General features: G+C 43.9%; 5 protein-coding genes across 10 annotated transcripts; 3 read left to right on the forward strand and 2 right to left on the reverse strand.

The window, feature by feature from the left end:
* The first annotated feature begins 5,351 nt into the window (after positions 1–5,351).
* cdkn1b.S (cyclin-dependent kinase inhibitor 1B (p27, Kip1) S homeolog) lies at positions 5,352–5,780 on the forward strand. The gene is given in 1 exon segment (NM_001094465.1): positions 5,352–5,780. A coding segment is annotated over 1 exon segment (429 nt).
* A 17,439-nt stretch (positions 5,781–23,219) lies between these two features.
* On the reverse strand, positions 23,220–60,114 carry LOC108712595 (potassium voltage-gated channel subfamily KQT member 1). 3 transcript variants are annotated; one of them, XM_041587982.1, is made up of 19 exons: positions 60,024–60,114; positions 58,100–58,572; positions 41,920–42,010; positions 41,089–41,215; positions 40,928–41,006; positions 40,346–40,442; positions 38,827–38,967; positions 37,463–37,573; positions 35,582–35,677; positions 33,827–33,955; positions 32,720–32,921; positions 32,127–32,186; positions 30,690–30,804; positions 29,975–29,986; positions 28,076–28,151; positions 27,477–27,571; positions 27,329–27,369; positions 26,400–26,461; positions 23,220–24,205 (listed from the first exon to the last, which is right to left on the reverse strand). In XM_041587982.1, exons 2-19 carry the CDS (start codon positions 58,420–58,422, stop codon positions 24,047–24,049), a joined length of 2,016 nt encoding a protein of 671 aa, XP_041443916.1. In that variant the 5' UTR covers positions 58,423–58,572; positions 60,024–60,114; the 3' UTR covers positions 23,220–24,046. The 3 variants fall into 3 exon arrangements, with proteins under 3 accessions (XP_041443916.1, XP_018110362.1, XP_041443917.1); XM_018254873.2 differs by lacking the exon at positions 32,127–32,186; XM_041587983.1 differs by lacking the exon at positions 29,975–29,986.
* A 7,004-nt stretch (positions 60,115–67,118) lies between these two features.
* LOC108712266 (28S ribosomal protein S35, mitochondrial) lies at positions 67,119–97,710 on the forward strand. 3 transcript variants are annotated; one of them, XM_041587985.1, is made up of 7 exons: positions 67,119–67,381; positions 67,503–67,563; positions 69,082–69,209; positions 70,636–70,745; positions 88,574–88,685; positions 93,469–93,648; positions 97,149–97,710. In XM_041587985.1, exons 1-7 carry the CDS (start codon positions 67,238–67,240, stop codon positions 97,356–97,358), a joined length of 945 nt encoding a protein of 314 aa, XP_041443919.1. In that variant the 5' UTR covers positions 67,119–67,237; the 3' UTR covers positions 97,359–97,710. The 3 variants fall into 3 exon arrangements, with proteins under 3 accessions (XP_041443919.1, XP_041443920.1, XP_041443918.1); XM_041587984.1 differs by having other exon boundaries at positions 67,147–67,381; positions 69,082–69,221; XM_041587986.1 differs by lacking the exon at positions 93,469–93,648 and having other exon boundaries at positions 69,082–69,221.
* A 4,472-nt stretch (positions 97,711–102,182) lies between these two features.
* LOC108712596 (MANSC domain-containing protein 4) lies at positions 102,183–106,307 on the reverse strand. Of its 2 annotated transcripts, none has more exons than XM_018254876.2 (4): positions 106,052–106,307; positions 104,669–104,938; positions 104,283–104,417; positions 102,183–103,360 (listed from the first exon to the last, which is right to left on the reverse strand). In XM_018254876.2, the coding sequence occupies exons 2-4, from the start codon at positions 104,910–104,912 to the stop codon at positions 102,621–102,623; spliced, it is 1,119 nt and encodes a 372-aa protein (XP_018110365.1). In that variant the 5' UTR covers positions 104,913–104,938; positions 106,052–106,307; the 3' UTR covers positions 102,183–102,620. The 2 variants fall into 2 exon arrangements, with proteins under 2 accessions (XP_018110365.1, XP_018110364.1); XM_018254875.2 differs by having other exon boundaries at positions 104,283–104,420.
* Positions 106,308–112,724: 6,417 nt separating this feature from the next.
* Positions 112,725–118,748, forward strand: klhl42.S (kelch like family member 42 S homeolog). The gene is made up of 3 exons (XM_018254878.2): positions 112,725–114,251; positions 116,749–116,942; positions 117,913–118,748. The coding sequence occupies exons 1-3, from the start codon at positions 113,422–113,424 to the stop codon at positions 118,344–118,346; spliced, it is 1,458 nt and encodes a 485-aa protein (XP_018110367.1). The 5' UTR covers positions 112,725–113,421; the 3' UTR covers positions 118,347–118,748.
* The last annotated feature ends 7,810 nt before the right edge of the window (positions 118,749–126,558 follow it).

The following is a 126,558-nucleotide window of genomic DNA, read 5'->3' on the forward strand; positions in this document are numbered from 1 at the left end:
CAGCTGGTTTTGCTATTACATATCGCCCTCTTGTGTCCATAATGCAAAAATACTTTCAGAGGTTCGATAAATTATATCCTTATAAACGGCATTGTGTTTTTATATGATCATGAAACTCCTCAGTAACTTATAATATCCTTATATTTTACAAGAGGGGGTACTTTATTCACTGTATTATAACAGTTGTACAATATAGAGAATAGATTATGCTCTCCTAGGGGCAGATTTATCAAAGGTCGAACTGAATTTTCGAAAGTACAAAACTTTGAATTTCTAAGTAATTCTTGGGTACTTTGACCATCGAATAGTCCAACTTCGATTCGAATTTGAAAAAAACTTCGAAATCTGTCATGTACTGTCATAAAACTTTGACCATTCGCCACCTCAAAGCTGCCAAAGTGCTGTTTTAGCCTATGGGGGACCTCCTAGAACCTATATGGAGGCAATTGGTGGAGTTTGAGAGGTCGAAGTTTTTTGGGGGAAAACGTCGAATCGAAGTAGATTCAAGGCGCTATTCCTTGAATCGTACAATTCAAATAACACCACTTCAACCTCCAAAAACCTTGGACCTCTATTCTGTTGGTCTTTTTGGAAATCGAAGTTTTTTTAACTTCGAACTTTGACCCTTGATAAACCTGCCCCCTAGTTTCATGATTAGAAACCATAGGTCCCAATAATATTTAATTAGCTGGGCCTTTGCCAGCCAGAACCCCATCTACCTACAAACCCAGTCCCCATATAGCCCAGAAATAAGTCAAATCAACAGTTTTTTTCCTTAAAGACGGCTCACCATTCATCCAACTGGCTTTCTTAATTCTGCTTCTCACTATAACTAAACAATCTGCCCAGACTGAGGGGTTACAATGATATGTATAAGATCTTCAGCGCCGTTTCTGGGGAAGGAGCCGCCTGAGGCGGCTCCTGCAATGCCGCCCCCCGCACCGACTTACCTGTCGGCGAGGGGAGGCAGGAACACGATTGCGGAGAGTGCAATTGCGCTCTCTCGCAATAGCGCAGCCGAATTTCCGGTTTAAAAACCGGAAATTCGGCTCTTAAAGGTGCAGGAGCGGCTTTTTGCCGCCCCTGGAATCCTGTCTGGCGCTGCCGCCTGAGGCGAGCGGCTCAGCTCGCCTCATTGGCGGAGCGCCCCTGAAGATCTGGGAAATAGAAGCCATAGAAGCAACATGAGGGCGAGGGGCAAACCTGAACCCATAGGCCACTCTCAGCTTAAAGAACTCTTGCTTCAAATATATATCTGTAATATTTCCAACGAGGCAGACTCTCACGTTAAATCTGACAGCGACCAGAGGGTCAATAGACCTAAATCTGCCCCCTCCCCTGAGGATCCTACAGATGTTTTGTGTATGTTTTGCCCTTAAAGAAGAAATCTTAGGGTAGGACTCCACGAACTATTTTGTCGCGATCCGGCGCGCTGCGACAAAAATAAGAGAAGAGATTGTCGCATGGTGTTGCATCGTTGATCCGACGTGAAACAACTGTCGGATGCAGCCGCTGCGTCTGCAATCGATATTCGCTGTGACACCATGCGACAATTCTTTCTCTTACCTTATTTTTGCATTTGTCGCAGAGCGTCGGATCACGACAAAATCGCTCGTGGAGTCCTACCCTCACATAAAGCTAAAGATGTTACAGCATGGAGTATGAGGAGAGCAAAACGATGCTATCCTAGGTTATAGTCTGGGCGTATTTATAGCAAAATGTGTGAATTCAATACTTCCCGTGTCATTTTGACTTTCAGGTCACTAGGGGGCGCCATTATGTAAGGAGCTCCTTCATTATCCCTAATCACTTACCTCCTAACTGGCTCTCCTGTCACAGGCGATTGCAAATGGGTTCCATTCATGGGAATTGCAATTAAACCTTGTTGTATATCACTGCACCGCTGGTTGTGACTCATAAATAATGCAGCAGAAGCAGAGCTAGAGGGAAACTGAAAGGCAGCATTCCCATTGGATAATTATGTGCCACTCTAGACATGGGAGGGTGGTTAGAGAGTGTTAAAGGAACAGTATCACCAATAAATGAAAGTGATTTAAAGTAATGAAAATATACTGTTGCCCTGCTAGGGTTGCCACCTGTCCGGTTTTGACCCAGACAGCCCGGTATTTTGAAGGGCTGCCCGGGTCAAAACTTCCTACACGGTTTTCCAAATAAGGAAAACCGCCGATTGCTGACCACCAATCGCCGCGTCATAGCCCCGCCCCTGACATAACCACTCCCATCTACGTCACAGCCCCTAGGGCCAGATTTCCTTGTCGGCGCCCCCTATTTCATGCAGTCCTTTCGCCCCTGGGTCTCGTGGTCCTAGTGCCTGCACTACCCTCTATTTCCCCACACCTTGTTACAGCTCCTTACCCTGACATTATCATACTTTAATAAACACACACTATCTCCAGTTACAGCACCTTACCCCGACACCATTGTGCCTTACTATACACACTGTCCCCAGTTACAGCTCCTTACCCTGACATTATCATACCTTACTATACACACTATCCCATTAACAGCTCCTTACCCTGACACCATTCTGCGTTACAATACACACTATCCCCAGTTACAGCTCCTTACCCTGACACCATCGTGCCTTACTATACACACTATCCCATTAACAGCTCCTGACACAATTGTGCCTTACTATACACAATCCCATTAACAGCTCCTTACCATGACACCATTGTGCCTTACTATACACACTATCCCCAGTAACGGCTCAGTACCTTAAAACCGTTGTACCTTGCTATACACACTATCCCCAGTTACAGCTCCTTACCCTGATCCCTGACACCATCGTGCCTTACTATACACACTATCCCATTAACAGCTCCTGACACAATTGTGCCTTACTATACACACTATCCCATTAACAGCTCCTTACCATGACACCATTGTGCCTTACTATACACACTATCCCCAGTAACGGCTCAGTACCTTAAAACCATTGTACCTTGCTATACACACTATCCCCAGTTACAGCTCCTTACCCTGATCCCTGACACCATCGTGCCTTACTATCCACACTATGCCCAGTTACAGCTCCTTACGCTGACACCATCGTGCCTTACTATACACACTATGCCCAGTTACAACTCCTTACCCCGACACCATCGTGCCTTACTATACAAGTCTGCACTTGGTCAATGGGTTAGTGAGTAATAGTGCTGGCAGCTGTGAGTATTTCACTCCCTCTCTCCTGGCTTGGGCTGCACAGAAAGTGACGAGTCAGTGCAATGTCACGTGATCCTGTGGGTCAGTGGCTGCGGCTCTGCAGGATTAGAGGCTCTGCAGGATTAGAGGCTCTGCATGTGCCCCCTGTCACTACATAATGTCTGTCTGTGTGCACTGGCCTCAGTGGGTGGCTACTGGTTTCCTGAGGCACGTGCCTCCCTTTCCTGGTGCTTAATCTGTTTCCGCACTCAGCCATTCAACTGCCGGCAGCAGTCTAGACTTGCCCAAACACTCTCCTGCCTCTGCTACACCCTAATAAGCCACAGATACGGTTGCGTTCAGAATAATATCAGTGCGTTTAAAAAAGCGAATAAAGCTCAAACTCCTTATAATAACAATCTTGCTTTTTTCTATTGAGTCAGTGTTTTCTTGTAACCCATTGAGCACGTTTCTTTATTTCAACTCTGGGACTTTGCAGGGGCTTCTTGCCGATAGTTTTGATTCACATAGTTGTCTTCTAAGTATCACAGGTAACTTTAATCCTTCTTTCATCTCCCTGGAGCCAATGATTGGCTGAAATTTTGCCATTTTGGCTATTCTATCCATTCAAATGATCGTTTTCTGTTTACTTTCATGTTTTTAAGGTTTTGAAACAGATTTATACAGGGAACTCTGAGTATCACTCATTTATTATAAGGGATAATGTAACCCCTACTGTAAATGATAAGGATATTAGAAGTCACTGAGGGGTTGTTCTGTGACCATATAAAGGCACAAGGCTGCAGGCTGAGTTATACAGGGAACTCTGAGTATCACTCATGTATTATAAGATAATGTACCCCCTACTGTAAATGATAAGGATATTAGAAGTCACTGAGGGGTTCTGTGACCATATAAAGACACAAGGCTGCAGGCTGAGTTATACAGGGAACTCTGAGTATCACTCATGTATTATAAGGGAGAATATACCCCCTACTGTAAATGATAAGGATATTAGAAGTCACTGAGGGGTTGTTCTGTGACCATATAAAGACACAAGGCTGCAGGCTGAGTTATACAGGGAACTCTGAGTATCACTCATGTATTATAAGGGATAATGTACCCCCTACTGTAAATGATAAGGATATTAGAAGTCACCGAGGGGTTGTTCTGTGACCATATAAAGGCACAAGGCTACAGGCTGAGTTATACAGGGAACTCTGAATATCACTCATGTATTATAAGGGATAATGTACCCCCTACTGTAAATGATAAGGATATTCATCACAAAGTTATGCTTATAACTGTTAGTTTGGTGCCAGGGTGCAGTTGAATACCAATGGAAACTTCAGCTGCAAAACACTAGGGGGCATATTTATCAAGGTCGAATTTCGAGTTTGAAAAACTTCGAAATTCGAATTCAAAAACACCAACCGAAATGAAGTCAAAGTTTTTTTTTGGCCAAATCGGTCAGTGCTCTATTAGGTCCGCATTCGGCCTAATTTGAATCGTACGAATCGAAGTAATAGTGAATTTGCATCAAAGTTTTTCCCAAAAAAAAAAAAAACTTCGATTTTTCAAAGTCCACCCATTGACTCCAAATCAGTTCTAGGAGGTCCCCGTAGGCTAAAACGGCAATTCGGCAGGTTTTAGATGGCGAATGGTTGAAGTTGAATTTTTAAAGGGACAGTACACGATCAATGTCGATATTCGAATTTTCAGGGTTTTTTTCAAATTCGAATCAAAGTATACAAAAAAATAGCTCGAAATTCGAATTTTTGGAATTCAGAAATTCTGCCCCCTAGGGATCAGCTTTTTGACTCATTTTTCTGACCTGTCTTTTTGTTTTTTTTCTACCTCACCTACTTTGTTACTTGGTACAATCCCATCCTAGAGATAGAGAATGATCAGGTACAAAGCTTTGGAGCTTCCCCGGGTCAGTACAACTGTATAAAGGAAATAGGGGGGAGCGCGGATTAATAGAGAGATGTAAATATTGTGAGTGTGAGTGTTACGCGGGTTTAGGGGTCTCGTCTCCCCCGTTCTACCTTAATCAGGCGGGTCCCAGTTCCGCCAGTGACCAGCAGAGGGCGTTCGGATTTCCCCGCAGCGGGCGCTGGTCGCATAACCCGCCATATTGGGCGGCGCAGGAGCCCGGTGACCTCCGTTACTTCACAGCCGAATCCATGTCGGGGGTGCCGCTATTCCCGGAGGCCCCGGGAGTGGAACGGGTGTCCCGGGCCCCCAGTTCCCCGCGTTCCCCCGCCCGGCGCAGCCTGTTTGGTCCGGTAGATCACGAGCTGTTGGCCCGGGACTTTGAGCGGAGCCTTCGGGCGATGGAGGAAGAGAAACGCGAGAAGTGGAACTTCGACTTCCGCAACTACCGGCCGCTACCGGGGCCCCTTCAGTGGAAGGAAACGGACCAGGCGCCTGAATTCTACCACCGGGGACACGAGCACAAATCACAGCGGAACGAGTCGAGTCCGGCCGAATCCCGAGCGAAGAAGCGCAGCGGAGAGGCAGCGGGTGAGTCCAAGTGCGCCCGGGGGAGGGCGGAGCCACAAGTTCCCCTGATACTTAACTTCACCCCGCTACTGCTGCTGCTGTCGTCTTAACCCCTATCCTGTAGTTTTTTGTCCCAGGATCCCCCCAGTATTTCTTATTAGATAGAGCGGAGTATAGTTATAGTCTCCCCGCTCCCCCCATAACCCATAATAGTCCAGGCGACTACAACTGTTGCCCCGCGCATCGGGCTCTCCATTAACCCATTGTAGGGGCTCCAGGCCGGATTCCCCTGTCTCTAACACACAGGCCTCCCCTACTCCAAAAAAAAAGTGTTTCTGTCCAACCTCCTCCCTCAGTCTGAGCTGGACTGTGAATTCCTTCACTCAAACCCTGAGTCACCCAGAGAAACAACAACCTGCGACTGACTGTGTCCTCCCTGGTAACAACAACAACTTAGAACAAATCTGCTTCCTCTACGTGTAACCACTTGTCTCCCTTTTGTTTGTGTCTGGGCAACAATGTATCACAATCAGTGTGGGACTCTTGTCTCCTTTGCATGCTTAAAGGGGTGCTTCACCTTTAAGGCAACTTTCAGTGTGTTATAGAATGGCCAATTCTAAGCAACTTTTCAATTGGTCTTCATGATTTATTTTTTTAGAGTTTTAGAGTTATTTGCCTTTTTCTTCTAGCTCTTTGCAGCTTTCAATTGGGCGTCGCTGATAGGGTTGCCACCTTTTAATAAAATGCTCACCGGCTGGTGGTGGGGGCGGGAGCAAATGGGCGGGCCATAATGTAAAAGTGGGTGGGTCGCGGTGTAAAGAGGCGGGGCCTGAACACTCGATTGGCCAGAAGATGGCAAAAAAGCTCAATTTTGAGCGGGTTGGGGGCAGGCCGAGGGTTTTTGTTAGGAGTATTACAAATTTACCGGCAGCTAAATTGCCGGTAAATTTGTAGGGATGCACCGAATCCAGGATTCGGTTTGGGATTCATCCAGAATTCGGCCGAATCCTTCTGCCCGGCCGAACCTAATCCGAATCCAAATTTGCATAGGCAAATTAGGGGTGGGTAGGGAAATTGCATGACTTTTTGTCACAAAAGAAGGAAGTAAAGTGTTCCCCTTCCCAGGATTTGGTATCGGTATTTAAATTTACCTATACTAGATATGCCATGACCTGGATGAATGAAAATCTTCATAGTCATTCGGTTGAATCTTTCGCGAAGGATTCGGGGGTTCGGCCGAATCCAAAATAATGGATTCGGTGCATCCCTATAAATTTGTAATACCGGCCTTGGCAGAGCGGATCTCTCCCTGAAATGCCCACCAAGGGTTGCTACATTTTCTGAAAAACTTGGCGAGGGGGGCGGGAACAAAAGGGGGCGGTCTGTGACGTAGAAGGGGGTGGAGTCACGTACCATGATGCAAAAGGGGGCGGAGCAACATGCAAGATGGCCAGAAGGGTGGGGGGGAAAGGTACGTTCTGAGTGAATTGGGCAAGCCAAGGTCTTTTTTTTAAGGGTATTACAAATTACAGGCAACTACATTGCCGGTGAATTTGTAATACAAGCCCCAGCCTTGACAGGTCTTTTACCGGCTAGGCCGATAAAATACCGGCCAGGTGGCAACCCTATGCCCACCTTGAGGTGGAGATATCGGGCTGATCCAATCGTGGCCCTATTAGGGGCGTAACTAGAGTTTGGGAGCCCCCCTGCAGACAAACATGGGGGGCCCCGCTTCCCCCTCAAGAGAACTAATGAAGCACATGCTTGACCACACCCATTTTTGTGACCACACCCCCTAATTACCATGTTCATTTTACTAAATTGCGTGGTCTTTGGGGGTCTTAGTTACGTCACTTGGCCCCATGGCCCAACGATCGGTTCATAACGATCGTTTTTTCCTCTGCCCAATCGACATCTGGCCAACTCTAGGCCAGATATCGATCAGGGAAGCCCATCGGAGGGCCCCATACACGGGCCAATAAGCTGCCGGCTCGGTCAAATTGCTACTTTTTATTATTCATCTTTTTATTCAGGCCTCTCCTCTTTATAGTCCAGCCTCTTATTCATATGAATGCATGGTTGCTAGGGTCATTTGGTGCCTAGCAACCACATTGCTGAAATTGCTAGAGAGCTGCTGAATAAAAAGCTAAATAACTAAAATAAAAAAATAGTAATAAATATAAACCAATTTTTAAATTGCCTCAGACTATCACTCTCTAAATCACACTAAAATTTAACTGAAAGGTGAACTGCCCTTATACTGCCCCATCTGCTGCTGACCGTGTCTTCCCTACCTGGGCTGATAAGGTTGCCACCTGGCCGGTAAAAATGATGGTTGATCCCAATGTTATTAATAGGAAAAAAGATAAATATACAGGAAGGCCGGTATTTTTTTCCATAAAAGGTGACAACCCTAGTAGTATGCATTTTCCCTATAAATAACATTGGGATAAAGCTTCAGTTTTACCGGTGAGGCCAGTAAAATACCGGGCAGGTGGCAACCCTAATGCCAATGGGCCAGAGCCACCCTGTTAAATTGAATCATTTCTTGCTGAGCATGTTCTATGGTCCTGTCTCAATTTAAAGGACAAGTAAAAGAAGTAGCTAGAAATGTTGTACATGACGTTTTGTGCTTCTGTACCAGCCCAAGGCAACCACAGCCCTTCAGCAGTAAAGATCTGTGTCTCCAAAGATGCCCCAGTAGCTCCCCATCTTCTTTTCTGCTGATTCACTGCACATGCTCTGTGCTGCTGTCACTTACTGAGCTTATGGACCCACTCACAATATACAGTACACATAGAATAGAAATGTCACAATATAAGGCTGATTAGTAATTAATACAGATAATTACTACATGGCAGCACAGAAACCAGTGCAATTAGCATCAGAATTTAATAATCAGCAAATATTTCAGCTTATATTACAGGGGAAGCTAATTTTCTGATGGATAATTAGTGACGAGCCCTAAGCTTAGCTTCTCAACAGCCAATCAGAGCCCACTGAGCATGTGAGTGTCACAGACACTTTCCAAGATGGTGACCCCCTGTGACAAGTTTGAAGTCCTGGATCATTGCTGCTATTAAGAAGCTGCAATAAGTTCAGTATATATAACATGGCATTTTCATTTTTAGGGTTTAGTTCTCCTTTAAAGGGGTTGCTGAGAAAGGAGTGGTTCAACTTCAGACACTTTTTTTCAGCAGAAATAAAGACTTTTTCCAATTACTCTCCATTTTTTATTTGTGACTGTTTTTCTAATATTGAAGTGTAAAGTTTCATTTTTCACCTTCTAAAACAGCTCTGGCTGGGGGGGGGTCGCCGACTCTTTAACTGTTCTAAATTGATACATTAAGTTGATACATTTGAGCAGAATCCCTGAGTTTCATTAAAAGCAGCTGTTAGAATTGATACAATACTTGCTGATATTTCCCAGATGCTGCTGCAAAATGTATCAACTAATTGTAGCAACTAAATGTAGCAAATTGTTACAGTTCAGATGCTCCTGGATCACTGAGCTGCTGCAGAGAAACATGAGACACAAACATTAAAACCTTAAATTTGGGGAAAATAGTAAAAAATAAAAGATGAAAAGCAATTGAAAAAAGTATTTGCTTAAGGTGAACAATTTGAAAAAACTGTAAAAAGTGTTTCGAAGGTGAACAACCCCTTTAAAGGGAAATTATACCCTGTCATTATGTCGATTTTTTTTTTTTCATTTGAATTGAACCAAGTCCAGCCTGGTACTGACTAATGTAAGTTGGAGCTTCCATGCTGGTAGCAGTATTAAAGGAAAAGTAACATCAAAAAATGAACGTGTTTTAAAGTAATACAAATATAATACAGTGTTGCCCTGCACTGGTAAAACTGTTGTGTTTGCTTCAGAAACACTTTTATTGTTTATATAAATAAGCTGCGGTGTAGCCATGGGGGCAGCCATTCAAGCACAGGATACACAGTAGATAACAGATAAGTACTACTATAGTTCATATAAACAAGCTGCTGTGTAGCCATGGGGGCAGCCATTCAAGCATAGGATACACAGTAGATAACAGATAAGTACTACTATAGTTTATATAAACAAGCTGCTGTTTAGCCATGGGGGCAGCCATTTAAGCACAGGATACACAGTAGATAACAGATAAGTACTACTATAGTTCATATAAACAAGCTGCTGTGTAGCCATGGGGGCAGCCATTCAAGCACAGGATACACAGATAACAGATAAGTACTACTATAGTTTATATAAACAAGCTGCTGTGTAGCCATGGGGGCAGCCATTCAAGCATAGGATACACAGTAGATAACAGATAAGTACTACTATAGTTTATATAAACAAGCTGCTGTGTAGCCATGGGGGCACTCATTCAAGCACAGGATACACAGTAGATAACAGATAAGTACTACTATAGTTTATATAAACAAGCTGCTGTGTAGCCATGGGGGCAGCCATTCAAGCCCAGGATACACAGTAGATAACAGATAAGTACTACTATAGATTATATAAACAAGCTGCTGTGTAGCCATGGGGGCAGCCATTCAAGCCCAGGATACACAGTAGATAACAGATAAGTACTACTATAGTTTATATAAACAAGCTGCTATGTAGCCATGGGGGCAGCCATTCAAGCCCAGGATACACAGTAGATAACAGATAAGTACTACTATAGTTTATATAAACAAGCTGCTGTGTAGCCATGGGGGCAGCCATTCAAGCCCAGGATACACAGTAGATAACAGATAAGTACTACTATAGTTTATATAAACAAGCTGCTGTGTAGCCATGGGGGCAGCCATTCAAGTGAGAAAAGACTCAGGTTACACAGCAGATAGCAGATAAGCTCTGTAGAACATAATGGTATTATCGGTTATCCATTATTTATCCTGTGCCATATAGCCTTTTTTCAATTTCCACCATTGCTTCACAACAGCTTGTTTATATGAACTATAATAGTGTTTCTGACGCAAACACAGCAGTTTTACCCGTGCAGGGCAACACTACATGATATTTTAAGAAGCTAAAGTCAAACACTGCCCCCCTCTGGGCATCCTGATCAATGGCAGAACTTGGGAGTGATTCCTTTGTAACTAAGGAGCTCAGTCATTACTGGTGGAACGCTCCTTCTTCTTTAACACCTCTCCTTTTCTTTAGATTCCTCCGCCCCCTCCATGAAGAAGAAATCCCACAGAAAAGAAGTTGAAGACACAGCAGGCGGCAGCTTAACTCCTCCCCCCGAGGAAACGCCCAAGAAGAGCAAACCCAGCACGTAAAGAAATGGGGTTAGTATTAACCTGTGCTGGGGGGGAAGAGAGGTTACTTAGGCTTCAGACTCCATCTACCAATGTTCTTTTTATCACTATAGTAATAACAACAGGCACTCATGGATTTCCCACATTTACTACTGTAACCTGACATTCCTTACTTTAGGGGATTTTTTTTACCCTTTATTAATTATTTGAGGGGCAGGTACTGGGTTTAATCACTGCCTCCCTATTATAGCGACCCAGGGCCACCAAAATACAAAGTTGGCAAGGCCTTCCCACCAGGGGGCCCAGTTATTAGTTCACCCCCTACCTTGGCAATGGACTCTTCCAACTTAGTACTATAGGGTAGAGTCCTGCACGGAACCAATTTGTTAAACCCGACTCGGGAGCCAGACCCTCAACCCGCTAACCGACCAGACCGGCAAATACCTTATCCGCGACCCGCTGACCATCGAGAATCAGGAAGTGCTGTCGTTGTAAACCGGAAGTGACATCATCAGAAGTGGGCGTGATCAGGGGAAAAAAGTAAATTCGATATTGAGAGGACCCGCAGAACCACCTACCTGCATCTATACCTGCACCCGAAACTTCTACCTGTAACGCGCAGGTTACCCGCTTTTTTGCGGGTACCTGACCTGCTGCAGGACTCTACTATAGGGTCCTTGTTAAAAATACAGGCCAACTACACTTAATGCCTGGCCGTACCCCAGCCACACACTTACGCCCAGAACATGCCCATTATTTAAAGCAACAGCAGGGAATCCAGTAACTCTAGACCTGTCTGAACCTGCAGCTTGATTTGGTGTTGCAGGACTACAACTGCTAGCATGGTGTTACCTTGATATAATGTTGGAAGCATTCTGGGAGTTGTAGTCCTTGGGATCCATGCTTTGATTGTCCCGGCTGTCTCTTTATAAACTATGGGAATTCCTATTTGAGCATGCAGTGTAGCTTTCCCTGGTATCATTACAGTGCAGTTGTTAACCCTTTCATCTCTCTTTTCTTTTCTCTCCCTACAGACTCCAGACCACCCTCCCCCAGTGCTGGCTGGTTCCTGCCCACTCAGCCTGTTGTTCTCTGTCACTGGTGGGAGACCCTCGCAAGCACTGATACAGAGGAACACTACAGAGCCCGGGGCATATGATGTAGCATTTGTGCAATTAGGCACCTTCTCTCTTTTTCTCTCGCTCTTCTCTCACTACCTGTGTAATGTCCATCTCTCCCCATGTAGCACATAAATCAATTTAGAAGGGGCGGGGAGTGAAACGGGTTTCACCCTGATCTGAGTGAAGAGAAGTATTTGGGGGCTTTTTTTTTTTTACAGTTTTGAGACTCACAGAACCTCGTCAGCGCATGAGTGGCCCTTGCACATTATTCCGCAGCACATCACACTCGCACCCATTGGAATACAACTTCCAAAATCCTCATTTAGCCAATGCCCTTGGCAGGGAATCAGGGGGCCGTACAGTAGTAATCCCGACCCGCAAGCGACCCTAACCCGCCCTACCTTGGCCCGCATCCGACTTCCGGGTTGCTTTTATAGACCCGCGTGTCCCGCAAAAGGGGCAGGCGTGCAGACGCAGCGTCTATAAAAGACGAACCCAGAAGTCGGAAGCTGGCATTTGACGGTGGTCGGCCCGAATCCACCCAACCCGCGGGTTCAGCAGGAATCGGGCCAATCCGTATCTCTACCTGCTGAAAACTCGCTAAACCGGTGTATTAATGGCACATAACCAGGTTCATCCTGATGTATTTTCCCTTTAAATAGAATTTAACTTGTGACGGGCGAATTTGACCCGTTTCGTTTCGCCAAAGATTCGCCGTCGGCGAAATGATGCAGAAGCCCATTAAACTCTATGGGTGTCAAAATTTCTTTTCTTTTTTTTGACGTGCGTCATTTTTTTTTTTTTACGCACAAGTCTATGGGCGTCATTTTCATGGCGAAACAAGGCAAAAAATTTGCAGAGCCATAAATGTTACATATGACAATGTTTTATTGCATACAGAACATTCCTTCTCCACATTTGTACCTATGGATGGGAGCTGCCCTATCCCTTAAACAGTACAGTATGAAGGTATAGCTAAGGGTCGAATTGAAAATTATAATTTAATACTTTTGAGGTTGTTTTTTTGTGAAATTCGACTAGGGAATAGGTAAAATTCGATTCATGTTTTTTACAAAATTTGAACTCGATTTTCAAAATTTATCATGTACTGGCCCTAAGAATTCGAATTTGACTGTTCGCCACTTTAAACCTTTCCGAATTGCTGTTTTAGCCTACGGGGGATCAATATGGAGTTGTTTGATGGCATCCTGACATTCGAGTTTTGTTTATTTTTTTTTGGAGAAAGAAAACTCAAATCGAGTTTTAAAAACTCGAATCAAATTCGATTCAAATTTTTGGGTTGACCCCATTCACCCTGAATTTGAAAAATTCTATTTTTTTTTTATAAATTTCGCTTGGAATTTCGAGTTTATGGGAGTTTTTTTTTTTTTACAAACTCCTATGAACTCCAAATTCGACCCTTGATAGATCTGAGCCATAATGTATGCACAGAACATATTGCATATGGGAATATTTGCATGTATTTAATTTTGCATGTTGATGGGAGCTGCCATGTTGCATGCCGCCAGCTGAGGCATTGTCTGTAGAATTTCTATCCATTCGTTTATAGATCTTTCCTTCTAGAGACACACTGCATGATCTGGGGTGGATTAACTCCTCTATTGACCTCTGGGATTTGCCCCTCCCACAAGGCATTATGGGCAACTACAATTGTTCATAGGTCAACTGTCATTCAAGCAGCTCATATATATATATATATAATACAAAATGCAGTATACACTTGAGAATAATATTTTCACCCCATTACTAATATTCCCCCCCTTCAGGTCCTTTTTTTTTTTTTTTTTTTAAATGACATCTCATTAATTCAATACTTCAACAACGCTGCCATGTTTTTCGTTTTTTTAAAGGAACACTAACATATACATTTCTCTATAAAAAGCATGAACTGATGAATGTCAGTGTTTGCAAATTTGCCTCCCCCTACAGGCAGCTAATTTTTTTTTTATACAACCCTTACTTCCTGTTAGAAGGCCGCTGTTAAATAACAGGAAGTGACATATGCAAGGATAATGTCTTCCCCCCAGCCTACTGAATGAAAGCACTTATATCCTAATCAAGGACATATTTATTCAACAAGTGTGTAGCTTGATTTACCTGTCCCTTTAATATCATGCATTCCAAATACCCTCTTTATTTTTAATGCATCTGCATAACAATCCTTAAACTGACCCCCCCCTCCCGAAAATAATGTGTTTTGCATCTCTCATGTGCTGCAAGGTTACGAGCTCCACAGTGTTTTTTCTTTTTTTAATGATTTTATTATTTTTTTTTATGTGTGTACATATAAATTTATATCTATTTTTTAATTTGTAATATGTTTTTTTTTGTTTTTGCAAATTCTGGTCTTATAAACACTGGCAACAGCTGTTTGACAGAAGATGGGTTGTTAGCTTTATCCTTTTATCATTTTTTTCTTCTATTTTTGTGGCGTGGGTGTGCACTCATAATTCAACCAACAGGTTCCGTTATTAAAAAAAAAACAAAAAAAACCCAAGGGTCTCATTCCTTTTCTTTAGTACAACAGGATCCCTTCCTCAGCAGCGAAGGGGTTAAACTCAATACTGGGAATTTACTCATTATTGCTGCGTTAAATAGAAAAAAAAATGGACCTATTCCTACATTTTATATTCATGTTTGTGGTTATTAAATACCTGATTTTTTTATTTTTTAATCTTTAAAGCATAAGCAAACCTTAAAAATAAGTGAATGTAAAACTGATGAGAGTTCTATTCTGAGCACTTTTGCAATGTACATTTATTATTTATTTATTTTAAATTCCAAGATATTAAGGGATACATGTACTGTTAATATGAATGAATTTTGTTCCAACAGCGCCACCTGCTGGTCAGTTTCTGACCAGTCTGACCAGCAAGTAGTTAAGGAAGTTGTCAGGAGAAAGAAAGAGGCTGCTCTGATGTTCTTCTGCTTAGGAAAGATTTGAGAAAGGTTTCTAATTTTCTAACCAGAAGAATATCAGAGCAACCTCTTTCTTTCTCCTGACAACTTCCTTGACTACTTGGTGGTCAGACTGGTCAGAAACTGACCAGCAGGTGGCGCTGTTGGAACAAAATTCATTCATATTAACAGCACATGTATGCCTTAATATCTTGGAATAAAAAGAAAATAAATAATGAATGTAAATGAAAAAAGGGCTTAGAATAGCACTCTCATCAATTTTACATTCACTTATTTTTAAGGTTTATTTATCCTTTAATTAAGCATGCATGAATAGGTCAATCACAACCCTGTATGGCTACCCAATAGGAAACTGTATCAACAGTGCCTTTTTTGTTGTTGAAAATTATGCAGTTTGCAATTGGTCTTCTTTTTTCCCCAAACCATCACAGCAGTTTGAGATTTCAGCTGGTTGCTAGGGTCCAATTTATCCTAGCAACCAGGCAGAGGTTTGAACGAAAGACTGTAGGAGAGGGCCTGAATTCTCTTGTTTACAGGGCTGTAGGGTTCTGTTTTCTCAATTTATCATCTGCAGGCAAAGTTGCCTTTGACAGGGTTACAGACAAGATATCTACCAGGGGCCCACTTTAAAGAAGGGGCCCAGATTTTTCTTGGGCAGAGTTTGGCTAGGTGAGGACATATAGGGTCCCTCTATTCCTTATAGCAACCCACGAGGGGTATGTTATAATGTCCTAAATTTGGGATGTGCTTAAAAAAATTCTGCAGTAGTGTATGGATTGCCCCGCCCCTGAGGAGCCAATAGTGCATAATAAAAAGGCAATGTAGCATCTTTTATATTTTAACATAAGCAAAAACAAGTAAATTTCCCATCTGTTTAATAGATCTTTGATTCCATATCATTCAGATATGATCTAGGTCAATTTCCAGTTGGAGCTGACCCCGCCCCCTCCTATCTCTCCACCCAGGAGGAAGCGAGGGGGAGGGGTAACGCTCTGCATAGCCAGTGTATGTAGCAAACTAAATGATGGCAGGATTTCAGGTGCGTGTGAGTATTGCTGTGTAAAAAAAAAACAAAAAAAAACACTGAGACATTGTACTAACTTATTTATGTTTAAACAAGAAAAAAATGAAAAGACAAAAAAAGAAATTGTTTAATCTAGAAAACTGATGCATTTTTTTTTTTTCATGAAGCCAAAGCGGCAGAATTTGTGCGTCTGTAAATGCCTTGTTTTGGGGGTTTTTTTTCTCCATTTGTAGCTTTTTTTTAAAGTAATTTTTTTGCCTATTAATGGATTGCAGACTGAGCCAGATGCTTTTGTAAATCTTTTTACAGTTGAAAAAAATCAAAAAAACAAGATAATAATGGTTTGAAATGTCTAATTTCTGTTCCTACGTCATGCAATCATTTACATGAAATAAATCTACGCAGAAAGCAGTGTCTGTGTGTTTTTTATGGGGTTTATTTGGGCATTTAAAGGACTTGCATTTTGTATATAGGAATACCTTGTACATAGGACTACCTGGCATAGTTTTTTTGTATCTCTCTGTACAGACTATGAGCAAATATAGTGGGCTGTTCATGCTGAATTGTGCTTAGTACAGAGAATACCTATGCTGCCATAGTTTTATGGGATCTCTCTGTACAGACTATGAGCAAACTTAGGGGCTGTTCCTGCTGAATTGTGCTTAGTACAGGGAATACCTATGCTGCCATAGTTTTATGGGATCTCTCTGTACAGACTATGAGCAAACTTAGGGGCTGTTCCTGCTGAATTGTGCTTAGTACAGGGAATACCTATGCTGCCATAGTTTTATGGGATCTCTCTGTACAGACTATGAGGAAACTTAGGGGATTGTTCCTGCTGAATTGTGCTTAGTACAGAGTAATACCTATGCTGCCATCGTTTTATGGGATCTCTCTGTACAGGTTATGAACAAACTATGGTGGCCGTTCCTGCTGAATTGTGCTTAGTACAGGGGAATACCTATGCTGCCATAGTTTTATGGGATCACTTTGTACAGACTATGAGCAAACTTAGGGGCTGTTCCTGCTGAATTGTGCTTAGTACAGGGAATACCTATGCTGCCATCGTTTTATGGGATCTCTCTGTACAGGTTATGAACAAACTATGGGGGCCGTTCCTGCTGAATTGTGCTTAGTACAGAGTAATACCTATGCTGCCATAGTTTTATGGGATCTTTATACAGGCTATCAGCAGACCTAGAGGGCTGTTCCAACCAAATAGTCTTGGACCACAACTGCCTATATACTCCAGCATATTATCAAGGGTTAGAGCATGATGGGAGTTGTAGTCCAACATCTACAGGGATGTCACCCAATAAAATGTGCCAAAAGGACCAACAGCCAATGAGAGCTGTGCTTGCTCTGCTCACTCTGGTTTTGGTACAGCAACTTTATTTCTAGCTTTGGGCGCCCATGCGGCATTATGACTCCACATTTGAGGTTTAATTACAAGGTAACATAGTAAAGCTGGATTCTGATAGGAGAAACCTCATGTATCTGCCATTATGCTTTCTGATTTGGGGCCCTAGAAGGTGGAAGAGTTTTAGGTCCCCTTTAAGATAGTTCTAGGTTGTAAGGGCGCAATCTTTACTTTTTTCCAGGAGCAGGATTCTGTAGGGTGCCATTTATCAGTGGTAGCTAGGGATGGGCGAATTTGACCCGTTTCGCCCAAAATTCGCCACCGGCGAAATGTTGCCGATGACCATTAAATTCTATGGGTGTCAACAAAAATTTTGTCGCATGGCAAATTTTTTTGGACGCGCGTCTTATTATTTGACGCACAATGCCATACAAGTCTATGGGCGTCATTTTTTCGGTGAAACAAGGCGAAAAAATTTGCCCATCCCTAGTGGCACAGTGTAAACCATCCAACATTTCCTCCCTTTGTCGGGTGGAATTAAAGGACTGGTTCACTTTGAATTAACTTTTAGTATGTTATAGAATGGTTAAGCCTAAAATACTCTTCATTTGGCCTACATTTTTTTTAATTTTATAATTTCTGAGTTATTTGCCACCTTCTGATTCCTTTCAGCTTTCAAAAAAAAAAAAAATACTCAGTAAGGCTCCAATGTATGTTTATTTATTGTTTATTGCTACGTTTTATTATTTTATATATTTTATTTTATATGTAGGCCCTCTCCAATTATATTCCAGTCTCTTATTCAAATTAGTGCATGGTTGCTAGGGCAATTGCGACCCTGGCAACCAGATTGCTGAAGTTGCAAATCGGAGAGCTGATGAATAAAAAGCCAAATAAAAAGAATAAATAAATAAAATGAAAACCAATACTAAAAAGTTTATATAGGGCCTTACAAATCCCTTTAGGACTACCAGGCACCCCAACTATTTCATGCCCTGGAAACAATGCAAATATAATAAATATAAATTATATAAATATAATTCTGAGCAACTTCCCAATATCTGTGAAAGACTGGCTAAGTTGGGGTTGTTCACTATGGAGAAGAGGCACTTAAGGGGTGATATAATAACTATGTATAAATATATGAGGGGATCATATAATAATCTCTCTAATACTTTATTTACCAGTAGGTCTTTCCAGCTGACACAAGGTCACCCATTCCGATTAGAAGAAAAGAGGTTCCAGCTAAATATTCGGAAGGGGTTTGTTACAGTGAGAGCTGTGAAGATGTGGAATTCTCTCCCTGAATCAGTGGTACAGGCTGATACATTAGATAGCTTTAAGGGTAAGGTCACACCTGGAGATTCGGGGAGATTTAGTTGCCCGGCGACTAATCGCGTCTTCTTTGGGGCGACTAATCTCCCCACGCAGCTTCCGCCTGCTATAATGAAAAAACGCCTGCGGCATGGCACTCACGGAGCTTCGTTTTCCAAAGTTTCCTCGTCAGACGGAAGCAGTTCGGGGCGATTAGTTGCTCCAAAGAAGAGGCGATTAGTCGCCGGGCAACTAAATCAACCCGAATCTCCAGGTGTGACCTTACCCTAAGAAGGGGTTGGATGGTGTTTAGCAAGTGAGGGAATACAGGGATATGGGAGATAGCTCATAGTACAAGTTGATCCAGGGACTGGTCCCATTGCCATTTTGGAGTCAGAAAGGATTTTTTCCCCCTCTGAGGCAAATTGAGGCTTCAAATTGTTTTTTGTTTTGCCTTCCTCTGGATCAACTGGCAGTTAGGCAGGTTAAAATAGTTAAAAGGTTGAACTTGATGGACGGGTGTCTTTTTTCAACCTGACTTACTATGTTACTATTTTACATTCCTCAATCTCGCTGCTTCTATCGTTATTTGTAAAAGTAATTTATGATCTCTGCACTGCTGGTTTGGACTCCGGAAACAATGTAGCAGAAGCCAGCTGATTAGAACTGACCTCTTGTCAACAGTCAGAACCAGAGAACAGAAAGTGACACACAGATTCATAAATTTGCTTTGGGGACAAATTATATTCCCATAAAAACCCTGTACGTGTGTGTCTGTATTGTTGCCGATGGGGTTAGACGAGATGGAGCGGTAGATTTGTTTCTAGGTGCTGACACCTTATTTCCGCACACACCACTCACTATGAAGATAAAGAGATAAGCTTCTGGCACACAGTCCCTTTGCTCTGCATCTACACGTCTTAATCTTTTTTTTTTTCACGTTCTTGTTGTTTTTCACAATGTTCTGTTTTGCATTCTGTGTGACTGGCATGCCGACGAGCCAATCAGAAGGCTGAGTGCTGGAGGGGGTTTGGAGTCATTGGTGATGAGGGGGAGAGGTGGAGCCAACTTTTAAGGTGGAGCGGAGAGATGTTGCCTGCTTGTGATCTCGCTGGAAAGGGAACATGCCTGCACATGAAACTCTTTAAACATAATAATAATTCTAATGTTTATTCTCCCAGAAATAGTAGCATAAGTTGGTTTTAGGAGAAAGAAATATGCATTTTCTTCCTTTTAAATTGATACCGACACTAAAAATTTTCTTTTCAATATAATAATCTACATTAAGGGGCAGATTTATCTATAAGGTCGAGCCGAGGTAAATTTTCAAATTCCAAAAATTCGAACTTCGTGTACTTTGACTAGGGAATAGTCCAAATTCAATTTGAATTTGAAAAAAAATCGAATTTTCAAAATTTATCATGTACAGTCTCTTTAAGGGTAAGTCAGTTTGGGGAGATTGGTCGCCGCAAAGACGAGGCAATTAGTCGCCAGACAACCAAATCTCCCCAAAACGCCCAGTGTAGACTTACCCTAAAAATTTTACTTCGACCATATTCTCCATCTAAAACCTGCTGAATTGCTGTTTTAGCCTATGGGGGACCTCCTAGAACCTACTTGGAGTTAATTAATTGGTGGACTTTGAAAAATCAAAGTTTTTTTTGGGAAAAAGTTTTATTCGAATTTGATCGAACACGCTGTTACTTTCATTCGTACTAGTTGAATTCGGCCGAAACGAAAACGGACCTATTCGGGCAAACAAAAAATGTCAACTTAATTTCAGCTGGTCTTTTTTAATTCAAATTTCTAAATTTTTCAAATTTGAAATTTGATAAATATGCCCCTAAAAGTTACCTATAGGTCATGTTGATCGTTTTTCGCTGATAAATCTGCTATTATAAGTAATTGCCACTTGAAGTTCCTAAACCTGACAGTTTTGCCAACCTGACTGTCCCTTCTCAACCTGTCAGTTAGAGTTTCTAATGCTAACGGACTCCTGCTGCACAAATATGGCAGCCCCCTCATACAGGAACATAGGGCATCAGACAGGTAATGTAAAAGCATCAGGCAAATATTTTTATGGCAAAATTATAAATAGCATTCAAAGACAATGTTATGATAGATAATAAAAAATCTTATTTTCTGGGGTCAGTATCTCTTTAAATAACTAAATTTGCCACCAGCTGCCTCCCCATTACTGTGGATTCTTAAAGGAGTAGTTGACCTTTAACTTTGACCTTTAAGTTAACTTTTAGTATGTTATAAAATGGCCAATTCATATCACCTTTTCATTGGTCTTTAATGTTTCTTTTTATATAGTTTATGAATTATTTGCTTTCTTCTCCTGACTCTTTCCAACTTCCAAATGGGGGTCGCTGTCCCCAGCAGCCAAAAAACAACTGCTCTGTGAGGCTACCATTTTAAAGCTATTGTTACTTTTAATTAGGGATGCACCGAATCCAGGATTCGGCTCTGTATTCGCCCAGGATTCTGCCTTTTTCAGCAGGATTCTGCTCGGCCGAACAGAATTTGCATATGCAAAGTAGGGTCGGAGAGGGAAATCATGTGACTTTTTGTCACAAAACAAGGGATTAAAAAATGTTTTCCCTTCCTACCCCTAATTTGCATATGCAAATTAGGATTCGGTTTGGTATTCGGCCGAATCTCTCGCGAATTCAGCCGAATCCAACATAGTGGATTCAGTGGATACTTTTTATAACCTTTCTATTCGGGCCCTCTCCTAATAATATTTTAGTCTATCATTAAAACCACTACCTGGTTGCTAGGGTAATATGGACCCTAGCAGCCAAATATCTGCTAAAACTCCAAACTGAACAAAAATCGAAATAATTAAAATAACCACGAATAATAAAAATGAAGACCAATTGCAAATTGATTCAGACTATCGCTCTCTTCCTCTCGTCCCACTAAAAGCTAATTTTAAGGTTTAGTTGGCTTTTAGTATGATGTAGAGAGTGATATTCTGAGTCAATTTTCAATTGGTTTCCATTTCTTATTATTTGTGGTTTTTGAGTTTATTCTTTTGATTCAGCAGCAATTTCAGCAATCTTGTTACTAGGGTCCAAATTCCCCAAGCAACCTCGCATTTAAACATGAGACTGGAATATGAATAGGAGAGGCCTGAATAGAAAGGCGAGTAATAAAAAGTATCAATAACAATAAATGTGTAGCCTTACAGAGCGTTTGTTTTTAGACGGGGGTCAGTATTTTCCTTTTTGAAAATTGGAGAGAGTCGGAAGAAAAAGACAAACAATTAAAAAACTATAACAATTAAATAGATCAATTAAAAAGATGCTTAAAATTGGCCATGCTGTAATATACTCTAAGTTAATTCAGAGATGAAACACCCCTTTTAAAGGGGATCTGACTGTTTTTCTGCCTAATAACAGAATATCCATTCATTCTCACTGGCCAATGTAATTGCGCCTGGAAGCATTATTCATACTTGTTTTCTTTCATTATGCAAAATACTGTTTCTGGGTGGAGTTTCCCTTTAAAAAAAACTTTTGGACTGTTTGATACATCATTTTGCCAGCTTTCCAGAGTCATGTAGTTTATGAATTATTTGCCTTCTTCTCCTGACTCTTTCCAACTTTCAAATGGGGGTCGCTGACCCTAGCAGCCAAAAAACAACTACTCTGTGAGGCTACCATTTTAAGTCTATTGGTACTTTTTATTAGGGATGCGCTGAATCCAGATCGAAAATCTTTGGCCAAACATAGGAGTTCTCCCTCTCCACCCTCCTGCCCAATGGACAGAAAACTCATGCAAGGCCACACCCACTATGGGCACCTTCCAATCTTTCATGAAAACCCAACATACATATGTAGAGAGAGTGAGAGTCTTCTTTTCCCCGTGGGGCTCATGGCTTTGGTTCAAGGGTGCTGGGGTACCCCCAGAATCACCTATGTGATTCCACAAGTGGTTGAGTCTAAACCAAGTAGTAGGCAACTCTTAAAGGGATACTGTCGTGGGAATTTTTTTTCCCAAAAACACATCAGTTAATAGTGCTGCTCCAGCAGAATTCTGCACTGCAATCTGTTTCTCAAAAGAGCAAGCAGACTTTTTTATATTTAATTTTGAAATCTGACATGGGGCTAGACATATTGTTAGCTTCCCAGCTGTCCCCAGTCATGTGACTTGTGCTCTGATAAACTCCAGTCACTCTTTACTGCTGTACTGCAAGTTGGAGTGATATCACCCCTCCCTTTCCCCCCCAGTAGCCTAACAACAGAACAATGGGAAGGTAACCAGATAACAGCTCCCTAACACAAGATAACAGCTGCCTGGAAGATCTAAGAACAACACTCAATAGTAAAATCCAGGTCCCACTGAGACACATTCAGTTACATTGAGTAGGAGAAGCAATAGCCTGTCAGAAAGCAGTTCCATCCTAAAGTGCTGGCTCTTTCTGAAAGCACATGACCAGGCAAATGACCTAAGATGGCGCCTACATACCAATATTGCAACTAAAAAAAAAATATACACTTATGGGTTCAGGAATAAAATTTTATATTGTAGAGTAAATTATTTGCAGTGCAAACATTGTAATTTAGAAATAAAAACTACACCATAAATGATGCGGGTTGCGGGTACGGGTCGAGTTACGGGTTCCAAAAACCCGCTCAGGTCTCTACCCCAGCTGACCAATGTCCACCTTTTGGCCAAATATCAGCAATAACATAAAAACAACACAACAGTTTTAGGAAGGTTATTACATTTCAGATTTGCATATACTTCCAGACTCGGCAGTCATTAAAGTTTATTTCTTTTTGGGGTTACAATCATACGCACACTACACACGCGGCACCTGGAACGCATCATGTCACACACACACACATCTGGGTTCTAACACACTCGTTCCTTGAGTACTGATTGGAGCACAGATGAAGTGGGAGTGGATTGTGCTCATCTGAGGTCAACATAAGGCAAGTGGGTTCACAATCCTTTATACAAGTGATCATGTCAAGTGCAGGACGAGTATTGGGAGCCCCTAACATATGAGCTGCTCTCGGAATGTTTATGGGGCTTGAGTTGTAACGATTGAGTAGATAAAGCCTTCTGCTCCATGCTGAATGAGTATGGTTTATGGGCTTTCCATTCTGTTTGGGCAATGTGCTTTCTTGGGCAGTTCAGCTGGGTTCTACATAGTCCAGAGGAAGAAGTCAGACTATGTAAACAATGGAGATGGTGTCTCCCCATTATACAGGGAGAGGTCCCCCATTGACTACAGAGTAACCTTTACTATCTTAGTGTGAGTGAACTCTCTCAGTAAAGGTGGTGTCTCCGAGGAGCTGCTGTCTCATATGGTTAGAACTTCTTCTTTTTACTTGCAAGTGATTGGGATGCTCCTCAGAACTTGCGGCTGTGGGTGGGGGAGCTGGGGGAAGGGCGCAGTTGATGGGAGGCAGGTGAGGACGGTTGGGAGGACTGCGCCTGATCCTCTTCTGGCACCAGTTGAGTTCGGAAGATGTGTAGGATTTCGTCCAGTTTATGATCCATCCGATTCACCTGCGGGAAATGTTGGGAGAGTTGAAGGTTCTTATGGAAGCAGGGAGGTATGTATGGTACTCGGGCCCACTTTAAAGGTCTGTTTGTATTTCTAAACCCATTGGGCTTGCGTATCTTATTTTACAAACAGAGAAAAGGAATGGAGCCTTAAAGGAACAGTAACACCAAAAATGAAAGTCTTGTAAAGAAATTAATTAATAAAATGTACTGTTGTGCTGCACTGATACAACTGGTGTGTTTGCTTCAGAAACTCTACTATAGTTTATAGAAACAAGCTGCTGTGTAGTCATGGGGGCAGCCATTCAAGCACAGGATACACAGTAGATAACAGATAAGTACTACTATAGTTTATAGAAACAAGCTGCGGTGTAGCCATGGGGGCAGCCATTCAAGCACAGGATACACAGTAGATAACAGATAAGTACTACTATAGTTTATATAAACAAGCTGCTGTGTAGCCATGGGGGCAGCCATTCAAGCACAGGATACACAGTAGATAACAGATAAGTACTACCAAAGTTTATAAAAACAAGCTTCTGTGTAGCCATGGGGACAGCCATTCAAAGCTGAAAAGGGAGAAAAGGAACAGGATACACAGCAGATAACAGAACTTATCTGTTATCTACTGTGTATCCTGTGCTTGAATAGCTGCCCCCATGGCTACACAGCAGCTTGTTTATATAAACTATAGAAGTATTTCTGAAGCACCAGATTTGTCAGTGCAGGGCAACTGTACATTATATTGTCATTCCTTTAAACCCCTTTCATTTTCTGGTGTCACTGTTCCTTTAATCCTTAATTAATTCCCCCTATTCTAACTGAAAATATAAGCAGAGGTGAGATGGGGACAGACTCCTGGGAAAACAAATAGAAAGCTTATGTAGAAGGGGACCCTGTTCTCCTGGCTACCATAAGTCTGGGTGTCTGGGGACGTTCTCCCCCCCTGTGTCTCACCCAGACAATACGAGTGTTTATGGCATTAGTCTGTGCCAGGTTTGTAGCTCTTGCCAAATAATTGGAGCATGTTCCAGCTCAGTAGGCCCGGCACACAATTAGGGCAGATTTAAACTCTGTCTTAGGTCAGAACTTGGTAGGGGATGAAAGCTGAAGGGAGGCACTGACCCCATGTGCAAGTTCAGGGGACCACAGTGTTCCTCGTCTGTATTATTCAGCCTGGGAAATCATCACAGAGAGTGGGGGGAAGGCCAGAGAGTAGGGGCAGCTGGCTAGACAGGAGAGTTATAAGGTATTGCAGCCATTCAATGGGGATATGAACTGTACAGCCTGCCCTCCTGACTTGCAATGAGTGTATTGGTCCAGCCAGTGTGAGACTAGGCCTCCTAGGGCCCACCAGAGATCCTGATATCTAAAGCCCTTACAGCGAATCGAGACCTTACCAACGTTTTAGGTTTATGGTGGAAACAAGATAGGGCTGATGGCACTTTTCCCAGACCTTGTCCTCAGCATCAAAAGCCACTTTAAATAACTGCAGCAATCTGAAGCAGCCGGCACAATACCCCAAGTGCCATTGCCCCTGTTGTACTTAACCTCTTAATATCCTTTATTAAAGGTAAACTATACCCCTGAACAATATACTGAATAAAACAGCTCATGTGTAAAACCCTGCTTCATGTAAATGAACCATTTTCATAATAATATACTTTTTTAGTAGCATGTGCTATTTAGTAATCAAAAATAGAAAATTGCCATTTTAAAAAATAAGGGCCGCCCCCTGGGATCGTAGGATTCACGGTGCACACAAACAAACCATACATGTTAGGTCACATGAGCCAATTAACAGACAGAGTTCTGCCATTTGCTTCCACACTTCTTCCTGTTACAGTAAGAGCTGCAGTATTTCTGGTCAGGTGATCTCTTCCTGTTACAGTTAGAGCTGCAGTATTTCTGGTCAGGTGATCTCTGAGGCAGCACACAGACCTTCACGAAATTGTGGTTCAAGGCAAGAGATGTAAAAGGGCAATATGTATTAACTTGGGGGGTATAGTTTACCTTTAAGTCCAGCACTCTCTGGTCTTATTATTAATAATAATAATAATAAAAAGGATTTATTGTTCAACATTTCGGCTCACAATAGAGCCTTCTTCAGGAACACCTATACCATGTAACATAGACTGACTGTCTCTCTCTGCTCAGATCTCTTGCTAAACCCTCTCCCCAGCACCCCCATCTGTACCTTTTCCTCCAGGCGCATGATCCGAGAACCAACCGTGTAGTATCCCTTATCCACTCCTTTCTCTGTAGGGGGAAAAAAAACAATATTAATGGAAATATGCCACCGCTGTGATGCTCGTTGAGCTGAGGCAAATTGGAGAGGCTTCAAATGTTTTTTTTGCCTTCCTGGATCAACTGGCAGTTAGGCAGGTTATATATATATTTAGACTTGAAAGGTTGAACTTGAACTTTTTCAGCCTAACTTACTATGTTACTATAAACCAGAGATGACCCCCTGCTACTGGATCTGTTCATAGCACCCCCTGCTGGTCAGTATTCCAGGCCCCCTATAACACTTTTTATTCTGCCCCCTGCCCCGCTCCCACTACCTCTTTGATCGCTTCAATTTCCTCCAACCATTGTACCTTAGGTAAGTGCCTCCCTTGCCTACCCCTAGGCCCTGGCACCCATATATGAGACACACCTAGGGTTGCCACCTTTGCTGATGGCTATACCCAAACACTGGGGGTGGGGCACTGATGTAATAACAGGCATGATGACATCAGAGGTGGGCACAATGATGTTGGTGGAGTTATGACACCAGGGTGAAGCTATTGCATCACTTTAATGCAACTGGTTTGATTTCTATCCAGTTTTCTCGCAACGTTTTAAAGTGTTGATGCCAAGTTCAAAACCACACAGGCGGCAACCCTATCTCTAGCTATGTTCTGCTTGATGAGTAAGCCCAACAGATATAAGATCTATTATACAGAACTCTTATTATCCAGAAATATGTTGAGGTGAGTATCTTAGTATTTAAATGTTTTTCATGTATTGGCCAGATTATTGTTCGGGTTTCATAAGGCTGAAAGCCGAACAGACCATACAAAACTGGTCAAAACCGAACAGGTGGCAGCCCTAGACACACCACTGCTATTCTGCAACTATTACCTGGCAGAAAGAGTCCTGGTTTGCCCAATGAATGATCCAACCTGGAAGGAAAGTGCCGAAAGTAATTAGTAAATGTCAAAATGGTCAATGTCAAGGGAGTGGACATAAGTGGGACCAGACAGGGGATTGGGAATTGTACAGCCATTACCTTCTCTGCAGCTCTTTGATCCGTACCATCATATTCAAGTGTCCCTGGGAATACTGCTCAATCACGTCCCTCACGTCGTACGGTTTCCGAGCTTGCTGGGAGTTTGGGGAAAACCAGTGAAAAACATATACAGTATAATAATATCTTTTCCCCCCATTCCTGCCATAGAGATTTTAGGCTCCATATATATATATGTTTTCTGCACCCCTGTTATAAATAACTGTATCTAAATACTTGCCTTTGTGCTTGGAGGGGGTTTTATAGAGCCCTATAACTTTCATTTTCATGTTTCATTTGGGTTTGGCCAGGTGAGTGCATGCATTTTGTTCCTGTGAGTGTTAATTACTTCACTTACACTTTCAATCTTGCCTAAACTGCCATTGTTTACTGCCATTGCTCTCTTGTCACCTACAATACTTGTTAACAGCCCTGTTACAAGAAGGCACTGGGGGTTTTCCTGGTGAGTAAGGGGTGTAGTTTGGTGTCATGTGTGCCATAAAGTGGTGCTGCTTATTATTATTATTATTATTCTACGAGGCTTTATAAGTGGGTGGAAGATAAGTATCAATACAAGTACTTATTCTAATTCATTCACATACCTGAAATTTTCGGCGGGCTACAAAATACTGCATCCTGCGTGTGACCTTCACCACCATCATGTGAGCTTCTGTCAGCCTACGGGGGAAAGAGTGTTAGCTTGTGTGCCTGGGACCTATGAGGAGAGGTCAGGGGACCACTCTCATTTGCAAACACACCCCCATTTTCCCCAGGCCCGGATTTGTGGCGAGGCCACATAGGCCCGGGCCTAGGGTGGCAAAAAATAGGGGCGGCATGCCGCCCAGCCGCATTATGGGGACGTGTGCGTCACCATTTAATTACACCAGCTGCGCCAGTGCTTTTTCGCCGGCGCGCTGGGAAGGGAAAGTGTAGGTGGCACGATAAGACCGCGCGGCCGCCTGGTCGGACCGCGTGGCCGGCAAACAAATCTGGCGCTGATTTTCCCGTAACTTATGTGTAATAGGCTAAACCATCATAAAAACTGGAGGAGGGGGGAGCACCAAGACCATTCAATGTTTTCTGCTTCTGAGGGAGAAGAGGCCTCTCCTGGGGTCCTAATTTATGTGAATGCACCTAAATTAGGACCCCAGGAGAGGCCTCCTTCCCCCTCTTCTGAACCACACCACTGTGTCCACCTGGGGAGGCCCCTGCAGGGATACTAATTTAGTTAAATAGTTTCGTTTTCCATTATAAGGGCAGAGACACATGCTCAGATTCAGCGAGATTAGTCGTCCGACGACAAATCTCCTCTTCTTCAGGGCGACTAATCTCCCCGAACTGCCTCCTGACGGCTAGAATGTATATCACCGACAAGATGGCAATCGGTGCACTTCGTTTTCTGAAGTCGTCCGAAGTTGCCTCACAAGGAAACTTCGGGCGAGTTCGGAAAACAAAGCTCTCCGAGTGCCATCCTGCCGCCGATTTAGATTCTAGCCGGCGGGAGGCAGTTCGCAGAGATTAGTCACCTTGAAGAAGAGGCGATTTATCGCCGGGCGACTAAATCTCCCCGAATCTGAGCGTGTGTCTCTGCCCTAAACTGTATATTCCCTTGCTGGAAGCAGCATAGGAATGCCTTGAGAGTATCTGAGCTGTAGCTAGGTCTCGCTTGTCTGTAATTTCTTGCCAGGTCAGATTCTGACCTTAAAGGGATTTTTATTATGTTTTTATTTCTAAATTACACTGTTTACACTGCAAATAATTCACTCTATCATGTAAAATTCAATTCCCGAACCAGCAAGTGTATTTTTTTTAGTTGTAATATTGGTGTGTAGGTGCATCTCAGGTCATTTTGCCTGGTCATGTGCTTTCAGAAAGAGCCAGCACTTTAGGATGGAACTGCTTTCTGGCAGGCTGTTGTTTCTCCTACTCAATGTAACTGAATGTGTCTCAGTGGGACCTGGATTTTACTATTGAGTGCTGTTCTTAGATCTACCAGGCAGCTGTTATCTTGTGTCAGGGAGCTGTTATCTGGTTACCTTCCCATTGTTCTGCTGAAGGGCCACTGGGGGAGGAAAGGGGTTTATATCAATCCAATGTGCAGTACAGCAGTAAAGAGTGACTGAAGTTTATCAGAGCACAAGTCACATGGCTGGGGGCACCTGGGAAACTGACAATATGTATAGCCCCATGTCAGATTTCAAAATGAAATATAAAACAAATCTGTTTGCTCTTTTGAGAAACGGATTTCAGTGCAGAATTCTGCTGGAGCAGCACTATTAACTGATGTGTTTTGAAAACAAATTTCCCACGGCAGTATCCCTTTAAGAAATCTATGAAGGCAATTTATATCACTAATGAATTGGACATCTACTCAAAGGTGGTGTATTTTAACCCAGAAGGGAGTGAACCGACAGGACCAGTTTTAAAGTAGTCCAGAACCATTGGCATATACTCACAGCAAGCACACTCACACACCAGCCAAATGCTGAGAAAGGACTCACCTGCTCATGGTGCTGTTAAGGGGAGACAAATGGATGTTGTTATGAACATCATGATGGAGACACGGACAAAGGGACAGGCAGATAGAATGCAGATGACTAGACGTGGAATAACTACATGTTCTTTATGAGAGAGATATAGAGACTGTCAAACATAGGAGTAAGAGTGAGTGTAGCCAATCACAATCGTTCTAGGGATGCAACAAACTCAGTCTTTTATGGAGGGTCCAGTGTTTCAGATGAATCCTAAACTCATGGATTTGGCACATCCCTAATGGTTATATTAAGAATCAAATTTGCAGTAATTTCCTTGCTGTCTATAGCTTCTATAAAATTGTATTTGACACAGCGTTGTCCACTGTTTCCAGTCTGCCTCTTAGTCCTCCTGTAGTCTTACAATACTCTTATATGAAGCCAACAAAGGCTGCAGCTTATTTGTATGATCATTTCTTTTTCCTTGTGGGATGACAGGCCCAGACTGGCAATCTGTGGGTTCTGGCAAATGCCGAGGGGCTGCTATAAGTTGCCATAGAAAGTAAGTATTTAGTGGGCTGGTGGAGGCTGATTGGGCCTCTGTTTACCTGAAATGGCAGGGCCTATTGTGAATCTCATTCCGGACCTGTGGGATGAGTCTTGGCCAGTTAAATGTGGTTTAATATAGGAAACTCAGTACAGCCCTTACAGGGAGAGAGAGAGAGGTTGGTTGAAAGGAGCTTACTGTGAAAGATCTGTAACAGCTGGCAGAGCACTTTCCTCGCTCATTCCGTCCATATCATCTGTATAGCTGTTTGTCCGTGAGATGTCCGGGAGGGACTGCCCCGGTCGTCCTCTTCCTGCAGGGAAACAGAGAGAGTCAACCAACAAAAAACATTGAGAAGTCTACCCAGCTGACATATTTTGCTTCCATTGCAGCCAATCGTAAATTCTCAACTTACTCCCATTACAGACAACTTTCCTGAATTCTGATCCCACTTCCATCACAGCCAATCCTAATTCCCATGTTTCCCCCATCAAAGCCAATCCTGAATTACCATCCCACTCTCATCACAGACAATCCTTAAAGGGCATGTAAAGGCAAAAAAATAAAATCCCATTTTTACTTTCTTTAATGAAAAAGAAGCCTATCTCCAATATACTTTAATTAAAAAATGTGTACTGCTTTTATAAAAAACCTGACTGTATGCAGTGAAGTTCTCCCTTCATTTACTGTTGTGGTTAGAAATTGTCAGACAGGCGCTAACTGCTCTGCAGGGAAACAATCATACTTATGAACAGCAGGGGGAGCCCCCGCCTTACTTCCCAGCCATGCAGAACTCAAGCAGCTTTGTTTGTTTCCCTGTAGAGCAGTCTGCAAATGTGTAGAGATTTGTATTGGATTTTATTTTTGCCTTTACATCCCTTTTATTGTTTCCAACTCCAGCTGCAGGCACAAAGATCATGGAGCCAGATTTAAACAGATAAACTGGGATTCTATTTGGAGGATTATTTTGCTGCAGCCACTGGTTCTGCAGAGTTGAAGAAAGTTTGTATTAAACAATACAAAAACTATAAAATCCACATTAGATTACATGACAACACAGGACCCAGTGCAGTCTGTATATTCTGATTATTAATCAGTCTTGCTGTATCGGCTTCTGGCAGATATTATTTGACTTGTGCTGTTTTGATAATTTATGACGATCCCTAAGCAGCCCAGACCACACTGAGCATGTGCACAGTCTTGGTCTTGCAAAGATGTTTAACAAAGTTACAAGTTGGGGGCACCCTGTGGCCAACTTTGAAAGCATAAATCATTTGTTTGATTAGGCTTGTGGTGCAGTAAGTTCATGTTTATGTTTAGTATACAAAATACAGCCTTTCCAGTCTTATTCTATTTTAGACTTTACTTCCCCTTTATTTCCAATCCCAATCACAGGCAGTCACCCGTCTTTCTCCAAACAGCCAGTCCTGAACTTCCATTCTTCTCCCATCACACCCAATTCTTGCATATAACAGCAGGTAATATGTACAGGAAGATGAATGTACAAACGCTGAGTGCTCCTTCTAGTTCTTACTTTTGTACATTATATAGACAGTTATTTATACAATTATAAAGGGGAGATACACCTGTCTGAAGTATGTATTAAATCTTCTATAGACAATACAACATGGATACCTTGGGATGTTAGGCTGAATGACGTGCAGATAGAGAGAGAAGACCAAGATCGAGGCCGACCTATCAGAGAGAGACCCCAAAACAAGGACAGGAATAAGGATGGGGTGGGGGTGAGTATTATAATGGGACAGTAGTAATAGGGGAGGGGGTAAATAGTATCAGGGGAGAGTCATGAAAAGAACAGAAGAAAAGGAAATGTTAGACCAACAGCCTGTAACACCGTAACCCCATGTCATTTTAGGCAACTGGCTATTGTGCCGGCCTATAAGGTGCTTTGTAACATAACTTCTCTCCACCCTGATGCCCTATTATAACTATGTATGAAATAATAGTATGGCTAGTCAGTAATGTACGCTTGGAATTACTGAAGAAGTCAGTGGCCCAATCGCACCCCCTGCTCCCCTGGTAGTTACACCACTGTGGCTAGTCCTTTTTCTACAAGCCGATTTCTCCAACTTTTCTTTTTCATCCTATTACGGCCTTCATAATATTGGTGTAAATAATGGTAACTCCAAATCTTTTCAATGATCACTAATTAAGTCAGGGTTTCATTTCCGTGCAATAAACAATAATGTAAGACCTATTGTTCTTACCTGCTGGATCCTGCAAGCCGTCCTCTGGTTTGTCCCCCTCGGTATGATGGTAGGTGATGTGGGGGACAGAGAGAGCATTCTCCTGGGGAGGGCTGCGTGGGGTCCGGAGGGTAGGGGAGAGGCACAGTGGGGCCAGGACGGGGCTCATAGGATTGACACATGCCTCACGTATAGATTTGCTCTTCTTCTTACATCTTCTGTTCTGAGGGAAGAGCAAGAAACTGCTAATGTCACTGGAAATTGCATTATGTGCCATGGACCGGACAGGACAGAGTTTCCTTAGCAGCTCCCCCTATGGGTAAGGTCAGGGACTGACCAAATGGAGCTTGAACACTATCTTAGATAGTCCTTGTTGCACTGATGTGGGCAAATCAAGGAGGAGGAAAATTAGATAGGGTACCAGGGGGAAATGTTGTGCGTATAAATAGGTTAAAGGAAAACTATACCCTTAAAATGAATACTTGAGCAACAGATAGTTTATATTAAATTAAGTGGCATATTAAAGAATCTAAATATTGCCCTTTTACATCTTTTGCCTTGAACCACAATTTTCTGATGGTCTGTCTGCTGCCTAAGAGATCACCTGACCAGAAATACTGCAGCTCTAACTATAACAGGAAGAAGTATGGAAGCAAACGGCAGAACTCTGTCTGTTAATTGGCTCATGTGACCTAACATGTATGGTTTGTTTGTGTGCACCGTGAATCATACAATCCCATGGGGCTGTCCTTATTTTTTAAAATGGCAATTTTCCATTTATGATTACCCAATGGCACACACTACTAAAAAAGTATATTATTATGTGAATGGTTTATTTACACGAAGCAGGGTTTTACACATGAGCTGTTTTGCAATATCTGTTATGCAATATCTTTTTATAGAGACTTATATTGTTTGAAGGGTATAGTTTTCCTTTAAGTGCTGGTGCCCAGAGTCTGGAATGGGAAACTGTAGTGCAGGCTGTGCCGGGCAGGTGAAGTTTAGAGAGCAGCAGGCAGATCAAGTGCAGACAATGGCAGGCAGATATGGAGCAGACTATGCCAAGTGGATCAGGTGCAGACGAGAAGCATAGATGGCAGCAGATAAAGCTGGCAAGAATCACCGGACCTGTTTCCGTGAGCTTGGGCTGGCTGGGGCTGTGGGCGTCTTATTGCTCTGCTCCGGAGGGGTCAGGTAGATTTTCCAGGTGGCTGTGGAGCTACAGGATTTTTCAGCAGCGTAACATCTCCAGAGAGTCTGTATGGGAGAGAGTCGGATGTTATTCAGCAGGCCAATCACAGATCATTGCTTTGTTACTCACTTCATACCCCAGCAATGCTGCCACATAGGATGGCAATTATTTGGCACATAGAAGGGAATGCACTGTTACCCAGGGATCACTAATAAGCAATAAGAATCCACACTCTGCTCTATAGGACAAATGCCCAGTAGACCACACAGTTAACTACCAAAATAAAGGAAACACACGAGTAATTACATTATAATGTGTGACTTAAGCAATTAAAGGAGAACTAAACACTTAAAATGAATATGAAAATGGCATATTTTATATACTGAACTTATTGCACGAGGCTAAAGTGTCAGCTTGTCAATAGCAGCAATGATCCAGGACTTCAAACTTGTCACAGGGGGTCACCATCTTGGAAAGTGTCTGTGACACTCACATGCTCAGTGGGCTCTGATTGGCTGTTGAGAAGCTAAGCTTAGGGCTCGTCACTAATTATCCAGCAGAAAATGAGCTTCCCTGGCTGTAATATAAGCTGATGCTACAGGTTTGCTGATTATTAAATTCTGATGCTAATTGCACTGGTTTCTGTGCTGCCATGTAGTAATTATGTGTATTAATTACTAATCAGCCTTATATTGTGACATTTCTATTCTATGTGTACTGTATATTGTGAGTGGGTCCCTAAGCTCAGTAAGTGACAGCAGCACAGAGCATGTGCAGTGAATCAGCAGAAAAGAAGATGGGGAGCTACTGGGGCATCTTTGGAGACACAGATCTTTACTGCTAAAGGGCTGTACAGAACCCCATAACATAATGTAGAACATTTCTAGCTACTTCTTTGGTTAAGCTTTAGTTCTCCTTTAAAGGCACTCTGAGACTGTATACAAAGACTGTGTCATGCCCAGGATCTGATTTTAAGTTTTTGGGCAATAAAGCCACATGAACTTTGTTACCTTTCACTCTCACTAAGGCTGTTGAGTTGCTTAAATATAGGGATGTAGCGAACTGTTCGCCGGCGAACTAGTTCGCGCGAACTTCGACTGTTCGCGTCCGCCGAATGTTCGCGAACGTCGCGCGACGTTCGCCAATAGGCGTTCGCGTCAAAAATCGTTCGACCATTCGACCATTCGATTCCTTCGATCGCTAAAATCGAAGGATTTTCGTTCGAATCGAACAATCGAAGCCATTGGATTGAATGAAATCATTCGATCGAATGGCTTCGATCGTTCGATTCGAACGAAAATCGTTCGATCGAACGATTAAAATCCTTCAATCGTTCGAATCGAACGATTTTCGGATGTTCGAAGTTCGCGAACAGTTCGCGAACTGTTCGCATTTTTTGCCGGTGTTCGCGAACGGCGTTCGCGAACACATAAACGGCAGTTCGCTACATCCCTACTTAAATACCAAAAAGTGGTTAACAACCTGAGTTCCATGGCACCAAGTAGATCTGCATGGATGTTTTGGTGTCTGCGGGGTCTATAAGGTAAATCATGGATAAAAGCTCTGAACAGACCCAGCTGCCTGGTATCTAAGACCCAAACTGCCCAGGCTCAATAAATAGTGCTTGTCTATGGCATCTTACTACTTCCCCTCTGGCATTTGCCAGAATCTACAGATTGGCAGTATGTTACCTGTATGAGTGAAGCTGCTGCAGGGATCTGCCTGTTAAAGTGCTTCTGCCGCTGCTTCTGCTGCACTTTGAGAGCAAAACCAGATCCCAGAATCCCCTAGGAAACGAAGTTAAATTGGGCATTAGAACAAGCATAATACTGATGCCCATTACCATGTTGGGCATAGTTACATATGTAGTTACAGGACTAGGAAGTCCAATGCAGAATCTTGCTTTGGTTTGGGTCCCCCTTCCTTGTTGCCCACAAACACCAATAGAAGCTTGCCACCATACAACATATAAGCCACCATGTCCCACATCCTATATTTCAACCAGTGTCGGACTGGGACACCAGGGGCCTACCAAAAAACTTTAGATCAGGGGCCCACTCTTAGTACTATTATTCTTCCTCTTCTTACTCAACCTCTATTCTCCTAGTCTCTTTTCTATACATACTTTTGTAGGGCCCTATATGGATACAGGCCCTATAGAGTTAATCTTTTCACCATTTCCTTGGGTTATTGGGTAGAATCCCTGTTACAGAATAACCTTTACAGTGATAGGCTGAGAGATTTGATGACACTGCTCTGACTCACTCCTATATAGTGTGTGCAGGGAGTGGCCTCTTCCTCTTTTGCCTCTGGATGGGATTCCAGCTGGATGTGCTCAGGGGGACTGAGTGCAATAGGCCCAGAAGAAGTCATGTGTCCAAGTCGGGGACCAGGTAACCCCGTGAATGAGGAACAGATATACTAGGGCAGACTTGTCATAGTCTCTCTAGGAGAGAAAGGCAGAGAGGTGAGAGAGAAAGAGCAGCTGAAGCTCCAACAAGGATTTGCAGTAAGGGAGTAGCTTCCCAGAGGCTCTGTGTGTTGCCTCCAGTCAGGGACCTCAGTGAGGAGGAACTGTAGGGTAGAAGCTGGTAGTGATGTAGTTGCACTACACCATAGAGGGAACACTTCCACTTAGCGAAGGCCCTGCCCTGGGTGTAAGTCGCGTGTAACCCATGCTCTAGTGTTCTAGCTGGTGAATTAACCCCGAGTGGCCCAAATAGGTGTTACACTTTAATTTATTACTCCACCTATTTAGCCTTTTTGTTCTCATAGAAATAGGGAATGGCCATGAAATAGGCCAAATATTTTAACAGCATGAGGGTCCACTGACACCTGGGCCCACCGGGAGTTTTCCTGGTATCCTGGGGGCAAGACCGACAATGATTTCAACCAAAACACCCCTGCCCTCTAAGAATAAAAAGGGCTAGGGCCTTGGCTTTTATCAGAAACCATGGAGCTCTATGTTTAATTTACTTAGTTTAAAGGCAAACAATTACTAAAATGAAATATAATAATATAAGCTTCCTCATACTGAAATAAGAAACTGTCTAAATACTATCAATTAAAAATTCTGCATTGTTTCTGAAATAATCAAGTTTATATTCACTATTCCCCTCTCAGCATCTGTTTCTCTTCATTCTGTCTTCATGCAGCAGTTGGGTGTCAGATATTCATTGACAGTTAGATCCAATATATCTTATAGGAGGGGCTTCCTTTCCTAGCAGATGAATTAGAGCTCACTCAAATAACTGATTACAGTACAAACAACATCTAACAAAATAACATGTAGAGAGACATGATGTCTGGTGAGTTTAATAGAGTGAGCTCTAATACATCTTCTAGGCAAAAGGAGCCCCCCTATAAGATATATTGGATCTAACTGTCAATGACTATCTGACTCCCAACTCCTGAATGAAGACCAGAATCCCGAACCAAATCCTGGATTTGGTGCACCCTAGTTTACATTAACCTCAATAGAACCCTAAGATACTAAGCTTAGAAAGTCGTGGTTCATTTTCCCACATCCCAACCCCAACACTTTTTACTCATCTTGGTTTAGTATTACTCACAGCTGGTAGAGCAAAGAAAGAGATGGCAAAAACAGAGAAACAGGACGCAATGGTCTTTCCAATCCAAGTCTGCGGAACTTTATCCCCGTATCCAATAGTTGTCACTGTGACCTGTGGAGCAAAATGGTAAGCCAAGTCATACGGCTGGGTCTGTACTTATACATCATATACATCACTCATGTATTATAAGGGATAATGTACCCCCTATTGTAAATGATAAGGATATTAGAAGTCACTGAGGGGTTGTTCTGTGACCATATAAAGGCACAAGACTGCAGGCTGAGTTATACAGGGAACTCTGAGTATCACTCATGTATTATAAGGGATAATGTACCCCCTACTGTAAATGATAAGGATATTAGAAGTCACTGAGGGGTTGTTCTGTGACCATATAAAGGCACAAGGCTGCAGGCTGAGTTATACAGGGAACTCTGAGTATCACTCATGTATTATAAGGGAAAATGTACCCCCTACTGTAAATGATAAGGATATTAGAAGTCACTGAGGGCTTGTTCTGTGACCATATAAAGGCACAAGGCTGCAGGCTGAGTTATACAGGGAACTCTGAGTATCACTCATGTATTATAAGGGATAATGTACCCCCTACTGTAAATGATAAGGATATTAGAAGTCACTGAGGGGTTGTTCTGTGACCATATAAAGGCACAAGGCTGCAGGCTGAGTTATACAAGGAACTCTGAGTATCACTCATGTATTATAAGGGATAATGTACCCCCTACTGTAAATTATAAAAATATTATAAGTCACTGAGGGGTTGTTCTGTGACCATATAAGGGTAAGGATTCGGGGGGATTTGTCGCCCCGGTGACAAATTGCCTCTTCTTAGGGGCGACAACCTCCCCAAACTGCCTTCCACTACTGTCCCGCCAGCTATAATGAAAAATCGCCAGGGGTTTAGCACTCGTGTACTACTGTAAATGATAAGGATATTAGAAGTCACTGATGGGTTCTGTAATCATATAAAGGCACAAGGCTGCAGGAGTTATACAGGGGACTCTGAGTATCACTCATGTATTATAAGGGATAATGCACCCCCTACTGTAAATTATAAGGATATTAGAAGTCACTGAGGGGATCTGTGACCATATAAAGGCACAAGGCTGCAGGCTATTATATCATGTATTATAAGGGATACTATACCCTCCACACTCCTTAGTCTGTGTGTATACATATATATAAAATATAAATATACATATATATATATATATATATATATATATATATATATATATATATATATATATATGTATATATATATATATATGCACAAAATGATAACTCTAAATTTCAGCATTGAATTTACATACCAGTGTCACAGAGAGGGATATTTCTGACATACTCACCACTCCCCACCAGAGGGCATCAGCGTAACTGGAAAAGCCTGTTCTTCCCATCTCGTCTACAGCGTCCTTCTCCGCCAGGTACACAAAGTAAGATGAGAAGATGAGTCCCAGGAAGCCGATATACAGAGTCGTAATGAGTTCCTAAAGGGAAAGTGAGTTACCAAGTGACACTGTAGGACAGTGATCCACAACCAGTGACTAGTGAGCAACAATTTGCTCACCAACTGCTTGAATGTTGCAGTGGCCTCAAAGCAAGGAGCTTATTTTTGAATTACTGCCTTGGAGGCACGTTTTTTGTACATAAAAAACAGATACCCATTTGTCACCCAAAAGAAAATGTTCATGCATCTATTGCTCCCCAACTCTTTTTATATTTGAATATGGGTAAAAAAAAGTTGGGGACCTCCCCCTGAAGGACACCTAACAGGGCTGTAGGACTATGGGGTATATTTATCAAAGAGTGACGTTAATAGTGAAGTTCCGCCACTAGAGTGAAATTCCGCCACTCTCCATTCATTTCTATGGGATTTTTATAGGCGTATTTATCAAAGGGTGAACTTTCACTTCACCCATTGATAAATACGCCTTTCAAAATCCCATAGAAATTAATTGAGAGCTGCGGAACTGCACTCTTTGATATGATACGTGTGCGTCCCCATTCAATTACACCAGCTGCGCCAGCGTTTTTTCGCCGGTGCGCTGGGAAGGGGAAGTGTAGGCGGGCGCTAGGACCGCGCGGCCTAGGGGCGGCCGGCAAAGAAATCCGGTGCTGGTAATGGCTAGTGCAGTCACAATGGAACGAAGGGTCAAAAACAAAGGCTAAAATCAAAAAGGACCCCTGCTGTGCCCAGTATAAAGGTTAATTTCCCCAATTGTTAAATTGGCTCTGCAGAGAACAAGAATCATAGTGCCTAAACTTTTAGCACATTTCTCAAAATGACAAACAAGGGGCACATTGGCCGAAATGATAAGGTACTGGCACAGTGACAAATACACCAAACAGGAGCAATACTCTAATCCAGCAGCGCAAGAACCAGAACTCTACTTTACGTGAACAATGACTAAAACTGTAATGAGAGACACTGTGATCGGAACTCCAAGGCAATGGCACGGTGATCCAATCAGTAACCAAAACGCCAATGTTGTTGTTGATATGTAAACAGACGACAACAAACATGGAGATAAATATATCATCAGGATGACCAACAACTGGTAAGGAGAAGCTCAGATGACTGGCACCTTGCAGGGATTATCAGGTGAAGAAAAAACCCAACACAGAAGAGCCATGGCCATTACACTGAGAATGGCAGCCTGGACATCAGGGCCTGGCATTAAGGCAGAGGCCCAAAGAGCCCCCCCCCCCACAAGCCCAATAAATACTGACTCACTATGACATTTTACTGCAGCTACTCTTGCATTTGGCAAAAGGCAGTGAACAGTGGAGGAAATGGCACTGTGACCATGGCACACTGTTGGGCACAAAAGGTTGGGCAAGGTTGGTATTGTTTGGCATACTCACCTGTCGATGGATGAACACCACAGATCCCAGCAGCCTCCAGGTTCCTCCTTGTCGATCTACATGTAACATGCGCAGAATCTGGAGGAACCGGATACCCCTGCACAGGAGGAACATGGGACACTAAGTGCAAGAGGCAATGAAGGGAGCCAGAAACACCCCAGCTAATAATCTGGGGATTGTAGTATTGGGATACCTCTGAAATGATGATGGATTTAAGAAGTTATAAAGAAGAGCCATGGAGAAAGAAGGGGTTAAGAGTGGACGAAGAAGGTAGAAAGAACGAGGAGGAAAAAGGTATAGAGTCATGGAAAAGGTCAACACTGAGGCGGATGATGGTGGATCTGCTTGTCTCCATACAAAAGCAAGCAGAGAAAAGCAGATGATCCGCTCTTTGTATCCCCGCCTTAACTGCTCTCCCAAAGGCCACCACTTGGCCATTTAATAAATACATGGGGTGTTTTTGTGACCTTTAGTGTTAATCCAAACATATGAACCCAAAGTCATGACCCCTAGCAATCTGCCCTGCTGCCATACATCTGACTCATTGATCCCAGAATTCCCAGCCCAGATAAACTCACCAACCTAATTGCAGATGTAGCAAAGACTTGTCCGTTGGATCCCACACTAAGAACAATAATGGACGCGATGACCACAATGAGATCTGGGAGGAAGAGCGAGAAGAGTTTTTTTTGTATCGTCCCAATAATGGCATACAATATTAAAATAAAATTGATGTTACTCACCAATGATAGAAATGGGTTTCCGGGCAAAGCGGATCCGGCCCTTGAATCCGACATATTTGCTACGACAACCAGCCGACCAGAGGCGAACGATGTATTCAGCACCAAAAAATACGACCAGGACAATCTCCTGCATCAAGGAGAAAAGAGCACAGAGGAGATAAAATGTGATCCAGAAAAATGTACCAAAGAAAACATTATCACTCACAATTACTACTTAATACTGACATAAATACATTGCCCCTATATAAATTAAAAATAAACACTAGCTGGTTTATTTTTATTGACTGCTTTCAGGAAAAAATGGGATTGACCTACTAATAGGTGTAATGTTGATGAGGCTAATTGCATATAGAGTAGCCATGATAAAGCTAGTTGGGCCCTCCCAGTAATCCTACCTGGAACCCACTCGAGCAAGGTCAGGGGTATTTGTGTTAAGACACAAGGAGAACACCTACCACCAGGAGAATGATTATGCCCTTCTGGTTTCATGACTTAAAGTTTAACTCTGCAGGAGAGCTCAATGTGTTCTTATTGGAAAGCGATAAAAGCCTCTCCTGCCCAGCCTACTGGACCATTTACAGAAGTAAAGTGTGGTCTGGGTGGTTAAGCAATGTTGTTCAGAAGGGCCCTGATTTCTTCTCAGTAAGTTGAAGACCTGTGGACCTCCTCTGAGAACCACGCAACAAAGCTCTCTGCACAGAATCGGGCTAGAAAAGCTGCAAGGATAATACAGAGGCTCAGAGGTTTTTTCGGTTAGCTAAATAACCCTGGCTTGTGATCCAGACAAACACAACATGTAGACATGTCCTCCTGATCTCTACTGCTACTCACCATCCAAAAGAGGGTTCCAGTCGCAAATTCTGAGTAATGTTCAATTGTGGACAGAACACTGAATATGAGGCAGATGAGAACAAGAAGGAACCTGCCGGGGGAGAGAAAAGACCATCAATGGGTTGGAATAGTTGGATGATAAAAGGCTGCTGGTCAGACTGGCAAAAAGTTGACTCGTTTATGGGACATTCAGCTATTCCCACCACCAGTCTCTTCAACAGTCATATAACTGGTACAAATTTGGATAGAAAAATATCAATAAACCCATTTCTTTCCCTCCTGTTGAATGAATGTAGTAGTGCACCCTGGTCTATATCACCTCCAAAAGGATGCTTATATGTCTATTACAAGAAACCAAGATAGGGGGTGGCCTGATAATAAAGAGGTGTAATATTATGGCACAGGGTTCATTGCCTACTAAACGAAGGTCATGACTTTCTGATTCCAACAGCAACTCCATTGGTTTTCTTGTATAGTCATATGATAACCATAAGTAGTTTGGCACTAAACTCTTTGTATCTAGAAAATGTGAGAGCATAGTGGGCCTTTAATGTAGCATAGTATGGTATCTGGGTGAGAGCAGCACATTGCCTGATTATCAGTAATGTAATTATAGCCAACAGCTGGCTGCCCATGGCTCCCAAAGATTATATACAGAAAATCTGTTGGCTCAGCTGGGGAAGAACCGCTATAAAACCTTTGCATGGAGATTCACTTATTAAATAACACTCTAGTAAGGGCATAACATGTACCCTAAACAGGTCAATGGGTAGAGAGAGACCAGGCTTCACGGGCAGGTACAGGGGTACAAAGGGCAGGGTATACAGTGTAAATAGTAGAAAAATAGGCATGTTTGGAGACACTGTTACAACAGAGATTTGTTTGGTAAATGGAATAATATGGGAGAAAGGGCAAATCAAGATGAGCCACAAATATAATTAGGCTACAGACCCTGAGGTCTGTACAGACCCTGTCCAGTCTACAGCCCTCTACTGATAAAGGAACAGTTCAGTGTAAAAATGAAAAATAAACTGGGTAAATAGATTGGCTGTGTAAAATAAAAAATGTTTCTAATATAGATAGCCAAAAATGTAATGTATAAATGCTGGTGTGACTGGATGTGTAACATAATAGCCAGAACACTACTTCCTGCTTTTCAGCTCTCTAACTCTGAGTTAGTCAGTGACTATAAGGGGGGCTACATGGGACATAACTGTTCAGTGAATTTGCAATTGATCCTCAGCATTGAGCTCAGATTCAAAAGCAACAGTTATGACCCAGCCCCCCCCCCTCAGGTCACTGATTGGTTACTGTCTGGTAAATCAGTGGAAAGCAGGAAGTAGTGTTCTGGCTATTATGATAGACATCCAGTCACTCCAGCCTTTATACATTACATTTTTGGCTAACTAACTATATTAGAAACATTTTTTATTTTGTACAGCCTATCTATTTACCCAGTTTTTATTTTTATACTGAACTATTCCTTCAAACTCCAACTTCTGGAATCCCAAGATAAATGGAATAGCTGTTCTAAGTGGGTTTAAGCAGAGCCTAGGTAGAGATGGTGCCTATAGTAGCAGTGGATAATAGTCTCTGGGAAGGGAGTGTGACTATGGGTTAACAGGTATAGTAGGGAGAGATGGTGCCTATAGTAACAGTGGGATAATAGTCTCTGGGAAGGGAGTGTGACTGTGGGATAGCAGGTATAGTAGGGAGAGATGATGCCTATAGTAACAGTGGGATAATAGTCTCTGGGAAGGGAGTGTGACTGTGGGATAGCAGGTATAGTAGGGAGTGATGGTGCCTATAGCAACAGTGGGATAATAGTCTCTGGGAAGGGAGTGTGACTGTGGGATAACAGGTATAGTAGGGAGAGATGGTGCCTATAGTAACAGTGGGATAATAGTCTCTGGGAAGGGAGTGTGACTGTGGGATAGCAGGTATAGTAGGGAGAGATACTGCCTATAGTAACAGTGGGATAATAGTCTCTGGGAAGGGAGTGTGACTGTGGGATAGCAGGTATAGTAGGGAGAGATGGTGCCTATAGTAACAGTAGATAATAGTCTCTGGGAAGGGAGTGTGACTGTGGGATAGTAGGTATAGTAGGGAGAGATGGTGTCTATAGTAACAGTGGGATAATAGTCTCTGAGAAGGGAGTGTGGCTGTGGGATAGCAGGTATAGTAGGGAGAGATGGTGCCTATAGTAACAGTGGATAATAGTTTCTGGGAAGGGAGTGTGACTGTGGGATAGCAGGTATAGTAGGGAGAGATGGTGCCTATAGTAACAGTGGATAATAGTCTCTGGGAAGGGAGTGTGACTTTGGGATAGCAGGTATAGTAGGGAGAGATGGTGTCTATAGTAACAGTGGGATAATAGTCTCTGGGAAGGGAGTGTGACTGTGGGATAGCAGGTATAGTAGGGAGAGATTGTGTCTATAGTAACAGTGTATAATAGTCTCTGGGAAGGGAGTGTGACTGTGGGATAGCAGGTATAGTAGGGAGAGATGGTGCCTAAAGTAACAGTGGATAATAGTTTCTGGGAAGGGAGTGTGACTGTGGGATAGCAGGTATAGTAGGGAGAGATGGTGTCTATAGTAACAGTGGGATAATAGTCTCTGGGAAGGGAGTGTGACTGTGGGATAGCAGGTATAGTAGGGAGAGATGGTGTCTATAGTAACAGTGGATAATAGTCTCTGGGAAGGGAGTGTGACTGTGGGATAGCAGGTATAGTAGGGAGAGATGGTGTCTATAGTAACAGTGGATAATAGTCTCTGGGAAGGGAGTGTGACTGTGGGATAGCAGGTATAGTAGGGAGAGATGGTGCCTATAGTAACAGTGGGATAATGTCTTTGGGAAGAGATTGATGCTTTGGGATAGTGGGGAGAGGTGGTGCCTGTTGAATATTGTATGAAAGCCTCTGGGAAGGAAAGATTGGGCTCCAAACTGACTTAACAAAGCCAAACAGAGAGTAAAAGTCCCATTAGCAGGATTCGCTTGATGTCCCTCCGTTAACTACAGGATGTTGGGTCTGTCTGTGTGTAATGTTAGATTGTAACAACTGTAACCATTGAATAAAAGATGAAGAGATCAAGACACAGCTAATCCGAGCAGACCCGTGTGACAGGCAGATATATAACAGGGGAGCACATTGGGCTCTGACAGATTTATGACATACAGACATGTGGTATGCAGATCAAACAAATAATTTATAGACAGACATAAGACATGCGCTGCTGACAGATACGAGACATATGGCAGTTTCGCCCATATAACTGCATTATCCTTGAGGATCATTCCATGTCTGTCTGGGACTGGTGTTACTGTAACAATGTTTCCACCCATGTTCCCGCTTCATCAGGTTTAGATGTCAGTTCCTGGGCTTTTCAGGGAACTAGAGGTTCAATAATGGGGTGGGGGCTGACCCCTGTGTTCTTTGTTGCAGTGCACATAGCTACGAAGGGCAAACTATGGAACTAAAATAAGGGTGCAAAGTATGCACCAGGTTTAGTGACCTACAGAAATCAGAAATATGATTGATTGCATTGAGTCAAAGTCAGCATTAGGGGGACAGGTGGGAGGTAAGTCAAGGGTCTGTTCCATTGAGGGTGGGAAGATGTGGAGGTCCTAAATCAAGGGCTGAAGAAGTATTGGGCTTAGTCAAGAAAGGCTGTCGTTTGGGTGGGCCAGGGTGCATTTGGGAACAATAGGGCACCGTCTGGGTGGATCAGATATTTGGACTTCCTTAGGTTTTTTTAACATGGGTCCCCTATTCTACTTAACTGACAGGGTTTGACACCCAATGGGTGAACATTTAATACCAGGTGCCTATCATACAACAACATATAGTGAAGGATGCGTGACAATTCAGTGACTCAGTACATAGTATCTGAATCTATAAATGGGAAGTCCTCCTTTATTGTAACTTTTAATATGATATGAAGGAACTATTTTAAGCAACTTTTGAATTGGTCTTCATATATATATTCTATGGGTGGCCCTTAAGGTTAGTTCCATGATGGGCCCAGGGTACCCCAGTCTGACACTGTTACTCCTAACACATACTAGGTATATCGAAAAAGGGGTACCCTTTCTTTGTACACCAAATATTTATTGCCATTATATCAGGATACACCAAGTTCAACCCACACCACAGGTGCCTGCCCTCAGTGTACCCCTACACTCTCTAACCCTGAGCCCTAACAACAAGAGTCCCCACAGTCTGTTGGGTGTTGCTGGGGAACTACCCTCACACTACAATCAGTATCCCCATGGTGTAGAGCAGTGATCCCCAACCAGTAGCTCGTGAGCAACATGTTACTCTCCAATCCCTTGGATGTTGCTCCCAGTGGCCTCAAAGCAGGTGATTATTTTTGAATTCCTGGCTTGGAGGCAAGTTTTGGTTGTGTAAAAACCAGATGTACTGCCAAACAGAGCCTCAATGTAGGTCCAAAATCCAAAATGGCCAATCACAGCACTTATTTGGCACCCAAAGAACATTTTTCATGCTTGTGTTGCTCACAGGTTCAAAAGGTTGGGGGTCCCTGGTGTACAACAACGCTGCTCTTGCTAGCTTGAGCTTCTATGAAAATTTTTTTTTTAAAAAAATACTCAACTCAATACTTATAATCTATTTTTTTTTTATAGGAACTCCCCATTCAGATTGTAATATGTGATTCTGTTGCTGGGGCTGACTGACCCAAGGCTTAGGTTCACTGGTCCTGGGTGATGACAAATTTCCATTGCTGTCTCTTATTGAATCAGGTAAATGTAGGAAACCTTTTCTTGCCTCTTTCATCAAACATACCCCCACCTGCTGCGCACGGGAAAAGCTGCATTTAGCCCCATTAGAAATATGGCCAATCTGTGCCCTTGATTGCTTTTCAATGTTTTCTTTTATTAAAGACACAAAAGCGTCTGCTGTTACTGTTTGTTCCTGTCTCCTTGGAGCAGTAAATAGTCATAGGGTTCATAACACTATAAAAACCCTCAAAGGCTGCAGCAGGTTGTGCAGAATTCACTGGTTTAGTTGGTTTATTTGGCAAACAGCATAATACTGAGGAATGATTATGCTGCCATAGTTTCATGGTATTTCGCTGTACAGACTATGAGCAAATATAGGGGGCTGTTCCTGCTGAATTGTGCTTAGTACAGGGGATACCTATGCTGCCATAATTTTATGGAATCTCTCTGTACAGACTATGAGCAAATTTAGGGGACTGTTCCTGCTGAATTGTGCTTAGTACAGGGCAATACCTAGTATTACATAGTTTTATGGGATCTCTCTGTACAGACTATGAGCAAACTTAGGGGCTGTTCCTGCGGAATTATGCTTAATACAGAGTAATACCTATGCTGCCATAGTTTCATGGGATCTCTCTGTACAGACTATGAGCAAATTTAGGGGCTGTTCCTGCTGAATTGTGCTTAGTACAGGGGAATACCTATGCTGCCATAGTTTCATGGGATCTCTCTGTAAAGACTATGAGCAAATTTAGGGGCTGTTCCTGCTGAATTGTGCTTAGTACAGGGGAATACCTATGCTGCCATAGTTTTATGGGATCTCTTTAGAAACCCTCTGTTTCTATATATCTGTAACCTTGTTATGAGCTAAGGAGGCCCAGCCTGAACGCCAGTTTGGGTCAGATTTGGGGTGAGTGCTTATTTGTACCCTGGGTACCCCTGGAACTATAACAGGGTTACCCCAATGTTTCTATATATCTGTAACCTTGTTATGAGCTAAGGGGGCTCAGACTAAAGGCCGGTTAGGGGGAGATTTGGGTTGAGTGCTTATTTGTGCCCTGGGTACCCCTGGAACTATAGCAGGGTGACTGTTACCCCAATGTTTTTATATATCTGTAACCTTGTTATGAGCTAAGGGGGCCCAGCCTGAAGGCCAGTTTAGGTGAGATTTGGGGTGAGTCGTTATTTGTGCCCTGGGTACCCCTGGAACTATAACAGGGTTACCCCAATGTTTCTATATATCTGTAACCTTGTTATAAGCTAAGGGGGCCCAGCCTGAAGGCCGGTTAGGGGGAGATTTGGGTTGAGTGCTTATTTGTGCCTTGGGTACCCCTGGAACTATAGCAGGGTGACTGTTACCCCAATGTTTCTATATATCTGTGACCTTGTTATGAGCTAATGGGGCCCAGTCTAAAGGTTGGGTTTGGGTCAGATTTGGGTTGAGTGCTTATTTGCTGCACAAATTGTAAATTTTTTGCTTTTGGGCCAAACAAAGTCTAATACAAGAGTTAACTGTGATGTGTTAAAGCCCTTATGGAGTATTTACATTCCCTTTAATTACACTTCTCCTCTGTTTACCCTTCTAGAGTTACCCTTATTCTATCTCCCCCTCAACCTAATCCCGCACCTCTTCAGAAAGTCACTTTCCCATTCGGCACTGATGACGGATGGGTTTCTGTTACAGGAGCTGACGGCAGGTGAGTTAACGCTCTAAGGATATAGAATAAATAACGTCCCAGTAGCCATCTGGCTCTTTGTCTGCCTCTGGGGCCACTTCTTTCCAACCACTAACATGAAAAACAACAAACGGTGTAAAATAGCTACTAAGTACTAAAGGACTCATTTAGTGCAGGGGGATAATAGATCCAGGTTGTCATTGTGCTGTTACAGAATAACAAAAACACTGTATGAATTGATAAAGCCCCAAGCTTGTTTTATTCCCTGTACCCACCTCCCTCCCCCACCCTCCCGTTCCTTGCAGATAATGGAGGAGATATTCCATGGAATTCTCAAGAACAGTACAGACAAATTCTTTTCATGCAGTTGCCCAATCGTGTAATTTAACTACATTTGTGTGCCGGATGCAGTGATACAAAGGAAAGTCTATGGGGCCTTTGGGACAGAGATATCCATCTGAGGCCATCTAGGACCCTAAGGTCATTTTTTCTGGAAATAATAAACTTTCCTTCCAATATATTCGGTTTAAGGGCAGACTAATCTCCCCGAACTGCCTTCCCGCCGGCTAGAATGTAAATCGCCAGCGGGATGGCACTCGGAGCTCTTTGTTTTCCAAAGTCACCCGAAGATGAGGAAACATCGGGTGACTTCAGAAAACAAAGCCATTGGGAAGGCAGGGAAAGGCAGTTCGGGGAGATTAGTCGCCCGAAGAAGAGGAGATTTGTCGCCGAGATTTGGGGGTATTTAGTCGCCTGGCGACTAATCGCCTCTTCTGCGGGGTGACAATCTCCCCGAACTGCATTTCCCCTGTCTTCCGCCTGCTATAATGAAAAAATGCCTGCGGCATGGCACTTGCAGGCGCTTCGTTTTCCAAAGTCGCCCGAAGTTTCCTTGTGAGGCAACTTCGGACGACTTTGGAAATAGAAGCGCCGCCTGTGCATTGGCGCTGGCGTTTTCTCATTATAGCAGGCGGAAGGCAGTTTGGGGAGATTGTCGCCCCGTGGAAGAAGCGATTAGTCGCCAGACGACTAAATCTGCCCGAATCTGCCCGTGGGCTAGCTCCCTAAAGGAAATAAACAAAACCAATTTTTTTTTTAATTCTCCCACCCCCTTCCCGAGGATAACTAGCCCCCTCCCCAACAGCATCCTTCTACTTTCCCCCAGATTATACTACAGAGCAGCTGTGTTGGCAGCTGTCATGGTTTGATGCTTCACTTCCCCTTTAATGGTATCCTTGGTTCACTGGTTGCTATTGGTTTTCTTACATTAAACAATATATTGTGTGAATTGTTCTATAAGAACTGCAGTTTTGTCTTGTCCATTGGCCAGAGGAAATTAAAGGGGAACTATCGTGAAAATGAAAATTTCATATAAGCTTCATCATACTGAAGTAAGAAACTTTCTAAATACAATCAATTAAAATTCTGCATTGTTTCTGAAATAATCAAGTTTATATTCACTATTCCTCTCTCAGCATTTTTTTCTCTTCATTCTGTCTTCATGCAGTTGGGTGTCAGATGAATGATCCAATATATCTTATAGGGGGTCTTCCTTTCCTAGCAGATGTATTAGAGCTCACTCAAATAATTGATTCCAGTACAAACAAAATCTAACAAAATAACTCCCTTTTGCACAAATCCTGCATGTAGAGAGACTTGGGGGCAGATTCACTAAGGGTCGAATTTCGAAGTTAAAAATACTTCGAAATTCGACCCTCGAATTGAAATCCTTCGACTTCGAATATCGAAGTCGAAGGATTTAGCGCTAATCCTTCGTTCGATCGATCGAAGGATTTTTCGTTCGATCGAACGATTAAATCCTTCGAATCGAACGATTCGAAGGATTTGAATCCAACGATCGAACGAAAATCCTTCGATCAAAAAAAGGTTAGCAAGCCTATGGGGACCTTCCCCATAGGCTAACATTGACTTCGGTAGGTTTTACCTGCCGAAGTAGGGGGTCGAAGTTTTTTTTAAAGGGCAAGTACTTCGACTATCGAATGGTCGAATAGTCGAACGATTTTTCGTTCGATTCGTTCGATTTCGTTCGAATTCGAACGAATTTAACCAATTCGATGGTCGAAGTACCAAAAAAATACTTCGAAATTCGAAGTATTTTTCATTCGAATCCTTCACTCGAGCTTAGTGAATCTGCCCCTTGATGTCTGGTGATTTAATAGAGTGAGCTCTAATACATCTTCTAGGCAAAAGGAGCCCCCCTATAAGATATATTGGATCTAAATATCAATGATTATCTCACAACTGCTGCATGAAGACAGAATGAAGAGAAACAGATGCTGAGAGAGGGATAGTGAAGATAAACTTGATTATTTCAGAAACGGTACAACATTTTTAATTGATTGTATTTAGAAAGTTTCTCATTTCAGTATGATGCAGCCAATATTAATTTCGCCATAGTTCCCCTTTAACAACGTGAAAAACTTTACAGCGATTGAAGGGGGGAAGAAAGTGGTTCTGGGTATTGTAATTCAACAACATTCAAAGGACTGTAGGATTTCTAAGGCTAAAGTAGGCACCCAACAATATTACCCTACAAGGGCCTATACGAGAAGCCACAGAAGAGTAAAAATGCAGTTTCTCGATTCCTCTTTTTTTCATTGTTTTGTGTACAAATTGTAGACAAATATTGCCTATAGTTATAGATGTATGTTAAATGGCTGGGGCTTTTCGCTAGGGCTTCTGAGTTAAGGGTAAATGCACCATCATCATATTACTAAGTTACACTGTTTGCTGGGGGACTTGAAGTTAATTTACTACATACTTAGAATGCTAATAGAAAGTGTAGGACTCGTGTACAATGAGGAGCCTTGAGGTGGCACGTGAGCTTACATATTTTGGTCAAAGTGTGGTAGGAACTCCTCATTTTTTTGTAATAATTATTACCGTGCGCTTGCAATATTTCTTCTTCTTTTTCTGTACAAATGTTGTCTTTTTTATCGTTTATACCACCTGGTCAACTGCAGATTGTGCCGTACAATGCTTTGCTCTCAAGAAGTGCTATACAAATACAAATATACATACAAGGGTGTTTCTAGCAACTGTCAACACCACAGCATGGGTTAGACCGAGGGTGTTTCGTCTGGATTCCTCCCTGCCTGCGCGCAACCCAACTGGCGGTTTCATTGATTCTCCTTTATCTTGGTCAAAAAGGTTGCTAAAACCAATAGCTGGAAACTACAAGTCCCAGGGATACTACAAAGCAGTAAAAAAAGGAACTGGGATTGGGAAGGCGGTTAGTGGGGCATGATGGGAACTGAAGTTTCATAATGGAACTAGAGAACATTCTGATGATTCCAAACAAATATCAGAAATGCATTTGCCGATTTGTTAGTATTCAAAATATCCAGATAATAAATACAAGAAAATAACCTAGATATGCACAGAGGCATTAGCCTATAATGACATGTAACAGGTCAAAGTGTTACCAGTAAATACTTCTCATCAGCCTGTGATTACATGTATTAAGCTTGTGATTTCATTCTGCTTGCCCTTGGGGCCCCTAAGATGCTTACAGAAAGGTCTCTGAAACGATGGGATTCTAGTCTCCATCCCTGCATATGCTAAAATAGTAGTATTAATTGGGACTAAGAGTACTAATGCAGTACTAGTAGTTGTAGCAGGCTATCTACTGTATACAGAATTCCCCACAGAAACCAGTGTAGTTAGAATGATGAAAGCCAACATTTGATTGGTCACTTTGCTATATTGTCTTCTCCAGGTAGGAACTCCAAGAAATCCATCTTCAAGACCTGAGCAGCATTTTTAGCTTTACTGACGGTACCCTCATTTCTAGGCTTTAAGTAGAACATCAATATGAATTTCTGTCCCACACAACAATCCATAGAGTAATTGAAATTACACTTTTAGGTCCAATAAGTAGCAGGTGGAACGAGAAGAGAAGAACATTCTACTCATGAGGTTTAGCAGTCCCTTTGTGAAGGGAAAGACATCATATATGGTTAATGAAGGAACTGAAAGCTCCTTAGTATCTGAGCTGTCTCAGGAGTCAAATAACAGACGTGTAAAAGGTGTGTCGTTAAGGAGTACTAAAAGGGCAGTGGAGAGAATCGGATAGGAAGTCACAGTGAAACCCATACAAGAATGGGAGGCATCTTGCTGGAGATAGTAGACAGAGGTTATGAGTAGGGATGTACCAAATCCACGATTCGGTTCGGGATTCGGCCAGGATTCAGCCTTTTTCAGCAGGATTCGGACTCGGCCGAATCCTTCTGTCTGGCCGAACCGAATCCTAATTTGAATATGCAAATGAGGGGTGGGGAATCACGTGACTTTTTGTCACAAAACAAAAAGTCTGACAATCAACATTACTTGAAGCGAGAAACCTTTTAACAATAGTTAGGAACCTTGGGTTCCCCCTGCATCTTTTTTCTGGAGTTAGGGATGAGCACGGAGAAAGCACAAGCCAAATCTAATTTGTGCTGAACAAAGACTAACTCCTTGAAAGTCATGTTTGGCTGCTGCTAATAGTCATGCTCATGGATGTTATACCCCACACAGGTCACAGCTTCACATCATGTTTCCCCTCACTGATTTTCCATCTTACTCAAGTTCAGCATCCTCATCATTGCACGGCAGAATCAAGCTTCCGGCTCTTTTGTTTCAGCCATGGTCACCAAATACACCTCTTGGCTGACCATCAACTCTATCAGTGACTCACGTCTCTCTCTTCTCTTCTAATGCCTACAAATGAAACAGCTATCATGCTGCACTCTACCTCTGGAAAATCTTCTTTCCTCCATCAGCTTCTTCAGAAGTTTGGGCCCTGAAAAATCAATTATTGAAGACCAAGCAGTGCCCTCTGCATCTCTATCCTTTTATCCATAGCACCTGCAACAGTTGCCTGTACTTACCGACTAAAAGTTTATCAATCTAATTGGAGAATAATCTGACTTTTGACGTGGTCCTCTCCTGGAGTGTCTGAGAGCCAAACAATAACAGTAGCTCTTTTTGGCCAAGCACGTGGGTGGCCAAGTCGTATAAAGATCTGCTCATCTGGCAACACTGTCTAATGGACAGCTCTTTATGTGTATGCTCAGGTTTACTATACAACTCAGAAGTTTGTCGTTCCACATCCAAGGCAGAACAGATGAGCTTCTCGGAAGCAAATGACTACAGATATTAACTCCCAGGACGAGTGGTCGTTCCACCCTTAGTGCGCGACTAGATGGGAGCACTTCATTTTGAATACAAGAGCTGACTATAGGGGAGACACTGATAGGGAAGGACATGTTTAACATCAGAAAGGAAAGGCAGTCTGACCTGGGTCTAAAGGGACACCATCAAAAGGGGGTTTCATGTGTCTTAAAACAATAAAAGGTTTGAATTTTGCATGAAGGAGTAAATTTCCTGGTGTTTATGTTACAGCCTAAGTTTGTCTTTGCAAGGGGAAAAAAACATATATTCAGGATTTAATACCCATAATACCATCATTGATCCTGTATATGAAATTCTGTTATATAAAATGACACCACCATTAGGGTTGCCACCTTTTCTGGAAAAAAATACCGGCCTTCCTATATATTTATCTGTTATCCCTATTAATAACATTGGGATTAACCATCGTTTTTACCGACCAGGAGTGGGCACTGGTTCTTGACACAACTAAAACTGGAATCAGGGGGTAAAAATATTGGGGAGGCCATGGCCCACTGCCCTCAGTGATTTTGATCCTATGCAGGCAAGTTTCAGTGTGTCTGACTGTAATAGGGACCTTAGATTGTAAGCTCACTGGGGCAGGGACTGATGGGAATGTGACAGGGACCTTAGATTATAAACTCCGCTGGGGCAGGGAATGGGATAGGGACTTTAGATTGTAACATCACTGGAACAGAGACTGATGGGAATGAGATAAGGACTTTAGATTGTAAGCCCCTCTAGGGCAGGGACTGATGGGAATGGCATAGATTTAGATTGTAAGATCACTGGAACAGAGACTGATGGTTATGTAGAAAAAACAGAGCACCAGGATAAAGAATTAAAAGTATTCAAAATTTATTGTAAATCCATTAAAAATCACAGCAGCATATCTCCCAAGGGTGCTGCCCTTATAATTCTTTATCCTGTCTCTATGGTGCTCCGTTTTTTCTACATAAACTCTGACTTGGATTTACCGCGTGGGATAGCGGTTGAACGTGCAGCACATAGAAGCCTGTGACCCCGTAAGTGCTCCCACTACTTCACTATTTGCTGAACAGAGATTGATGGGAATGAAATAAGGACCTTGGATTGTAAACTCCTCTAGGGCAGGGACTGATGGGAACGGCATAGATTTAGTTTGTAAGATCACTGGAACAGAGACTGATGGAATAGATTGTAAGCTCCTCTAGGGCAGGGACTGATGGGAATGGCATAGATTTAGATTGTAAGATCACTGGAACAGAGACTGGTGGAATAGATTGTAAGCCCCTCTAGGGCAGGGACTGATGGGAATGTGATAGGGACCTTAGATTGTAAAATCCACTGGAGCAGGGACTACTGTATAATCTCTGTAAAGTAACAGAAACCAAGAATCATTGACCCAGGTTTTTAAATGTTCAGTGAATCCCCTTGTCATATCCTTATATAAATCAGTAAGGGGTACATTATCCCCCATATGACAACCACTAATTTATCTGCAGATTAGTCCTGAAGCTTCTCTCATTAATCCCAATCCTCCTCCCAGCTCAGACGTTTTATCTGGAATACTTTGCCCGTACTTGAGACATTTCTCACTCTGCTTCTCATAAAGCCTCTTGGTTCAGTTCACATGTGGGCCTCTTCGAACCCAGTGAACCAGATGCTGCGCGGGGTGGGGAACGGCAGCTGATAATATCCTCACGGCACATCACACACAAGGATAAATCCGCAGATTATCCTGGCCACTCATTGCAACATCTGCACATCTGACAGATTATCATGAAGCCCCCCGATTAGATGTGTGAGCGGCTCTATCCTCAAGAGAGGCAAATCCCAGAACCTGGCAGCAAGTCACCAGGAAAAACCTGGATATAATCCATGGACAGAGATAGGGACAAGTGAAGAAAAATCCTAATAGTTTCCTACAATATAATTCCATCATTGGGCATAAATATTCATAAAATTAATGGGGCATATTAGGTGCACAGATCCTATCTAATTCCTGTTTGAAGCAGCAGTGCTCCCCTGCTTTATGGCTGAGATTCTAGCTATCTGTATAACAGAGCATTCTGTCCCAGTGGCATAGATCCTATCCCATTGTAAGCAGCAGTCCTGTCCTGTTTTATAGCCGAGGTTCTAGCTATTTGTATAACAGAGGATTCTGTCCCATTGGCAACGACCCTATCCCATTGTAAGCAGCAGCCCTGCCCTGCTTTATGGCAGCTGAGATTTTAGCTATCTGAGCATTCTATCTCAGTGGCACATGTTCTATCTGATCCCGATTGTAAGCAGCAGTCCTGCCCTGCTTTATGGCTGAGATTCTAGCTATATGTATAACAGAGCATTCTGTCCCAGTGGCACAGGTCCTATTGGATCCCCATTGTAAACAGCAACCCAGCCCTAATTAATGGTTGCGCAAGTTTTTAGCTTTATTAAAAGACAAAACTACTGCCCTCCTTGGTTCATACACAGATGAATGACTTTGCTTGAGGACCAAGAAAAACAAATATATATTCTAGAACACTTGAGAAGTTCACAGTAAGAAAGCAAACTTTACGCTTGAGAGTATTGTAACTACTTCCATGCTGTACAGTATGTTTTTTTTTTAAAGCGGGATCAACCCCAAACAGAATATTAACATAATCTTATTTGGGGGGGGCTCCTTTGAGCACTTTTGCAGTTTATAGTCATTTTCTATTTTAGTGGTTTCTGGAATATTAGCCATTTTAGACTGCTATTGCCTGTTTTTCTGCTCAGCACTTTTCTTTTAGAGTTAGTGTAACCCTAGGGTTAAGTGCCTAGGTCATTCAGGGTCGCTGACACTCTGACTCTGAAAGAGAACTGCTGAGCCAAAAGCCTGGCAATCGCAGTGTAAAACTGCTAATATCTCTAAAAATAGAAAAGTAATGCAAATTGCAGAGCAGCATTCTGAGCAATTTTTTTTTTAGGTTTAGATACACTTTAATCACAATAGATGTCTATTAATGCACAGAACACGCCAGGCTAGCATTGCTGGCTTTTTCACTAGGAGACTCTCAAAGACAGACTTGGGTGCTACACACTGCACAACTAGCGGTGTTGGTTACCACACAGGTTAAGTCTGGGACAAAGTGTGTACCTAGAGCCAAGATAACACACAGGAGACCTAAAGTCTGGTGACAGTGGGAAGGCGAGGATGTAATGACATACAGGAGAGATAAAGGTGCAATGTAATCATAGGGTGCAATGAGTAATGACAATGAAGAACGATCAGGGTAAGGTCACACTGGGAGATTCGGGGAGATTTAGTCGCCCGGCAACTAATCGCCTCTCTTTTGCGGCGACTAATCTCCCCGAACTGCTTCCCCCTGTCTTCTGCCTGCTGGAATAAAAAATCGCCTGTGGCATGGCACTAGCGGCGCTTCTTTTTCTGAAGACGCTCTAAGTTTCCTCGTGAGGGTGCTAAACTACACAGAGGTGAGATGAGGGTGCTGTGGAATGACAAACAAGAGTGATAGGGTGCTGTATTACAACAGAGCACAGATCTGGGGGCTGTCTACTGAATTTGGGGCGACTTTGGAAATCGAAGCACCGCGAGTGTATTAGCGCAGACGATTCTTCATTCAAGCATATGGAAGGCAGTTCGGGGTCGCCACGCAGAAGAGGCGATTAGTCACCAGGCGACTAAATCTCCCCGAATCTGCTCGTCTGCCCCAACCATTAAAGTCAACATGCGTTTTTTCTTATGGCGACTTTTTTTGTCCTAATGCATTAAATTCAATGGCCATTTTTTCTTATGGTGACTTTTTTATCCTAATGCATTAAACTCAACGTGCGTTTTTTCTTATGGTGACTTTTTATGTCCTAATGCATTAATGTCAATGGGCGTTTTTTCTTATGGCGACTTTTTATGTCCTAATGCATTAAAAGTCAACCTGCATTTTTTCTTGTGGTGACTTTTTTTGTCCTAATGCATTAAAGTCAACGTGCGATTTTTCTTATGGTGACTTTTTTTGTCCTAATGCATTAAAGTCAATGGGCATTTTTTCTCATGGCGACTTTTTTTGTCCTAATGCATTAACGACAATTGCGATTTTTTTCTTATGGTGGCTTTTTTCTCCAAATGCATTGAAGTCAATGGGCGTTTTTGCTTATGGGCTTTTTTGTGGCGACTTATACAGCTGCAAATTTTCCCCGTTATTTCGTGAAAAAATTTGCACGAATCCATGGCTGCCAAATAAATTCACACACTGCTAGGGAGTACTCCTTAATGACAGGGTGAGGTTAGGATGCTCCATAATGACTAGGAGGGGCTGGGGTGCTTCATAATAAGGAGTAGGGTGCCATATAATTACAAGGAGAGACTGGGGAGATCGGTAATAATAATTATTGATTGGGTGCTGTATGATGACAAGGAGAAATGGGTGCGCTATCATAATAAGTGACTGGGTGCTATATAATGATAAGGAGTGATCGGGGTGCTCTGTAACATATAAGGACCATTTGGGGTACCATATATAGGGAGGAGAGACTGTCATGCTATATAAAGGCACAGAGGATAGAAGCAGTCATCCCATCTTGTGTATGACACAGGCAATGCATATTATTGGGGCATAGTGGGTACTCACACACTGAAGTGATAGATGAAGCACCTCCAGCCACTGGGTCTTTCCAAAAAGTTGTAGACGTCGCCCTGCATGCTGGTGCGGGTCAGATAGTGGCGATAGAAGCACTTGGGCGAGGAGTCTCCATGCAGGTCCCTCGAACCCCTGCAAGGGCTGCTCACCTGCAGCGTGGGGTCCTGCGCTGGACAAGGGGCCCCAGATCCATTGTTCAAGGGTGGGTTAGCCCTGAGGGCCACAGAGGAATAATGCATGGGGTCTGAAGCCGGGGGGGCTGAGTAGAAGGTATAGAGGGGGAGACCCCTGCACTCCCCCGGGCCACACGACATGTCACAGACTGCCACTGATCAATATTTCACATCCAAAGAGCCGGTGTTAGATTGCAAGCTCCCGCGGGACCTGATCCCTCTTATCACTGTGCTGCTCACAGACGGGATCACAGCTGTGTCACCCACTGTCACTCGCTGTCACTCACAGTTCTGCAACAAGGAGAACATGGCAAGGTCAGGGCAACTGGGTACAACTGTAAACACTGTGCACACACACACACACACGTATACAGCACATTACACACAAAGATTGGGCACACCGTACAATCCATACAAAAACAGTACAAAACACACACAGCACAATCTACAAAATACACCCATACAGTAATATACAAAACCCACAGCAAAATACACAAATAGTGCAATACTCACATACAGTAGAATACACATACAGCACAAAACACACTGCAAAATATCCGTACATACAGTAAAATAGGCATACACCTTAATTTACATAATAATACAGATCAATGCACATACACAGTACAATTCATACAAATACAGAACTAAATTACACACTCACAGTGCAACACACAATCTACAAATGAGACTGTAATATACAAAACACAAAGTAAAATGCTCACACATAACAGTACAATCCAATGCACAACATACATCTTAACCCAATAAAAGTGCAAAATTTGGAATAAAATAAATTGCACATATATAACCCAGGTTGAAGCTATAATGCACCTACTTATAAAATGTTGTACTTTGCACAATCTTTATAAATACAGTGCAAACACATGTATCACACACACATATAAACTTCAATGCGCACGATGCATGGCACACACATATATTGTGATCCAAATACTGCACCTTTCATCCACAAACAGGGCAGCACACAAACATACTGCAATATAAACAATTCTACAATTCACAAATACTGCACAATACATTGATGGCACAATACACACGCATACAAACCTGAGGTTGCAGAAATAATCCCAGAGCTGCACACAGACACTACATTTTACACAAGGCACAAAACAGGCAACTATAAATGAAACACGTGTAAACACTGGATATCATCACTGCGCACAATACACAACACACTCGGCCCAACTGACAAAACTACACACTGTAATTACTCTGTGTAGCCTAATAGGGCTGTACTCAGTGCTGGGGCAAAATACCCTGTGTACAGCCCCACTCTTTAATCAAGTACTACAACTCCCATCATCTCCAATAGCTAACAACAGCTCCATGAGATAAAAGGAATCAATCATTGGGGAGCCCCAAGTCATTTAATATAACCAATATGTCATCTGCAGGAAAGCAAACTTACCCTTAAGCCAACAAGAGCCCCAACTGATAATTAAGGTCTCACATGAATTGCCATATCGCAGGATTCAACTTGCAGTGTATTCTCTATAGGCACGAGCAGCCCATAATAACCCTCTGTGCTAGGGGATATACCTGTAGGACACGTCCATAGGGATCCTCCGTGCAACCTAATACTCTGAAAAGACCCATTGGACCATGAACAAAACCAAACCTGCTGCTTCAGTAAACAAAGAACTAGAAAGACCTTATTGGTCAGTAGTACCTGCAAAAATATTTCCATTGGTAATTACCCTAATTGCCTCTTCCCATACCTGCTGGGCACTGCTCTGATCCATCACCAACTCTGAGCCATGATCGCTGTTCCTGCTGGAACCATGCAGAATCCTGCTACCTTTTATCATCCCTGCCTGGCTCTGTCAGGCACCTGTCTGTGCTAGGAAGCTTCTGGGTATTTTGTGTTCCAGCTCTCTCCTCCCTTTGGCACAGACACGGTTCCCTCCCAGCAAGAAAGCCAAGAGGCTTGGTGCCCAGGTCCAGGTTTTTCAATCTGGCAATACAATAACACCGAAGGTTTAAAGGAGATCTATCACGAAAATCAAACTTTAATACAAGCTTCTTCTCACTGAAATAAGACACTTTCTAAGTACAATCGATTAAAAATTCTGTACCGTTTCAGAAATAATCAAGTTAGTCTTCAGGATTTCACTCTCCACAACCTGTCACTCTGCATGCTGAGGTCTGGGTCAGATTTTGATTGACAGGTAGAGCCAGGGGCGATCCGTGGGCTGCTGCCGCCTGATGCAGCAACCCTGATTCGCCCCCCTCTCCAGCTCTGTGCTTAAAAGTTTAGCTGCATCTGCATTTTAGGGCAGAGACACATGTTGAGATTCGGGGGGGGGTTAGTCGCCCGGCTACAAATTGTCTCTTCTTCGGACGACTAATCTCCTCAAACTACTTTCCCGTCGGCTAGGATCTAAATCGCAGATGGGATGGCACTTGGAGTGCTTAATTTTCCAAAGTCGCCTGAAGTTTCTAAATCGCCGGCAGGATGGCACTCAGATCGCTTCGTTTTCCGAACTCACCTGAAGTTGTCTCATGAGAAATCTTTCGGGCAACTTCAGAAAACAAAGCGATCTGAGTGCCATCCTGCCGGCGATTTAGAAACTTTGGGCGACTTTGGGAAATGAAGCACTCTGAGTGCCATCCCGCCTGCAATTTAGATTCTAGTCGGGAAAGCAGTTTGGGGATATTAGAAGAAGAAGAAGAGGTGATTTGTTGCTGGGCGATTAATCTCCCCGAATCTCCACGTGTGTCTATGTCCTTAGGGAGTGAGCGCCTAGGTTAAAGGTGCAACCCCCAAAGGATGTTTTAGATCTAACTGTCAATCAAAAACTGACTCCACCTACTGCATGAAGAGAGAATGAAGAGAGAATGAAGAGAGACGGGTTGCTCAGAGAGAGATAGTGAAGAAGAACTTGATTATTTCATAAATGGTACAGAATTAAATTTGCATTTTCGCGATAGATCCCCTTTAAGGCATACGGTTTCATAAGATTCTGCAGTAATGACGGTGGTGCGATTTATGGTGTCCCTTGTCAATTGCTACTGAACTACAACTCCCAGCACCCCGACAATAAACAAAGGCTTAATATCTTTGGTCTACAGAGGTTTGATTGGTATTTTATACCAATATATCACTAGTGTACCCTATACTGTACCTGTTATAGGACTTCCAAAATATATATTTTTTGATAAATGTATACAGGTATGGGACCTATTATCCAGAATGCTCGGGACCTGGGGCTTTCCAGTTAACAAATCTTTTTGTAATATGGATCTTCATACCTTAAATCTACTAGAAAATAATGAAAACATTAAATAAACCCAATGGGCTGGTTCTGCTTTTAATAAGGATTATTTATATCTTAGTTGGGATCAAATACAAGGTACTGTTTAATTATTCCAGAGAAAAAGGAAATCATTTTTAAAAATTTGCTTTATTTGGATAAGATGGAGTCTATGGGAGACGGCCTTTCCGTAATTTGGAACTCTCTGGGTTTCCGGATAACTGATCCCATACCTGTATTGAAACTGCTTATCAGTCAGATAAGATAAGCAGTGGCAGATCCTGCTTACTCTATGATTGCCCCCACCCTGCATAGAGGCTTGTCCCTGCAGCCCAATTATGCACAACTTGCACAAGGTACTCTAGATACCTTCCTTTGAACCCCAGCAGTACTTGGGGGCACAACCACTAGCTAGAAGATCCAGATTCAGGAAAAAGAAGTGTGGACTATATGGTTTTGGCTTGCTACTGTAGTACTGATAGACCTTACAAATATCCCACTGCTAATAGAAGTGCTGCATAGGGGCCCATTTATCATCCCTTCTATTCTTGTCCAGCCTCTCCCAAGTGAGCCATGATGAGCTCTGAAATGTATAAGAGAGTAAAGTTACTTGCACGTAGGATTCCCAAATCAACCAACCTGCAGCTGGGCCCCACGTCACGGGCAGGAGTGAGACAGTCGATGCTCTGCACTCTCTGCGACAGCAGCACGTGAGCTCTCATGGGAAGTCACTAAGAGATTAGTAGGAGGTGGGAGGCTGCTCATGCAACATCTGTACTGGCCATTCGTTCTCGTTTGCTCTGCTAATGGGATTGCTCCATGTAAGCCATGAAGAACAAGCTGCGAGGGAGTCACTAGGGGTCAGGGGAGATCTGTGCCTCTAAAAATGCCCCCAGTAGCTCCCCATCTTCTTTTCTGCTGATTTCCAGCTTGCTCTGAGCTGCTGTCACTTACATGTACTTCTTAACAGCAGCCCAGGACACACTGAGCATGTGCAGTGCCACCGACACAAGAGACGCCTAACAAGATGCAAGATGTGAAGCTGCTGGGGGCAACTTTGAAGGCCTGGATCATTACTGTTATAGGGCTGATGAACTTCTGGGCTGGTACAGTAAAAAAAAGAACAGTGGGAGGTGTGTACCTCTTATTTTGCCTACCCTTAGTGCTTGTTCCCCCACTGGACTGAGACAATCTTAGACAATTTGCAATTTATCTTCATTTTATGTTTTATGTTGTATTTTATTATTTCCCCCACAATTCTGTCTTTGGGAGTGCATGAAGGGAAGCATATTAGTAGAGGAAGTGATTGATGGAGAAGGGAGAGACCAATTAATGGTAGGGGAAGCAAATGGCCACTTGGGTGGCGATTAGTGATGTGCGGGCCGGCCCGATACACGTGGGACCCACGGGTTTACCCGCAGGTCGGCCGGGCTCGGGCCAACCTTGTTCCCCCATTTGTGACCTTACACTGCCGGCTTCCGGGTTAATAGATGCGCACCTGCTCACCCCGCCCCTTTTGTGACATCATCAGGGGAGGCGGCGGGGGTCTATAAAAAAAAGGGGAAGTCGGGTGCGGATTGAGGACGGTCGGGTCCAGGTCGTGGAAAACTTGACCCGCACATCACTAGTGCCGATACAATTTAGCCCCATGACCATGGAATCCAGATTATTCCAAACAGATTTCTTTTTTAAAAAAATTTTATTTGATGTATTTTTTTATTTATTGGTATCAGTATTTTTAACACATTTTTTATATTCAGTGGCTGACTCAGGATAAGGTTCATAAAGCTTTACTAAAAATGAATGTGAACAAGGCACTAGGGCCAGATGGAATACACCCTTGTGTATTAAGACAGTTTAGTTCAGTGTTAGACCGGCCTTGATTTCGGATTTCCTCAGACTTGGTTTCATCTAAGGTGACCCCTCCCTCTTGTGTGCATAAACATATGGTTTGGACAGCGCCTTTATTTTCCTTTATGAAGAACAGGTCATGTCAGACAAATCTGATTGCTTTTTTAGTAGAGGAAGTGAGGAAGTGAGGTAAGTAAGTAGTTGGACAGTGGGGGGCAGTAGATGTGATCTATTTGGATTTTGCCAAAGCGTTTGATACCATGCCCCACAAACGACTGCTTTCTAAACTAAGGTCTGTTGGGCTTAATGAAGTCATTTGTACATGGATAGGAAACTGGCTACAGGATCGGTACAGAGGGTGGTAATCACAAGTTTCTTTTCTTTAAAATACTTTTATTGAGAATTGGGCTCTGGCCCAGACAATCGCCGATAAAGGCGCTTTACCATTAACATTTGCTTCCCCTACCATCAATCTGGGGCTGTTGATGATACATAATTTGGTGAACAAGTTGGAGGTGGAAACTATTGGACTTGCACCAGATTGAATCAAATTGGAAGGGATAGGTGCTGATTTAATACCTTAATGGTACATTCTGTACTTGGAGTAAAGTTCTTAGTGGGATCCCTCAGGGCTCGGTATTGGGTCCACTTTTATTTAACTTGTTCATTAATGACTTAGGGGAGGGTATTGTAAGTAATGTATCAGTGTTTGCAGATGACACAAAACTATCCAGCCCAATTAATTCCATCCAGAATGTGGCATTGTTGAAGAAGGATCCAGAGAAGGGCAACTAAGCTGGTAAAACGTATGGGAAATTTTAGCTATGAGGAAAGACTGGCCAAATTGGGGATGTTCATGCTGGAGAAGGGGCGCTTAAGGGGTGATATAATACCTATGTATAAATATATAAGGGGATCATATAATAATCTCTCTAATGCTTTATTTACCAGTAGGTCTTTCCAGCTGACACAAGGTCACCCATTCCGATTAGAAGAAAAGAGGTTCCAGCTAAATATTGGGAAGGGGTTTGTTACAGTGAGAGCTGTGAAGATGTGGAATTGTCTCCCTGAATCAGTTGTACAGGCTGATACATTAGATAGGTATAAGAAGGGGTTGGATGGTGTTTAGCAAGTGAGGGAATACAGGGATATGGGAGATAGCTCATAGTACAAGTTGATCCAGGGACTGGTCCCATTTTGGAGTCAGGAAGGAATTTTCCCCCTCTGAGCCAAATTGGAGAGAGTTCAGATGGGGTTTTTTGCCTTCCTCTGGTTCAACTGACAGTTAGGCAGGTTATTTATAGACTTAAAAGGTTGAACTTAATGGATGTCTTTTTTTCAACCTAGAGTGAGGCCCATAGCAACCAGGTAACAATTAAAATTCCAAACTAGAGAGCCACATATTAAATGGGAAGGAAAGTCTTCTTGCTCTTGGGGGTGCCAAATGTTAGGCACCCCCAAGTGATTGTATTGACTTACCTGAAACCCCGGGTCGGTGCTCCTATCAGCAGAAAACGGCACCGCCCCCTGGGTGATTCCAGCGAGCACCATGGAGAGATCCTCTTCCGGCTTCTTCTTCCTTCAAATTTCCCAGGGTTTCAGGTAAGTCAATACAATCACTTGGGGTGCCTAACATTTGGCACCCCCAAGTGCAAGAAGACTAAAAAAAAAGTTTAATTGTTCAAAAAACACAAAGAATAATTTATTTTTGAAAGCTGGAAGTATAAAGAAAAAGGGTATTTTTTCAGATGTTGGGGCCCTAAAACAAATACTCTTTATGTCATTTTCTTCTGGATGAGCCTCTGAAGCAGAGGGAAACTATTGGGTGTAAGTGTGAAAAGCCCTGTAGCGGTCACATCTCAGCATAAGTCACACCCAGCAGGAATGGGAGCCCCCAGGCTGGATATTATTAGTGAGGGTCCCTAGAGACGACTTACAGATGAGCTGGCCGGTGTCATTGTGCCGATGAAAGGAGACATATGAAACAAGGCTGCTGTGTGATCGCCTGGATCAGGTGTCTGCTCTCAGGGCACGGATATTATATGAAATTCTTGTGTCACCTGACTCTCAGCCAATTACGCTAAGTGTGCAGTCATTGTGTTACGTTGGGGCACAGTGTAGCCTGGGGTGGGGGCTGCTGGGACACCAGGGTGACAGAAGAGGAAGGGAGGCTGAGTGGTGACATGATGGGAGAGAAATGGTCTGGTGGCCGGGGTGGGGGGAAGTTTCCAGCACTGACAACCTGAAGCTCTAGTGGCACCTTGTGGCAATACAGAATTGTGACTACTTACAGTATTGTGACTATACACTATTGTGACTATACACTATTGTGACTATACAGTATTGTGACTATACACTATTGTGACTATACAGTATTGTGACTATACACTATTGTGACTATACAGTATTGTGACTATACACTATTGTGACTATACACTATTGTGACTATACACTATTGTGACTATACACTATTGTGACTATACACTATTGTGACTACAAACACTATTGTGACTACGTACACTATTGTGACTACAAACACTATTGTGACTACATACACCATTGTGACTATACATTATTGTGACTATACACTATTATGACTACATACACTATTGTGACTACATACACCATTGTGACTATACACTATTGTGACTACATACACCATTGTGACTATACATTATTGTGACTATACACTATTGTGACTACAAACACTATTGTCAGGCCTGAGCCTGACTTCCCTTTATAGACCTGCCCCACTGATGACTTCACAAAAGCCGGCAGTTGAAGGTGGCCGCTGGGTCAGTCAGATTCGGGCTGACCTCGCACCTCCCTGTGCGGCCGGGTGCGGGTCGAGCTCTTTCTCCTGCTCTCCCCACCCGCCACCCAGGGGGGTGTGAGGTCAGCCTGAACCTGATTGACCCGTATCGGGCTGCCCGCACATAACTAGTATATATATATATATATATATATATATTAGGGATGCACCGAATCCAGGATTCGGTTCGGGATTCGGGCTTTTTCAGCAGGTTTCGGATTTGGCCGAATCCTTCTGCAGCCGGAACCGAATAATAATTTGCATATGCAAATTAGGGGCAGAGAGGGAAATCGTGTGACTTTTTTTCCCTTCTCACCCTTAATTTACATATGCAAATTAGGATTCTGATTTGTTTTGGTATTTGGCTGAATCTTTCGCAATAGTAGATTCGGTGCATCCCTAATATATATATATATATATATATATATATATATATATATATATATATAACAAACAAGGGAAAGTTGTGCTCACCACTAATTTTTAAAAACATTAGGCGGGGGTGCAATGAGGCTGTGACCACAAAATACATATAGACAAATACAAGAGGTAAAACCTAGTCCCTTTGTAAAATGTATAATTAAGCAATAGAATTCTTAATGAATCAGATGAAAATTGAGCATAGGACTGGCCAGATATGGGATGACTGTGACGTAGTTGGGAGCTTAAATATATTGCAATATATGGACAAACAATCCCTGTTTTGTTTAAAGGGTAAGGCATTTTTCAGTAGCAGTTTGCACAAAATGTCTCTGTCTTAAATATATTGATATAATAAATATTTTATTATTATTTTTTTTAAAAAACCCAATGGGATCTGGTTTCTTCTTATGTTGTGTTTATGGTCTGTTGTGTTCATACACAGTACCGGCTTCCCGAGGCAGCCGCTCACAGCAGAAGAACTTTCCCAGGAGAGAGGTAAGAGACCATCAGTTTTTGGGTGTGCCTGTCTGTTCATAGATAAACCCTTCCTCATGCTTCTCATCCCCAGCCTGCCCCTCCCAGGATTGAGAAGATGCTTCCAGACCAGGATTGGTGCAATGTTTATCCAACAGCAGCTCCGTTCAAGCCGTCGGCAGTGCCCCTCCCTGTCCGCATGGGGTATCCTGTAAAGAGAGGAGTCCCACCGGAGAAGACCGGAAACTTGGAGCTTGTCAAGGTATAATCATCCCTAGATGCATGTGGGACAGGACAGGGTTTCCACACAAATCAATACTGGGGGGTGTGTAGGATTAAAAGCAGTTGGTTTCTCCCCTCTAAATCTCTCCTGTTACTTACAGATCCCAAACTTCCTGCACCTGATGCCTGTGGCTATCAGAAATCACTGTGCCGCTCTGAAAGGTGAGACTTTGATACACAAGATATATATATATATATATCTATATATATATATATATCTATATATATATATATATATATATATATATATATATATATATATATATATATATATATACTCCATGAATGCCATAAGTATTTTCTTATCCTGTCTAGTGCTAGTGCAATGCAATGCGAAAATGGAAATTTAATATAAGCTTCATCGCAATGAAATAGGAAACTTTCTAAATACAATCAATTAAAAATCCTGTATTGTTTCTGAAATAATCCAGTTTATCTTCACTATCCCTCTCTCAGCATCTGTTTCTCTTCATCCTCTCTTCATGCAGGAGTTGGGTGTCAGATATTCATTGACAGTTAGATCCAATATATTTTATGGGGGGGGGGCTTCCTTTCCTAGCAGATGAATTAGAGCTCACTCAAATAACTGATTCCAGTACAAACAAAATCTAACAAAATAACTGCCTTTTGCACAAATCCTGCATGTAGAGAGACATGATGTCTGGTGAGTTTAATAGAGTGAGCTCTAATACATCTTCTAGCCACCCCCCAATTCAGACCAAGGGGCATGCTTACTAACATTCGAGATAAATATCTGGAGAGATTTCTGGAGATGTTGCCCATATCAACCTATCAGATCATTACTTTTGTTTTCTAACTTATATTTGGCTGTTTAAATCTAATTGCTGTTTAGAAAAAAGTGGCACACGGGCCTGCCATCAGATGTAAGTGATGAGAATCACTGAGAAGTACCTACCAGCTTGCCATCCCAATGATTCTACCTTTAGTTGTAACTGTGAATTTGTCTCTCTGATTGTCTCCAGGGGCAACAGGATTGTGGCTACACTCAGGGCCCCATATGACAATTTCCTGGGCCCCCTTGGCTGCACCCACCGCAAGTAATATTGGTGGTCAGGGACCTCACATTGTAAAATAACATTGGTGGCCATAGTCCTCCTTAAAAGTCCATGTAAATGCCCCCCCAGAAGTTTTAAAAAATTGGTGGCCAGGGTCCCCCCCATGCATTAACAGGGACCACAAAGGGTTAACTTTTGGGGGGCCTGCCATGTTGCACTTACTTGATTAGAAGGCTCACCTGCTGTCAGTGAGCTGCCAACTTCGGAAGGAGGGAGTGGGGTACAGGTGGCTGCATCTCCTTCCAGTGACATTATTTCTTCCCTTATTGGCCAGCAATTTTAAGTCCTGGTAAAGCTGCATGGCAATTGGGTGAGCTGGAGGGGAAGTTCATATCTCAGCTATCCAATCCCTGAGCAGCTCAACCAGGACATAAACTATGCAACCAATAAGGGAAGGCAATGGACTGGCTGGACCGCACATCACCAGAGAGCAGGGGGCTCAGCTAATCAAGTAAGTGCAGCACTGCCGGGCTCCCCATGAGCATTCGGGCCCGATACAAGGCGGCCCTGGCTACACTTGGCCTGCTTATCTTTAAATGGCTCCCATGGACAATAGGGGTGAGTTTATATTTGGTCTAATTGGGATGTTGCTCTTTTGCCTCAGAATTTTGCACCCAGTGGCCGTCTGCGCTTTCCAGCGATGAGCTGAGTGAAAAGCATTTTCCAATCGAATTCCAGACTGTGGATTATGTCTCTGCTGGTCCTTCACTCCGGAACCCTAAAGCCCGTGTGGTGAGCATGCAGGTAAGCGACACCTGTACCAATGTTTTGTTGTGATAGGACAGCACAGAAAAAAACTCTATTATGCTATTATACAGGATTGGGCAGTCTTTCCCTGCAGCCAGTCTTCTCTGTACTCTTCAGAGATTCATGGGCAGAGCCTACACTGTGGGTGATGTTCAACTCTGAGTTGCAAGTCATGCTGTGTTTAGATAAGTGTTAACCCCTCCAAAACATTTTGTGGTTCTTGTTTAAAGAACTAAACCCTAAAAATGTCATATTTTATATACTGAACTTATTGCACCAGCCTAAAGTTTCAGCTTGTCAATAGTAGCAATGATCCAGGACTTCAAACTTGTCACAGGGGGTCACCATCTTGGAAAGTGTCTGTGACACTCACATGCTCAGTGGGCTCTGATTGGCTGTTGAGAAGCTAAGCTTAGGGCTCGTCACTAATTATCCAGCAGAAAATGAGCTTCCCCTGTAAAATAAGATGATGCTACAGGTTTGCTGATTATTAAATTCTGATGCTAATTGCACTGGTTTCTGTGCTGCCATGTAGTAATTATCTGTATTAATTACTAATCAGACTTATATTATGACATTTATATTCTATGGGGCAGATTTATCAAGGGTCGAATTGAAAATTTTCAAAAATTGTTATGGTCAAAAATGTCAAATTCGACTAGGGAGTTATTCAAATTCAATTCAAGTCTTTCAAAAAATTAGATTTTCGAGATTTATTATACTCTGACCCATCAACTATTCACCACCTAAAACCTGCTGAATTGCTGGTTGAGTCAACGGGATAGGTCCAGGGATCAATTTGGGGTTGTTTGCAGCCTTCCTGACAACCAAGTTTTTTTATTAATTCGATTCAAGTTTTCGGGTCGATTTAATTCATCCAAGTTTTAAAAATGAGATTTTTTTTAAAATAAATTTAGATCGAATGTATGGGAGTTTAGGTGAGTTTTTTTTTTGTTTTTTTTTTTCCAACTCAGATGATTTCGAAATTCAATAAATGGGCCTCTATGTTTACTGTATTTTTTGAGTCGGTTCCTAAGCTCAGTAAGTGACAGCAGCACAGAGCATGTGCAGTGAATCAGCAGAAAAAAAGATGAGGAGCTACTGGGGCATCTTTGGAGACACAGATCTTTACTGCTAAAGGGCTGTGGTTGCCTTGGGCTGGTACAGAAGCACAAAACATCATGTACAACATTTCTACCTATGTCTTTAGTTCCCCTTTATCCTCTTCCCTTTGGGGTGACCAGCTGTTAAATCGACCCAGGTATGGCTGCCCTAAGCAAGGTTACATAGTCCAATGTGTGAGTGTAAATGCATCAGATAAGCTTTGATTCTCTTTGCTTTAATGGCAAAATTTTCTCAATGTCTTGTTTGTTCTTCTCTTTCTGTCTCCCTTAATCCCTCTGCATTCCAGGTGAAGCTGTCCAGTCTTAATCTGGATGATCATTCCAGGAAGAAATTTATAAAACTTGCAGGATCGAGATACAATGCAGCAAACGATACCCTCACCCTCCGCTCTGATAGGTACTTACAGTATTTGTGCCCTCTCTTTCTCCTGTGATTATGGGAGGGATACACTTTAGCAAATGTATCTCTATTAAATGAGAACTCAACCCTTAAAATGAATATGGCTAAAAATGCCATATTTTCTATAGTAAACTTATTGCACCAGCCTAAGGTTTCAGCTTGTCAATAGCAGCAATGATCCAGGACTTCAAACTTGTCACAGGGGGTCACCATCTTGAAAAGTGTGACTCTAAGTGGGTCCCTAAGCTCAGTAAGTGACAGCAGCACAGAGCATGTGCAGTGAATCAGCAGAAAAGAAGATGGGGAGCTACTGGGGCATCTTTGGAGACACAGATCTTTACTGCTAAAGGGCTGTGGTTGCCGTGGGCTGGTACAGACACCCAAACATAATGTACAACATTTCTAGCTACTTCTTTAGTTAAGCTTTCTCTAGTCGGCCCTCCTGTCAGTGCAGACGTAGTGGGGTTATGTTATCCTTCACCTCTGGGGGCAGGACAGAAACTGTTGACTCTTGGCCCCTCCTTTTGTTATAAGGGCTGGCTCCACCTTCCCTCCTCAGTTCTTTGTCCTGCCTCAGGAGGTTATGGACAGATAAATTCTTCTACTTCAATCTCTTTTATTTTTATTGACTTTTACTTTTTACAACTATTTTTAGGATTCTACATTAGTTATGGGACATGCTGAGCTGTTCCCTTGAAGCATGTTTTCCAATCTGAGCCTGCTACAATGCAGATTTTGACGGCTCCAACTGGCCATAGGTGACATGCAGAGCTGTCACAGGCACACAACCTATAGGGTATGCAGAGCTACCCGCTATGGTCACTAGGTTGTTCTATAACTATCGAGATCACAGATCAGAGAGTGATCCGTGCAGCAAGTATTCTTGGCACAGGGTAAGTATTCACAGAGTCGCATGGTCTTTAGACACGCGCAAGTACTACCTAAGCACTCTTACTTGTTTTAGTACTTTCCTAGTGGTCACTAATCTTCTGCACGCAGCAAAAAAACGGAAAAACTACCAAAGTGCAAAACCTGTAGACATTCTTTACGGAGATCAGAAATAAATTATTGCTCTGACTGTAAAGCCAACCAAAATGCAGAGGCCCAGGGACCACCTATATTGTCACCACAATATACCCTGTCTCAACCACCCCCTTACCCAGCCAACACAGATGATAGACGGTCATCTCCTGGACCCATTTTGTCTCCATCACGACCAACTACTCCACTGGGGATGCTTCTCCAGTTCCACCCTGGAACCAACCAAGGTCCTCAAATCAAGTCCCGCCACAATTTGGGGACTTCTTACAATGGATCATGAAATCCGTTCAGCCTTTTCCAACAACCTCTTCTGACAATGCTCAATCAGGCAAACAAAACAAAAAGCGTAAAGCCGCACTCACATTAGACTCCACTTCAGATTCAGAAGAAGGGTTAGCTTCAGACTCAGATCAGGAAGACATTCCAGAAAGACTTGTCTGATAATTCTACTGAGTCTAATTCCGAAGATGAACGCATTCAAACTACAAATCCAGAAGTCACTAAAAAGTTGCTTAGGGAAATGATGCAAACACTGGAGATTAAAGATGAAACAGTGGCACTATCTAAGGCCGACAGGTTGTTAGGCGTCCAGAAAAAATCTAAATTAGCCTTTCCAGTGTTCAATTCAATCACACAAGCAATTGAAACTGAATGGAATCAACCAGAGAGACGGATTGCTCTTACTCAACGTTTTTTCTAAACATACCCAATTCCGGAAGAATACCACAAGAAGTGGGAAAAAGCTCAGAGAGTGGATTCAGCGGTAGCACGCCTGTCCAGACACACAGCCTTACCGGCTGAAGAAGCGGCCTTTAAGGATCCCTTGGATTGCCGCATTGAATCTACTCTTAAGAGATCCTATGTCCAAGCAGCAGCAATTCTCAGGCCGGCTATAGCTTCAGCGGGTTTAGCCCGTACAGCACAACATTGGGCACAGGAACTTGCCACACATCCTCCATCATCGGCACTTGAACTACAGTCAGAAGTTAACAAACTCGTTACCACATTCTCCTTCCTTGCCGAAGCGGCCATGGAAGTTACCAGGTTAGCAGCAAAAGCAACAGCAAATACAGTTGTAACACGACGTGCCTTATGGCTCAAACACTGGTCAGGAGACACTGCTTCCAAGATGAGACTGCTGTCACTTCGCTTCACAGGCGAATCCCTTTTTGGTCCGGATCTTAAACGGATAATATCGGATGTAACTGGAGGGAAAAGCACCTTCCTTCCCACAGGAAAAAAAACAAGATTTGACCATTCTACTAGATTCCCAAATAGAAAAAATTGGTCCCCTCAATCCCGACCCTTTCGGCCCTTTCGGTCGGCGTTCAGACCAACGCCCTCCGACCAGACCAACAAGCGCACCAGACCGTCTTGGCACCAGCAGGCACGAACCAACGTCAAGAAACCTATCCCCAATAGATCCACATCTGCCTGACTCAGCCCTCCAAGGACCCGATCAGGTGGGCGGCAGATTACAGAGGTACTTGGGCGCTTGGCAAACACACGTCACAGATACCTGGGTCCTCACCATAATTCAACAAGGCTATCGAATCCCTTTCACACATCTTCCCATCAACAGGTTCCGTATTTCATCGACTACTCCCAACCGAGCACCGTTACTCCAACGGGCGGTCCAATCCTTGCTGCAGGCGGAAGTAATACAAACAGTACCACAAACTCAACGTTTTCGAGGGTTTAACTCCAATCTATTTTTAGTCAGGAAGAAAGATGGCTCATTCAGGCCGGTGCTAAACCTCAAAGCCCTCAACACCTTGGTCTCCAATCAGAAATTCAGAATGGAGTCCATTCGTTCAGTGATTGCGACTATGTGTCAGGGCCCGAAGGCTCCGATGTAGTGCGGACCAAGGAGGAGGCAATAACACCAAGTTCGCGGTACAAAAGGATTTATCAAGAGGATGGTCGAAAACAGGCAAATGGTCAAATACAGGCAGCAAGGATCAGAGTCGTTAAACAGGCAAGAAGTCGGTACACAGATAATCAGAAAGCAGTAAATCACACCCAGGAACTATGCAAGATAGACCTATAATTGGGCAAGGAGGTAAAGGGCAGTCAGGAATAAATAGTCCAAAGTTGGCGCCAAAACTTGACGCGATGACGTCACGTTAGCGTCCTGACGCTGACGCACATTCTGACGCCGGGCGTCCATTCCGTCGCCGGCGACCAATCCGGGAGCGACTCGTTTCTGGCGCCGTCACATTGCGACCAGGAAGAACCGCATGGTGGAGCAGGAGGTCGCCATCTTGGACATCGCGTGGGGTAAGTTCACCATCTTCCATTACAGTACCCCCCTCCTTAGGGGGGGCCTCAGGACCACCGAGGCTGGGGGAGGAAGGAAAGAGTCTGTGGAACTTACGAACCAGGACAGGAGCATGTACGTCGGAACTTCTCACCCAAGAACACTCCTCAGATACTCGATAACTCGATAAGATATTGAAGAGTGCCCCGGGAAATACGAGAGTCCAGGATTCTTTTGACTTCAAATTCCTTGTGATCGTCAACCAAAACAGGAGCTGGGGAAGAAGAAGAAGAAGAAGAACAAGACATGGCAGGTTTAAGCAAGGACACATGAAAAACATTGGGTATCCGCAATTCAGGAGGAAGTTGAAGACGAACAGCCACAGGATTGATGATTTCGATGATAGGGAAGGGACCGATGAATCTAGGACCAAGCTTGGGTGTAGGAATCTTGAGACGAATGTTGCGAGTGGAAAGAAAAACTTTATCACCAGGACTGTATGGAGGGGAAGAAATCCTTCTCTTGTCAGCAAACTTTTTCTGCGCCAGGGAACTCTTCTCCAAGTTTGCCGCAGTGGCATGCCAAATAGCCAACATGTGAGCAGCTTGGTCATTGCCCACAGGTACATTGGTAAGAAGAAGATCCTGAGAAAATGCCAAAGGATTGAGACCATAAACACAGAAGAAAGGAGAGTTCTGGGAAGAAGAATGCAGGGCGTTGTTGTGGGCAAATTCAGCCCAGGGAAGGAGATCCGACCAATCATCCTGGAACAAGGACACATGACAACGAAGAAACTGTTCCAAGGCCTGATTAACTCGTTCAGCGGCTCCATTCGACTGTGGGTGGTAGGCGGAAGAAAATTGAAGAGAAATGTTAAGGGCTTTGCAAAGAGACCTCCAAAACTTGGAAATAAACTGGGACCCCCGATCGGACACAATCTCAGTAGGAAAACCATGAAGACGGAATATATGTTTGATGAAAAGTCCAGAGAGTTCAGGAGCAGAAGGCAGTTTCCGGAGGGGCGTGAAGTGAGCCATTTTGCTGAATCTGTCGATCACCACCCAGATGACAGTGTGGCCAGACGAAACAGGGAGATCGACAATGAAATCCATCGCCAAATGAGTCCAAGGACGAGATGGAATGGCAAGAGGCAGAAGTAAACCCTTGGGAGGAGAATGTCCGGACTTGGAAACAGCACAGGTGGAACAGGACAAAACAAAGTCTTTGACATCCTTCCTTAGGGACGGCCACCAGAGCAAACGGGACAAGAGTTCAGTTGTCTTCTTAATCCCAGGATGGCCAGCCTGTTTGGAACTGTGAGCTTGAGATAAGATGTCATGAAGAAATTCTGGAGGGACAAAGGCAACACCAGGAGGGGTCTCTGCAGGAGCCGAAGACTGAGCAGAAAGTAACTTAGAGGCACAGGAGGGAAATATGGCGGCGATAATCTTGGTAGAAGGTACAATGGGTACAGGAACTTCAGGACAGGAATCTTCAGGGGCAAAGCTTCTGGACAGAGCGTCAGCCTTCCTGTTTCTGGAGCCAGGACGAAAAGTGATAATAAAATTAAAACGGGAGAAGAAAAGTGCCCACCTGGCTTGCCGGGGATTGAGGCGCTTGAGGGATTGAATAAACTCAAGGTTCTTGTGGTCGGTGAAGATAGTCACAGGAATAGAAGAACCCTCAAGCAAATTTCTCCATTCTTCCAAGGCCAACTTAACGGCAAGTAACTCCCGATTGCCTACATCATAGTTCTGCTCAGGGGAAGAAAATTTTTTAGAGAAAAAAGCACACGGGTGGAGTTTCCCGTCAGAGGAAGATCTTTGGGACAGAACAGCACCGGCACCCACATCGGAGGCATCGACTTCAATGAAGAAGGGTTGTAAGGGTTCAGGATGTCGAAGAATAGGGGCAGAAGAAAAGGCTTCCTTGAGGGTCTTGAAGGCTTCGAGAGCTAGAGGAGGCCAGTGTTGAGGATTATTCCCTTTACGGATCAAGGCCAGAATTGGATGGATCTTGGAAGTGAAGTTTTTGATAAATTGTCTATAATAGTTGGCGAAGCCAATAAACCTCTGGACTGCCTTAACGCTCGTGGGAAGGGGCCAATCCAAAATTGCAGAAACTTTGGCGGGATCCATCTTAAAACCTTGAGGAGAAATGATGTAGCCAAGAAAAGGAATAGAAGAAACTTCAAAGGTGCATTTTTCCAGCTTGGCGAAGAGATTGTTTTTCCTCAATCTGGAAAGAACTTCACGTACTTGACAACGATGATCGAAAAGGTTTTTGGAAAAAATAAGAATGTCGTCTAGGTACACGACCACACACTGTCCCAAAAGATCACGAAAAATATCATTAACTAATTCTTGGAAGACCGCAGGAGCATTGCAAAGGCCGAAAGGCATGACGAGATACTCGTAATGGCCATCACGAGTATTAAAAGCGGTCTTCCATTCATCTCCCTCGCGAATTCGAATGAGATTGTAGGCCCCACGTAGATCCAACTTGGTAAAGAAACTAGCCCCCTTGAGCTGATCAAAAAGTTCAGAGATGAGAGAAAGGGGATATCTGTTCTTTACGGTGATTTTATTTAACCCCCTGTAGTCAATGCAGGGCCGCAAACTTCCGTCTTTTTTTTCAACAAAGAAGAATCCTGCTCCAGCAGGGGAGGTGGAAGGACGAATGAACCCTCTTTGCAGATTCTCCTGGATATAGGACTTTTCATAGCAGAAGTTTCGGTGGGAGAAAGCAGATAAGTGCGGCCTCGAGGAGGCATTGAGCCGGGTAAAAGTTCGATAGGACAATCATAGGGGCGATGAGGTGGGAGAGTCTCAGCGGACTTTTTATCAAAGACATCGGAAAAGGCTTGGTATAAAGGAGGAAGAGAAGAATTCTAAGACACTGAAGAAACTTTGATGACAGGGGCAGCAGGCAAACAGTTGTGTACACAAAATGGACTCCAACGGGATATTTGTGAGATGGACCAATCAATAACTGGATTATGAATACACAGCCAAGGCAATCCCAGGACCACAGGAGTTGAAGGGCAATCAATAAGAAGAAAAGACAGTCTCTCCAAATGCATAGTGCCCACCTTGAAGGAAAGTTCCTGAGTAGACTGCGAGATGATGGCAGAAGAAAGGGGACGATCATCAATCGCCAGGACACGAAGAGGGGTTGCCAGAGGTTGCAGCGGAATGACATGGTTGTCAGCAAAGGAACGATCCATGAAGTTGCCTGCAGCACAAGAATCGAGGAAGGCCTGAGAAGAAATCTTCTTGGAGCCGAACTGGATTTGAACAGGAAGAAGAAAACGTTGAGCAGATGGATGGGGAGAAGAACTAATTCCACCCAGGTAAGTCTCCCCAAGCTTACCTAGGTTTTGGAGTTTCCCGGCTTCACTGGGCATTCTTGGGCGAAGTGAGCTTTTCCCCCACAGTAGAGGCATAACCCAGCAGCCCTTCTCTGTAGCTTCTCCTGTTCGGAAAGGCGTGCCCGACCGATCTGCATTGGTTCTTCAGATGGCAAAGAAGAAGTAGCAGGTGTCACAGGAGGAGGAGGAAGAAGATTAGAAGCCGTACTGGGGAGTAGGGGTCTTTGGAAGCGTGGAGCCAGGGTGGGTTGAAACCTGAAAAACTTCCTAGCACGATCCCTGTCAAGTTCGACTTGGAACTCCCTCTGTCGGGTGTCAACCTTTACAGCCAATGCAACAAGGTCCTCCCATCGAGGAGGAATCTCACGGGATACGAGATCGTTCTTGATGCGCATCGCCAGACCTTTGTAAAAGGCAGCATGGTATCCATCGTTATTCCACGAAGTTTCTGCCACGAGAGTACGGAACTCAATGGCATATTCAGGAACTGAACGAGTCCCTTGCTGCAGCTGGAATAAATGGGCAGAGGCAGAAGTAGCCCGACCAGGAGCATCGAATACTGTGCAAAGGTCCCGGATGAAGGCCCTGGCATCATCGATTACCGGATCCTCCTTCTCCCAAAGAGGAGAAGCCCACTCCAGAGCTTTCCCTTGCAGGCGGGTGATAATATAGCCCACCTTTGCTCGCTCCGAGATTAGGGATGTAGCGAACGTCGGAAAAAAAGTTCGCGAACATATTCGCGAACTTGCGCAAAAATGCGAGCGGTTCGCGAACGGTTCGCGAACCCCATAGACTTCAATGGGAAGGCGAACTTTAACATCTAGAAAAGACATTTCTGGCCAGAAAAATGATTTTAAAGTTGTTTAAAGGGTGCAACGACCTGGACAGTGGCATGCCAGAGGGGGATCAAGGGCAAAAATGTATCTGAAAAATCTGCCTGTGTGTGCTTGGAAGAGATAGTGTAGGGGGAGAGCTGTTAGTGATTTCAGGGACAGATGATAGTAAGCTTGCTGGCTAGTAATCTGCTTGATACTGCTCTGTATTGGAGGGACAGAAGTCTGCAGGGATTTGAGGGACATTTTAGCTTAGGTAGCTTTGCTGGCTAGTAATCTACTGTTCTCTTTAAACAACTGCCATACGTTGACCTTGTAGGCATTGTTTGCCCAGTTTTTTTGGACGCAGCCACTGAAGCACAGTTGCCAGAAAAAATATGCCATATAAATGCTGAAAATAGTAATTTTTCGCCATACGTTGACCTTGTAGACATTGTTTGCCCAGTTTTTTGGACGCAGCCACTGAAGCACAGTTGCCAGAAAAATTATGCCATATAAATGCTGAAAATATAAATTTTTTTGGTTGCAGCCACTGAAGCACAGAGGCCAGAAAAATTATGCCATATAAATGCAGAAAATATGCATTTTTTTGGTCGCAGCCACTGAAGCACAGTTGCCAGAAAAATTATGCCATATAAATGCTGAAAATATAAATTTTTTTGGTTGCAGCCACTGAAGCACAGAGGCCAGAAAAATTATGCCATATAAATGCAGAAAATATGCATTTTTTTGGTCGCAGCCACTGAAGCACAGTTGCCAGAAAAATTATGCCATATAAATGCAGAAAATATGCATTTTTTTGGACGCAGCCACTGAAGCACAGTTGCCAGAAAAAATATGCCATATAAATGCTGAAAATAGTCATTTTTTGCCATACGTTGACCTTGTAGACATTGTTTGCCCAGTTTTTTTGGTTGCAGCCACTGAAGCACAGAGGCCAGAAAAAATTAAACCAGTAGGGTTTGCACCCTAGTTTGTAACGGTGGCGGAGGGAGGAGGAGGACGCTAAAGGACAGCTGTGTGTGGAGTCATGAGGCTTGAAGAGAAGGACAGCTGCATAGAAGTCAGAACAAGTCTTCCGGCGTGCAGTAACCCTCCGAGATCCACCCCTCATTCATTTTAATAAAGGTCAGGTAATCGACACTTTTGTGACCTAGGCGAGTTCTCTTCTCAGTTACAATCCCTCCTGCTGCACTGAAGGTCCTTTCTGAGAGCACACTTGAGGCTGGGCAAGACAAGAGGTTCATGGCAAATTGTGACAGCTCTGGCCACAGATCAAGCCTGCGCACCCAGTAGTCCAGGGGTTCATCACTCCTCAGAGTGTCGATATCTGCAGTTAATGCCAGGTAGTCCGCTACCTGCCGGTCGAGGCGTTCTTTGAGGGTGGATCCAGAAGGGTTGTGGCGCTGCCTTGGACAGAAAAACATTTGCATGTCTGACGTTACAGACTGGCCAAAGGGCTTTGTCCTTGCAGGTGTGCTCGTGGCAGGATTACTGGCACCTCTGCCCCTGGAATGTTGATGAGTTCCTGAAGTGACATCACCCTTAAAAGCATTGTACAACATGTTTTGCAGGCTGGTTTGTAAATGCCGCATCTTTTCGGACTTGTGGTATGTTGGTAACATTTCTGACACTTTATGCTTGTACCGAGGGTCTAGTAGCGTTGCGACCCAGTACAGGTCCTTCTCCTTAAGCCTCTTGATACGGGGGTCCTTCAACAGGCATGACAGCATGAAAGACCCCATTCTCACAAGGTTGGATGCAGAGCTATCCATCTCCGCTTCCTCATTATCAAGGACTGCATCATCCACGGTCTCCTCCCCCCAGCCACGTACAAGACCAGGGGTCCCCAAAAGGTCACCACTAGCCCCCTGGGAAGCCTGCTCCTGTTGGTCCTCCTCCTCCTCCTCCACAAAGCCACCTTCCTCCTCTGACTCCACTTCTGGCACCTCTCCCTGCGTTGCAGCAGGTGCCTGGGTTCGTTCTGGTGATTCCGACCAGAAATCGTGCGCTTCCAGCTCCTCGTCACGCTGGTCTACAGCCTCATCTGTCACTCGTCGCACGGCACGCTCCAGGAAGAAAGCGAAGGGTATTAGGTCGCTGATGGTGCCTTCGGTGCGACTGACCATATTTGTCACCTCTTCAAAAGGTCGCATGAGCCTGCAGGCATCGCGCATAAGCACCCAGTAACGGGGGAAAAAAATCCCCAGCTGTGCAGATCCAGTCCTACCACCCAGTTCAAAAAGGTACTCGTTGACGGCCCTTTGTTGTTGCAGCAGACGTTCCAACATAAGGAGCGTTGAATTCCAGCGAGTCTGGCTGTCAGAAATCAAACGCCTGACTGGCATGTTGTAGCGCTGCTGAATGTCAGCAAGGCGTGCCATGGCTGTGTAGGAACGTCTGAAATGGGCCGACACCTTTCTGGACTGGGTGAGAACGTCCTGGAATCCTGGGTACTTGGAGACAAAACGTTGGACTATTAAATTTAACACATGTGCCATGCAGGGCACATGTGTTAAATTGCCTAGTCTCAACGCTGCCAACAGATTGCTTCCATTGTCACACACCACTTTTCCGATCTGCAGTTGGTGTGGGGTCAGCCACCGATCGGCCTGTGACTGCAGAGATGACAGGAGTACAGATCCGGTATGGTTTTTGCTTTCCAGGCACGTCATCCCCAAGACAGCGTGACAACGGCGTACCTGGCACGTCGAATAGCCTAGGGGGAGCTGGGGGTGCACAGGTGTGGAGGAGGAGAAGGAGGACCCAGCAGCAGAGTAAGAAGAAGAAGAAGACGAGGTAGAGAGCGATGGAGGAGTAGAGGTGGTGGCAGAACCGCGTGCAATCCGTGGTGGTGACACCAACTCCACTGTTGTTGTTGAGCTACCCATTCCCTGCTTCCCAGCCATTACCAAGTTCACCCAGTGGGCAGTGTAGGTGACATACCTGCCCTGACCATGCTTGGAGGACCATGCGTCAGTAGTCATATGGACCTTTGGCCCAACACTAAGTGACAGAGATGCGGTAACTTGGCTCTGCACATGTTGGTACAGGTGTGGTATTCCCTTTTTAGAAAAAAAATTGCGGCTGGGTACCTTCCACTGCGGTGTCCCAATTGCTACAAATTTGCGGAAGGCCTCAGAGTCCACCAGCTGGTATGGTAAAAGCTGGCGGGCTAAGAGTGCAGACAAGCCAGCTGTCAGACGCCGGGCAAGGGGGTGACAGTCAGACATTGGCTTCTTACGCTCAAACATGGCCTTCACAGAAACTTGGCTGGTGGCAGATGACTGGGAATGGGAACAGGTGGTCAAGGTGGAAGGCGGAGTGGAGGGTGGTTCAGACGGGTCAAGGAGAGCAGAGGTAGAGCAGTAAGATGCTGGACCAGAAGGAGTGTGGCTTTTAGTTTGCCTGTTGCCTTTGAGGTGTTGCTCCCAAAGTGCTTTGTGCTTGCCGCTCATGTGCCTTCGCATAGAAGTTGTACCTATGTGGCTGTTGGGCTTACCAAGGCTCAGTTTCTGACTGCACTCATTGCAAATTACAATGCTTTTGTCAGAGGCACACACATTAAAAAATCCCACACTGCTGACTTTTTGGAAGTGTGCGATCTGGCGGTAACAGTAGAAGTTGGCGGAGTTGGCGGTATTGGCGGCAATGGCGGGTGCGTTGGCCGGCTGAACACAGGTGCCGATACATGTTGTTGCCCTACTGATCCCTGCGGGCTGTCCTCCCTGCTTCTTCTAAGTCTTATTCTCCTACTGCCTCTCTGACTCTCCGTCTCTCCATCTGAACTACCCTCCTCTTGCTCTCTTCTACTAGGCACCCACAAAACATCAATCTCCTCATCATCATTCTCCTCAGATGCATCAATTTCTTCTGACACATCACAGAAGGAAGCAGCAGCGGGGACCTCCTCCTCATCACTCATTATGTCCATCTCTATCGTGTTCTCTGCCAGAATTAAATCTGGTGTAAGGTCCTCATCTCCTTCATCTTCTTCTGGCAATAATGGTTGCGCATTACTCAGTTCAAGAAACTCATGGGAAAATAACTCCTCTGACCCCAGTGAAGAAGGGGCACCGGTGGTGGAGGAAGTGTTACGTGGGGTGGCCATAGCAGTGGAGGATGAGGAGGATGTTGTGGTAAAGTTAGAAACGGTAGAGGATGGGGTGTGCTGTGTAAGCCAGTCAACTACCTCTTCAGCATTTTGGGAGTTCAGGGTCATTGGCTTTTTAAAACTGGGCAATTTGCTAGGGCCACAGGATTGCATAGCAGCACGGCCCCTAGCAAGGCCTCTGCGTGGCGGCCTGCCTTTGCCTGGCATTATTTTTAAAAAAACAACAACAACAACAAAAACTCAGTTGGTTTTTCTGGAAACGATAATACACACAGCTAGATGGCGGGTTGAAGAAAACAGTGTGCAAATAATGCCTACAAGGTCAACGTATACACTACTACAGCGGTGGATACGGATTACGTAAAATATATGAATGCTGCTTGAAAAAAAGTAACTCAAGTGGTTTTTCTAGAGACGATAATATTATGGATATTTAGACAGAATGTGAACAAGGTCACACAGCTAGATGGCGGGTTGAAGAAAACAGTGTGCAAATAATGCCTACAAGGTCAACGTATACACTACTACAGCGGTGGATACGGATTACGTAAAATATATTATGGCTGCTTGAAAAAAAGTAACTCCGGTGTTTTTTCTGGAGACGGTAATATTATGGATATTTAGACAGAATGTGAACAAGGTCACACAGCTAGATGGCGGGTTGAAGAAAACAGTGTGCAAATAATGCCTACAAGGTCAACGTATACACTACTACAGCGGTGGATACGGATTACGTAAATATATTATGGCTGCTTGAAAAAAGTCACTCCGGTGTTTTTTCTGGAGACGGTAATATTATGGATATTTAGACAGAATGTGAACAAGGTCACACAGCTAGATGGCGGGTTGAAGAAAACAGTGTGCAAATAATGCCTACAAGGTCAACGTATACACTACTACAGCGGTGGATACGGATTACGTAAAATATATTATGGCTGCTTGAAAAAAGTCACTCCGGTGTTTTTCTGGAGACGGTAATATTATGGATATTTAGACAGAATGTGAACAAGGTCACACAGCTAGATGGCGGGTTGAAGAAAACAGTGTGCAAATAATGCCTACAAGGTCAACGTATACACTACTACAGCGGTGGATACGGATTACGTAAAATATATTATGGCTGCTTGAAAAAAGTCACTCCGGTGTTTTTTCTGGAGACGGTAATATTATGGATATTTAGACAGAATGTGAACAAGGTCACACAGCTAGATGGCGGGTTGAAGAAAACAGTGTGCAAATAATGCCTACAGGGCAAATAATGCCTAAAAGGTCAACTTATACACTACTACAGCGGTAGTAAAATAAAAAAAAGTAAAATAAAAAAAAAATGAATATTAAAAAAAAAAATTAAAGTTGGTGCTGCTGAACTACTAGGAGCAGCAGATTAGCACACCAGTCCCACTCCCCAACACTGCTAGACTAATAGCACTGGGCTCTTATAGTAGTAGTAGTAGTAGTAGTAAAACAACAAAAAAATAAATAAAAGCAGTCCTTACAAGGACTACTGTTATTGCAGCAGTCAGCAGATGAGATCAGAAGCAGGACAGCTGCCCACTGCAGCTACATACAGAGCACTGCAGTAGAAGGTAGATTACTAGCCAGCAAAGCTACCTAAGCTTAAATGTCCCTCAAACCCCTGCAGACTTCTGTCCCTCCAATAACAGAGCAGTATCAAAACGATTACTAGCCAGCAAACTTTCAACTGTCCCTGAAATCACTAACAGGCAGCAGCTCTCTCCCTACACTATCTCTTCAGCACACACAGGCAGAGTGAAAAAACGCTGCAGGGCTTCGGTTTTTATAGGGAAGGGGAGTGGTCCAGGGGAGAGCTTCCTGATTGGCTGCCATGTACCTGCTGGTCTGGGGTGAGAGGGCAAAAAAAAGCGCCAACAATGGCGAACCCAAAATGGCGAACGTCGCGCGACGTTCGCGAACTTCCGGCGAGCGCGAACACCCGATGTTCGCGCGAACAAGTTCGCCGGCGAACAGTTCGCGACATCTCTATCCGAGATGAACTGACCTGGAAGCAGGGTGAACTGGATTTCACACTGGTTGATGAAACCACGGCATGATTCCGGATCACCGCTGTAGAAAGGAGGTGCAGGGATGCGAGGCTCGGAAACCTGGAGCGGGGCCCGAAGGCTCCGATGTAGTGCGGACCAAGGAGGAGGCAATAACACCAAGTTCACGGTACAAAAGGATTTATCAAGAGGATGGTCGAAAACAGGCAAATGGTCAAATACAGGCAGCAAGGATCAGAGTCGTTAAACAGGCAAGAAGTCAGTACACAGATAATCAGAAAGCAGTAAATCACACCCAGGAACTATGCAAGATAGACCTATAATTGGGCAAGGAGGTAAAGGGCAGTCAGGAATAAATAGTCCAAAGTTGGCGCCAAAACTTGACGCGATGACGTCATGACGCCGGCGTCCTCACGTTAGCGTCCTGACGCCGACGCACATTCTGACGCCAGCGTCCATTCCGTCGCCGGCGACCAATCCGGGAGCGACTCGTTTCTGACGCCGTCACATTGCGACCAGGAAGAACCGCATGGTGGAGCAGGAGGTCGCCATCTTGGACATCGCGTGGGGTAAGTTCACCATCTTCCATTACACTATGGAACCAAATTACTTCATGACATCCATAGACCTTCAGGATGCGTATCTTCACGTACCCATTTGGCCAGCATCCCGCCGTTACTTTGCTATAGGCGACCTCCATTACCAGTTTACTGCCTTGCCCTTTGGACTTTGTACTGCACCACGGGTTTTTACCAAAGTTCTAACACCAGTAATAGCCTACCTCAGAACGTTAGGAATCAAAATCCTACCTTACCTAGACAATCTACTCATTTCAGCCCCTTCAGCAACCCAGGCAACCATAGACACTCACTCCTGTCTCCAGGTTTTATCACAACACGGCTGGCTCATAAACTACAGCAAAAGTGCGCTTCAACCAACCCTGACCATCCGATTTTTGGGTCTGGAGTTCAACTCCCGTTTGCAGAGAGTATTCCTACCTCCAGACAAGGTGGACAGACTAGTTCACGCAACCAACAATTTCAAATCATCTCAGACGAATTCAGCAGAGGACTGCCTCCGTCTTCTGGGCTTCATGGTGTCTGCCCTGGAAGCTATCCCGTTCTCCAGATTTCACCTTCGCCCACTTCAGAACAATTTTCTAGGTCAGTGGAACAAGAACCACAAGGATATGAACCAACTCATCACCATATCCAGCTTAACACTTCAGAGTTTGGAGTGGTGGATGAATCCAGCCAACCTCCAGAAGGGCAGAAGTTGGGCTCCCCCCCAGTGGGAAATCGTAACTACAGATGCCAGTCTCACCGGCTGGGGAGCGATTTATCGCAACCACACCTTACAGGGCACTTGGAGTCCGGGAGAAACCTCCTTACCGATCAACATTCTGGAACTCCGGGCGATCGCCTTAGCCCTGGAGGGTTGGACCCCATTCCTACGGTACCAAGCCGTCCGGGTGCAATCCGACAACGCCACGGCGGTGGCATATGTCAACAAGCAGGGTGGCACACGCAGCAGATTGGCAATGGAGGAGGTGTCCAGGATATTGCACTGGGCAGAGCTCACATTGACCAACCTTTCTGCAGTCTTCATACCAGGAATACTGAATTGGGAGGCAGATTACCTGAACAGAACTACGATCGACCACTCTACCATGGTTGATGCGGTCCCGCGATCCGACCGCCCGTTTGGGCATCGTTAGGATCAAGGTGGGCATATCGGAGGGAGATCTGCTCGTTTGGCGACATCGCCAAACGAGCGGATCTCTCCATGTATGGGCACCTTTACTCACTCAAGGACCAATCAATCACCCCAACTTACCAATGCTGCGTTTAATGGCGTGGCTCTTGAGAGCGACTGGTGGACCCAGCAGGGGTACTCACAGAACGCAATAGACATTTTGCTTAAAGCACGCAAACAGTCCACAACTAAAGCATATCATAAAGTATGGAAGACTTTTTTGACGTGGTGCCGTCATCATGGTTCCCACTGGGACGATACTTCCCCTGCTGTTGTCATTGAGTTCTTCACTGATGGTTTCAGGAAAGGCCTTGCTCTCAGAACTCTTAAATCGCAGGTCTCAGCTCTGGCAGTTTTAGCTCATGAACGTTGGGCTGACAAACCGGAAATTCAACAATTTTTTAAGGGTGTTGCGAGAACGCGTCCACCACTTATTCCTGGGACTTACCACTCGTACTCCGTGCCCTACAAAAACCACCTTTCGAACCACTCGCACCTGTGACCTCAAGTGGTTATCCCTTAAAGTTGCCTTCCTAGTGGCCATCACGTCTGCTAAGCGAGTGTCTGAATTGGCTACCCTTTCCTGTAAAGAGCCCTGGATTTCTTTCCATACCGACAAGGTTGTACTTAGAACACTACCAGGGTTCTTACCAAAGGTCGTGTCTGACTTCCACATTAATCAGGACATTGTCTTACCATCCTTTTGCCCTCGACCAGCCAATGATCGTGAACAACTTCTCCACACACTGGATATAGTACGGGCGCTGAGAATCTACGTTAAACGGTCATCGTCTTACAGACGTGCTGACTCTCTATTTGTCTCTTATGAGGTATCTCACAAGGGACTAGCCATTTCCAAGAGGACGATTGCTCGATGGTTGGTAGAGACTATTGTCAGGGAGCCGGGAGCTCCCTCCAGGGAGGTAGTCAGGATCGAGGAGGAAGCCCTCTTGAGGGAGCAAGGTCGCGGTGTCCAAAGGGTAAATCAAAAGAGTAGTCGGGATCCAGGCAAGAGTTCAAAGGCAGGCAGAATATTAGCAAAGTCCAAAAGTCCAGGCAAGAGGTCAGCAACAAACAGGAACAAGATAAGTCTTCAGCAAAGCAGACAGGAAACCCAGGAAACTTCACAGGAATGAATCCTATACTTGGGCGCCATTCTGGCGTCTTGGTAAGGCTTTTATATTTGAATTTGGCACCATTCTGACGTCATCGGCGTCCTTGCGTCGACGTCGACGCGCTGACGTCATCGCGCCGGCGCCGCTACCCACGCCATTTTGGGAGCGACGCCGGCAGGGAAGGACGCGCCGCCCGGAGCTCCTGGACCTGCTCCGGGCGGCGATCATGACAACTATAAACTCAGCTAATGATTTCGAACACCAGCCAAGACCTTTGTCAGTCAAAGCTCACTCCACCAGGGCACAGAGTACATCCTGGGCACTACAGAATCTGGCAACTGCCGAACAAATTTGCAAGGTGGCCACTTGGGTTTCACCAAATACCTTCATTAAGTTTTATAAGTTGAATGTTTTTGCATCACAAGCGGCCGTGTTTGGCCGAAAAGTTCTACAAGCTACAGTGGCACACTGACTGTCAATTTCAGCTACACAGTTTACAGTTTTTACCCACCCTAATTGGGGACAGCTTTTGGACGTCCCACTACGTCTGCACTGACAGGAGGGCCGACTAGAGAAAAAGGGATTTTGTACTCACCGAAAAACCTTTTTCTAGTAGGCCCGAACTGTCAGTGCAGTAAGTCCCACCCAGGCTGATTTTAGTATGGGTTCCGGACATCTTTGTCGCTATCTTTCTACCTGTTGTCTTTTGCTCTTTCTTTCTATCTATACTGTCTCCACCAGCTGAGCTTTTCAAACGAACTGAGGAGGGAAGGTGGAGCCAGCCCTTATAACAGGAGGAGGGGCCAAGAGTCAACAGTTTCTGTCCTGCCTCCAGAGGTGAAGGATAACATAACCCCACTACGTCTGCACTGACAGTTCGGGCCTACTAGAAAAGGGTTTTTCGGTGAGTACAAAATCCCTTTTTAGTTCTCCTTTAACATTAAACCTTCATTCAGATAAATAACATATTTCTATTGTCACCGAAAGGAAGTGAAGCCCCGTTTCTGTAGCTGATTTTGACTTCCTGCTGCTCCAGTCATTTTTCGGGTTGACCCGAATAAATGGAACCATGCTCCCATATGGCCCCTCATATATGGTATATGTATTTGGTCAGATAATGTGCGTGTTGGCCACATGTATGACCAACTTAAAGTGTCCAGTGTAAAACTGAGATTCTATCCCTGTATTTTGTGTGCCCACAAGTTCTGTCCAGGGTTGCCTGATTTTGTGGTGAGTGACCAGGTGAGGGAGGAGGAATACGGTGACTCCCTAAAAAAAACAGGTCTGGTAAAACCGTACTGTGTTTTATATTGCAGGATTCTGCAGAGGGTGGAGACCAACACAAACCAACTACAGAGAATCAATGGCCGACTGAGCCTTGCACAAGCAACGATAGAAAGGCTCAAAGGCAACAAGAAAGCTATTAAGGTGATCGCTCCCATTTACTATCACACCTCTTAACTATCTTTTCTTGAATCCTTTTATGTCTTGACTTTAAGGGTAAGGTCACAATGGGAGATTCGAGGAGATTTAGTCGCCCGGTGACTAATCGCCACTTCTTTGGGGGTGACTAATCTCCCCAACCTACTTCCCCCTGTCTTCTGCCTGCTAGAATGAAAAATCACCTGCGGCATGGCACTAGCGGCGCTTCATTCTAGCAGGCAGAAGACAGGGGGAAGCAGTTTGTGACCTTACCCTAACCTGTATTATTGTCATTTGGTCCTTAAGGCAGAGACACATGGTCAAATTTCGGGGAAATTAGTCGCCCGGCGACAAATCTCCTCTTCTTCGGGGCAGGCAGATCTCTCTCACACACTCACACTCCATCTGACCTTACTATATACCACAACATTACACAGCCACTGTACGCTATTGTATAAATAAATAGCCATTGGATACAGTTGTTCTCTATGAGCACATCTGCATTTTATCATGTTCTTTATCATGTTCTTACTACTATAATATCACAATGATACACCCATCATGTCTGATGTTTAGCATTATTTACTTAACATATTACATCTGCTGAGTGTGCACTGTCTTGTCCTGTCCCTGCACTGTGCTGTCCTGTCTTGCAGGAGTTGCATATTTTTGCCCTTGAACTTTTTGTCTGTTGTCCGGTACATCTATGTTGTGTTGTGTAGCACCATGGTCCTAGAGGAACGTAGTTCCGTTCAACTGTGTACTGTACAAACTCTTGACACTCTTGACTAATCTCCCCAAACTGCCTTCCAGCGGGATGGCACTTGGAGCTATTCGTTTTCCAAAGTCGTCTGAAGTTTCCTCATGAGGCGACTTCGGAAAACGTAGCGATCCGAGGGCCATCTCGCCGACGACTTACATTGTAGCCGGCGGGAAGGCAGTTCGGGGAGAAGGCAGTCGACAGGCGACTAATCTCCCCGAATCTGACCGTGTGTCTCTGCCTTAACCTGTATTGTTGTTTGTCATTTGGTCCCACTTGAAGATGGAGTGGCCATTAAAATGAACTTTTTCTATGTTGGAGACAGCATTTATTCTTCTTGTGTTTTTGTCTGTTTTTTTCCTTCTTATCATTAGCTTTATGTTCTGTTCTTCTCCAGTTTGGTAGTTAAATGGGTTGTTCACCTATTAGTATGATGCAGAGGGTAATATTCTGAGACAATTTGCAATTGGTTTTTGAGTTATTTATCTTTTTATTCAGCAGCTCTCCAGTTTGCACAAATTCCCCTAGCAACCATGCATTGATTTGAATAAGAGACTGGAATATGAACAGGAGAGGTCTGAACAGAAAGATGAGTAATAAACAATAACAATACATATGTAGCCTTACAGAGCATTTGTTTTTAGAAGGGGTCAGTGACCCCCATTTAAAAGCTGGAAAGAGTTAAAAGAAAAGGGCAAATAAAAAGTAGAGTAAGCACCGGCTGCTGGATGAGCAGCATCTTTAGGTCTTCAAAATTGTTACAAAGTATCTTATTTGCACCTGTTAGCTGTTCTGGGCTCTCTGCTAAAAGCCAATTAAGTGAGAAACTTTGTTTCTTTTTCTGGCTGTTCAGTGCAGAGAAAAGAGGGACTTTTCAGTACAAATGAGGGACTGCGGGTTGAGCTGTCAAAAGAGGGACTGTCCCTCCGAAAAAGGGACAGTTGGGAGGTATGCCTTTCCTCTGTCCCTTTGCATTTTTGGGGGTAACGGTTTGATAAACTCCATTTCACTCTCGGATAAGCCGGGGCTATTGGATGTACTGGCTTGGTAGGATTTCTGCAGAACAGGCTTTGATACAGAACCACGGACATTAGGTCCCATTGTTTCAAATCGTTGTTTATTTTGGTAGATCTCTTTCCATGGACCGACACCTTTATACAGCTCATTTTGCCTTTGCCTTTAATTTTTGGTTCTTTTGTGTCTGTACCTTTAAGAGACAGTACCTTCTCTTCAGTCAACCCCTCTTCACACAGTCTATGAGCTTTGCTGAGTTTGCATAAACTGAGCTCCTGTACTGGCTCTTGTGCTTTACATACAACACCAGTGCAAGGTCTGGCAGCTGTATCTGGGATCTCAGTCTCTTGGCAAGTCGGCTGTAACACATACACTGAAGGGTTAATTGCTGCACCTGACTCCTCCCCCACCTGGCCAACTGATTCCAGCTCACACAGTGGAGCATCTGCTTGTTTCTCAGCACAGCCCTGGATTCCCTGCTGCTCACAGGCCCCAGTCACACACTTGTGTGTGGGGGGGGGGGGTTTTGGCAAAGGTTTAATTTCTTCTGCACAGTTTCCTTATTCTTTACATTAATATCAGTTTGTGATACAGACACAGGTTGTTTCCCAGACACATCCACACTCACTATTGGCAGTTCATTTACAATTAAAGGTACAGATTGTGTTTCCATACCTTTGTGCTTTATTCCTTCATCAGTAGCCATTCCTGGTTTTCCTTGCATTTGTTTACTTTGCTTTCCATCCACTTTAACCAGAAGCTGTCTTTGCTGCTCCAGGGGGATTGATCCTTCCCTGTGGGGCACCTCTGCGGCCTTCCACCTCCTGAGCATGAGCTGCTGCTGCGCTTCTTTGCTTCTGCCTCCTGCTCTCAGCCACAAACTTCTCCACCTCCATCTCACTCTCACTGCTGGTTTTCCCCTGAGGTGTTGTTGGGGTCCCAGCAGATGAGGATCTTAGCCTTGGCCTTGAAACTCCAGCCACATGGCTAGGCCCCAAAGCCTGGGCCTCAGTTTTCCTGGTAGCCCGACCAGCGCTAGCAGGGCCTGGGCTTGTTCCAGACATTTACAGAGCTCACTGATACACCAACCACTTCCACTGGGGATCAGATAGGATCTGTGCAGCCACTGGGAAAGAATGCTCTGTTATACAGATAGCTAGAATCTCAGCTGCCATAAAGCAGGACAGGACTGCTGCTTACAATGGGGATCAGATAGGATCTGTGCAGCCACTGGGACAGAATGCTCTGTTATACAGATAGCTAGAATCTCAGCTGCCATAAAGCAGGACAGGACTGCTGCTTACAATGGGGATCAGATAGGATCTGTGCAGCCACTGGGACAGAATGCTCTGTTATACAGATAGCTAGAATCTCAGCTGCCATAAAGCAGGGCTGGACTGCTGCTTACAATGGGGATCAGATAGGATCTGTGCAGCCACTGGGACAGAATGCTCTGTTATACAGATAGCTAGAATCTCAGTTGCCACGAAGCAGGACAGGACTGCTGCTTACAATGGGGGAAAGCCACATTGGCTAGGTGGATCTGTTCCACCATAATCGGGGCAAATGCAATCAAGGGTCGATCTCTGCTCTTCAGGGTTCAGACTCACTTGACACGGTCACTGGGCACCTCCTGGGTGGTGAGACATCAGCAGACCAAGGCAGCCATTTGGAAATTGCTGAATACCTTTTACAGGTTTTACAGGGTGCACCCACCTGCTTCAGTCAAGGCCACTTTTGGGAGGAAGGTACTTCAGACTGCCATGATTTAGGCTCTTAAACGAGGCAATGCAATGTGTTGTAGCCTGCTCGCACAACCCTGGCCTTCAGTATTTCAGCGCCTGGTGCACGGTGTTGGAGGGATCGGCACCCTCCAAGAAAACACTGGCACTTTGTCAAGGGGTCTGACCCCGAAACGTTGCACGTTTGCAGAATAAATACGCAAGGGTATAACCCTGCCGTTACCTGCCTTTGAGGGACAGTGTTTTCTTGGAGAGTCTTAAACGAGGCACCCACTCTCAGGGGAAGCTTTAGGACTTCCTCATGGTGCCTGTGTCCCCCAATTTAGAGGTTTTTTTTTTTTTTTTTTACTTACAATTAAATCTTTTTCTCTTTCCTACTTGGACACAGGCCTTCCCTCCCTGCTTAGAGCAGTCAAGTTAGACATGCTGTCCAATTTAGTTGCAGTTATTCATTTGAGCCTGGTGTTCCTCAGGTTGAGCCTGATGTTCCTATTCCAGGGTTATATGGGTTGTTGGTGTGAAACTCCTCCTCCTGTTCTGGGTTTACTGGGCTGCTCTCCTGCGGACAAGAAATCTCAATATAACTGGAGATTGAGTGAAGCAGGCAGGGGATATAGCCCTAAACAGGAAGGTGAATGTAATAAACCAAGCGATGCAATGGGGTTGCCCTGTAGAATGGGTTGAATTAGGGATCATGGGTAGATGATTCCTGGAACTGGGAATGTGGTTAGAAGATTAATAAGAGATGGGGGTTCAGAGGGACTTTTGTGCAATGTCCCCTCTAATTCCTTCTTGACGGTGTGTGTGTAAAACAATTATTTTGTGTGCATATTTTAAACTTGTGTGTGCATTTTTAAAAACTGTGTGCGCAGGTCAGAATAAATGCAAAGTTTTGTGTTTTCAAACAATATTCTTTGTGAGCACCACCCTATGTTGTATCAGAATCTGTGTGCCGCACAGCTTAGAGGGAACATTGCTTTGGGTTAGTGTAATATACTGGGAAAGATCCTAGAATTGGTTCATTGTGGGTAGGGATCTGGTACCACATTCTCTATTAACAGCTATAAGAAGTATGTGTTCCTTGACCAGTTGCTGGGGTCGGGACTCGTACTAACCCGCATTAGAAGGAGAGGATGAAGACAAGTTTTTTGATGCGCCCCTATCCATCACAAAGAGGGAGCAGCAGGGAGGCAGTTGGTCACTGGATGTTCTAACAGGCGAATTCCTTGTGCGGTGATATTCATGTTGTCATTGTTTCCTTCTTTCCCTTTAGACAGCAGAGAATCACTTCTATGTACCAGACCTGGAACAGGTCCCCGAAATAGATGTCCCTTACTCTCTGCCGGACTTGCTGGGGGTGGCTGATGATCTCATGTACAGCGCTGACCTTGGGCCTGGTATCGCTCCTAATGCACCCGGAGTTCCTATCCCTGATTTATATAAATATATACAGGTATGGGATCCTATATACCGGTAATATTAAGCGGCATATTAAATATGACCAGTTTGGTAAATCTTGCCTGATACAGAAATACAGATCACCTGACCAGAAATACTGCAGCTCTAACTGTATCAGGAAGAAGTGGGGGAGCAAAAGACAGAACTCTGTTAATTGGCTCATGTGACCTAACAAGTATGGTTTGTTGGTATGTTTGTGTGACCAGTGAATCGTACGATCCCAGGGGGCGGCCCTTATTTTTTAAAATGGCAATTTTCTATTTATGATTACCCAATGGCACATACTATTAGAAAAGTATATTTTTAGGAAAATGGTTTATTTACATGAATCAGGGTTTTCCATATGAGCTGTTTTATTTAGACCTAAATTGTTTTGGGGGGTATAGTTTTCCTTTAAGTGACCAATGAAGGTACAGAGAACTGAATGGGAGAAAATTCATGCAGGCACTGGAGCTCCAGTCCTCTCTTCTGAAGCTTGAAGCACCATGACAGCAGGGGGGCCCGGAAGTGAAGCATGGCCGGGCCCCCCCTAAAGCACAAAAACCCGCGGGGCCTGGGACAATTGTGCCCCCCTGATCAGCTGAGGATGATGGGAAAAGCAGTTCAGAAGTCGGTGTTAGGATGTTACCCTGTTAAGCTCAGCACCCCTCGGTCGGCAGCCCTTCGCACATGCCACCTGATCTGAAGCAGTTCGCTCTACACCAGCCCTCCTGGCTCTTTCTTTACCTTTCAGCCGCTCATTAATATTTCAGGGCCTTCTCATTGGATGAATTGCCTTTGATTGCTCTGCATATTTCATGAGCTTCTGTGACACTTGTGATTTTTCCATGATCCGGATAATGTAGCGATAAGTTACGGTTCATGGGGGGAATCCCGAGGTAAACACTGCTTGTTGCCTGTGTTTGATAGCGCCTTGGCTTTAACCCCTGGGAAATTGAAGCACTCCCCTCTGGCACACAAAGTGTTAACACATTACAGGGAGACTTGCTAGCAACAATTTATATATGTTTCTAGGCATTCCAAGGTGCTTGGATTATTCATGGCTTTTTTTCAGCCTTCTCTTTAATTAAATCTCTGGGGCTGTTTTATGCAGGGAGCCAGGGCACCGAGTCTCGTGTTGTGTCCTGTACTTGCCCAGCACTTGGCTAATGTTAAGGCTTCCATACACAGAGCAGGGCATGTTATTATGTATTATTGTGACCCTATTTCTCAACTTTATCATAGTTTGATTGCCAATTTGTCCCATTGACTAAAGATGGCTATATACGGGCCGATAAAAGCTGCCGACAGACTGTGTCGGCAGCTTATTGGTCCGTGTTTGGGGTCCTCTGAAAGGCTTCCCCGATCGATATCTGGCCTAAAAATCCAGTTCGATCACGGCCGCATCTGTTCGTTGATGTGGTCCCGCAATACATGGCTATATACATATATAAACTATAGTAGTATTTATCTGTTATCTACTGTGTATCCTGTGCTTGAATGGCTGCCCCCATGGCTACACAGCAGCTTGTTTATATAAACTATAGTAGTACTTATCTGTTATCTACTGTGTATCCTGTGCTTGAATGACTGCCCCCATGGCTACACAGCAGCTTGTTTATATAAACTATAGTAGTACTTATCTGTTATCTACTGTGTATCCTGTGCTTGAATGGCTGCCCCCATGGCTACACAGCAGCTTGTTTATATAAACTATAGTAGTACTTATCTGTTATCTACTGTGTATCTTGTGCTTGAATGGCTGCCCATATGGCTACACATATTTGTTTATATAAACTATAGTAGTACTTATCTGTTATCTACTGTGTATCCTGTGATTGAATGGCTGCCCCCATGGCTAAACAGCAGCTTGTTTATATAAACTATAGTAGTTCTTATCTGTTATCTACTGTGTATCCTGTGCTTGAATGGAAGCCCCCATGGCTACACAGCAGCTTGTTTATCTAAGACTAAAGTAGTCTTTCTGAAGCAAACAGAACTTTTTACTAGTGCAGGGCAGCAATACAATATGTTTTTGGTGTTACTGTTCCTTTAAATAAGGCTTAGGATACTGGTAGATGGGGAGATGGCAACTATATTTCCATTAAAGGTAGGGATGCACCAAATCAACTATTTTGGATTTGGCCCAACCCCCAAATCCTTTGCGAAAGATTCAGGCGAATACCGAATTTGAATCCTAATTTGTATATGGAAATTAGGGGTGGGAAGGGGAATCCATTTTTTACTTCCTTGTTTTGTGGCAAAAAGTCACGCAATTTCCCTCCCAACCCCTAATTTGCATATGCAAATTAGGATTTGGTTCAGCCATGCAAAAGGATTCGGCCGAATCCTGCTGATAAAGGCCGAATTTCACCCTAAGTTTCCTCGCGAGACAACTTCTGGCAACTTTGGAAAACAAAGCACCACTTATGTCTTCTCACTGCTCATGGGAAGGTTTGTCGCCCACACTAACACATTTACATGTGGATGCGGCAAATCTCACTGTGTGCCATTAGCCTTATAACGGGAACAGAGCTGCCATGTTTATTCTTCTGAAAGATGAATATCTTCCATAAAACCATGCCCCCTGTGGCCACTTATTGAAATGAAAAGTGTATAGTGGACCAGATTCCATGCAGATTATATTATTATGGGCCAAATGATAGAAAGTGAGAGCAATTAGCAGCCCTTGTTCCTTCTTGCTGACTCCTCACCATCCACACCCAGTCGTTCAGGTATGGGACCTGTTATCCAGAATGCTCGGGACCTGGGGTTTTCCGGATAATGGATCTTTCTGTAATTTGGATCTTCATGCCTTAAGTCTACTAGAAATTCATTTAAACATGAAATAAACCCAATAGGCTGGTTTTGTTTCCAATAAGGATTAATTTATCTTAGTTGGGATCAGGTACAAGTTACTGTTTTATTATTACACAGAAAAAGGAAATCATTTTTAAAAATGTGGATTATTTGGATAAAAAAGGAGTCAATGGGAGACAGCCATTACGTAATTTGGAGCTTTTATGGATATTGGGTTTCCGGATAAGGGATCCTATACCTGTATATAGGCCCCTACCACCAAGGTTTTTTTTTAAAAAAATTCTTTGGGGCTCCAATTTTTTTTTAACTTGTAAGGGGGGCCCTGGTGGCAATGTTTTTTTAAAAACATTGGGCCCCAATTTTTTTTACCTGTTTTTTTAACTAATGCTTTTAAAAAACTTTTATAGGGGGTCTCTGGCGCCAATATTTTTTTTTAACTTAGCCCTGGTCCCCAATAGCTTTTCATAACTTGTGTGTGGGAGGGGTTACCTTTTTTTAGCGCTGATGTGTGTGGTCTTTAAACTGTGATGTGGGTGGGACCTGGGGCGGGTGGGTGAAAATGTTGCTGTACGGGGCCCCGTGATTTCTAACGACGGCCCTGCCCATAGGTAATCCAGCTTTTCATCATGACCAGTGTGGGACATAACTGGAATGGGGATGCTGGTATCACTCACCTCATTTGTGATTGTTTTACAGAAAACGGAAGCCTGGGAAAGTGAGAAAGAGGAAAGTGACATGGAGGAATTCACGTGGGAAGGGAGCAGATCGGAGAAGAGCGCCCTAGAAACTCTTCTTAGGGGGAGATTCAGTTCCACTCCACAAGAGCAAATCCTGCAGAACCCCACCGTGCAGCAGTACCGCAGCGCTGAACTTGCACAACCAAGGCGAGCGGGAGGAGAGTATTGAGCGCTACAAGGAGAGTGTAAAGAGCATGCTGGGAATTATATGATAGCCATAGATCCAGATACCCAGGGGGGTCTCCAGGACATGTGATTTTGTACAGCTTTGCAGACTGACTTGCTGTTAACCCAACCATTGGGGGGTCTCAAGCTGCTTCATGTTGTGGATGCAGGCTCCACCTAGAGATTTTTCTTACTTTTTTTTTTGCCTCCTTTTTATGAGATTAGAACACCACTGAACTAAACATTGTTTCAATCAGTAAAGGGATTTTGGAGTTAAAGGGGAAGTAAAGTCTAAAATAGAATAAGGCTAGAAATGCTGTATTTTGTATACTAAACATAAACATGAACTTACTGCACCACAAGCCTAATCAAACAAATGATTTATGCTTTCAAAATTGGCCACGGGGTCACCATCGTGTAACTTTGTTAAACATCTCTGCAAGACCAAGACTGTGCACATGCTCAGAGTGGTCTGGGCTGCTTAGGGATTGTCATAAATTATCAAAACCGCACAAGTCAAATAATATCTGCCAGAAGCCGATACAGCAAGACTGATTAATAATCAGAATATACAGACTGCACTGGGTCCTGTGTTGTCATGTAATCTAATGTGGATTTTATAGTTTTTGTATTGTTTAATATAAACTTTCTTCAACTCTGCAGAACCAGTGGCTGCAGCAAAATAATCCTCCAAATAGAATCCCAGTTTATCTGTTTCAATCTGGCTCCATGATCTTTGTCCCTGCAGCTGGAGTTGGAAACAGTAAAGGGGATGTAAAGGCAAAAATAAAATCTCTACACAGCTGCCGACTGCTCGACAGGGAAACAAACGAAGCTGCTTGAGTTCTGCATAGCTGGGAAGTAAGGCGAGGGCTCCCCCTGCTGTTCATAAGTATGATTGTTTCCCTGCAGAGCAGTTAGGGACTGTCTAACAATTCCTATCCACAGCAGTAAAGGAAGGGAGAATTTCATTGCATACAGTCGGGTTTCTTATAAAAACTGTACACATTTTTTAATTAAAGTATATTGGCGATAGGTTTCTTTTTCATTAAAGAAAGTAAAAATGGGATTTTATTTTTTTGCCTTTACATGCCCTTTAATCATAAATGTAATTCTCAGCAGCCTTCCAGTATACGTGTATTCTCTGGTTTTAAAGTTGTGCGTAATTGCTATTGACAGCAGTGCATGTCTGGTTGTTTATATTTATTTTTTGCTCTGCTAGTTCTGACTCCTGAAACAATGCAGGTAAAGCCAGCTGATTAAGAGACCTGAGAAACGAGCAGTGATCGCAACAAAAGATTAGCTGTAATGAAACAGGGGCTCCCACTGCTGGCCAAAGCTAGTGTTGCAGGCAGCACTTATCAGTTTTGCTCTGCAAGTGAAAGATGTTGTTGAAGAAAAGCAGTATGGGGTGAGTGATCACCCAATCAAGAGGGGTTCTGTGCCCCAATGGAGGTGGGTGACTTTCTGCTTTGCTACATTTCTTATTACAATAGTTAGAGAGACAAGGTGCACCAGAATGTAATATGATTAACTCACCAAATAGTAAATGTGGTCCGGGCGCACCAGCCCCAGCCCCCCAGCTTTAGGGAGCGGCACGCCAGAAAATTTGAAGAAAGAACGGGGCTGTCCGGCATTCAAACAGATCCACAGGACCAGAAAAATTTAGTTAAAATATATATTTTTATTTTACACAGTTTAAAAAATGGGTATAGTTGCATCTCCATTCGCCCTACGCGTTTTGTACCCACAAGGGCTTATTTCACAGTTTGGGTGGTGTTTAGACTGAAAAACTGCAAGTAGTACACATAGAGCGCAGCCCCCAGATTTTCAACCGGTATGTTAAAAATTCTAAGCAACTTTTCAATTGGCTTTTATTATTTATTTTTAATAGTTTTATAATTATTTGCCTTTTTCTTCTGACTTTTTGTAGCTTTCAAATGCGAGTCGCTGACCCCATCTGAAAAACAAATGCTCTGTAAAGCTACAAATGTATTGTTATTGTCACTTTTTATCACCGATCCTTCTATTCAGGCCTCTCCTATTCATATTCCATCCAGTCTCTTATTCAAATCAGTGCAGGGTTGCTAGGGTCATTTGGACCCTAGCTACCAGATTGGTTTAGATGCAAATTGAAGAGCTGCTGAATAAAAAGCTAAATAACTCAAAAACCTTCAATATTAAAAAATTAAAACAAATTGCAAAATGTCTCAGAATATCACTCTCTACATCATACTAAAAGTTAATTTAAAAGTGAACCAGCCCTTTAATGATATCCTGATGAGTGCTGTATATATGGCTCTTTTTTTGTGGTCATCTGTGACCAGAAATAAAAATAAAGTAAATTATAGTATTGCTCTTGTTTTGACACATTCTACCCAACAGCATTGTGTGAATCTACACCTTGCAGTCCCACTTACTCTGGAATTATGGGGGTGGTGCTGCTGTATTGTGGGTAAAAAACATGGAGACTTGCATGCAATAGTGCACTTTGCTCACTGCACTTCTGCTTGTAAATGAACCTTTTAAAGTCACATGGTACAAAACCCTTAGGATTCCAAATCCAAACGATTTTCCAAAATCTGAATTCTGTCAATCGACTTAATCTCCCTGTTATCAATTTATCCCAATCTACAATTAAATTTCATTGCTTTCAGTGGAACACAGAACAAATTATCCCACCTCTGTATAAATATGAATTGCAATCTTGGTTCTCATACTCAAGGGAAAGCAAAAGCCACTGGTCTAATTCCTACTGTTGACTCTTTCAGGGCTCATTTAGTGACCTGCTGCTAATCTGAGAATATAAAATCCCCATTGCTGGGCCTGTTTTAGTCAGGGTGACCTTCAGCCTCGGCTCCCAGGAGCAGGGAACACAAACAGTGCATTAGGGAAGAATGGAGGCATTGAGAAGTGCCGGCACAAAAGCTAGGTGCTCCCTCCTCTCCTCGTTCGTTGGGGGGAGGGGTGGGCCAGATCTGTTACCTGCAGTTTCCAGACGGCCCCTTCAGTCTCAGGGGGAAAATGCGGACAAATAGCTAACCACAACAATATAGGGAAACTAGGCAGAGTTTGCTAGTGATGGCATTGGGGTGCCAAGGATGGTTTTTATAATGTTCTACCTGAGCAACTCCCAGCTGCAATATGGAGTGCAGGTCTGTGACCTGTTCTGCAGAAGAACAATGAAAAGCTGTATTATGATACCCTTCATCTCTGCAAAATGTGCTCTCTTACCCCTGTACCTCATCCAGATATGCCTTTGGTGCATGAGACTCAATATTCAAGATTGTATATGGACCTTGCAGTATTCAGCACCCAGCTGGCAGCTAGAATAACTTTTAATATTAACATCACAGCAGGTTGTTTCTCCATTGGCCTGTACCAGTAGAGCAGTGATCCCCAACCAGTAGCTCGTGAGCAACATGTTGCTCTCCAACCCCTTGGATATTGCGCTCAGTGGCCTCAAAGCATATTTTTGAATTCCAGGCTTGGAGGCAAGTTTTGGTGGTATAAAAACCAGGTGCACTGCCAAACAGAGCCTCAAAGTAGGTTTACAATGCACATGGGGCTACCAAATGGCCAATCACAGCACTTATTTGGCACCCCTAGAACATTTTTCATGCTAGTGTTGCTTCTCAACTCCTTTAACTTCTCGATGTTGCTCATGGGTTCAAAAGGTTGGAGATCCCTGAGTAGAGGTAGATAGGTTTGGGCTTCTCCAGCAGAAGAATTATACCAGTGTGGAGATGTGGCAATAGCCGTAAGGTAATGGTTCCCAAACTGTAGGGCTGGCCCCCTAGTGTGGTTTGTAGCAGTTATATGGGCGCTCACCATACCAGAAAGCTCATCATGAAGACCAGTAAGGGTAGGAGTGCCCATATTTTACTTTAGTGATGTTGTCCCATTAGTATTAGTATTGATTGATGAGAAAATGTATATTGCTATATTTAACAAACAACTATTTCTTATGTAACCTTAACATTATATCCCAATGAAATCTACTGAATTATAATTAATATCTGAATGAATCTACTGATCACCAGCTAAAGGTCTAATGGTAGATCCCATCTACCTTTTGTACACCCCTGAGTTAAGGTAAGAACTGGGGAGAATTGCCATTTGCTCTCTTAGGTACATCTTAAAAGCTCAGCTTGAAGGGCAATTAAGGTAAGAATTGGGGAGAATGGTCACCTGTTCTCTTAGATCCACCTGAAAGCCCGGCTTGAAGGTCAGTTGTTGGTGAAATTTGAGGTGAATATGTATTTTCTAACCTAGATATTGTTGGAACTATGACGGATCAGGGGGCCCTAGCCAAAGGTTGGACCTTGAGTGGGACTGAAAAAGTTTGACAACCTAAGGCCAATGGTGCACACGGCCAATTCCATATGTTTTGTCACCAGAAAATGTTCTTGGTAGGTTGGCAACAAAATATTTAGAATTGCCCTCTATAGATTTCTGACAATTGGTTGCATCCGTGGTTTAAAGGCATATTTACCATGCAGACTCAAGGGCCTGTGTCTATGATGGCATCTTTAGGGGCTGCCCCCAAGGGTGCCTATATGATAAATTAAATTTTGTGGGGGGGATTCATTTACCATATAGGCAAATTTCCCCTGCTTTTCTGATGAATCTGGCAGTGGAGGTGAGGGGTGGGGTAACTGAATTGTCACATGTGCATTGTGGAAGGTCATTTTAAGCATTGACAGGTGACTAGGGCGCCATGGCCCAAAATACAGCCCTGCAGCGAGTTAAGCGATTCTTGCTTGGAAATGCATTAGCCGGCAAAAAAATTCAGAGAAAGGGGAATAGAATACTTTCATCTACTGTAAAACTTACTAAAAAGTTCTTTAATTGCACCAAAATTGTAGCATAGACATTGTCCTTAAAGCATGTGATGCTAAGCCAGGAAGCAGCCTCCTGAATATAAATTAAGCAGCAGACAACAACAAAAATGTTGCAATAGAATTAATCTGTACAATTAAAAAATGAAAAACAATGAATTTGGCAGGTGACAACACCAATCCTTTGTGAACAAGAGAAACATTTTTTTTGTACGTTCTTGTTGTTTGTACTCTTAACACCTGATACTTGAGCAAGGAGCCAAATAGAACTTCATCCTTGTGTTTTATCATCTTGTAGATGCCCATCTACTGTACACCACCCACTAACTATGGTTGCATGTTGCAGGGCGTCATTGGTCAATCTGAGAAGTCAACTTGACATTGTGTATGGATTGTTCAGACACTCTCCATCCTTGACTTCAGAATCATTCCTTCTCCTTAAGTAAAGCAAACCTAATCAAACTACCCCGTCTATCATCAGCCACCTGCCCTGGTCTGTATCTACCCCTCTTCCTTCTCCTGCAGCATCCAAGCATCATAATCCCTGAACAGCAACACAATAATGCAACCGAAGAGCCAACCAAGCCAGGGAATAACCATAGACCCAGCCAGGAACCAGATGCATCTTCCACCTCTGCATCAGAACTCTGGTTCTTCCCACTGTGACCTTTGGTATCATTGACATGCTGTTTATTGCTGTCAAGATGAGCTGGACTGTGCGGGTTGGGGATGGGTTGTCCCACTGGTGCTCTAGAAGTTAGAGGGTCTTCACTGTGAGATGTCTCAGCCAGGGAACTGGTCTTCGACTGGGAAACAGAGGTTGTTTCAGAAATGCAGGGTGTTGTAAATAGCGGTGACTTGGTAGGAGGGAAGGAACGAATAGAATCCCCTGGACCAGGTGGATGAGGGAGAGAGCGATGAGAAGAGGTAGGGATAGAGTGATGAGAAGAGGTAGGGAGAGGTAATGATGACTCTGTAGGGGATTTGGGTGGTGCAGATGATTGTTGAGCTGGTTGGGGGTCTTTAGAAGAAAGAAAAGACTGGGGAAGAGGAACTGGGGGGACAACTGCCCCTGATGTGTTTAGGCGATGCAATTTCATAGATGATCTTGGGTTCAAATCAATTTGTCCCAGTTTCTCAAACACCAACAGATCAGGGTCAATACCTGAGGAAAGAGACTGTATTTAATAAGCCTCTCATAGTAACGTAATCTTAAATGCCATCATCACATTGGAGGGGTCTCGCTGGTTACTGTGAAATTTACATTTCTACACTTGACTAAACAGGACAGAAAAAAAGGCAATAGGACAAAAAGAACAGCCGATGCTCAGGAAGAAATGAAAGAAACAGGAAAGGTGGAGTACAAAGAAGAATGGGCCTGGTGCAAGAATAGGAGTGGAGATGGAGAGAATAGCAGATTGAAAGTTCAGGAATGTCCACTGGGAAAAACAATAAAGCAATAAGCAGAAGTTGGAGAAGGAGAGGTCATGAAAAAGAGAAGGAAAAGAGTGAAAGTAGACCTGAGGCCAGGGGGTTGGGAAAGTAACGTAAAGGGAGGAAAATAATTTAAGGATGGAAAAGAAAATGGAGAAAAATCATCAAAGGGAAGATAGAAGTACCAAATGCAGAAAGTGGTACAGAATAGAAAAGGCAAGAGAAAAACTCTATCAAGGCATAATGAATATAGAACAGAATAAAGCACTTGAACATGTAGAAGAATGGAATGGATTCAGGAGTAGAAGGTAGGGGAAGTAGTTGATAAAAAACGAAGAAAAGCAGAAAGAGATGAGTCAGAGGGCTGAGGCAAAAGAAAAAAAAAAGGTAGGTAAGCACAAGACTAGAAGAATAGAACATAAGACAACAGAGTTCAGAGCTAAAGGTATGAAGGCAGTGCAGTGAGGAGTGATAAGGAATGAGGAAGTAGTCTAGAAGAGTGGGCAAATGGAGGAGACAGGAGAGGTTTATCAAGGTCATATACATAAGGCAAAAGGAATGTCTGGGTGAAATTACAGTAGACAAAAGATGTGGAGCAGAAGCAGAGACAAGAAAGGAATTCAAGAAAGAAAGGCCTCCCCCCTTCGACTCACCAGCAGTAACAGTATAGAGGACAGCAGAGTCTTTTTGGTGGAGGATGCAGCTTTCCGGGTGGGGGCAGTGGACTAAGTGACAACTCACTCTTCCTTGGCTGATATCCAGGAAAGACACTGCCAGGTTGCAGGGTGCTGCTGAGAGAAGGTAGCAGAGAATGCCTTAATAACTCATATTTAATTACTCTAATTGTTCAATTCAGCATCTATAATACTAGCAGAATAGCACTTTTGAGTTTAAATCGTACAGTAGTAAGTTAGGTTGAAAAAAGACACACATCCATCAAGTTCCACCATTTAAGTCCATCTATAACCTGCCTAACTGCTAAGCCAAGAGCAGAAGGAAAATAACATCTGGCACCTACTGACATTGACTGGACACTCACCTTGGTCACAGCACTTTCGGCTGCAGTGCTGGGCAGATGGCTCCATCTCAGTTTGTAGCAACTGGGCCCCGCGTTGCTCTGACACAGGGAGGTTAAGGAAGAGCCCAGGGAAGCGTCGGATCCAGCAATCATGGTAGAAGGAGGTTTGAGGGCAGAGGCTGTTGGATCTGCCAAGAGTCTTTGGTACATGCAGTAGAGTGAGGAGAAGGAAGCCAGCACATCCCACACTTAAAGCCATTGCCATGAGCCTAAGGGAAACAAGGGGGTTCCCTGTGCAGAGAGGAGATTCTTATTGGCATGCACCCTACACCAGACTTGTAGCACTCAACAGCACCCTAATAAAGAGATTTTAGCTTTGATACTCAGTGACACCCCAATACAAAAATGTAGCACCCATGCAGTACTGCACTCAATGACACCCTAATAGAAAGAATGTAGCACTTCATGAACGCTACTCTGTATAGAAACCACTCCACAAGAAAAGAAAAAGTACTCCCGCTGCACCACAAAGTACAAAAAGTACTCTTACCTGTGTGTCAGAAAATATACTTTCGCCTGTGTATCATGGATGTATATTTTGACCTGTGTATCAGGTATGTACTATATAATACCATCTGTGTATCTGGCATGTATTTGCTCCCCTGTGTGTGTATCAGGTATGTATACTCTCACATGTATATCATGGTTATATATTCTGACCAGTGTATCAGGCAGATATACTCTCACCTGTGTATCAGGCAGATATTCTCTCACCTGTGTATCAGGCAGATATACTCACACCTGTGTATGAGGCAGATATACTCACGCCTGTGTATCAGGCAGATATACTCTCACCTGTGTATCAGGCAGATATACTCTCACCTGTGTATCAGGCAGATATACTCTCACCTGTGTATCAGGCAGATATACTCATACCTGTGTATCAGGCAGATATACTTTCACCTGTGTATCAGGCAGATATACTCTCACCTGTGTATCAGGCAGATATACTCTCACCGGTGTATCAGGCAGATATACTCACACCTGTGTATCAGGCAGATATACTCTCACCTGTGTATCAGGCAGATATACTCTCACCTGTGTATCAGGCAGATATACTCTCACCTGTGTATCAGGCAGATATACTCTCACCTGTGTATCAGGCAGATATACTCTCACCTGTGTATCAGGCAGATATACTTTCACCTGTGTATCAGGCAGATATACTCTCACCTGTGTATCAGGCAGATATACTCTCACCTGTGTATCAGGCAGATATACTCTCACCTGTGTATCAGGCAGATATACTCTCACCTGTGTATCAGGCAGATATACTCACACCTTTGTATCAGGCAGATATACTCTCATTTGAGGCTGCTGAGTGGCTGCACAATATTAACTCACCTGCATACCGAGTGATCGTACTCCATCCTGTGTCATGATGTTACTGAGATGGAGCAATCTGCCCTCTCTCCTTCTGCAGTCAGTGTCCCACCCCTCATCTCCTCCTCTTCCAAGAACTGTATTTCAGTTGGGAGGGGGTTGTAACACTAATACAGGGAAGGAGGGGGGTGCAGGTGTAGGGGGACGTTTAGCTCATTGGCTGCAAACCTGCAGAAAACCAATGGGAGGAATGTGAGGACGTTTCTGTGATTTATTATTATTTTAATCTCTAAATACAGGTATGGAACCTGATATCCAGAATGCTTGGGACCTGGGGTTTTACGGATAATGGATTTTTCTGTAATTTGGATCTTCATACCTTAAAACATGTAAGCATTAAATAAACCCAATAAGCTGGTTTTCTTCCAATACGAATTAATTATATCTTAATTTGGATCAAGTACAAGGTACTGTTTTTTTTATTACAGAGAAGAATTTTGGATTAAAATTGATTAAAATGGAGTCCGTAATTCAGAGCTTTCTGGATAACGGGTTTTCAGATAATGGATCCCATACCTGTACTGATATAAAGAGAGGAAAAGCGGGGCTTGTAGCCTGGAGTAGTGGGGGTGAGGGGTGGTGTTGGAGATTGGGTTCTAGATGATCCCACAATAATTCAGTCGGACACTGTCCACTGCCCAGAGCATGCTTTAGTTTGTGTATCTTGACCATGTCTTTTGACTAGTCTTTAGGCTGATTTGATTCTCTTGACTGAGTAAAGCTGGCCATACATGGGCCGATAAAAGCAACCGACAGACTGAGTTGGCAGCTTATTGGCCTGTGTGTGAGGTCCTCCGACGGGCTTCCTTGATTGATATCTGGCCATTAGTCGGGCAGATGTTGATCGGGCAAGGGTTAAAATACTGTTGAATCACAGACTGCATCCGACTGCCCGTTATGATCCAATCGTTGGGCCCTAGGGATCGGATCAGCCTGATATCTCCCACCTGAACGAGCAGATCTCTGTGTGTATGGCCACCTTAATATGATCACTAATGAGTGTTTTGTGCCCAAAACTATATCTGACAGTGACTTGTTCCCATATCAGATTTGAAGCTGGAAAATCCGACTGAGTAAGGACTTAATAGGCTCTTGATACTATCCTGTTCTCCAGGTGCGGATTAATGCACAGGCTATAGCGTAGGGGCCCAGTGTGATCAGGGGCCCATTTATCTTTATTCAATTATTATTTTCTTCTCTTTTCTTTTAAAGGGGTGCTGCGCCAATAACCCCCAAGACTGTCCTTGTGCACCATTGAGCACAACCAATTATGGAACACACAGAAAATATTTTATGCCCACACACCATCCAGTACTTGCTTGGACCCAACCACCATCCTGCAAACATTGTACGCAGTGGGTACATTGGCTTGGGGCAGGAATACTCCAACAGCCGGAGAGTTTGCTGTGGGATAGAAAAGACCCCACTTATAATATTATTAAACAGCACCAATTAACCACCTTACGTGATGGTGAAATTGGCACCCGATCCAGGCTCTGTTGGGTAGCTCGAGGCTTCTAAGAACAATGCACCTCTCTGACACTAAAGAGGAAGAATTGGATTATTCTGCTTTACTGTATAATAAGGTGATGAATAGGGAAATCAGCGCTGGAGACCTGTTTGGCACATTTGTACTATTTAAATGTCAGCAACAAGCAGGGACCACAATGGGCCCAGTGACTCGGCCTCCAGCCACCTGTTTGGGGCTGAACTGCCCGGAAAGTGTTGCCATTTTAGAGAAATTCCTTGCAATCCATTCTTGATGTGATGTGCTCTCAGGGTCTGTGCCAGCTACTTACAACCCTTGCACCACTTCCATCTGCCCAGATTCTAAGAGTGATAAGCGCCAGCCAAGCTTCGGGTTACGCCGTTTGCAGCACAGACCAGTGCTGGAAGATGTTCAAGTTAAAGAGAATTCAAAGCTGTGCTGCCATAGACATATTGTCTCCATAGCGTTCTTTTTCATCAATTTCTATGGAAGGAGTGCCTACCCACACATTCATGTGCACGTTGCCCAAAGTGTAAAACCTTTTATTTGTAAAAAAGTATAAAAGTAATGCAAATGCTAAAAACTGTTAGATGCTGGGCAGTGAGATGTCCTACTTGCGGTGACCGGGTAGCTGGTAATCCAGTCATTTTCGTTCCTGCTGCCAGAAGTGACGTTCTCACCTGACGCATTTCACAGTCAATGCGTAAATTGCTGTACTCCTTCACCAGCCTTAGGGCGCTGATCATAATTGGGTAATCTGCTTTTGATACAACAGAGAGACTGCATAGAGATCGGCAAAAGGAAGGTGACTGCTGGTCTCTGGGTAATATGCACAGGGATCCACATAGGGTTTGGGTCATATTAGTATAATAAAGTAAAAAAGTAAAAAATATCAGGGGCAGAAATGTTCCTTCTTGGCCCACATATGGGACCTACCTATACCTGGCTGAACAGATGAGAGTGGCATTGGTATATTTATAGGGTTTTCCCTTAACAGAACTGCATGGGCCAGATTATGAAATGATTGTTAGCATTGGGTCCAAACAATTGGATCATTCCAAAATGTCCAAGATCCTTTTGTCGGCCTTAGTCCCTCACCATGGTGAGGACTTCAAAACAGCAGAAGCAGCAGGTAGAAGATCTGGCACATTCCGAATTCACGCTGCCGATCTTCTTCTGACAGAGTTATTGTGCCACTGGTTTTCTCAGGCATGTCAAACCCCAGCCCCACGGAAATGCTAGTTTTGTGTCTGAGGTGCTGTGACTTGAAATGCCAAGCAGTTGGCACAGGAATTAAACCATGTCCAGGGGCCGTGCCCTCTCAGAGTCCCTGCTGGCACAACACACACAGTAAGAACAGGGAGTCCTTCCTGTGCAATTGAAATACTGTTGGTCACTCCATAGGAGTCTCTGGACTGAAAATGCACAGTAATGTGGCCTTTATTCTCTCTATCTTCTTTACAGGTACTAACACCTCTCCTCCTCCTCCTACTCACTATTTTCTCAGCTTTACACCCTGAACACAGAAATCAATATTTCTGTTATTATGACTAGATCGGCCAGTTCCAATAAGAGGATAAAGTGGTAATGTAAGGGGCAGGGCCATGATTTAAAGTGGCTGATCAGGAGTAGATTTGGGGGGTGGGCATGGTTCTAGAGCGTTTGGATGAAGGGGCAGCTAGAGAAGGAATTGGGGTAGCGTAGGGGTGGGCTAGGGACAGAATTCAGTAGTATTCTGACAACTAGCCATCAGGTTATCCAGATCCTGCTTTATGCCAGGCCACATGCAGGCGGTGGGGGGAAAGGGCCAGACTAGACGTAGGCTACAGAAGAGGTACATGCCTAGTTACCCACCACCACCATTGTGCCCTCAGCACATGCCTCTTCTGCCTACCCCTAGACGAGCCCTGGAGAAAATGGCATAAACCTGTCTCAGCTGATATAACAATGATCAACTTGCAGCCCCTATGCAGAGAATATCTCTTAGCCTGTTTGCTTGCTGCTCGCTCCTTTGGGCCCTGTGCTCTGATAAGGTTACACTTTGTGACACTGACAGGCCACCTGATGCTCTCTGTTCCCACGCTCTGCAAGATCCACAACAATTAGGATTCTGCTACTCGCTCAGCCGAGACCATGCCGGCCCATCACAATGGGGCTGTGTATGTGAGAGGCCACAGTATAACCCTCGCTCCCAGTAGCAGAAAAATAGGGGGAGCCTGGGAGGAAAGGGGGGCCTAGCAAAGACCGACAATACCCCTGCACCCCACTTTCTCACAGCAGATGTGGTGCCCAATGCATAGTCGTGCAGATTGTGCCTCCTGCATGGATCTGAATTTTTTTTTTTTTTTAATGTTTCCCAGATTGTACACCGCAACTTACCCTTGAGAGAGCACTGGCACAATCAGGCCAGACTAGAAGATGCTTGAAATCAGGTTCTGGGCCCCACTGACTCTACAATTTAAAAAGCAGTGTATTAAAGTCGTGCCAGGGACAGCATGGATTGTGCGCTAAGATGCAAAGAGCAGAGTTGTGTTCAGGAGGCAGGTGTGTGTTACCCATGACTAGGGCTGCCGTTAGAAATCATGGGGCCCCGTACAACAAAATTTATGGGGCCCGCCCACTCCAGCCCCCAAGCCCTGCCCCAGATATTGCTCACCTCCCAACTGTCCCGTTTTCAGAGGGACAGTCCCTCTTTTGACAGCTCAACCCGCAGCCCCTCATTTGTACTGGAAAGTCCAGTTTTTCTCTGTACTGAACAGCCAGAAAACCAAAGTTTCTAACTGAATTGGCTTTTGGCAGAGTTCCCAGAACAGCCACAGCTGCAGATAAGATACTTTTGTAACAATTTCTAGATAAGCAAATAAGTAATTGTAACAATATAAGATAACAGGTCCCTTGGGAAATGTTAGACTCACAGCTTAAAGGGCAATTCACCTTCATTAGCAAAACTGTAATAACTGGAAAGAAACACAGAAATATGTTCAAACTTTCATAACCTGACAAATTTTGTAAAATGAACATGGTAATTAGGGGGTGTGGCCACAAAAAATGGGAGTGATCACAAAAAGGTATGTCACACCAGCCCACAGTTAAAAGACCACACAGACATCAGCACTATAAACGGTAAACCCCCCACACACAGGTTATAAAAAGCTATTGATTGCAGGGACGCACTATTTTGGATTCGGGCGAACCCCCGAATCCTTCCCAAAAGATTTGGCCGAATACTGAACGGAATCCCAATTTGCATATGCAAATTAGGGGTGGGAAGGGGAAAATATTTTTTACTTCCATGTTTTGTGACAAAAAGTCACGCAATTTACCTCCCGCCCCTAATTAGCATATGCAAATCAGGATTCGGTTCGGCCAGGCAGAAGGATCCTGCTGAAAAAGGCCGACTCTTGGATTCGGTGCATCCCTAATTGATTGTCAGGGCCCTGTTATAAGTTTTTCCATGAAGCAAAATTTGACCGTCACCAGGGCGTAACTACAGAGCGGGGCCCAGGAGGTATAGGGGCCCCATAAGGTCCTTATACACATACAATTTCAATAAATATTGGTAAACCAGACATTTTAGTGGCCAGCAGATTTTTACCCCAAAATTATCTGAATTTGAGGAAAGTCATCGGAAAATGTGAGAATGCTTAAAGGAGAATTCAACCTGTTCTGAAAAGAACTCGTAACCCCCCACCCCAGGTTAGAGTCCTGCGCGGGTCCATTTTTTGGGACCATACCCGACCTGTAACCCGCAAACTGCAATCAGCAACCCGGACCCGCAACTAGGGTTGCCACCCGGCCGGTATTTTACCGGCCTAGTCGGTAAAATACCTGCCAAGGCCGGGGCCGGTATTACAAATTTACCGGCAATGTAACTGCCGGTAAATTTGTAATACAATTAAAAGGAGCCCTCAGCCTGCCCCCAATCCCCTAGAACTTACCTTTTCTTTTGCTTCTTCTAGCGTCCGTGGTGCAGCCCCACCCCTTTTGAAGTAACGACCCGCCCATTTTGATGTCACGGCCCGCCCCTTTGTGTCCCCGCCCCCCACCAGCCGGTAAAGCATTTTAAAAAAGGTGGCAACCCTACCCGCATTCTTACCCACTTGGACCCGACACCCGACCCGCAAGTACCTTATCCGCAACCCAGACCCGCTGACCATCAAGAATCAGGAAGTGCTGTCATTGTAAACCGGAAGTGACATCATTGGAAGTAGACGTGACCAGAAAAAAGCAGTAAATATCGCTATTGAGAAGACCCGCGTCTATACCCGCACCTGGAAAATCTATCCGCAACCCGCAGGGTATCGCAGGTTTTTGTGGGTAACCCGCGGGTACCCGACCCGCTGCAGGACTACCCCAGGTAGACCTCCCTCCTCCCCCCAGGCTAACTGCCCTTCCCCCCGGGGAAATGCCCCATACTCCATACTTACCCCTCGGCGCAGATTCTTCCAGCGAAGTTCCACGCGTCCATCTTCTACGTCCTCGGTAAGCTGACTGGGAGATCGGTATTTCAGCACATGCGCGGTTGGAGCAGATTGCCAGTATGCGCATGCGCGGAATTACACAGAAATTACCGATCTCGCAGTCAGTTTACCGAGAACGCACAAGATGGACGCGTGGAACTTCGCTGGAAGAATCTGCGCCGAGGGGTAAGTATGGGGCATTTCCCCAGGGGTTTTCCCAACAGGTGGATTTCTCCTTTAAGAGTGATGGGAGACTGGGGTTACAGAGCGCAAAATCTGGTAACTCGCTACTTCTCCACAAGTCAGTCCCATTGCATGCTGGATATTGTAGTCTTACAGTAAACTTAGCAGTGGGCAAATAGTTAAAAAAAACTACATTACCCAACATGCATCGGGAGACACAGGCTTTGCACATTAGTGCAAGAAAAACTGTGCCCAAAGGCCCAAAAAGCAGCCCAAATCCGTGCCTTTTTAAGTTTGTACTTTCAAAACCCGCCTGGGCTTTAAATTAGTAGCTGGAAAACTACCAACCTGGCGACCCTGCTTAGCACTTCCCTAAAGTCTCTCAATTAGACAGATTTTATTTGGATAAAAAATAGGCTGAACGTTACGTGCAAATATCGACTGTAGAACAAGTGATCAGAGACGTGCCCGCCGCAAACTGATGGGACCACGATGCACATAGAAGGCCTGTTTCTAGGAAGGAGGCGGGCTATCATAGAACAGCCTATGGGCGGAGGAGGGGCGTGTCTATGAAGGAGCCCCTCTGTAGGAAGCAGCTGTGGGTACGTGAGGGGCGTGTCATTAGGTTTGCGTATCACAAGGGAGGGTGGAGCCAATAGAGGAAAGACTGCATTTTTTTCTAAACTGCAGCAGCTATCAGGAAGTGGGATTGGAATGACTGGATGGTCAGTTTGTATTGGGAAGTGATCGGTGTTTTCTCCCTGGGCAAAGTGGTAAGGTTAATGGGGAGCCTGACAGACATCAGAATCAGCCAATGGGACTGGAGAGTTGATACAATGAGCGAGTCGTTCCTGTAGCTTGTGTGAATGTGCAGAGCTGATGGGTTAGACTATACTGGTCTATTCTTTGCTTGGTGGGGGGAGTTGGCTCTGGGCTGGTTTTTCTGTTGACTGAGAAAGTCTTTCATTGTGATCTGGGGGTGTTATATTTATTCTGTGCCTGGGATCCTTGTAACCAATGAGATGCCCAGAGTGGGTGTGTAATAACCCAATTCTAATGCTAGTTACTGCTGCTTAATTCCCTGAGTATGGGGTGCAGAGTGTGAGGTTGTTATGGTGGTGAATCCCTTTCCTGATTCCTCCTGTCAGATCATAATGCCATGATTTCTGGGTTCTTGATGACACAAGCAGGTACAAGTGATGTCCTCTCTAGACACAGTACAGATACTGTTGGGTTCTAGGTGTTACTCTGTGCCCAGGGAGCAGCTGGTGGCTCAGAGTGGTTTCTTCCAGGCACTATTCCGGTCGGGAATGAGAGAAAGTCATGGGGAGCCGGTGACCCTGCATGGTCTGACCCCTGAGGGCCTGGAAGGAGTTCTCCGCCACATCACCGGGGGTTCCCTTCTGGAATCTCAGGGGGATTCGGAATGTGGTTTCCAGGTTGTTTCTGTGGAAGGGACAGAGTGTTTCCCTCTGGAGGATGAATCCACAGACACCCTGGAGTCATTGGGCCCTTTACAGGCCGTGGTGGAAGCAGCGTCCTACCTACAGGTCCAAGGTCTTCTGTCTGTCCTGCAGTCCACCATGTCTCTGGACACTTGTCTGGATCTGCTGGATGTGGCGCAGTTGCACGGCCAATGGGATTTGGCGTCAGCAGCTTTGCAATTCATGGCTACCCATTACCATCCCATGTTGAGGAGGAAAGACTTTCAGCAGAGCCCAGAGTCTCTCAAAAGCCGTGTGCTGGAGGAGAGGCTAAGAGGAACCCCTGCCCTGATGGTCCTGTCCCAACAGGGCTCTGACAACTGGGTGCTACTAAGGTACCTCGAAGGAGGAGGTGGTTGGCAGGTCGTGTCCGGAGAGCTACCACAGAGTATGCTGAGGGTGCAATTCTATGGGGCTACCACTCTCCATAACTACCTCTTTGTGGCTGGAGGTAGGAGAGACAATGGACAAGAAATCAGTGCCGTGCACTCCTACAACCCGAGCAACGGGTGCTGGACTCAGGAGCCGTCCATGAATCAAAAGAGGTAAACAGGTGGGGAATACATACAATTGAAAAGAATTGTTTTTCTCAGTTACTTTGCTTTCTTTTCAGGTGCTGTCCTATTGGGCTGTATTCTGCACTGTGTTTTTAATCTGGTGACAAAGTAGAGGTATGGGACCTGTTATCCAGAATGCTCAGGACCTGGGGTTTTCTGGACAATGGATCTTTCTGTAATTGGGATCTTCATACCTTAAGGGCAGAGACACAAGAACAGATTTGGGGTGATTGGTCGCCCAGCGACAAATCTCTTCTTCTTCGGGGGGACTAAACTGCCTCCCCTGTCTTCCTGCCGGATGGAATGGAAATCGATGGCGGAATGGCTCATTCGTTTTCCGAAACATGGGGCGACTTCGGTAAAGAAGCACTCCGAGTGCTATCCCGCCGGAGATTGACATTCTAGCCGGCAGGGGTGGCAGTTGGGGAGAATAGTCGCCCCGAAGAAGAGGGCTAATCTGCCCAAATCTTTGCGTTTGCCCTTACCCTAAGGTCAGGACTACACAGCCGATTCCGCCGTGATCCAACAAGCTGCGCAAAATCGCAGGCGTCACGTCGGATGCGACGGAATTAAGGTAAGTAATGACAGTGTTGGATTGTGTCGCATTGTTGATGCGATGCGACATGACTGTCAGATGCAGATGCAACACGATCCGAAAATTGAATACTTGCCTTATTTACGTTGCATCCGACGTGACGCCTGCGACAGAATTGGCCGTGTAGTCTTGCCCTAACTCCACTAGAAAATCATGTAAACATAAATTAAACCCAATACACTGGCTTTTCTTCCAGTAAGGATTAATTATATCTTCGTTGGGATCAAGTACCAGGTACTGTTTTATTATTACAGAGAAAAAGGAAATCATTTTTAAAAATCTGAATTATTTGATTATAATGGAGTCTATGGCCTTTCCATAATTTGGAACTTTCTGGATAACGGTATCCCAGATAAAAGAATCCCATGCCTGTACCCATTCCTGGCCGAGGAGTCTGGTGGCAGTTTCCATTAATATCCAGCTCCTTTGCAGGATTCAAGTGCTTCAGCTGTCAGAGAATAGGCCTTGCATGCCAGTCTTTTATTCAGACCATTGCCTGGCTGCTGGGTCAGTGACCCTAGCAACCCCTATCAAGTTCATCTTAGTGTTTTAGTTATTCATTTTTCTTTATAGGTTGTCTTCCAGTCTCTCATTCACACCAGTTCCTAGTTGCTAAGGGAAATATACTACTACTCTTTGAGTAGCGTTAGCAACAGTGATATGTTGGCTCATTTTGACTGCTGGTGTTTTCCACAGGACAGCAGCCCTATGTGCCACAGGCTTTAAAATTATTTAGTCTATATGATAATATATTTTCCAGTTTACTTCCCCTTTATGGCCCCTGTGCAAGGTTCCACACCCAGTGTTCTGAAGTTGGAGGAGGTTATATAATAAAATGATAACATGCAAACATATATTTATAGACTGAGTCATGTATTGAGAATCTAAGCACACCTGCTATTTTATTGTCTATAGAAATTATATAAATACAAGAGGTGCCAACTTCTAAACAGGATCCATATTGCCCTTTAGATGTTATCTAACTACAACTCCCATCCTTATTACTCTAATGGACATGTAGGGGGCAAGAAGGCTGTTCCTGCTGAATTGTGCTTATTACAGGGGAATACCTATGCTGCCATAGTTTTATTATATCTCTCTGTACAGACTATGAGCAAACTTAGGGGACTGTTCCTGCTGAATTGTGCTTAGTACAGGGAATACCTATGCTGCTATAGTTTTATGGGATCTCTCTGTACAGACTATGAGCAAATTAAGGGATAATATCTAGCAGCAGTCTCAGAATTCTGGTGTTCGCTGTGTATTGTATAGGGCAGTCTCTATGAGGGTTGCGGGTGCTCAGTGTTGCACCCCTGTGCTGGATCTGCAGCCTTATTTGGCTCCATCTAAGCCACTCGCTTCCCTGGCAGATAGAGGTGGAGCTGGAATACTGGAAAGGTTTCTTTAGGATAATTTCCAGAGACCTTATAGGGACATGGCAGGGCATGAAACAAGGCAGAGAATAGTGGGAGCAGTTGCACGGCCAATGGGATTTGGCCTTGGCTGCAGGGGATGTTGGGAATTTTGGTCTGTAAGTTCCTAAGTTATGCTGTGACCTACAGTACACTGTTATGTTACAGTAGACTGGAAGTTGCAGCCAGTGGTTTTCCGTGTGTTGAACTATAACTCCCGGAATCACCAGAGAATCAACACTGGCTCACATATGATTTTTTTTTACTGTTGCTGTTGGAAATGTAGAATCTATGGCAACTGCAAAATAGTATGTGCCAGTGCTGCATGATGTGCAAATACCTATTGGAACCCGTATGGTGTCTGTAATGCCACAACCCCATACCTCATGTATCATTTGTTCACTGCAAGTTTGTAACGATGCTACGGCCCTCTGACCTCATGTCTCCATTTATGGCTGTGTCTCTTTGCTTCTCACAGGTGTAATTTCCGCTTGCTGGCTGTTGGTGGGGCCCTTTATGCCGTCGGGGGCCAAACTCTGCAAAACATGGAGTGTTACATTCCTGCTCAAGACGCTTGGACTCCCGTGTCCCCTCTACCAGAAACACTGACCGAGTTCTCTGCATGCGAAAGCCACGGGAAAATATACGTGGTGGGAGGTTACACGCCTTGGGGTAAGAGCATAACTACCCCACCTATATGATTTAGACACATGATAGCTTCTAACTTTAAAGGGTAAATACACTTGGCCTGTATTCATTCACCCCATCTGAGTAAGTGAATACAATCTCCAGGTACAGGGCTGCTCTCTTTTCCATGGTAGGCCAAGTGGGTGTGATCCTTGTGCCGAGTATCGATGAGACATCAGGAATGATTGCTGCCTGGCACTCAAAGAATAGTACCTGAAGTGGATGCACTTTTCAGCAAACAGGAGCTTTGGCTCTAGGGGTTAAGGTTAGCAATTATATTCATCAGGGGCACACCCCCAGTGAATAAAGCTGGACATGCTAGACATGAGCAAATCCTTATGTTTGCTTATAGCCACCATAGGTATTCCTCTGTAATAAGTACCATAAAAGTATTCCAGTACCCTGTACTAAGCAAATTCAGCAGGGACAACCCCCTCAATGTGCTCATAGTCTGTACAGAGAGATACCACAAAACTATTACAGCATAGGTATTCCTCTGTACTAAGCACAATTCAGCAGGAACAGCCCATAAGTTTGCTCATAGTCTGTACAGAGAGATCCCATAGAACTATGGCAGCATAGGTATTCCCCTGTACTAAGCACAATTCAGCAGGAACAGCCCCAAAGTTTGCTCATAGTCTGTACAGAGAGAGCCCATAAAACTATGGCAGCATAGGTATTCCCTGTACTAAGCACAATACAGCAGCAACAGCCCCCTAAGTTTGCTCATGACTTGTAAAGATCCCATAAAATGATTGCAGAATATACATCCCCCTGTACTAAGCACAATTCAGCAGGAACAGCCCACAGAGAGATACCATAAAACTATGGCAGCATAGTTATTTTCCTGTACTAAGCACAATTCTATAGGAACATTTTAGTTTTGTTTTCCTGTTAAATATATAGGTGGGAAGAGTCTATCTATCAGTTCAGTTCGCTTTGTTTTCCTCCACAGGGCGTAACCTGAATATTTTGCGATACTGCCCCTCGACTGACGAATGGTGCGTGTTTGATGTCTGCCAGTTGCATGTTCGGAAGCAGCAGATGGTGTCTCTGGAAGAGACTATATACCTGGTTGGAGGGTGTGTGCGTAACATAAAGTCAGGCCAAAGCGAGGATTCCTTGGGTATTCACTCTTATAACACGAAGACGAAAATCTGGAATTGCTTGAAGGTCAGTACGTCAAAATCTGGACTGAGCGTCAACTGTGCGCTGCACAACGATGGAATCTATATTCTGAGTCGGGACATGAGCCCAACAACGGGGGCAAGGCACCGCATCTTTCTCAAATACTTTGTGTTCACCGGGGGCCTTGAGTATGTGCGTGGACCACCCTCTGAGGGGAACAACATGCAGCTCTGCTCATTGTACCTGCCTCAAGCACTATGAATAATTTAAAGGGCCAGGTAACAAAGCCCTAAACTATGGCCGACTGCTCCTACTACTAATGCCAATAGGAGAACATCATGCACTGACACAGAACACAGTTGCTTCATATTTGCACCTCCCCACAGTATGAACTCCACCCCTTCCTCTGCTGGGCCCAACCTCTTCCACTGTTGGTTACATTATAAACCAGGGCAGCGAATCGGACTGCATTGTGCTTTATTGAAGCTTCAAAGGCCAAAAGAAAGGATATTTATGTTTACATTGGTTAAAGTGCCCAGGCATCAGAATTAATTTTTCCTTTATTGATTATTGTTGGTAAATAACCAGACCAATTTATTTACATTCTTTTGGATTAACAGAACTAAATTGCAATGATATTAAAACCAAGCCATATTATCATAATTTTTATTGTATTTGTCTTTATACAGTTGGCACGAGCTTCTGAATTTGCCACCCAGATTCTTTATCCTGGTGGAATTAAATGATACATCTTTTGAAGGAAAAGGAAAGTTAAACTAAAGAAGTAGCTAGAAATGTTGTACATTATGTTTCTGTACCAACCTCAGGCAACCACAGCCCTTTAGCAGTAAAGATCTGTGCCTCCAAAGATGCCCCAGTAGCTCCCCATCTTCTTTTCTGCTGATTCACTGCACATGCTCTGTGCTGCTGTCACTTACTGAGCTTAGGGACCCACTCACAATATACAGTACACATAGAATAGAAATGTCACAATATAAGGCTGATTAGGAATTAATACAGATAATTACTACATGGCAGCACAGAGACCAGTGCAATTTGCATCAGAATTTAATAATCAGCAAACCTGTAGCATCAGCTTATATTACAGGGGAAGCTAATTTTCTGCTGGATAATTAGTGACGAGCCCTAAGCTTAGCTTCTCAACAGCCAATCAGAGCCCACTGAGCATGTGAGTGTCACAGAGTGTCACTTTCCAAGATGGTGACCCCCTGTGACAAGTTTGAAGTCCTGGATCATTGCTGCTATTGACAAGCTGAAACTTTAGCCTCGTGCAATAAGTTCAATATATAAAATATGGCATTTTTAGTCCTATTAATTTTTAGGGTTTCCTTCTCCTTTAAACACTTCTTTTAGGACACTGAGAGAGTAAAGGTGACAATAACCAGGCTGTAATTACGTGCTATTAATAGGTGACAAAATCAGTGAAGAAGACTCACTTGAGTCTGGGGAATTACTCCCTAAGTTACCTAAGACATTTTGTTGGGGGCATTGTTAAGGACAGAGAGGACCACATGTTGTATTTACAAATTTCTCATGTTGGTACCAGAATAAAAAATATGTTTTCAAATGCAGGACGTAAAATGACTGGTAAAATGGGAGAGCTGGAGGGAAAATATGATGTGATTGGTGTGGCTGAAACATGGCTGAATGAGTCACATGACTGGGGAGTTAATATCAGCGGCTATACTTTGTTTCAGAAGGACAGGAGGAGGGGTATGTCTGTTTGTTAGGCAGGATTTAAAAGCTTATATAAAGGAGGAGGTTATGTTTGAAAATGAGGGGAGGAGCTCTTCACTGATTGTAAAGAGTCCAGCAAATAAATTGTAGGAGTCACTATAGACCCCCTAATGTAAGTGAGGAGGAAGAGGCCAAGCTCCTGATGCAAATAGAAAAGGCTGTTTGTTTGGGAAAGTAATGATAATGGGGGATTTCAATTACCCAGATATTGACTGGAGCAACAGTACTGCCAGTTAATGAAACAAGTTTTGAAACTGTTACATGACAATTTTATGGCATGAGTTGTTGAGGAGCCAACCAGATATCATGTTATACTAGATCTAGTTATTTCTAATGACCCAGAACGTATAGCAAATATGCAAGCCAATGAAACCCTGGGTAATAATGACCATAATGTGATCTAATTTAGTGTTTGGTGTAAAAAACAAATATTCTCTAGGGCAATAAAAACCCTGAATTTTAGAAAAGCAAATTTTAGCTCCTAATGGGCTGCTCTTCGGAGTATAGATTGGAGCATTATGTTTTCTGCTAAAAACACAGAACAGAATGGTTGTTATTAAAAAAAGATTTTTACTGTTCTCAATTTATTCCCTTAAGTAGTAAGTAGAAGCATCAAGAACCACCCTATGTGGCTTAATATAGAATTAAAGAAGTTTAAAGAAGAGAAGTCTGCGGGGACAGAAACTGCATTTAATGAATATAAACACTATAATAAGTGTTGTAAAACAGCAATCAGGAAGGCAAAGTTAATGAAAATGAGGAGTTCATTGAGGTAGAGGCTAAGTCTAATCCCAAAATGTATATATATATTTTTTATAATCATTTTTATTGCTTTTTCAAAACAAAATACAAAACAAAAAGAAGGTAGGTGGAGATACAAATCACAGTGTTTGTCATTCAAATTTTAACATGTACACATCCGTACACATTGACAGGTACATATCCCTGCATTGCACTTCAAACATCAGAACATTACACATTGACAAGTCATACTTATTCAGTTTCTCAGGTAGGATCAGCACCTGGTTGTAAAGCTTCCACCCATCCTGTCCAGACCAGCTCAAACTTATTTGGTGTATTTCTTTGTATACACACTAATCGTGCCAGCGTAATATGTTCCTGTAAAAGGTTTTTCCACATCTGTACAGTGGAAGGGCCTCCCGATAACCACTTAAGGGCTATGCATTTGCGTGCCAGGAATAACGATTCCCTCAGAGATGTTAACACATAATGCGACTTAGTGAGAGATGTAAGAATACCTAGCAGGCACACCTTTGGGTTCACAGGGATTCTTATCTCAGTAATATGGGTAAGTTCTTCAAATACTTTTGCCCAAAATGAAGCCAGTACTGTGCAGCTCCACATCAAGTGAAAGAAATCGGCACTTGGCAGGTGACATTTGGGACAACAGTCATTTGGCCTAATATTTGCCCGGTGCATACGCACAGGTATGATGTATGCTTGATGTAGAATAAGAGTTTGGGAGAATCTACTTCTTACGTTAAAGGACACCAAACTGGGAGCCTCCAAAGCCTCCTCCCATTCCTGATCCTCTAGGTCACTTATAGCTGGTTCCCACCTTCCTCTGAAATTTCCAGTTACACCTTTCTTATTTTTCAGTAACACAGAGTAAAGCCATGATAAGGGGTGATTTCTGCAGAAGCTAGTGAGATATTCCAACATATTTTCTAGTGGGGATTTAGATATGACGACCGGGGATAGTGACCATTGAGCCTTAGAAGCCTGTTTAAGTTGGTAAATTGTTACCAGGCTGTAACCGCCACATCAAAATCAGCTTCAATCTGCCCGGGGGTTTAAAAAAAAACATCCACATATAGGTGTTCAATGACCTGTATCTCCTGAGGTTAACTGCAAATCCGCATTCTGGAAATGAGGGGTCCCCTTGTTTTCCCACAATGGAGTATTGGGGGAAATCCCCTGGTATTGAATACGTTTCAGTGCCGCCTCCCACACCCAAAAAAGTGTTCTTATCAATGGAAGGGGGCAGGCGAAGTTCTGTAGATGTTCTAAGAATATCAGCGACGGTACCGCCATGCTACCCCAGCCCTTACTAAGAACGACATAAGAGGAATCTGTTTCATCTCGTTTAGACCATGGCAGGAGATGGTGCAATTGTGACGCTAAGTAGTAAGATCTCCAATCTGGGAGGTCCACCCCACCCTGTAAGCTTGGAAGTTGTAAAACTGAGTATGCCAGTCTGCTGCGCTTGCCTGCCCAGACAAATGTTTTGTTGTCAGGATCTAGCCGTGTAAATACCTGTTTTGGTATGTAAACTGGGGAGTTTATGAATACATACAGTAGCTGCGGCAAGAAGATCATTTTACAAATAGCCACTTTACCCGGTGGTGTTAAGGGGAGGGAACTGCATGCCTTCTTCATTTGACTGGATATTTTAGTAAGTATAGGGTTTAAATGATCTTGCAGGTAATTACAGTGGTTTTTGGTAAACGATATTCCTAGATATTGAACCCAAAATGTATATTAATAGTAAAAACGTGCAGGTTGTGTGTGTGGTTTCTTTAAATAATGGTAACAGCACAGTTGTAACAGATACTAAAAAGTCAAATGTGCTAAATCAGTTCTTTTCTTCAGTGTATACAATAGGGGAGTTGGGAGTTCCAAGACCCACCTCATAGCTTCACTGTTGGCTCACCTCAAACTGGTCAGTGGCTGACTCAGGATATGGTTCATAAAGCTTTAATAAAAATGAATGTGAACAAAGTGCCAGGGCCAGATGGAATTCACCCCCCGGTTTCTAAGAGAGCTTAGTTCAGTTTTAGGCTGGCCTCTGTTTTTACAACCTTCCCAGAGACAATTATCACACTGTTACTATAGGCACCATCTCTCCCTACTATACCTGCTATCCCACAGTCACACTCCCTTCCCAGAGACTATTATCCACTGTTACTATAGGCACCATCTCTCCCTACTATACCTGCTATCCCACAGTCACACTCCCTTCCCAGAGACTATTATCCACTGTTACTATAGGCACCATCTCTCCCTACTATACCTGCTATCCCACAGTCACACTCCCTTCCCAGAGACTATTATCCACTGTTACTATAGGCACCATCTCTCCCTACTATACCTGCTATCCCACAGACACACTCCCTTCCCAGAGACTATTATCCACTGTTACCATAGGCACCATCTCTCCCTACTATACCTGCTATCCCACAGTCACACTCCCTTCCCAGAGACTATTATCCCACTTTTACTATAGACACCATCTCTTCCTACTATACCTGCTATCCCACAGTCACACTCCCTTCCCAGAGACTATTATCCACTGTTACTATAGGCATCACCTCTCCCTACTATACCTGCTATCCCACAGTCACACTCCCTTCCCAAAGACTATTATCCCACTGTTACTATAGGCACCATCTCTCCCTACTATACCTGCTAGCCCACAGTCACACTCCCTTCCCAGAGACTATTATCCACTGTTACTATAGGCACCATCTCTCCCTACTATACCTGCTATCCCACAGTCACACTCCCTTCCCAGAGACTATTATCTCACTGTTACTATAGGCACCATCTCTCCCTACTATACCTGCTATCACACAGTCACACTCCCTTCCCAAAGACTATTATCCCACTGTTACTATAGGGACCACCTCTCCCTACTATACCTGCTATCCCACAGTCACACTCCCTTCCCAGAGACTATTATCCACTGTTACTATAGGCAACATCTCTCCCTACTATACCTGCTATCCCACAGTCACACTCCCTTCCCAGAGACTATTATCCCACTGTTACTATAGACACCATCTCTCCCTACTATACCTGCTATCCCACAGTCACACAACCTTCCCAGAGACTATTATCCCACTGTTACTATAGGCACCATCTCTCCCTACTATACCTGCTATCACACAGTCACACTCCCTTCCCAAAGACTATTATCCCACTGTTACTATAGGCACCACCTCTCCCTACTATACCCGCTATCCCACAGTCACACTCCCTTCCCAGAGACTATTATCCACTGTTACTATAGGCATCATCTCTCCCTACTATACCTGCTATCCCACAGTCACACTCCCTTCCCAGAGACTATTATCCCACTGTTACTATAGGCACCATCTCTCCCTACTATACCTGCTAGCCCACAGTCACACTCCCTTCCCAGAGACTATTATCCACTGTTACTATAGGCACCATCTCTCCCTACTATACCTGCTATCCCACAGTCACACTCCCTTCCCAGAGACTATTATCCCACTGTTACTATAGGCACCATCTCTCCCTACTATACCTGCTATCACACAGTCACACTCCCTTCCCAAAGACTATTATCCCACTGTTACTATAGGCACCATCTCTCCCTACTATACCTGCTATCACACAGTCACACTCCCTTCCCAAAGACTATTATCCCACTGTTACTATAGGCACCACCTCTCCCTACTATACCTGCTATCCCACAGTCACACTCCCTTCCCAGAGACTATTATCCACTGTTACTATAGACACCATCTCTCCCTACTATACCTGCTATCCCACAGTCACACTCCCTTCCCAAAGACTATTATCCCACTGTTACTATAGTCACCACCTCTCCCTACTATACCTGCTATCCCACAGTCACACTCCCTTCCCAGAGACTATTATCCCACTGTTACTATAGGCACCATCTCTCCCTACTATACCTGCTATACGACAGTCACACTCCCTTCCCAGAGACTATTATCCACTGTTACTATAGGCACCATCTCTCCCTACTATACCTGCTATCCCACAGTCACACTCCCTTCCCAGAGACTATTATCCACTGTTACTATAGGCACCATCTCTCCCTACTATACCTGCTATCCCACAGTCACACTCCCTTCCCAGAGACTATTATCCACTGTTACTATAGACACCATCTCTCCCTACTATACCTGCTATCCCAGAGTCACACTCCCTTCCCAGAGACTATTATCCCACTGTTACTATAGACACCATCTCTCCCTACTATACCTGCTATCCCACAGTCACACTCCCTTCCCAGAGACTATTATCCCACTGTTACTATAGACACCATCTCTCCCTACTATACCTGCTATCCCACAGTTACACTCCCTTCCCAGAGATTATTATCCCACTGTTACTATAGGCACCATCTCTCCCTACTATACCTGCTATCCCATATTCTACTATATCACCCCGTATTTCTCTGGAGTGCTTTTGCAGGCAGCAGATAAGTACATCATACAGAAGCAAGAGGTATATGGGTGAATCCGTGCAGAGAGGAATATGGCTGCAATGAGAGAGAAATACTGTAGGATTGTCAGAATCAAGTGATGTTGCTCAAAGTGAATGTGCTCAGTGTAGGACTCAATGTAACTGTACAATATTGATGTGATGTGATGGGAGCAAAGCACATGCTGAATGGAGACATGAGATTCAGACCCTGAAATGGTTCATATGAAATCTTGGACTAACAGGATACACTGGATATTAAACAGCAGCCCTTCTGTATGAGTACTGAGCATCTTATTTGGACTCACATGGGGGCACTAAGTTTCATTGTTTGTTGGATGCTGTATCTTAGGTTTAATGTAAAAGCCATAATATTGGATGATTAAATACATAATGGCTGACATGCAACAGAGACTTGTGTACAGAACAAAGGGAAAGATGCATGCTGATTGGCCAGGCTGGTTTCATATGACACCAAAATAGCAAGTTAATGCACAAGTTGTTTTTTTAATTCAGAGGAATTTCATTTTCTGCTTTATTTACTTGCAGCGCTTGTGCAGTTTGGATTATTTTGTAATGTTGTGCTTTCCATTTTGTTCTCATTTGTTTGGTGGACAAAAAATGACGGTTGTAGATAGCCTAGCCCTATCTCCTTTCCCATTGGCTCCTGCTGCTTGAAGAACAAATTAAATGAAATGTAATGAGAAGCCGCTCTGTGCTTTCAGACCTGTTTTCATCATTCTGGATTCATGGGAGACATTTCCAGAGCTCTCTCAAAGAGGTGAAAGCATTGGCATCATCAGTGGGCCCCAAGCACTATAGGGCCCAGGAGAGCAGGTGACATAGGTACTAAAGGAAGAGGGTAGAAACCTCTAAAAACTCTGCACAACTCTCTGGTAGTAGGAGGGACAATAGTAGAGCAATTCTAAACGACCAGTAGTATAGCAATGCTGTTGTAGCAGTAGGGCCAATAGTAGAGCAATGGTATAGTGTATGGTGAGAGTAATATAATAATATAATAATAATAATAGCAGGAGGGCCAATAGTAGAGCAATGCTACAGTAGCACTAAGCCCGATAGTAGAGCAATGCTACATTAGCACTAGGCTCAATAGTAGAGCAATGCTAGAGTGTCAGTAGGGCCAATAGTAGAGCAATGCTAGAGTGTCAGTACGGCCAATAGTAGAGCAATGCAAGAGTGTCAGTAAGGCCAATAGCCAAGCATTGCTAGAGTGTCAGTAGGGCCAATAGTAAAGCAATGCTAGATTGTCAGTAGGGCCAAAATGTAGAGCAATGCTAGCGTATCAGTAGGGCATATAGTAGAGTAATGCAGGCCCAATAGTGGAGCAATGCTACATTAGCACTAGGCCCAATAGTAGAGCAATTCTAGAGTGTCAGTAAGGTCAATAGTCCAGCAATGCTAGAGTGTCAGTAGGGCCAATAGTAGAGTAATGCAGGCCCAATAGTAGAGCAATGCTACATTAGCACTAGGCCCA

The sequence above is a fragment of the Xenopus laevis genome, chromosome 3S, assembly GCF_017654675.1.
Source record: "Xenopus laevis strain J_2021 chromosome 3S, Xenopus_laevis_v10.1, whole genome shotgun sequence".
In the NCBI taxonomy this organism is placed as follows: domain Eukaryota; kingdom Metazoa; phylum Chordata; class Amphibia; order Anura; family Pipidae; genus Xenopus; species Xenopus laevis.

Coding starts and splice junctions, on each gene's coding strand:
- LOC108712266 (XM_041587984.1), top strand. CDS start 67,238: ATGCTTCCAGACCAGGATTGGTGCAATGTTTATCCAACAGCAGCTCCG. Junction 67,382..67,502: donor GAAACTTGGAGCTTGTCAAG/GTATAATCATCC, acceptor TGTTACTTACAG/ATCCCAAACTTCCTGCACCT. Junction 69,222..70,635: donor CCCGTGTGGTGAGCATGCAG/GTAAGCGACACC, acceptor TCTGCATTCCAG/GTGAAGCTGTCCAGTCTTAA.
- klhl42.S (XM_018254878.2), top strand. CDS start 113,422: ATGTCCTCTCTAGACACAGTACAGATACTGTTGGGTTCTAGGTGTTAC. Junction 114,252..116,748: donor CCGTCCATGAATCAAAAGAG/GTAAACAGGTGG, acceptor TGCTTCTCACAG/GTGTAATTTCCGCTTGCTGG. Junction 116,943..117,912: donor GGGAGGTTACACGCCTTGGG/GTAAGAGCATAA, acceptor TTTCCTCCACAG/GGCGTAACCTGAATATTTTG.
- LOC108712596 (XM_018254875.2), bottom strand. CDS start 104,912: ATGGCAATGGCTTTAAGTGTGGGATGTGCTGGCTTCCTTCTCCTCACT. Junction 104,421..104,668: donor CCGAAAGTGCTGTGACCAAG/GTGAGTGTCCAG, acceptor ACCTTCTCTCAG/CAGCACCCTGCAACCTGGCA. Junction 103,361..104,282: donor CCTCTATACTGTTACTGCTG/GTGAGTCGAAGG, acceptor CTCTTTCCTCAG/GTATTGACCCTGATCTGTTG.
- LOC108712595 (XM_041587982.1), bottom strand. CDS start 58,422: ATGTCGTGTGGCCCGGGGGAGTGCAGGGGTCTCCCCCTCTATACCTTC. Junction 42,011..58,099: donor TTCATCTATCACTTCAGTGT/GTGAGTACCCAC, acceptor CTCCCCCGGCAG/GTTCCTTCTTGTTCTCATCT. Junction 30,805..32,126: donor ATTCAGCCTAACATCCCAAG/GTATCCATGTTG, acceptor GTTTCCCTGCAG/GAAGAGGACGACCGGGGCAG.